General features: G+C 38.6%; 1 protein-coding gene across 1 annotated transcript; it reads left to right on the forward strand.

The window, feature by feature from the left end:
- The first annotated feature begins 28284 nt into the window (after nucleotides 1-28284).
- Nucleotides 28285-113673, forward strand: SLC2A9 (solute carrier family 2 member 9). Its single transcript, XM_027736280.2, has 13 exons — nucleotides 28285-28329; nucleotides 32712-32797; nucleotides 37968-38066; nucleotides 41815-41975; nucleotides 44965-45089; nucleotides 46268-46413; nucleotides 60741-60873; nucleotides 70103-70290; nucleotides 74903-75013; nucleotides 84066-84167; nucleotides 86872-86947; nucleotides 104844-104971; nucleotides 112465-113673. Exons 2-13 carry the CDS (start codon nucleotides 32735-32737, stop codon nucleotides 112720-112722), a joined length of 1590 nt encoding a protein of 529 aa, XP_027592081.1. The 5' UTR covers nucleotides 28285-28329; nucleotides 32712-32734; the 3' UTR covers nucleotides 112723-113673.
- Nucleotides 113674-135858: the final 22185 nt, after the last annotated feature.

A 135858-nucleotide genomic window follows, 5' to 3' on the forward strand; every position in this document is an offset into this window, starting at 1 on the left:
ATGGAGAGAAATTCATTTCAGGGAGAAATCACATGGCTAAGGCTTGTACAAAGCTCTAATCTCTTCACCTGGGCTTTCTTCCAACAACATTGCAATAAAGCATTCTTGACATTATCATTCAAATAATAGACCCAGAAGCTGAAATAGAGGATGAAGAATTTCGTTATTTCTGCAGATAAACCTTTACACCTTTATCCCATTTTTTCGGCATCAGGTGTGCACCTACAGGCTCTTTGGTTGACTGCAGCATCTCTGAAAGTCTGAAAGTGCATTTTCAATGCAGATAGAGAGAGTCAAAGGCAGTGCTCCTTTTTTTATTTCCCTCTAAATTATTTATTTGTTAGTTTGTTGCTGCGTATCTTCAGGAGTACACTATGTTCATTTGAACATTGAAACCTATTAAAAGCTCCACAAATAGCAATGTGAGTGGTTTCCCCCCTGTTTACACCGTAGGTTCTGCCCTAAAAGCTGTGGCCAGCTTTGTAAAGAGTTATTCTACAATTAAGAAGCACTTGATTTTACATGTATTCTTTGAAGGCAGGTTGTGAGCATCAAATTAGATCTTTACTTAGTGTTGAAGTATCGCGTTTCTGAACTTGCTTTTAAAAGACTCCGACCTGAGTTGATGTTAGCTATTAAACCAAGAATCCATGGGTCCGAATCCATTAAAAAGTGATAGAAATGCTTGCTCCAGTTTATGCTAGCTCTTCATAACTCCTGTGGCCTGTTCCATTAGCTGAGAACTGACTGCACTAGAAAAGCGTTTTTGCATTCCCTTGCCCAGAAGCTGGATTTGGGGAAAAAGAAGAGGAGCTCTCAGGAAGGAAATTCCTATCCTGAAACTAGAATATAGAGCCAGGCAAAGAATCTTACACATCACTGCTGTCTTGGTCCCTCAAACAGTCTATTGCTGCCACCTGATTTACAGCAATGTCTGTTTACATTTGTACTTTTCCCATGATCCCTGAGTTCTTCTTCAGTTCCAAACCCCATAACAGCCCCATTTAAGGATTCTGCTTCAGTCATAGTGGAACAGTACTCCTACTTCAGGAAAAAAAAAATTATTAGTAATTGCACTGTGACAAAGTACCTGAATTGACAGGAGTTGGCATAACTCGGAAAAGAAACTATTTTTCCCCTCAGAAGAGGTCTTGGAGCAATAGGACATTATCAAGATATGAACTAAGAAACTAGATGTTAGCAGGGAAAGGAATACATCTTGCACATGAAGACTCTGATGGGAGAGAGAAAAAATAATAAAGGAGGCTTAGTCCTCATCCAGACAAAACTTCAGCTAAGCTGTGCTTACAGTAACCTGATAAAGAAGTGGGGACCTGGTTTTTCTGGGCTTCAAAAAGAGAATCAGATGTGAAGGATGAACAGAAAGATTATTGCATTTTGGAAACAGGATCATTTCAAAATGATCTTTACTTTCTTGTTCCTATCCAAAAAAAAAAAAAAAAACAACAAAAACAAAGCAAAAAAAAACCACCAGAAACAATCTATCCAAACTCCATCCAAAGACTGTCTCTATGCATCTGCTTGTTTACATCAGTCATCCATAAACCAGAGATCATCAGAAAATGAGAAGATTCAAATTTTTAAGGGGCCCATGTTAGTCTGAGGGGTTACTGCTAGACCTAGGGATCAGGAATTGGATCAAGGACTCTTGTATCTCAGGTGGCAACTGGAGACAGGAAAGCTGTTTGGTAAGAGAAACCCTCACAGCCTGGGGGCCTGAAACTTTCTGAGGAGGTGGTGGTAGTATCTTGTTAAGGAATATTCAGCAAGGGAGCTCATGCAGAATAATGAAATGGTAACCTGGAGAACCAACATAACGGTAATCTCTTTGTGCTATTTTCAATGACTTGGAGAAATGTTTCCCTGTACCATAAGGTTGAAAAGCATAGTTAACATTGTTCCTAAATCCTTTTCATTTCTGTCTTGATCTTTTCAGAACCAAATGAAGTTAAAGTAACAGGCAGGAAATTGTAAGACTCACCCAATAGTTTGAATTCTGCAGAGGAAGACTGAAGTTATATTTCCTGGAATAAATTGTAAGATAATACAATTTTTATTGTATTATATAAAATATATAATGTATTTATATAATGCAATATATAAAAATGCATTATGAAATGTAATATGTAAGTGAATTATACATTTTAATATTGATTAGACTTGCAATACATGATTGCAATTATGTATTAATATATACAATAAATGTATATCATTTATTGTCATATACAAAATGTGGTGATGTAGTAAACCATAGAAAACTATAAGGCTAAAGAATCTGACATGCTAAAATGCTGTACCTAGTTTCCACATATGGCAGGCTATTCCACAAGGTGATCTTTTCAGACCTGAATTGATAAGAATTCAATGAGAATGAATTAGATACTTTATTAATCAGTATTTTGCAGAATCTAGAGGGAAAGTCTAGTATCCACTACTTAATAAGGCTTTGATGATAACTGTGGCCTCCATGAGTTTCCAGTACCAAAACTCTCTGGTATCTTCCATCAAAGCTGAAGGATAGTGCTTATTTGTAATCTGGAAATAGGAGATGGAGCTCAACTGCAGTCTGCGTCATGGATAACTACACATGAGGAATCACTTTTTATGAAGCAGAAGCTCAAGTGTAGTTTGAATGTGTGAATATTGATGCCAAACAAAAGAATTTAATACAAAAGAAAGTTGTGACACTTAGAGCAAACTTTATGGTTTTATTGTCTATAAACTGTGGCCTAGATATTTATATAAAAACCAAAGAACTAACTCTTTTTATATATGTTTCAATGTATAAATGTTATATTTTTTTTCTCTCTGTGAGCTCTATTACATGAATGTTTTGTTGGGCAATATATACTATCAAGTATACTTTATGTTCTGCCAAAATCTGTTGATCCCACAACAAACAACCATTAACCATACACCTTGTATCTTAACATGTAATTTAGAATTTTCCCTCTAATAATAGCTGTTTTTGAAAAACTGTTACCAGAAGAACAATGGATAATATAAAAGTCCAGCTTTATACAAAATGGATGCGTGTTATTCTTGTTATGTGACGACAGCAAGCGAGACTTTACTCAAAATGGGTGTGTTTCACTTTCATGGTGACAATAAATCTGGACGTTGAAGTGAGTGAATGCACAATTAATATTGTCAGCTCTGAGTTCAGGCAAGCAAGTAGCCCAGCCACCATCTAACAACTGCATATGCATTTTAGAGAATCTTAAGTGTTTCCAGACCAATAATCATACTAACTTGTGCTTGTATTTTCTTAGCCACATCTAAGAATGATATGCAATTATTCACAATATGATTACCAACCATTAAGAACAGTTAAAATTTCTAGTAAACATGTTTTTTCTATGTCTTTACAAATGCCAAGTCTGACTAACCAGTCCAAGTTCTAGAAGGAAGTGAATATCATGACTTATGTGCTCATAAAGTGCCCTAATTTCCGATGAGTCACATCTAGAGATAATCAAATGAAATCATCACCTCTCAATTGTACCTGTTAAGTACAAAAAATAGGCCACTTGGACTGTATGGATGAGAAGTGCATTTAAATCATGAAGAAGCTCCATGTATAAGCAAGACACTGAAGTAAGTGGAAGGATGACCGTGAGTTACTCAGGGGTGGAAGCAGCCTGCATAGCCTGAAAACAGAAGTGAGTGGAGTCTAGGCTCCAGTCATTTCCTGGCATAATCTTCCAGCTCTCCTACTCCACCTCTATCCTTAAGGGAAAAATCAGACTTGTTGTGTTACTCTGCATGGTGTGTGAGAAGGAATAGTACCTTGGGAGAATGCCAAGGATTTCTCTAAAAGCCCTGTTTTGTGCAGTCACCAAGACCTTGAACCTTTAAATGAACTGCCCAAGCTATCATTTTCTGATGAACCAGGAGAAATCCAACATACACAAACCAGAGGAGCAGGATTTGAAGGGATCCCAAATGTGGACTCCGAATCTCTGTTTACTTTTTTCCCATTTTAAAACCTCATGACATACTGGTACAGTGCCAGATAACTCTCTTCCCACGAGAAAGGTGCTGGGGTGGTCTTTAATGAATAGTAAGCATTTATTCTGACCTATGCTTCAATTTTGAACAATAAAATTCTTTCTTAATCTGAGGGTCATATTTCTACCTTTGGCTTTCATTTTGCTTTTTTTCATATATTGTATTTTACGTTTATTTCTTTTCTCCAATTTTGAGATTGAACTTATATTTCTGGGGTTTTTATGTGCCCAAAAGAGACACTTTAAGCCAGAAAGGCAGAAGAAGTCAGCGTTGAAAAAGTGCTCATAGCCTTTAAACCTCTGTCCAGTTAGGTTTTTATATAGTATGGCATGATAGTGAATGTCAGAATTGTTGACTTTACAATTGTGATGCCTCAGTTTCCTCATCTCTAAACAAGATTTGATGATAAGGGTAAAATTATTCATGTACTTCAAAGATGTGTAAATCAAGTCTCTAATATCTGTATAAACTCTCAGCCTGAAGATTTCTGGAATTTAAAAAGTACCTGAAGGTCCATCATAGATTCATTTCTATCAGAGGGAGAAGTTTCCCTTCAATTCTACATTGTTACACACAAAATCAAAATATTCCTGATGGCAAGCTTCTGGCTGAAAAGCACAATGCTGGGAAGCAGATGAGACACCAGGGACCTCAGCAGCTGTTTAGTACAGAGTAGAAATGAGCATTTGCATGCCAGCACAGATTGGGGTTGGCAACAGAAGGTACTGAACCTCTGAAGAGAAGCAAGCTGCCCATGGGCAGGACAAGACTCCCAGAGGACCAGAGAGGGAAGGAAAGGGGAGATGGGTAATTAAGAATCAAGCAAGAAAAATTAAAGGACCGTAAGACTCATCATGAGCAGAGAGCATTGGGTGGCCAGGAGAATCATCATCCCACCTTTCCAATCATTTAGGTTGGAAAAGACCCTTAAGATCATCAGGGTCAGGGACAGATGGCTAAAACACTGCTAGAAAGGTCAGGAATTCAGTGAACTAGGGCTCCTCCTGTGATATGTTGGCACCCATCTCCAGGAAAGTATGGAGATGTGGATGTGGAAGTAGTATTAAATGTAACTGGACTAGACAGAGAGAAGACTAAAAACACAAAAGCAGGGAAAAAAAGATAATGAGAAATAACTACCCAATTGAGTAAGCTATATAGTCACAGGAGAGTAAACCAGAAATAAGCTAATATGAGGTGGGAAAAGATCTTGACTTTCTTTCTTTGAACTGCTTCAACTCATGATCTATATAGTCAAAACAAACTTGAAGAGGAAAACAATTAATAATTATTACCTAACTTCAACATTCAATTTCTAAACTCTTGTCACAGGCCATGTTTACAGACTGTACCAACAACTGGCTTTATCTGCAGTGCAATCAAGCTACAAAATGGAGCAGAAACAAAACATTATTTAAGGTCATGGAATCCTTGTTACACTTAAAATTTGTCACAGAGACGTCAGACACAGTCAAATCTATATGAGCTGTTAACTCTAATTTTCAGTCCCCTTCTGCCCAAAGCTAATTGAGCTGAAATTTGTTGTCAGAGGAATCTATTTTTGTGGATATACATCCTGATCCTTCATCTCCTACACATTAAAGAGGTTTCTAGTTTAAACATATGATCAAATCAATTACTTCTAGAATAATGTCGCGAGTTGCCCGGAACTAACTCCTCAGACTACTAACTTTATGAAGGCTATGGAGCTGCTGAAAAGAGTTCTAAACTTTTCACTTGCCATTGGCAAAGTTCAAGATGTAAAGAAAATATGACTGGGAATATACTTGTTTTAAGCATATCATGTATGACAGAAATAAAAAAAAAACCCAAACAACTAACAACAAAGTGTGATAGGTGGAATATTTTTGGAAGAATGAGATTTGGTAACAGACAACAAATTAACCATTTATGGCAAATCTGGGAAGTTCTTATGACAATAATCTTTTCATTGGTATTGGCTAAAAGTCCAGCAGTTCAGAGTCCAGTGGGGAATAACAAATAGCCTCAATTTTTCTGTTGTTGTTAATGTGTTTTCCTAAATACTGGATTTCATTTCTACACTTAATCAGAAATATTTAAGATTTGTACATGTATTATCCTCATGCTGACCACTGACTGGAGATTTGGACTGGAACTACAGGAGGCAGTTGTCAGTACAAAAATGTCTTAATTGGTTTTATTAGTTCAACTGCTTTTGTGATCTTTATATACAGAGGAAGGCCTAAAATAAAGAAAAGTATGCCAAGTAGAAAGAAAGCTTGGTACTATAGTTTAAATCCTTAAGGGAATTTGTATAATTTATGTTGTCACAGGCTATATCTATTAAAATTCTTCTGTCATACAACCATGAAATAATTTAGGTTGGAAGGGATCTCTGGACTTCACCTAGGACAGATTTCTGGAGTAGTGGTGTGGAGCTAACTTCAGTGCTGAATCAGGTTCCTCGGAAGCCAGTGCTTCTCCGGGCACCTCTTCCAACCTAACATTGTGAACACTGTCTTCTCATACATTACAACAAGAATTTCTCTTTCTGCACCTGGTGATGATTGCTTCAGAGATGAGTTTGTCTATGTCTTTCTCCCCTTCCCCTACCTTGTGAAGTGGAAGACAGTAATTAAATTCACTCCTAAGCCTCCACTTCCCCAGACTGAACTCCCTCACGCTCTATTTCTATGCTGGATGCTCTGACACCCCGGCAGCTTCTGAGCTCCCATTCATTTGCACATCTCTTTCCTGTCCCAGGGTACCCACAGCTTGACGGGGTGTTGTAGAGGCAGCATTGCAAATGCCAAGCCATTGTCCATTATCACATCCCTTGACTTACTGCCAAGGGTCAGTCTTTCTGCTGTAATCACTCTTTAAGACCAATGTTTGCTCATATAGAAATTACTTCAAATACCAAAGAATTAAACTAAAAAATTATTGAAAATATCTCAGAGATATAATTTTTCTTTGAGAATCTAATTGGGGAATAACCCTAGGTTGTGTGAGTTTAAAGATCTGTATTCATATCTGAGAGTAGCTAAATCCCTACCCTAAACTGATGCTCAAATATAAGAGGTATTATAAAAGAAGTCAGAATTAGCTTATTTTGTTCCTAAAGAAATCACAAACTATATTTATGGGGATCTTTTTGCATAATTTTGCATTATTTGGAATGACAGAACTTTTGAAATACTGAATAAAAGGCAAAATCTTCTATGGCTTTTTTATTTAAATTGAATATAATTCATGTGATATTTTAATTTTTTTTCCCAAGAGCGTTATTCATGGCAAAATGCTCAAGGAAGTGGTTCCATTTTTCCCAGCTGTCATAAAGTGTGAATCTTTCTCTTAGACTCCTTCCCCTTCCAGGAACACTTGAGCAGTGGAATGCAGCTGAACAGCTTTGCTTAATTAGTCAGTTTATCTGAATTAAGGATGGACTAACACTCCTAGGACAAGCACTATAAAGGAGAGTTGGCAGTGGTGAAGAGGAAGAACTGAAGATTTGTTGGAAGAATGACTAAGAGGACAAATTTCAGCCTGAATTAAAACTGTAGTAAGTAGAAGAATATATCTAATAAAAACCAATTTTTTTCTCGTATATTTATGTGCTGTACAAGCTGGGATGTTGACTTGGGGCATTCTGAGCTAGCATGTTAAGAGAAGAGTGTATGTGTGCAGTGGGGACATGTTGGTTTGTGCCCTCTTCAGCTGTACATAAATATAGTATATATATGTTGCATAAGTTGTGATCTCTTTAAAGTTTGGATGACCAGACTCCTTATGAGCTAACTAATAATGCCTCCTTATAATCACTTGGATGCCTCCACAGTTATATTTTTGTCTTGTATTTAAGGTAAGTGTTTAATTTATGGGATGTGCATTTTTTTTAGTGTATCTTCTACAGTTATCTTGGACACATCAGATTCCAGGTCTTTCTTCCTTTTGTATATCTGTTTTCATATCCATTATTCTGTTCAAATAACTTAATATATAGCTTCTACATCAAAAAAAAAGAAACATTGTTTAGGAATGGTGAACTTTTATTCTTTATTTATTTTATTTATAACACCTTAAAATTATAAAAGGTTTACGTTCCTTGACCTGCCTAAAGCACTTGCACAGCTTCCAGGAAGGATCTTTTCCTTTGGGTGGCTTTCTAATTACTATTACAGCTGAATAACTGACACTATGGTTGTTTGAATTAGCAGTAAGAACCCTGGAACTCTCATCCTTTGAGACAGATAATTAACCACAATTTATTCTTGAATAAAACTTAGTATTTGCCATAAAATCCCAGAGGCATATTTTTATTTCACAAAATCCTAGTTCATCACATTATGCACAATGGAACATATTTATTAGTATAGTCTAGTCTAGTAGTGCTACATCTCACATTAGCATGTATTTTGTAGGATCAGAGGGGGCTGTTAGAATGGAATTTCTCATGCAAGACTAAACTCTCTTTTAGGGATAGATAATCTTCCAAAGAAGTAGACTAAAACAACAAACAATGCAAATACTAATAGAAAGGAGTAGAAATATCTGTTCCATAAATATTGCATTATGAAATAATGGATATAGCTTGTGCTTTCTGCAATTTCAAGTAAGTGTTCGTGCATAGTTAATACGGTTCTTAAAAAAGAAACCAAGTTAATTTTAAAGGCCAGGTCTTCAACTGTTCAAAACATAAGTGTTATACACTGAAGAAAAGTTTGAGCTTTTGCTTATCTTCCAGGGTTTCTACTTATCTTCTAATCCTTGTTCTGCGCTCTAGGATTAAGTATGGCTTGTTCTGTTTCAGCAAAACGTTCAGATATATAAAGAAAAAGATTCCCAGTGGAAAACAAGCACAAGTGGCTGGACTGCAAATAAACTTGAGTGAGTATTGAAGTTCATGAAATTTCTTCGATTATTTCATCAAAGTTTTGGTATCTGGATTAAGTTCTTGTGCAGTTCCACAGAGAAGTAGTTCTGGTACAGGAGTCATCATGTACACCAGCATGCTGTCTCTTGAGATCAGAGATTAACCACTGAGGTGAACACTTGATATTTTTGTCAGCTATGGCCTGTGTCATTCCAGGGGAAAACACAATGGGGGCTTAGCAGCCCCTGATCCTTACCCTGCTAGCTCAACACTTTCACCATATTGTCCTGTTAGTAGGAAAATTCCTTAAGACTTATTTCAGTGCAGTCTGTCCACAGCCTATTTTTTCCAGTCTGGAGCTACTTCTGCAGTGACTACTAGAGCATAATGATGAGCCTCCCTCACTCGCACAGTGAGTTGGTCCAAACCCCCAGCCCAGTGTGACAGGTGAGGTCTCAGGTCTGGGTCTGTCCTGTGCCCTTCCCCACGTGCAGCGCTGCAGACACTGGGCTGCTGTGGGCTGCTGTGCCTAAAACTGCCTCTTGTCTCTGAGCCAGTTTGGAGACTCTCCACTCTAATCTCCTGTAAATCCAGCTCCAAGTTGGAATGATGATCACTTGGTGACTGCAGATTAACAGGATTATATGGCAGCTTATTTAGCATATTAGGTTAAATTCAACACGTGACTTGAATGGAATTGGAAGAGTCAAAAATTACTTTATAGAAGTCCAGTCAAATTTGATTTTAAATTCACTTTTGTGAACTGGATAGACCTAAACACAGTAGATAACTGTACATGTCTGCTGTTTCTGCAGTAGCAATAATGCTGAGTTTGGGCTAAGGTGCTAGGAAAAGTCTCAACTAGAAATCTGCTCTGAGCACACTGAGAAGCTCTCCAAGCATGTGTACTTATTGCCTGCCCCAATGCAGCAGCTAGGACCAGACCTGACAAAAAGAGGCAGCCATGAACATGTAGCTGGAGGAGCAGCTTCAATGACCTCTTTTCTCCAGTGACTTTCAAAAGCTTGCTCACCCCAAGACACAGGCTGTTAGCTGCTCTTGAGTGGCTGAAGGGATTAGCATTGTATCACTCAGCAAATATCCCAGCAACAACAGTCTTTCTAATGTCTGTTTGGTGAGAGTGCCTCCTAGGCTGTGAACCTGGCTCTATACTGGAGTGCCATACACACTCATGCCCCAGCCTCAGGCTTTCCCTTGGCTACACTTTTTTCCCTAGTAAACTTCATCTTCATTGCTGCGCACTGGGTACCACTTTATCAGGAGCAATGTCTTTCCAAATCTTCCCTAGTCTGAGCCTAATTGATGTAGGAACTAGAGGGATGGAACTGAATCTTATGCTCAGGGACTGAAGCAAAGTTTCCCACTTCCTACACTGTTAGGGGTGATTATAATGGTACTGCTGGAAACATAAGTGCCCTAAATTTTTAGGGGAAAGCCAAACAGGCAGGGAGTGTTAGTCTGTTTCCACAAAGAATGGCTGCTGGTACCATCCCCACAGCAGGTTTCTGCGCTGTAAATCTCCAAAGCAGTCAGTATGACGTGGTTATAAGAGACTAAGCCGGCAGCACGTTCTGTGACTCACTGTCCACTGCATACGCTTTTCTTTAAAGCGTTTGTGTAGTCCCGAGACACAAACTCCTCAGCAAACTCTTCGTGGCTCAACCATAGTCTTGAAAACTAGTGCAACTGTTCAGTACTTCCTGAAACACCTCACTGATGTTTTAGAGCGATCTGGTGGTCAGAAGGTTCCAGCAGGATGAGATGCAAATGTATTGCATGACTAACAGGGACTTGCAGTTCTTCTTTTGTTTCTTTTTCTCATATTGTTTTCTTCATCCAAAGTGCTATGAAAATCCTACCAAGAAGCTCTTTATCTACTAGGTAGTGAAGCACAATGCCAAACCTGGTGTTTGTAGTCACTACCGTGTAAATATTTAATATCAGTGATAATGAGTCTTTGGGAAAAAAGGGTGTATCACCCATAAGTGTTACTGGCACTGCTATTACAGCCTTCTGGATCCAAGCCAGAAGGTCTGGCAGATGTTAGAGGAAGCACACTTAGACCCTTAAGTGAGGCACTAATGTAATCACAACAGTTTGTTCTCTGTCAATGCCTATTCAAGAAGTGTGTGGTCACTTTGGCTGGATAGTGCTGAGTCTGAGGAACTTGCTGTGATAGTTGGAGCCCAAAGCTGGGTTCCAGTAAAGTTGAGGCAGGGAAAGACACTGATTTGAAAAGAGTTCTGAAAGAAACAACTAGACACTGGAGTCAGCTTCAAATTTACTTAATTTCTTCTCATCCATGTGACTGAAGCTGTAAAACACAGGATTTCTTAGATGTGCCTATTCTTTAAATAGTCAGCTTGTCTGTTCTTCAGAATGCTACATAAGGTAAGATCAAATGAAAAACAGCAAGTAAAGAACTGGATATTTAAATTATTAGTAATTCCTTATTAGAGTATTAATGTCTAATTTAAGAAACTGTCTTTTATTTTCTTAGCCCAAAGACCTTCTAAGACAGGTGTTATTGTCTTTTTGAAGCTTTTCTTGCAGTGAAACAGATTGCCTGACACAAAAACCTATCAAATAAAGCAAATAAATGCATGCTTTCTCTGAAGACTTACCTCACTGATCTTTCCTCTTTCAACTTTATTCTAGTACAATTAATTGCACAATATTAAACCAACAGTTTAGCTTATCTGTTGTACACTTCTTCACTCATTAGCTGACTTTGTTCCTTACATGTTATTCAGTGTCTTTCCTCCTGAGAAATTTAAGGCTAAGTAATTACCACTCCAACGCAGGAAGCAAATGTGCAGGACATAGGAAGAGTTTTCTTGGGGAACAGGGAGGTGTGTTTTATGATGTATTTGGTTACTGTGCATAAGACAGACAGACTGAGACCTCAGCAGTTTCTAGCCCACTGGGACAGCAGGCACGCCTCGCCCTCCCCTCCGTCAGCCGTGCACTGACTGAAATTCAACTTGAGGACATAGGGGCTGGCTGTCTTTACTAAAACTGTCCAGAGCCCTTTCTGCTGACTGAGAAGGAAGGAAGAAGCTCTTCACTTTCTCATTCTTTCTCTTGAGGGCCAGCACAGCAGAGGATGCCCAGCAACAACTCATCTCTTTACTGATCCACGAAAGGTTTGTTTCTATGGGGAGTCTTCTGATTGAGAGGAGTCTGTACCTGTAATGCCACAGCTTTTATCTTCTGAAGGCATTTTTCTGTAACTGTGGCATTCTTTGGAGGCAAAAAAAATTCAGTAATGCTTTCTTTAATTGCTGTAAGTATATATTAATCATATGCTAACTTGGCAGGTGGATTTATTGCAAATTGCTTCTGTCTTCAAGCACAGTAAAATACTCATTATAGAAAGGAAACAAAAAGTCATGAGGAGCTTCAGCTCCTTGGCAAAAATTTTGAGTTGTAAAATTGGGGTCTGACATAAATATTCTAACCAATATACAAGGAAATAATCTTGTGATTGTAAGATTTAAAGAAAAGGTATGGTGGCTTCTTACAATGTGTAGTAATGTATGAGGAAATTTGCAGCAGATAGATGGGGACTTGTATCCTTGCTTGTTTGTATTTAAGAGGGATGATCAAGTATTTATATAAGTTAATGGGAATCTCTTCACTTGGTCTTGTGGGATCTAGTTTAGGTCTAAATAAATTTTTAAAACTGTGAAGGATGTTTTCTAAACTGGAAGGTAGGAAAGTAGGGCTGGGAAATCTTTGCACCATATCCTTCTTAATAAAATATATTAAGATACTCCTTACTTGGTCAAGGGGCCTAATTCTGTCTTACCTATGTTACTTATGGTGAGATAACTCAGGGGGTAAAGGTTTAAGATATTTTCCCGAAAAACACTAACGAGTACTGCAGGTTTAAGCTGAGGTTGTGATATTGTATCTCTTTTTATCCCTTATCTTTTTGAGTCCTAAGGTAGAAGAAAATAAAAGCAGAAAGCACTCTCTGCTTAGACACACAGTGTGAAAGGCAAGCAAAGATCACAGACTGCTTCAAATCTGCCAAGCACATCAGAAAAACAAACCCATCTCCTTTTAATAACATTTGGTGTTAACTGATTTGGAGTAAATCTTCGAGACTTTTAAGAGGAACAATACCCAACACCTATAAAATACTTTCCTCCTGTAAGGACTTTTTTTGTGTCGTCTATCCTCGGAGGCAGGAGGCAACAACTGGCAATACCAGAAGTAGAGTCTGTATATTTGCTTACCTGCTTGCTTTGAATTTTGTTTCTATGGTTTTGTTCAGAAATTATCTTGTCAGTTGTCCCCAGTGTTTTGGAGTACCACATTATTGCTAAATCCCCAAAACACCTTATTTGGAAGAGCTAACAAATCCACTTGCACTAAGTCATAGAGTTCAAAATTCTAAGGCTGCAAAGCTGGAAGTTAGGCAGGTCAAGAACCATAGTTTGACAGGAAATACTTCCCTCTCATACTGGTAGACTATTTAACGGTAATATAATAGGATGAGTCAAAATGTGTATACAGTCCAAATGTTTCCTTTAGTCTCAAATATCTGCAATGGTTGTCCTGACTTGTTCAGTATCAGTGTCAGAGAACTGGAGAGCCAGCTGATGCCAGGGTCTGCATGCAACTTGCCTTTAAGCAACTTGCTCCTTAAGCAACAAGACCTGATACCTATCAGGCTCCTAGTTCAGACAGGTTTGATTCTCTCCCTATCAGCCTCTGTTCTAGCCTTGTCAACCTCATATTCCTCATTCTTCCCTTCCTTTACTCCTCACAATGAGGAGGAGTTTTGTTCCTCAACCTGAAAATGAGATTTTCTCTGTATTGCTTAGTCGTAGTGCTGAAAGGTCAGGGGAAGAAGAGCAGAAAGAAGGTGGCTGTATGGAGAAAACAAAAGGATGGAAAAATATTGCTTCTCAATTCTCATGATCTGGGGGTGGGTGTGGTGTGTTGTTCTTGTGGGTTTTGTTTTGTTTTCCAAAACCAAAACTTTCTAAATACCACTATGCTGAAATATGGGGTAGTCTCCCCTATCCAATGCCAGATCCTTAACCCCTAGTTATCTCTCTGTACCTCAGGGATGTATGTTTCCCAGTGAGTCTCATGTTATAGCAACAAAAAGTCAAATTATAGGTTTTATAATTTCTGTATAGGTACAGCAAATCACTGAAGATTAATCTTTAGTTCTCCTTCATATTCAAAACAGTGGCTGATAAGAAATAGAAATGAACCCCTTATTTCTGCTGCTAGGCTGTAACTCAAACTGCTTAAAGAGAGTTAATGTCTTCTGGCTTTCAAGTCAGATAAAACTAGTCCATGAAGGAGAAAGAAAAAAATGAACAAGTAATGAAGCAAGGGGTTATCTTTCTCTTCCCCACTGCACTGAAACAGAGGAGTCATACCAACAGACACAGCTCTCGTGTGGCTTTGGCTTAGCAGACAGGAGTTGTTCCTCATTCCTAAACAGGGTGTTATAGTGGAGGGGGAATGAAGCTTTTGGCTCTTACTAGACTTTTACTAGGAAGAAATTTTATGAACAAACATCACAGACAATGGGTAGAAGGAAAAATAGTAAAAATTTGTTTAACAAGCGAGGTGTCAAATCAGGTTGCTCTAATTGTGAAATAATTTTGTGGTGCACCACAGAGTTTGGAGAAGAAATGTTTATTACTGTTCCATTATTTTATTACTGCTTCTTGATTTACAAATTGGCAAGGTTTTTTGTTTTGATTTGGGGTTTTTTTTTAATTTTTTTTTTTGTGGTCATACAGCAACTATACTTTTTAATTTAAGTTTAAAAGTAAGAAAAATTAGGTAAAATTAGAAGATATCTGGATTACCAGCTGAAAAAAACCCCTTCAGATTGTATAATATGAAGTTATTCCTGTAAAAATTTTTTTGGATTGCAAGCTGTTTTTAAAAAGGATTAAAAAATAACCTATTGGAGGTCTTAAGCAAGCGAAGCAAATAGAACAAGATCATAACACAGAGCCAGGAAACTCTGAAGAGAGTGGTATCAACTATTAAACTTGGGCAACAGGATTGAAATCATTCTACACAGCTACAGAAAGCAAGTAATTTCGTTTAATGGAAAAACACCTAACACTAACCTTGAAGAAGGGCAACTGTATTTAAAAAAATATTTTGTCTGCCAAGCTGTCAGTATTTTAAGGTAATCCCTGCAAACATGAAAGAACATGTTGTAGAGAAGAGAGCAACTTGAAAGAAAGTCACAGCCAGATTCCTCCCTCCTTGGCCTTTTGAAAAAAAGAAGTTAAGCCACATGTGGTCAAAAGTTGTGAGGTCTTCTTCTCAGTCTCCACAGTCACTTGAAGTTGTCACATTATCCCTTTCATTGCTCATATCTACAAGCTCCCTCACTTTGGTCTCCAAGTGTTTCCTTGGCATCTTGGGTAGAACAACAATTTGTATCAGTAGTTCAAATCACTTCAGATTAGAGGCAACAGTGAATTAGAATAGGTTTGGTTGGTCAGTGTCCAAATGCAGTTGGAGTCTTCTCCATATGCATTTTCACATACAGCTTACCACAACAGAAGTGTGGATCCAAGGAATAACATCACATGTAATCTGCTATATTGAAAATCTGTGGTCAGTCAGAGATTGATAAACAAGACACAAACAAGTCTTGATTTGGCCAGAGAGGGCTGTGGCTTCTGTGGAGCTACGTGTACAATCATGAGTCAGAGCAAAGATGTACATGTAAAGGTACTGCAATCTAACCTCTCATTTAAGAAATTATCTTGTCCCTGATATATCCTATCCCACAAAGAATACTAGACTTTAATCAACCAATGTAGATCAGGACAAAAGTCACTTAATGAGGTCTGGAAGCTGTAGGGGTCCTGTGTGGTAAACAGTCTGGCTATCGTATCTGTTGTTGTGGATTTTGGGATGAAGAGTAGGCATAAGGTAATATCCCCATGCATAAGTGAGGAACAACACATTATGCACTAGTTCCATTAGGAATTAGGTCTAAATTACTTAGAGAAAGGAGTTGAAGAGTTAGAGTTTCAAGAAAAATTGAAGCTGGGATAACTACAGACGCAGGGTGCTGTGGCAGTGCTTTGCACCTGGATGGAAACAAATATTAATCAAAATGATCAAGTGACAAATCAAGCCATAAGGATGTAGAGGCCATGGGGCAGAATTGAGCCTCAGATAACACAGTGTTCTGGTCTTGCAGAAATATGAGGAAAGGCAAGGTGGGGACAGCAGCTTAAGGAGCTTCAGGAATGAATTTCATGCTTTTACCAAATCATGTGAGGGGTCGAAGAGAAAAACCATAGTAATAAAAGAACCACCACAGGAGAATGAATGGAGATCACCAAAATTTTCCAAATTTCTCTTTTGAGAGAAGTGTAAAGTCTCTTAGATCTGCAGAATATATCATTTACCCTACCTTGCTGCCTTGAGGACTGTTGAGGGCATATCAAAACTAGAGCTGACAACAGCATTCAACTATTTCAAGGAGTTAGATATATTCAGGGTATTCCATGAAAATAGCATATATATCTGTGGTGTACAGCTTATGTGTCCACCCAAAGCAGCTGTGGTGGCAGGTACTGCTGAGAGAAAACTTACTACAGTATATCATCTTTTTCCTTCCTTTGAGACACTAAGAATTCACAAAGGTGAGAGTGGCTACACTAAAAGTTTGCCTATCTTATTCTGGCACACCACATAGCTGCTTCTTACAGGCTGGCTAGAAGCTGCACACCTCTTTTGCAACAGTAATTACACAAGTTAGTTTTTTACCATTCCTGCTTCCCTGGGTTATGCTTTTGCAGTCTAATGAAACAATCAGGCCAGTTTCCAGCTTTTATTAACTGCATGTGAATTGATTTGTTCCCTGCTAGGGAAGAAGGGGAAATAGCAAACAGGGCCTGTACTAACTAACACTATCATGAGTTTCAGTTTAGACAAATTCATGGTGTTTCCCTCTTCTGTGCTGGCTCTTCTCTCTACATCTGTTAAGATCTTGAGTACAAAGTTGGAAAAACTGAATTCAGTGGCATTATTATCATGTTTACTTGAAGATTATCAGCTTGTTTTGTGCAGCTGATAAAACAGTAGTGGTTCTATTTAAATGTCATACCATTTGTTGATAATCGGTTATTAAACTGCAGGGTGGATATTTGCTCTCAGTGTTTCTGCAGAACACCATGTTACACTTTTTACACTGTTTAGTCTGAAGCTTAAATGCCATGCAGAAGATTCTTTCAGGGACACAATTAATATGTTGTCTTCATCTCACTAATTGATACATGATGTGCTATGGAACATCAATGAGCAGTTTTAGATTTAACTATCTATTGAGCAGACCTCATTGTTGTATATCAGACTGGAGAGTTTTACGTCCACGATTTAACTGTCAGGAAAGTAGGGAGAAGAAGAAGAGAAAATGTGCATAAGACCAGAGAAATATTTTAATATACATATTGCTAAAAGCTCTCAGAAGTTTCTATAGGACATGTCTGTTTCTACTGCTAGAGTTGGCTGAGCTCTTACTTTCAGACCAGACATAGTAAGACTAATTGAGAATCCACTCTATTTTTCATTTATAAAATAAATGAAAGGAAAAAGGCTAATAAGTTTGCCAACAGAATGATTTTCCCTGTGCCCCTCAACAGTGAGATTTGTGAGTAATGGGATTGCAGCAGTTTGTGGGGCTTTGGAGCATACCTGACACTTATGATGTGCATAAACCTTTGCTGTGCAATGTCAGTGAACAAAAACCACTTTGAAAGCCCAATGCACACACAGTCTCCTCTCAGAAAGGGCTTGGACAGGAAGGCAAAAAAGGAGCAGGCATGCCAGACACTTGTGATATTTAACACTCTGATAGGTTGTATTCCTCAGCCACAAAAACCAGCAAGTACAAGAATCTCTATTCTTTTACATAACTACAATATATCCTTTTCCAGGACTTTAGGGATAGCCAGAAACTGCCAGTCCTCTCTCCTCCAGTTCTACAGTTCTATTGTATCAGAACTGAAGTAGAAGCAGCATAAGCTATCATCAAATTAGATGTGAGTGAAGGGGAGAGAGTTTTAATTAAACCTTTTCTAAAATGGAAGTAAACGACCGAACAAGGAATTTTATAGCAGGAAGCTTGAGAGGATGAAAAATGTGCAGAAAAAAATTATTAAATATTGGCCCAAAGGCAAACTAATAACTCAGAGGAGTCTGATAGTAGTCCAGCTTTTTTTCAAGTGTTGATTAACTACCTCTGCTCTTCACTTCCCACTCTGAGCCTCTTGCTTTAAAAGGGTATTTACATTGTAGGACTCCACAAGCAATAGGCTGTCTCTGTAGGCTGTAGTGCTCTATTTTGTTGATAACTCCCCTTTGCTGGTCCTGCTTCTCCCTGTCCTACAGCATCCATCTCCAGTTCAGTTTTGTCTCTGCTCTGAGTGATATCTTGCACCAGTTCCTGGCACTACTGCAGCAGCTCAGGGAAAAAAAAAAAAAAGAAAAAGAAGTAGAGAATTTTACCAAAACAGATATTTCCTGTCCAGACCAATTCCTCTTTAAAATAAACACACCAAGTCACTACTGGCAGGGGAGAAAACTAAGGGTGAGGTTGCCTGTTAAAGCATTAGATGAGGGGAGATTCCTTGGACACATTAGGAAGATTGTGGTACAACAACAGTGGTGATTTTGTTTGAATTTCAGTAAACCAAGACATGTTCTGGCTTGTGAGGCAGAGTAGTCTTGGAGTATGCAAACTGGATGTCTTGTCAAGTTTAGGAAAATGAGAACTGTTTTGGTGACTAATATAGATACAACCTGTGAGGCATAATTGCCTAATGTAGCACAACAGGAGTTGTGTTACAGGGAACCAAGTGCCCAGGGAACCAAGCAGTTAATGTACAAATGAGCATGTAAACCACCACTACTTCAGTTTGGAAGGGTATGGCTGATAAGTTTCACAACACAAGAATTAAGGAGATTCCAAACAAGTTATCAGAAAAGCAATTAAAAATGACAACCTGATGTATGGATCCTGTTGAACTCATTGCCATAGGATGTTGGAACAAAAAAATATAAATAAATTGGAGAAAGGACACAGGAGATTGGAAAGTGGATCCAAATACATACTGTAAGTTAGGAAGTTGCTAAGAAACCAATAACAAGAATCTGGCCAGTTAAACTTGCTTTGTTTCTCACTACATCCTTGAATAACCGCTATTAGCCATTGTGACCTCAGTCAGTCCTCATACGGCTTCCCCTCAAGGCCCTTCACCATCTTCGTTGCCCTCCTCTGGACACTCTCTAACAGCTGAATATCTGTCTTATATTGCAGTAACCAAAACTGCCACAATATTCAAGGTGAGACTGCACCAGTGCAGAGCAGAGCAGGAGCTTTGGTTATATTGCAGTTTTGGTTACAGTATTATAAGAAAGATATTAAGCAATGAAGACTGTGAAGGACCTCGAGGGGAAACCGTACGAGGAGCAGCTGAGGGAACTTGATCTGTTCAGCCTAGAGAAGAGGACACTGAAGGAGAGCAGTCTACAACTCCTTGTGAGGGGAAAAAAAGGGACAGGCACTGATCTCTGTGGTGACCACTGACAGGACCTCAGGGAATGGCCTGAAGTTGTGCCAGGGGAAGTTTAGGTTAGATGTCAGAAAAAGGTTCTTCATCCAGAGGGCGGTTGGGTGTTGGAACAGGATCCCCAGGGAAGTGGTCACAGTATCAAGCCTGACAGAGTTCACAAAGGCTTTGGATGATACTCTAAGCCACATGATATGACTCTTGCGGATGGTCCTGTGCAGGGCTAAGGGTTGGACTCGATGATCCCTGTGGGTCTCTTCCAACTCAGCATATTCTGTGATTCTCTGATAAGATGTGACTATGGGGCTGGACCGAATATAGCTCTGACAAATTTTATTGAAGTGAGACTGTGTAGTTATCTGTACCTTACAAAGGTTCTACAAGGAAAGTACAATTAAGGGAAAGGGCACATCTCCTTCCTAAGGTAAGGAGTCCTTGGTATACTTAGTCTCAACAGTAGCATCAATAATTTCTGTCCTTATCTGCATCTGTTGTGAGAGGAAAGGTCCATTACAGAATGGATTGCTGGCTGCAGTTGGAACAGTACCAAGGTAAGGACTATTTTATTAAGATTAATTTTAATGCTTTCCTTGTTTTGTCTGCCCCAGAGAATGCAACTGTCAGCTTTCTAGAAATGTCCACAGTGTTTCAGAAAAATAGATACCTGTGAGTGTTAGTGTACACACCTTAAGGTTTTTTCTACATTAATATGCATGTATGAACCATTAATCTTATCTGACACCTAAAGCACAAAATTACTTTCTACAGCTCTCTGCAATCAGTTCTAGATTTTAGTGTACCCTGTTATGTAAAGTTTTTCCTCCCATCTGCCTTCCTTTTCAAAATAACTAAATTATAGATTGAGCAACACAATCTCCAGATAATGGTGGTATTGTGCATTGCTTTATCATTTAATGCAATTAATTTTACACAGAAGTAACTAAATTCAGCCATATGCCCAAGATCCTCTTTAACAGTGTATTTTAGCACTTGTATAACTTGCTTGTGTGCTTAGACAACGTGCTCTTGCATCCTATATTTGTCTGGAACACTGAATTACCTTTCACAGACCGAGTCACACAACGTACTTAAAACCTTGATTTTCATTACAACCATAAATGGAAGATGAGTGGATCTATGCAAAAGGTCTGCCATGCAGTTGCAAATTATTTCAGTAATTGCTTGGGGAATAAAATGACGACTTTGAACAATCTTCCAGTGCCTTAGTGTGTACTACCTATAGACTCCTGTTTCAGGTTAATGTTTTATTAATTAACGACATAAAGCTTAACATGGAGGTAATGCCCCTTAAATGAACAGCAAAACGGAATGCAATAACCTAGAGTCGTTATGGGATTTTTAAACATACATGGCATGAGTCATGCACGTGGATATAATCTGGTCACTATCACATCCTGTTGTAATTGGCAATAAAACTAGGGACAAACTCACTGTTAGTGACACGACTTTTATCATGTCGTGCTTTCATATACTAGTTTACACCATGAAATTACAATAGTTTGCTCGATATTCAAACCCTTAACAGTGAGAGTGGGCAGAGGCCAACTCAGATTGAACTTTAAAGCCAGTACTTAAGACTGAAAAGACCAAAAGGTTGCTACAATGGGAGAGGCTTGAGTATGAACAAAGCAGAAAAGGTTGAATACAGTAGCTGTCAGTAGCAACGCAAACAGAGGATATTAGGTTATCATGGAGTGTTATGCAGATATATAACTTGGTGATTTTATTACCTGAGAAACTGGGCATGCATCTCTCTGGAAGCTTGTGTAGTAACAGGGTAGGCTATCAGAGAATCATAGAATCATAGAATCATTTAGGTTGGAAAAGACTTTTAGGATCATTGAGTCCAACCATTAACCCAGCACTGCCAAGTCCAATCCTAAACCATGTCCCTAAGTGCTGCCTCTACACATCTTTTAAATATTCCAGGGATGATAACTCCACCACTTCCCTGGGCAGCCTCTTCCAGTGCTTGAAAACCCTTTCAGTGAAGAATTTTTTCCTAATATACAATCTAAACCTCCCTCTGTGCAACTTGAGGCCATTTCCTCTTGTCTTGTCACTTGTTACCAGTGAGAAGAGACTTATGCCCACCTCACTACAACCTCCTTTCAGGTGGTTGTAGAGATCCTGCCTGAGCCTCCTTTTCTCCAGGCTAAACAAACCCAGCTTCCTTAGCAGCTCCTCAAAAGAGGATCTCCAGCCCCTTCACGAGCTTTGCTGCTCTTCTCTGGACATGCTTTAGCACCTCCATGTCTTTCTTGAAGTGGGGGGCCCAGAAATGAGCACAGGATTCAAGGTGTGGCCTCACCAGTGCTGACTATTGCCCTGCTTCTATTCTTTCTCTAAGAAAAGTCTGGATTCAAAATGACGGATTTCTATCAATGCCCTTTCATTCCACAAAATGAGCAAAAAGATACATTATTCACTTGAAATCACAGTGAAATTAACTTCATTTCTAATGTCTTATGCTGTTTTGCTTACATAATCATTTCTATGAATCATTAGACCATCTATATAATTAGGTGGTTAAAAACTATTACTTACCATCCTAAACAAAGATTGACAATGAAGTTTACTGGAGAAAAATTATTTTACAATTTGACTGCAACTGAAACAAAGACAACCTTATATGGAGAATTCCTTTTACTGTTACTCGTGCTAACCAGCTGAGAGAGTCTTGCTTTTGCCAAATAAAGATACTGTACTAAACTCTTGCAGTGTCTTCTACCTCCCTTTCTGGAGATCACAGTTCAAATTACTTCAGTTTCCAGAGTAAAAAAAAACATGGAACGGAAACACTGCTCAAAATACTGTTTATTGTCAAAGACGAAGCACACCTTAGATCTACTAAGAATTTACTGTTAACTGTGAGTCTGTTTCTATAACTGGAATTTTAATACTCTTGTTATTAGTCCAGATCTACAGAGAAAGAGAGGACAACAGTGCAGTCAGCAGAGTTACACACCTGCTGCTCAGACCCTCCTCTCCCTAGCATTTTGCTTATCCATCCCCTGCTCCTCCTAAGGTGGATGGTTTCACCATGGTGGGGAGTGGGTCACCTGCACCTCCAAATCCTTTGGGTTTTTGTAAAATAAAATCTTTGGGATTTATTTATTTTTATTTACTATATAGCAGTGCCTTTTGTACATGTTAGAAACATGTATTTGGGTATCTTTTTTTGACTGCCAATCATCTGCTAGCAGTGATCATGTTTGGCCAGAAGCCCTGATCTGCAGAAAAGCTCCTGGTGATGAGCAGGTCTGGGGTTCAGATGTGAACTGAAGTCATCAAGTGAGGATCAGACACAACCCTGTCATCAACAGGCAAGTCCATGGTGACAAGGCAGGTCTGACTTTTAGCCACAAAGTCAAGCCTATTGGTTAGTGTAGAGGTCTGGATCAGTTTTATGTGGACTAAGGACAACGCTTGAGAATGTGCCCTCAATGTGCTCTCCTGAGTGAAGGTGGAAGAGAGTCCCTGCTGCTCAGAGGGCTCTCCTTAGGATTGAGTGTCTGCACCCACCCTCTCAGCTGGCCCTGAGCCCAGGACAGACTCGGTGCTCAGGGCCTGACACCAAGAAATGCTGAAAATGGTGATAACTAACAGACTTTGATCCCAATATCTTTTGAAATGCAAAGCAGGCCCTTTAGCAATCAGCCTTTCCAGTGTTTCATAACCCTTGGAAATGTAAGGGAGTTTTGCATCTTTATACTCGTAATTGAAACCTACTGAGTTTGACAAAGCATTTTTTTGGTACTGTTTTTAAAACTACAACAAAAGACATTTAAATGTCCCTGGAAATCACAGCTAAGGCTTGAGAGAGGGGGGAGGATCTATCTCATTAGTTTTTTCTTTAGTTCTCCAATTCTTCAAACTGGGAGAAGAACACATATTTTCACAACATGCAGAATTTTACCATATTTACATATAAAGCTTTAATTACACAAATTAAGGTAGTGACACATTAAAGACAATTCTTATATTACATTATCTATCCCTACTTTTAGAGGGGAATACTTTGATAATATCTCTTAGCCTTCAAGAGAATATATAATGAGCTGCTGCTTGCCAGGTTTCATGAATCTGCAGAGAGAATAATTTGTTACACAAATATTTCTGATTATTTTTAGTCCCTAGATGAAGAAAAAATGAAACATCAAACTTAAAACCACAGCTAGACAAGCTAAAAGGTTTTGGTATCTTGAAGTAAAGCTGGGATTGGGGCTTTTAAAAATATCTGGGCATTTTGGATAGGGCAAAATTTGGCAAAGGTTATTTTCCTAGCTTGATTTCTAGGACCAGCTTTCACAAGAAAGTAACATGAATGTATATTTCTACTCTGGGCTTGCTCTGCATCCTTTTTAGGCACACTCAACCTTGCAAGGAATGTGTGTACTCTGGGTAAGAGCAGTGCTTGCTGCTCCCAGGGGACCAGAGCCTTGCAACTCAATTTTTGAGCAAGCTAGAGACTAGCTGAGAGTGCAATGCATGCAAAGGCATTTTGTTTCTTCCCCCTCCAAAGAGGTCAAGAGTGATATCTAAGGCTAGAAGGAGTCATTATATTGATGAGGATGATTCTTGTGTGAGTGAGAACATGGAGCTTCACCTGTATGCTTAGCAATTTAAGTGATCTTTCAGAAAGGTCACTGGTTCTCCCACTGAAGATTTCAAAAGAATTAGTAAACAATTCCTGAGTGTAATAAGACCACTGGCTGGAAAAACTGTTTTGCTAGAAATTGCCTGCCTGTTCTTGATGCCTATAATGAGACTCTAGGAAAGAATTGTATAAAGAATTCATCTGTCAGGGTGTATCTGCCTGCTGGAAGCAGGTTTTGCTACTGCCTGAAGGGAAGGCTGAAGTCCTTACTACTCTGGTGAAAAGAAGTTTTCTTGCTTGCAATATTAGTAATAAACAACAGAAGCTGCAAATGTATTGATCTTGGAAATTTTGAAAGTATTCTTCAAGTTAAACCAAAAGAAACGTAGATGCTGGGTCCTCAGCCTTCAGGATTGAGCCCAAAATTCTCACCCTAGAAGGGCTTCATTTTGGGGCATCACCCTTCTTTATAATACATATTACATTAAGGCTGTTTCTTTACCACCTGGAATGAACATGTACACAGGAACAACTCTGGTCTTGCCTCAGGGCATGACCTTACAACATAAAACCTTTCACTTGTCAATATTTAATTCAACATTTACTAAATGGTAGGTGGATGCTAGGCTGACTTCACTGGAAATAATTTTGCAAAGATTTAACTAGCTTAAATATACATGGAATTTAATGCTGGAAATAAGCCTAGCATAATAAAAACATTAAACTCATGGCTCATAAGATTTTTCCTAAATGATGACATACCAGACTTGCATGTGTACATGGGGGAAAATGATTAAAACAACACTAACGGCCAACACGGCAAAGGGTAATTATTAACCACTTTTTCTTGCAAAAGAGCTGGGAAATACTCTGCTGTTGCTGATTCAAGGGACTATTATGTAATAATCAGCAAAAACTATTTTAAAATATTCAATATTCTTATTCTGTTCCCCCCAGGTCTGTTTGATCTCCTTGTACTAATGCCTAAGTATTGGGAACTTGGAGGTTTTTAAGCTAAAAAGACTACTAAATGAAAATGGTCAGTGTCCTGGCTTTTCTCTCTAAATTATGGTTTTATCAGTGCAGGAAACTGATACAAGGATGTGCGGCCATGAAAAGACACCAAATTTCAGTTTGGGGGATTTTCCTAAGTGAGAAACTAGATGTTCTCATGTTCACTAGCAAAGTATACATGTATATACTTAATTTTCCTATGGAATAAGGATTAAAACTAAACTGTATTCTTTGCTAGATCAAGACATTTTAGGCTCAAAATCTAAGCATCAGTTTGGTTTACCAGTTTTAGCCTGCATTTCCAAGGGGGTCTATCTGCATATGAACCAACTACATCTTTACATGTGAATGAGCATTTCCATGTATAGTTACAGACACTGTATACTCTCTGGTTATCACATTTTCTCTATCATTTGTGTTTCCAACTTTGTAACAATGAAAAAATTAATCTTGAACATGAAATTTCATAGACTCCTATATGAATATTGACTCGGTGAAATTTTAACTTAGGCTTGCTTGTAAAGATTCCCTCTATTTTTTCTGTTCTGTTTGAAGTTTCTTTCATGTGTAGTATCTAACTAATCACTTCTCGGTTTGCGTTATTTCTTGGTCTTGTGTAAGTTGCCCTTGCGAAGGTTTCTTTGTATTCTTACTCAGGATGATACAGACCAAACCTATAAACTTGAATCTAAAACTTGGGAAAACTTGGATCAAAGAGTTTGATTCATTGTTTAGTCATTTTTTCGTCTGAAAGGATTGGTTCTGCCACAGAATGAGCTGATCTTCAGTGATCATTGAATTCGTGTTTTTGAACATGCATGTCTTTCCAAAGCTTGTAAAACTTGTTTTGTATTGTAGCTGTGCCAGATTTATATCCTTGTCTTGCTTATTTTCCTGTCCATGTGCTAATCATGGGACACACTAAGCAACAAGTCCTTTCCACAAATGACTGATGCTACTAATAACACTGGGTTAATTTAAAAGTTGCAAAGATTTCAGTTAAAATGTAGATTAAGATGAAAATTAAATGTATATAGGTCTGGAAGGTATCATCTCTTATTTGTATCTGAGATAAAACATTTATTTGAAACTCACTTGTCTGCTCCCTCACTCTCACTCCAGAGAATGAATCTCCTACTTCCTTATAACCACCACGTTACAGAGAGCTAACATACAAGTATTTTTTTCCTATTAATTATAGGATATTGGATTCCAAGTCTAAAGAAACTTTTAGATAAAATATGCTAGAGGATCTTAAAGAAAACTTCTTTCCTGTCCCTTAAAAGTGGTGTTTTCATTGATTAGCATCTTGTAACCTGAGAAGGATGCCTATGTTTAGCTGAAGTAAATCTGATGGTAATATCTTTTGAGAACCTCACCAAGGTTTATGTAACAGGGTCAAAAGTGATCCGTAGGAGCTGCCAGAACAATCATAGCTGAAATACAAACCAAGAACCACATGCTCAATAATCCCACTTTCCCTAAAAGAAAAAGGTTACTTCAAATCCCAGCCAATATTTACAGTTTCAGCCAACTCACATCTGTATAGCTGCCTCTCTACCTAAAACATCTTGAATATCTCAGTATCTGCAAGTTTAGAAATAATCCAACTAAATTAGCTATAAAGGTCCTTGAGGAATGACACTGATTTAACACACCTTGGATTTTCAAATAAAACAATATGTATACCAGCAGGAAAAAGCCCAAGCAGAGAGCACCTTTTCACAACAGTGTGCCCTTATCTCTACTTAGCTTTGGGTTGTAAGGAACTAACAGCAAAAATAAAGTCAGAACTATTACACCCTTGTCCTGACCCATGTTTCATTTAGTTTTTGAACTGACACTGCTATAGACTTCCTCTCTATGGCATAAAACCTGAATAGCAGACAAAGAAATCTTTTTTATTAACTCATCATCATCATCATCATCACGGCTGGGCTTCGCAAATGAAGATTTGGGAAGGGCACTACCCACATTTGTTGCAAGCACGTTGGTGGCTAAAAAGGCCAATATGAGATAGGCACACCCAGTTGCAAAAGGCACAGCAGAAAGACTCCTTAGGTGGTATATTCTGCAAGGCACGATTCTTTCTGTGTTGTCTTTCCTCCTCAGGAGTGAACCTGCATGCTTTCTCAAAAGCATCAGCAGCGTTGAAAGTAGTGTGTCTTCAGACCTCCCGATTGGAGGCCAGAGTAGACCAGTGATGTTGATCAATATGGCCAAGGCTGAGATGTTGTTTTAGGGAGTCCTTGTATCTTCTCTTTGGGGCTCCTCTCTTGCGGCAACCGGTGGCAAGTTCACTATAAAGCAAGATCTTAGGGAGGCAGTGGTCCTTCATCCTGGAGACGTGTCCTGCCCAGCGCAGCTGTGTTCTCAGTAACATGGCCTCAATACTTGTAACTGCTGCTGTTCAAGAACAGATGTATTGGTCACATAATCTGACCAGTGGATGTTTAGGATTGTGCGGAGGCAGCGTTGATGGAAGCGTTCTAGGAGGCACAGGTGGTGGCGGTAGATGACCCATGAATCAGATCCGTATAAAAGAGTAGACAGTACTATGGCTCTGTAAACACTGATCTTGGTACTTTTCTTCAGGTGTTTATTTTGCCAGACTCTTTTATGAAGTTTTTATTAACTATTGAGGAGTTAATTATTATACAGTATGTTCCGGCCCAGCCTTTCAAAATCTTGTAAAAGGGTGATTCCTGACAAGAAGTCTTCTCACACGCTCGATACTGGTCCGACACATCACTGTTAAAAGCCATTTATAGCACATGGAATGCTGTGGGTGTTCCCCCACCTGGTCACTTGCAGTCAGGTAAAAAACTATATGAATGCAAGTCCTCGCCTTAGGCACTTGCATTTCAAACATTTAATGGTTCCAAAGCTTTTTTACGGTTTGTGGCATCCAAAACAAAGACCCCTTGTATGGTATCACAGCCGTACAAGGCAGTTTGTTTTCTGTTGAGTAGGAAAGACACATTGCATGAATTCCAGCCAGAACGTCATACTATTCTTTGTTTTTACTGTTAATTATTTATTACCTCTGAAAAGGTATAAAAGAGTTAAAGCTGGCTTTACATTTAATGCAGTGATTTAACTGGTCCTATTTCAGAGAAGAAGGCTACTGTAGCAACTCTGAAGAGGGCTGCTTCTACACTGCACTGAACATCACTGGAAGTGAAGAATACTTCAGATAAGTGGTGAGTAGTGCCTAGCAGTTGGACTTTCTACTTTGCAGCAGATTTGGCAGTGTTCTCAAGGGGTTGACTTGGGGAGGGAGGGGGAATAGATTTATCTTGGTATAAACCAATGTTGTGAAATTTATAAACAACTAATTTCCTGTACTAGTCAAGTACTCAGCTTCTATATAAGCATTCATTAACTCTGAAATCTGTCTTCCTCTCCTGGTTAATAGATTTCTGTGGAAAATAGCTTTAATTTTTCTGACAATCTGTAGAAGAAAATCCACCACAAAACAACAACCCACAGCGAAACACTTCACCTTAAAATAGAGATTCAATCCTTCCACCTCTCAGTATAACAGATAAGATTGTGACCTGTATGAAATATTGAAATCCAGATAAATTGATTCATCATCTTTTAAAGACACTCTAGGACTGATACTACAGATACAGGAAAAAAAGGAGACGTATATCTTTTACCACTATGTCAACTGATTATTTATAAAAATAGGTATTTCTGGAAGCCAGGGTGTCTACAGTATTTGAGAATAACTTTTGCTAAGTAGTTCAGTACCATAGTAATACTCTGTGTCAAATTAAAGTCATGCCCCACCTGACTCCCTCAACAGTGTCTCCCTCAACAGTATTTTAATATTAGGGTTGTTAGACATTTTCCATAAACAGTATAAGCATTGACTTGCACATTCTCACTTGCATCAGAATAGATCTAGCTTAATAAAACTACTTGAGAAGAAAATAATCCTTTCAGTTCTTAATGGATTTCCAGTGCACCTATTTTAACCAGATAGTTATTTCACTTATGAGGATCTAATATACACAAACTTTTCTGCTCCAGGGGACAGAGAAATATGAAATATGTTCTTCACATTGGATGCTCTAATTAATGTTTTTATTCATTGATGCTGGATTTCTTCTGTGTGCATGTGTATGTGTGATTTACAGTACCAGGGAGAGGAGCACATTCATTGCAGTACAGACTAGTGACAGAAATATCTAACTTGAAACATAGGCAAGTCCTCAGCTTAAGTCTGTTATACTGCAAGGACATCTTTTTTGAAAGGCAAGAGTGCTCAGCCATAGAAAATTTTTGGCTATAGCTGCGTAGAAAAATGTTAGCAGCACACCAGCTATGGCATAGGAGTGCGATCCAAAACTCTTGTTCTCCATCCTCTGTTACTAGAGGTTTAGTGTTGAATCAAAAAGAAAAATAAAGTAAAATGTCTTTTGAAACATATACTTATTTCTAGTGCAAAGCATAGCAAACAAAAAAGTAATCAAGTTGGGCAATTTTGCTTTCCCAAAAGCAAAAATTATTACATGTCAGTCTATCGTAGACAATAGGACTTACTGAGCGTGTTTTGGTTATTTTTCACCAACACATTTTCCAAAGTTTTGCAATTCATACCCCACTGTGATGTTATCCCTCTTAGTGCATCCTCCTCTTGCTTTTAAAAGAAACCAAACTATTCTGTGCTACATCTGAAATAGGTGTACCCTGAGGGGTGCAAGCAGTCCCTTATCCTCCCTGAGAGATTGTGCTAGTTTATAATTACAATTTTATCAGGTGGAGGCTGCTCTTCCCACTTCCACATTTTCCCTGTCCATAGTAGTGCAATGTTGACACAGACATTATCTTTCTCTAGAGGTAGTATAAGTTTGCACTTGGGAGACAGATAGGGAAGCTGTGCATGCCCACCATGAGGAATTTGTGATAAAAGAACCTTTTACATCACAGATAAACTGCCTGAATCTTGTTTGTGCTGTACTTTGGTTGGAGTGACTGAGGCCTTCTTGTAAGTTCACACTCATCTGATCAAGATGGCAAATGGACCTTCACTGACTACTGGCCCAAACAATGCCTTATGCTCAGACTGGACAACAATAAATAATCTAGTCCAGGTCTTATACGCTTCTTAGTTTGGTTTAGGTTTGGAGGGTTTTTTGAACAACTGTATCTTTTAACTCAGGTTTTCCAAGGTGATCAACTCCTTGGTGATTTCATCATAACAAATATGGCTATTTAAAATATGCTCCCCTTGCATATTCGCTTTTTGTGAACAGGACAGCTTTCCAACAGCTTTTGTTTTTCCTGACTTGCAGTCAGTAAATTAAAGCCGGATGTTCAGTAAAAGTTCAGAACCAAACCTGGATTACAGTATGCTTATTCATACCTCTCTCAAGTCATTTTGCTGTGCCAGTCATAATGATCCCTTTCCATGAAGTGCTGAACCATCCTTGCCAAGGCTAACAATTCGTAGGACTCAGTTGTACTGCATGTCCTACCAATGAACTCAGCCTATATATTGCTAAATAAACTACTGGATAAGTAGATAAGCAAACTGTAGCTGAAATGGAAGATGTCCCCTGGACTAACATAAATGAGCCTTTCCTGATTTGTGGGTCACCTCCTGATTAACTGTACAAACTATGGAGCACACAAATCTAATTTGCTCTGACAAAGAACAAATAATGAATTAATATTTCTGGATCAACAACTTAAGCAACTTACCTGGTATTAGCAATATGAACTTCAGGGAAAAAGAATACATTTTTCCACACTATCTGTTAAAATTTTTCAGTGAATGTTTAACAGCAGCAGCAGAGCAAATTTCAGCCTTTTGTTCCCCTAAGTGTATCATCACTTCCTTAGATTTTGTCAAACATTTCAGTCTGAAGATCAAGTTTCTGCTTTCTGTAATCACATCTCTCTTCCCTGCACACACGTCAACAGAATGCAAAAATAACCTTGACAAATCCATGCAGGATTTCAGTGATTTCTACTCCCTCCCCAGTCCAGATGTCCTTTTTTTTTTTTTTTTTTGCATGATGTAGAATGTCTGTTCTGGATGCGGGAACAGTCCTTTTGCTACAATCAAGTGTAGCAATATGTTCAAAGAGTGAAACAAGGGTTACCTGAAATACAGAAGGGATAGTTCAGTCTGAACAGTTCCACTGTTAGCAATTAAACTTTCTAGTCACAACAGACATATCTTAAAATGTTTTAAAGATGTTCTGAGAAGATTCAGTCATATAAAAATAAATGCAGAGGGAAGACAGACACAAGTTATCCCTGCTAGTGGCTTAGCTGTGAGGCTATATCTCTCTAGATGTTTAACAGACTGTTTCATACTGAGCCTGTGTTGTTTCTGTTTCAGAGCTATGCCCCACATACTTTGTCTTGTCAGCTCTTAAATTCCAGTTTGATGATGCTTTGTTTGTGCTCCATCAGAACCTTCATTAATTTAATTATCTACATTGTCTGTGTATGAAATCTGTATAGGATGTGGGAGGTTCATTGAACAGGTCTTGATATTATTTGCTTGTTAAATGTGGCAAGAGACAGGTGACCTGTTTGATGATGAGACTAAGCATCTTTCCTATTAAGTGAAATACATTTGACTTGAAACCTATTTTTGAATAATTTAACAGGAATTGACTAAGGCCCTTTGCAGTAGAGAGAAAGGAATTTTTTGTTCATTGCACTGTACTGGTAGGTAGAGAGGTAAGAAGGCAACTTTTCCAGCTTTGGCGCATATAGGATGCTGTCACATCTCTAGTTTCTCTTACTTAAAAGCTCAGCCTGATTTCTTGGAACCACCAGATATAATGGCCCCAGTACTTCCAATGTCTCACAGGAGTACTGCCAATGGCAGTACTCCTATGCCACAGGATTTCATGTGAAAAACCTCCTGTATGTGTGATGGCCTCAACACAATTTCCACTCCTATGCGCTGTTTCGCTAAACTGCCTGTTACTCCCCATGTGCCATAGCTCACTGTCTTATAGAAACTTGTCTACAAGGAAGACAACTTGCATTCAGGACTGGATCTATTATTATCATAATGGCCACGTAAGCAAAAATCTTGAAATGTGCTGTCACCCCAGCACTTGAAGCAGAAGAACCCAATAATCCATACTCCAAATAAATTGAACAAACTGGCAGACTGCCCAAGGTCATACAATGAAGCACCGTGTAAATATCATATCCTCTCTGAAACACCAGAAATCAGTTTAGTTTCTTAATAAATTAAGATTAAAATATCCTTTAATACTATTAAAGGACATAGGGTGATGTTCCAGCAAGAATTTTCTTGACAGAGCAATACGTAAAAGGACATCTCCTTTGCAAAATATGTTCAGGCAATGACCCAGCTAGTATAAGGTCTCATCATAATTAGAATCACACCACCGATTAATCCAAACATCTGAACTGGAACTCAGCCATAACAATGTTCCACCTGACTGACTAAACTTCTTTTGCAGTTGCAGTGGGTCTGATGCTCCTGTCCTAGTAGAGACAGCATGTCTACTGAAGAGCCTGATACTGTTGCTTTTTCCCCTATTAAACAGTAGCACAACTTCTCCTTTTTTTCCCTCAGCTATTACCTAGCAAAGTAACAGGATGGAGAACAAACAGCAAAGCAACGGTGTGATGAAAGAAAACAAGGAGGTGAAGAAAAAAGTGGTGAGTGAATTCATCAAATCTTCTGTCAAAACATTTGTTTGCTATTTGGGGACTGGAGGTAGAAAATAACTATTTGGAACCCGTATGAATACTTTGTGGGTTTGGGGTTTTTTTAGGTGTATAGAGGGTAGCATATGTTTAGCTTCTGTAACTTACCAAAAGTGATTGTAAAAGGTCAAAAATGGTGTGTTAAGGTAAGAAATTATGTATGTGTATTAATCACATGCATATTATTTCTATTTGAGTATGAATTGAATTACTTACACTGTGCTATTTAGAACGAAACTAAACAAAACACAGGTGTCTGATTCATCTCAAATGCACTCCATGTGTTCTAGAGGCTTGATTCTCCTAACTTTAGTCTTTTACTGCTTACGACCATTCAAAGAGATTATAAGTGATGTCTGGATCATCTATCAATATGTACAATTATTTTACATGTTAATGAGTAGCATTCTATTCTATTCTGGCTTTCTATTCATACACCTCTCAGTTTTATCTGAGCAAACGACACTTCAAAGTTGCTGCATCATAAACTTCTTCCAAACCTGCAGTGCTCTGTGGCAGTACATATTATGCCTATGTAGCACGTCAAAAGTGGAAACAGCTCAGATTTGCACCAATATTAACTGCAGTCATCTGGGAACAGTTCCCAGATGCACTTAATACTCATCATTGCCAACTATAAGGTGCTGTTTAACTCTTAGCAGTTCAAAATCCCCATGTTTGCAAATAGGTACCTTCAAACATTATCTTCTAAATAGTTTGTACCTATCTAAACAGGTACCTTCAAGCTTTTATCTTCCCCAGGTAACATGTCTAATCCCCTTCTGTTACACAGCAGTAGCGTGGCGTGTCAGTTCTAAACCTCCTACGGCTGTGGAAGCATCCCTAACATCTTAATTGGCTACAAACCTTTTGGTATCCTCACTTCTCACCCTCGGCAACACGGGAAAACGCTTCCCCGCATCACTCTAGTGTCTTGCTTACAGAAGGGTCGCCCAGGTCTCCAGTACGGACCACGGCACGGGTCCGCCCTGCCAGCCGTGGTTCCTCAGCCCCGGTGCCACTCGGCGGGGGCGCCGTGATGGACACCGAGTTGTGACAAATGTCGCGACCCCTTGCCCGCCTGGGCTGCTGGGTAAATCCCTGCTGAGGGATGGGGCCAGCCGGAAAGCCAGAGGCGGGTTGTGTGCGCTTGAGTTACATGCGAGTTCGCGGAGGAGCGCTCTCGGGCTCTTCCATCCCTCGAGCCCTGCGCCGGCACCGACTCTCTCCCCTTCCCGCTGCAAAGCCGGGGACAGGGCCGCCCCCCCGGGCACCCCCGAGCCCAGGCGCGTTCCCCCCGCCCCGCCGCCGCCTCCCGCGGCCGCGCCCCCGTGCCCCGCGCTGCCTGCGGGAGATGCGCGGCCGCTGCGCGCCGGCGGTGGCGGCGGAATGGCCGGAGCGGCGGGGCCCGAGGGCGACACGCTGGTGGCGCGGGGACCGGGGGGCGGGGGCGGCCGCGCCCGCGGAAGCGTAAGTAGCGCGGGGCGGCTTTTCCGCGCTGCGGGAATGCCCGCTGCCCTTCCAGCGAAGCGGGAGCGAGCCCGGCGGCGCGGGCGAGGGAGCTCGGCGTGCGCTGCCCGCGCCTTGGGGACGATTAGCGGGAGAAGGGTTGATTCCGACCCTCTCCGGCGCGGTGCGGAGGGAGGGACCTTTGGCTGGTGCGCGGTGGCTGCGGGAGCTGGAGTAAGAGCCCGGAGCTCCCCCGGGAGCCGGGCGGAGCTCAAGTTGCACAGCGGCGACGCCGAGCCCTTCCCCGCTTGGAAAGTTTTTGGTGCCGATGCAGGGGAGGCCAGCGGCGGGCAGAGCTAAAAATACCGCGGCCGGGACCCAGAGGACGGGCGGAGGGCAGCGACCGGGCCGGGGTGCTCCGGCCGGGGAGCGCAGCCGCCGCCGCGGGGGAAGTGGCGGCAGCAGAGCAAGGCGAGGGCACCGCTGCTGCTTCCCCGATGTTTCCCAAGACCACCCGTATGGGCAAGTCCTTAGGGCAAGGGCAGACCCGGGCAGAGAGGGCTGCAGGGTTTCCCTTTTTCTCCCGCAGCCCCGAGGGCAGAGCAGCCGAAGGGCGCCGGGTCCACGGGCACCTGCCGGGAGAGCCAGCCTTCCGCGATGCGTAACGGGACCCGGGTCCCGTTAAGGGTATCTGGTAAGATTCTCAGGAGTCCAGCTTCCCTGTATGCGTAGAAAGTCTTAGTAATAGCTGTTTAAAAAATTAAAGCTTCCTTATGCATGTGTGCAATGTCTACTGCTAACGGTTGTTTAATTTTAGTCTGAGAAGGGGGCTGTGACTGACCAACCAAAGTACAGTACTCTAAACTGTGTTTTGAAAACTGAAGTGAAAACTGAAATGCAAACTGTCATGCATTTAAAAACAAACAAACAAACAAAAAACCCAAAACAATTTGAGACCCACGGTAGCCAGCACAAATACTACACTGACCAAGAACTAGAGTTGAGAAAAGCACCTTGAGAGCACAGTGCCTTGGGAATTGCGATTAAACCAAAAATGTGGGCTTTCACAAGTAAGCAGTCCTCGGTTACCTGGAAGTCTTTGCTATGAACTGTCATGCAGTGTTCCTGACTGAACATTTATTCCTGTGGTGACGGTCACACCTATGTGCCCTTTGGCTGACGGCAGGGACGCATAAGCACATGCATGGCTGTGAAGCCAAGGAACACCTGTGAAGGAGGCGTGGTTGCCTTCTTGTTTCCTGGCAATTGTAAAAGACATTGTGGGTTGTTTTTTTTCTTTCCTTTTTTTTAATGTTGCCACAGGGTTAATATTTTTTTGAGCAACAATTTTTTTTTCTATTTTGCATTCTTGCTTCATTGTGCTTTCACCTTTATCTGGAGTTGCTGAAACCTGAGCAAATATTTAAAATAGTGAATGAAGAGACAGGTCATGGAGAAGTTGAAGTTCATGTTCCAAGCTCCAAAACCTCTGAATAGAGTGAGTCTGAGGTTTTCTGCAGCAGGCAGTATACTTAAAAAATTCATGGTATTGAAGTAGGTTCTAAACCCAGCTATTCGAAATACTTGAAAATATTATGAATGTGGGGTTTTCTAAGCACTTCTGTGATTTGCCTTGCATTATCTTCCACTTAGCCTTATGTGCATATAATTTGCCTGTGCTAAAAGGCTTAAGCATTCATTGGAATTTTTAATAAACCCAAGGCTATATGTTCCAAATCATTTTACTTGCAGGATTTTTCTGATGGTCTAATGTTGTTGGAGTAGAGCCCTTTAGAAATATTGCATCAAGATTACTTGTGAACTCATGCTTATCATTTGTGAACCCTTCAGGAGCAGCCTGGTAGACCACCAGGAATTTTCCCCAATGAATCATTCAGAGTAGTAGCAATTTCTCCTAAGTCTAGGAATGCTTGTGCATAGTAGAGAAATAATAAGCACCTAATATGAGGTGTTGTAACCAGAAGTTAATAAAGCCTTATGTCAAAGTTTCTACATTTTGTTACCAAAGTAATGGCACAAAGCTCTGTGTGTGTGTGTGGCACAGTCATTTTAAGCTGGCTAATAATAAGAAATTGTATTTGTCTTGTATAGTGATCTCAGCAGGATATATTTCTTACACTAGGCTTTTCTCCCCCTGCACACTTCCTCCTGACCTGACCAAAACCAGGCTGGTTAATGAACTGTGTAATCTCTTAAAAGGTTCTCACATCATGTGGAAGAAGTTAAAAACACTCCACTGTCCTACAGGGTACATTTTGAGCCCTCTGGAGTGGTAGCTATGAGTGTGGCAGATCCCATGTGTGCCAGGTTGTACTCTGTAGTCCCTGCCTGACCACATGGGTACCTCAGTCCTTCTTCTCAGGTCGCAGTGAGTCCCCGCTGACTGTGGAACGTGAGCTCTGGCACATTCTAACAGCCACTTGCCCTGTTGTGCCTATGAGGCTGGTGGAGCTCGTTCCAGTCTACTGTCACTGCTACTATGCCATGTGCTAGCTACATGAATGTTTTCTAAAGTGAACATACAGCTTTGTGCAGTTGACAGAATGCATTGATTCATTAACCTGTTGTGAGTGATATAACTGAACCTGAGTTTCTCAAGCCTGCTTAAGCAGGTCTGTCTCCTTTTGAAAGGGTTGAAGCTTCAGTGAGTGAGGAAGCTGGGCATAACTGACAGTGAGCTGTGCTTGAAATTCTAGATTCTTATCACAGTTGTTTTTTTTTAATTGAAAACACATTGAAAAGCCATCCATTTTAACATATTCAAAGTTATCCTTCATGATCTACAAAACTACATTTGAAACTGACCAGCCACCAAAACACTGACTTTAATGTCTCCTGGGACTGGCTGGCAGGGGTCTCTTCTGCCACTGTCTGTAATCCAGCAGGAGAACTGAGTGGCAGAAAGTAACACTGGGGTAGGTGGAAAGGACCCTGAAATGCAAAATCTCTCAGATCAAAGCAGTTCTACCTTTTATACTACAGCTGATGCGGAAAAAGAAATTGTTTGCAGAGGTTGGTTGAAACAGTATGAGGAGGATGAAGGGAGGATGCCTGAGAAGGGGGAGGTACAAGTGTGTCATTAGCAAAAAAGGGTAAATGCATTTCCGCTGGAGAGCATGTGTGGCAGCAAATTACTGTAGGAAACTTGCATTTGGGTTACAAAACCTAGTTTGTAGGCATCATTTTAAATTTTTTTTGGTCACAATTTCATCCTTGTGGGATTGGGAGGCACACCATCTCATGAGTCTTCACCCAAGCCAGGTCTACCCACAGTCCTACTGTATCCCATATACACTACTCCTTGCTTTGCTGTGTTAGTGAAATATTGTCAACAATTTCCTTTGCTGAGATTATGCTTCTGCAGCATTTTACTTTTAATGGTGGGGGCTAGTAGGATGCTTGCAGCAAAACTCTGTAAGGTTGAAAGAAGTTCAAATGTTCACTTATGCCTTGGTAGATGTTAACTGAGATGCTGTCACTTCAAATTTACTGTTTCTCAGATTGAGAAAGGAGAACTGTTTCAGGCCATTATTCTGCAGCAAGGACATCTGCCTGCAGGAACTATGCAAGATAGCAGAAGGAGTGTTTAAAACCTGAGGTACATTAATTTAAGATATGCTAACAGTGACTGCATCTTTTCTTTGTCTTTCAGAATTGGTCTGGGAGTCTCATTTTAGCCTCTTTAACCGGTGCTTTTGGGTCATCTTTTCTTTATGGTTACAATCTCTCGGTGGTGAATGCTCCTGCAGTGGTAAGTGACTGACAAAAATGGAATTTAATATCAGTAGAGGGCAGCCTTGTCCAGCTATTGCACACTCTTCAGTATCCTGCCTTTATAGTCCTCCTGATTACACAGTAGAAAAAGATTACATCTCATACAATAACTTTCCTTTGCCTGAAACCTTCCTGCTCTCCATGAGGTTTTCACATAAATCCAGTAGCTATCAGGAATCTAAATGCCACTGTTGTGGTGCATGGGTGCACGTGGTTTGCTTCTCATTCTCCCCAAGCCCAGACGAATACTAAATCTCCTTGCACACTTTTGTATGATAAAGTATTTTTAATATCTGCCTAATAGGTATTTGGTAGCTGTATGCACATGTTCAGCAACTTCTGTTCACATGGTTCAGTTCTAGAGGGTTGCACAACGTGTCATTCCCATTGATTAATATTAAAAATAATGCCTCTGGCTTCCCCTTAAATAATAGGCCTCCTCTCCTGCATTATGTGGTGATGTCTTGTTTGGTTCTGGATTCAAAACTGCTGGGTTGACCATCTGCTGGCTGCAATATGTGGGATAGATTTGATGAATAGAGTACTGTGGAGTCATTAGGCAAAACTTGTGGTGATTTCATTAAAATATCAGTTATCACAAACAATCTTAGCCCCAGGCTTTGTCAACAGTTTTAAGAACAACTTTGACCCGTAGGGTTATAGATGTCAAACCGGGTATATTTATATAAAATGAATTATTTATTATGACAAATGATCAGACAAAAGATCTTAATCAGAACTATTTACAACACCATAGAAAAGCTAAAACTATTAGTAGTGTATAGTATAGTGCAACTATATCAAAGCAATTATCTCAAAGCAATTAGATTAAATCTAGCAAAAAGAAGTAATTATTTAATTAATGTAACAGCTCAACAATGCCTGTGGGCAGATCTCTTTCTCTTAACCTCAAGGAGTATCCTTGAATGGGTGTCCCCACTTCTAGGGAGCATCTCCACACACTCCAGGAAGAGTATGTTAGAAGAACCTGCCATATGAAAGTGGACTGGACTTTTATGGTATAAAGTGGTTGACTGTCAGTCTCATGTCTCCAGGTCAGCTTAGCATCTTATCTGTCATATCTTTGCCTCACTACCAGTATGTTGGTTTGGGGTTGATGAGCCAGACTGGTTTTGGCATAATTCAATACCAAAAGCAGCACCTGGGCCCCCTCTCAACCCACCACTGACAGATTTGCAAATAGGGCATTTTCCTGTTGAGTTGCTTGACCTCATTCCAGGATGAAGAGCCCTGCTACAGGGGGAAGTTAATTTAAGACTGGAAAGTTGAAGAACTATTTGTAAATTTTTGTGTCCATTTTCTTTTGATGTTGCAAATTGTGTCAGCTCATCAAACTCCAGAAAAATACTCCTGTAGTTCTCACTGGGTTTTGCTACTCCTGTAGTTCTCGCTGAGCTTTACCTCACGTCATCTTATAAGGTAGAGTTAATCCAATTTCCTGATCGCTGAAAGGGGGAAATAAACTGTACAAACTCCGCTCAGAGCTGACATTGCATCCAACTCAGTTCCCTGTTGTTCTGTGGGAAAGAGCAGCGGCCCATTGCAGGTATGATTCCCGAGAAACCCAGAATTAGAAGTGTCCATGGGCTTGTTCAAAGAGCTACCATAATTTATTAAATTATGGGAGCATTTGGCAGTAGGAAGACAAAAGATTTAATTGCATATGAGTTGAAGCTGTGTTTTTCTGAGCAGAATTTCTGCAGTTCATTTCATGGACCGATTGTAGGCAAGGCCTGTGAAACAAAGATGTGCTTTGTGCTCTATGCAAGGAAGCAAAGCCTCTGCTACTTTCTGATTTGCACTTGCCCTCTTCCTGGGGAGGGCTGCAGTTCTGAATTCCTAATGCAAAAATGTACAGCCTGCTGTGTCAGCCAGTTCAGTAGTGGTCACTGTGTGTAAGTGACCTTTGTAACTATGCGTAAGACAAGGAAAATATTTCCCTTATATCTAAAATGTACTTATATCTAAAATGTAGATTAATATATATATATATATATATAACTATATATATCCCTTACATTCCTCTTATTTTTCTCACCCTAGCACTACTACTGTAATGGACTGAAGCAGTTGAGAAAATACGATACTGACACTGCATCAGCTACTGTTTCTTGTTGGCTTTGATTAGGGGCTAAAATCCGTGTATACAGGTTTATGACTTCAACATTATTGAGACACCTGATCAAAATCCCAAAGGAGCCTTTCCATAGAATTAAATGGATTAAAATCCAGTGGATTTGTTAGATCAGATTTGTTTTGTTTCATGTTCTTCCCCTCAAAACCTCTATGTGTTACTAGCTTCCAATTTATTGGCAATGGGAATCCAAACACAGGTGCTGTACATGTCAGAGCATCTGTATGTTACTATTGAGTGTTGTAGTTTGTACTTTCTTTTCTTGAATATTTCCAGTTATTTATGTCTCCTTGTAAATAACAAAGCTATGATGAGAAAATTAGTCATAACACAGGGGGAGAATAAATTGCATACTATTTTGAACCATTATCATTAGCAAGAAATGCTAATAGTGTTGTAAAAGGGCTTTCTCTCAGTATTCATTACTATCAGTAATTAACTTCAAATAAACAAGATCTCTGAATCTAAATATAATCTGAGTATTGGTGTTAAAGAGATAAGATGTACTACTTGATTTACTGGCAGATTCATTTGGAAGCTTACTGTGAGATTCTTATAAATAGACAAAGCATCAAATTGACTTTTTTCCTTTTCTTTTTTTTTTTTTTTTAAAGTGTTTTTTTTTCTCTCTGTTTAGAAACACATAAGATAGCTTTGGAGAAATATCCATGTCCACCTTTTAATTCAAGGCACAAGAGGTCTACTAGAAACTTGATAGAAGGAAGACAGAAAGTTGTATGTTTTTACCTCCACCTTTCTTAGGTACCTTGCAGATGGAGAGGTGGTGATTCAAATTAACTGAAGTCCTCAAATCAAATATTCTGTGTGTCCAAGGCTAAACTAAAGTTTGAAATTCCTAGTTTGAATGGGGAAAATGTTGTGGCTTATATTGCTGAGTCCTGTTCCAGGATACTTTAGGAGCTATTACACGCTGAAGGAAATCTGAGAAGAAACTGGGGAAAAGAGCCAAGATTGAATTTTGTGATACTGTAGAGCTTGTTGGGAAGCGGTGACAGAGAACAGGTGAGAGCTTTTCACAAGCATGCTGTGTCCTGCTGTAGTGACTGCAGCTGCCTGGTGCTGTATCCTCGTCAGAGCACCAGGCACAATGGTCCTTGATTTTGAAATGGGAGCAGCATAAAAATGAGGAAGTCTGACTAACAAGAAAGTAAACAGGCAATGTCTCTGCAGACAATACAGAGAAGTTGTTAGAAAGCATCCTTCAAAAACCTGCAGTTGTGCTCATGTGAGGAAAGCAAAAAAAGAGTATAAACTCTATTACACTGAAGGCTAAAAAGTGAGATGGTCCTGGACATTCGTGTCTACCGTTTCCCTACCTTTTTTGGGACCGCCATGCAGTTATACGTATGGATGTTTTAATTGATTCAGTTTTATTGCAGTTGCATCTAGAATTGAGAGTCCATTTTTTGGAGGAGGGCAAAGGTGATTGCTGCAAGCAAGCTATTGGGCTGATTTTTTTTGTTTTTCTAATTCTGTTTCCCTCAGTTGCATTCCTAATGTGTGATTTTTTTTTTTTTACATGTATTAATTACCATTTATTTTCTTTCAGTATATCAAGAAGTTTTACAATGAAACTTGGCAGAGCAGATACGGCTTCTCAGTGAATGAAAGCACGCTGACGCTGCTCTGGTCTGTAACCGTTTCTATTTTTGCCATTGGTGGCCTTGTGGGTGCCATTATTGTTACCCCAATTGTGAAGTTCTTCGGACGGTAAGTGACTGCAAAACTTGTGTTTTCTAAAGCAGTTTCTCACTTAGTCTCTCTATAAGGCTTTACTTTTATTTTTGAAAAGCACCCTCTTCACCAGAATACGAATTAAAGTATCTTTAAATCATGAAAGCTCATTTCTGAGAGATATGAATTTCCAAGAGTGAAATTGGTACCTTTCTCTCTGGCCTTACTGTGTATCATTTAAGTCAAAGAAGCCATTTGCTCTGAACTGACAGTGGGTTGAGATGTCAAGGAGGTTGCATTGTCAGGAATGTGAAAGGAAAATACTGTAAAATAGAAAAGATGTCACAAAGGACTGGCAGATTCTTGTTTCATGAGTCTGCTGAGTACCTTACTGTAAACAAACAAAGCCATCAATATATCTCATTTGCTTCTTAACAATATCTGTTGTCATATAGTAATGAAAATTTGCACATTTTTCCTTCCTTATGTCAATTTAAAATAGAGTTTGAAGAACTGAACTAGGATGAAGTTCATGTTTGGTCTTTGCCAAGCTTGGGGATACTGTCCCTGCTCTATACAATGCAGTATTTGACCAAGTCTTGACCACAAAGAATATGAGTATTTTAGGAATGTTTGTGCTGGTGTGTGTTTGCATTTTTGCTGCAGGTACTGACTAGATATTTCTGTCAAATTTTTGTTTCATACAGTCTTCCAAAGAGAATTTTAAAGGTAATTCATTAATTACCTATAGTTAGAAGAGCATGAAAAAACCCTTCCACTGTAGTATTCATCATAACTGCTCATTTGGATTTCCTTAATTGCAAATTCTATATAATTTGATATTTTTTTGTCAGTTAAATCACAGGAGAACATCATCATGGAGGCTTAAATACAAGCATTAGCTTCCACTGTTCTTACTTTTGTGTTTTACACTTTGACTGTTTCTGTACACTTTGACCGGTTGTACTCTCCTAGGTCTCTTTGGCATTCTCCCAACTCTTCCATATCCCATTTTTCACCTCAAAGAGTATATTTTCAAGCTCTTCCATTTCATGCTTACAGCAAGTCAGTATTCTCTGCTGTTATCCATTCTTCATTAATTTATTCTGTCACTTCACCATCTGATTTTCAATTTTTAAATATTTTTCATAGGCACATTATTTCTTTTCTTTAGTTTTTCAACTTCTTCTGCCAAATCATCAATTTGGCTTTTACACACTTGTGTAATATATAAAACTATGCTTGATTAAGACAGATTAATTCCCAGAATATTGCTGAGTCTGCATTAAAATAAAGTGAAGTAAAAAATTAGTTCAAAGAAGGCTTGAGTTTTCAGTGAAGAGTAGAACAGCTTTGCATGCAGTTTGTTAAAGTGGTGGCTGATCTCTGTCGTAGATACACCACTTCAATTGGAGCTGGTTGTGTTTCCAGGGCAGACCTTTACACTTGCAGATTCTGCCCCTGTTTATTATGTTTATCTCCATTAAGCCATGAAAACAGCTCTGTTATAGATATGGTGTATGAATGCTACAGTACAGATGGCAAAGGGTTGTGTGGATAAAGGCTACTCACCAAACAGTGGTTCTTAAGTTTGCTGTTCACACTGCAGTGTGTTTTTCTGGTCTAGGAACTCGGACTGATGTATCATTATAGTAATTGAGGAGCATATTGTGAAATGTTGACAGAACAATAAAATACTCTGCTGTTAAGTTACTCAAGTGTAGGTTGGAGGGTTGTAAGTATGATGAAGCTGAGCTCCATTTACTCTGACACAGAATAATGAGCTAAGGGGGATCAAAAGCATTACTCAGAAATAATGTATGACTTTAAAAAGAACACTTGAATCACATTGCTGTAAGGTTAATAACATAATTTCCAAATTACTGGATTCCTAGTCCCCACCTACTTCAAGAGAGATATAGAGTAGTTTTTTGAAAGGGAACCTTCACACACATAAGCTTAAGTCCCCTGTGTCTTTGACGCTTCACAATTTAAATTCTCTTCTTCTAATGAAGAGCAGCTGCTGTTGTGTATCCTGAACACCCAGAGCAACATGCTCAAGGGATTGCTTAGGCCGCTGCTAGGGAGCCACATTCCCAAGCTGAGCATCACTCCAGGTCCCTCTCCTTCCTTTTTGTGCCACAGCAGGTCACACTCAGTGCCTTCAGTGAGAGAACAGGCAGTGCAAGGAGTCAGGGTCAATGTGTAACAACTTCTTTGTGCCATTCCTTTCTTCTCACTCCTCCTGTTTTTAAAATTTTAAAGTATATTTTTATGATTTAAAAATTTTTTTAACAAAGTAATAATTTTCCGTAGAGAATATTTCTTTTATTTGAAAAATATTTTTAATTTTTTATTTAACCATTATAGAATTATTTAAATTTAAAAGTGGGAAAGAAATATGTAAATCTGTATTTTGGTTAATTTGAACAATTTTTAGAGAAGGGTTGAGTTTTACGACTCATGTGAACCCAAGTGTTTTTTCTAACTCGACAGGTAGGAGGTAATTTTCCTCAATGTATGTTTTCATTATCATGGATTTAAGGATGAATTATAATGACATAAATATGTCAGTGTTGAGTAGTTCTCAAAGTGTCAAAAAACATATGTAGCATTAAAATGCCTGTAGTTAGATCAGCTTGTTGCTATTTAAAGTATATTCTACAGTTCCTCCATACATCTAGACATCATCTACCCAGAGTACATTTGTTCATGTTTATATTCGTATACAGAATCTTGGGCATGTCACCTGGGTTCTTGGGATGCATAGAGTGGCTAATTACTCTGCTTTTGAAGTACAACTCTTCAGTTAGCTATGATATGTTTTATTTTAAAGCTGTGGTATAGGTTTGAAACTGTATACATTTGGATATGGTGCTGTACTTTGGAACCTCACAACATCTAAGAGGTAGTGTTTGTTAGGAACTTTTTATTCATAAATGTTTAACAGCCTAGTATGCTTGGAATATGACTAGATTTAGCTGCCATGGTGCTGGTTTCTACATAAACTGTCTTTTCCTTTTAGGAAATGTACGTTGCTGCTCAATAATGTGTTTGCAGTGACAGCTGCGTTGTTGATGTCCCTCTCCTTGCTGGCGGGGTCGTTTGAAATGCTCATACTGGGCCGCATTATCATGGGTGTTGATGCAGGTAAACTTTGGTCATGCTCTACATGTCTGAAATGCTTGTGCCATACATAAAATTCCTCCTCTCCCCCAGCTAGAACTTTCTTTACATTGAAGAGGTATTTTAGGGACTAGCTGTAGCCACACTGATTTCACTGGGACAAAACAGCAGACTAAGGGCTGAAGGATCTGATGTTTGGAGAAGACACCGAAATGAAAGCCAGCTACTGTTATCCATCCTGGTTGTTCTCCCACTTTTCCTCTTCCAGCCCTGGTAGATTTTATCTGTCTTCATGCCATGAAAACCCTTTAGCTAGGAGGGTATAGCCTATTTATTAACACTGCTTGTTGCTGTGTGTTTAGAAGTTGTTGGATTCCATGCTAATACCGGCAGGATTAAGGAAGATTTGGTACGTCTTCAGTTGCTCCTAGCAATATAGTCTTCCCAATTTAAAAGTAAACCATTGAGGCACTGCAGCACTAGAATTGTCTTGCAGCTAAAAGTGAGGGTCTCAGCAACTTCTTGGATCACTAGATGTGAAGTTCATGAGTCATTTTGGTGCTGACTGCTAATTTTTGTCTAGGTTACCGCCAAACTACCAAGCTTCTGGAGCTATGTAAATATCGTGATTGTACTAACTAGGATCATGCAGTTGTTTCTTCCTGGCTTTGAGCAGCCACCTCACCCTTATTTTCTACCTACTATGAAGAGTTCATTGCAGGTGTAAGCCTGTATTGAGAGGAATATCTGCTAGTACTGTTTACAGTAAAAATATTTCACCTGACAGTATCTGCTCTATTTGATGGATACATTGGTTTGCGTTTTTTTCCTTACCCACACCAGTGCTAACACGACTTTGTTTGCTTTGGGATGAGCAAATTTAAAACATCAGATCTGTTCTGGTGATTCTCATCTCTGAGTAACCTTTGGTGCTCCTCATCAAATAGCACCTACGCACATTTCTGTAGATCTGTAACAGATAATCAATCCCATGATTATTAATTGGTGTAAGAGTAATTAGACATACAGGGAAGATAATTCATATTGTCTGTGGACAGATATATTTCTGTTCTTTGCATGTTCTTATGCCACTCTAGTGAGCAGATTAGTGCTCAGACTCCTTCCAGTAGACATTTTTTTCATACCTGGCATAATGAATAGAAGTTTTGACTTAATATATGGGGGTTTTTCTTCTTTTGTAGGAATTTCCTTAAGTGCCCTTCCCATGTATTTGAATGAAATATCTCCTAAGGAAATCCGTGGTTCATTGGGTCAGGTCACAGCAATTTTCATCTGCATTGGCGTTTTCACTGGTCAAGTTTTGGGGCTGCCAGAAATATTTGGGCAAGTAAGTACTTAACACATCTTTTCTGTCAAAGAACACAAGTGTGCTTTAAGTGTCATATTTTTTGTATTTTGACTGAGTTCTTTACAAAAGTGGAAAATAGAAACAATGGGGTTTTTTGTTTTGAAGCACTTTGAGAAGTGGTTTCCTCCATGTGTACATATGACTAAGTTTGGTAGATGTGGTCAGCAGTTTTAACAGTTTGAGCGGCTTGTGTGTGTCCATGTGCAGGTCCCCCTCCTCCCCTTTCTTGATGTACATTTATTTTTGATGGTTTACAGTTTCTTTGAGTATCAGGGAAATGCTTAATAGCTTTTACATTTTTGATTTGTGATTTTTCAGTGTGAGATAGAACTGAAAAAGACTTGGTTAGAGTTCATATGAGAACGTGAATAGGAAGACCCTTGCTTAGTGATTAGAGTGTTCCTTTTAATGCACTCTTTCTTTTAGATTATGAGGTGGAAAAGCAGAGCTAATATATACCTTTATGGAAAGATTATCTCTTCAGTTAATAGGTTGTCTTGCTGTCATAGACTGAGATTAACTTGGTGACCACTGGATGTCATCATTGCTCTAAATAAATGAACTCGAGGTTGGTTATGGCTGGTGCTTGGAAATACAGAATCACAGAATTGTTAGAAGGAACCAGAGTGGGTCATCTGATCCAACCAGATACTTTCCTTTCAGAGGTGAATCTTCAATGCAGCGTGGAGGAAATATCTGTATCCTCTCACAGTGAAACCTGAACTCAGAATCCCTTCTGACAGCCAGCAGAAGTAGTAAACTGTTGAAAAGTGAGGAGGGCTTTTCCTCCTCTATCCATCCAAACTCAGCTCCTTTGTAAATACACAATATCATCCTCCCTGACACTTTTATTTTTGTTTGACCAACTCTCTTATTCTGTCCCTTTATCCTGTTAAGCCCTCCTGCAGACAAACAGTTTGATGCAATATACCCTTTATTGAATTATAGTTTTCTCCTCTGTCCCCTCCAAAGCAACAAACTTTAGAAAAAATCTTTAAATGGCTTTTACTGACCTTCCTTGGTGGCTTCTACAGAGCTGCCTTCTCTTGCTTTGGAAGTTAGTCTGTTGGAAATGAATGTATGAAATGTCAAGAGGCCAATCAGATTGTTTAGAATATATGTCAGCCCTAATGTAGTAGGTGGGGTTTTTTTATTTGGTTTTTTTGGGGTGTTGGTTTTTTTTTTAAACATGCATGCACTTTTAAAGGTGAGGTGTCATGTGAATTCTTTTTCCCTCTTAGGTCTTTGGGATATTTCGAATAGGAAATACTTATTCCTTTGTTTCAGCTCATTCTTGCTGTTTTTATTTCTCACCTTCCTTTCATCCCCATTGTTGCTGCTACCAAATTATGGAGATTGCTTCTACAACCTGCTTTAGTATGAAGTTAATTAATATTACGCTATTAAAGATAGACATTAATTAATTTATGTAAGAAGAAATACACTTTATCCGTAGAATTAGTTCTTTTCAAGATAGATAACATCAGCATGTTGGCTGATGTGAATTAGCGTATTTCCAGAAAAATTATTGGAAGCAGCTTGAATTTTCTAGTTGGGAATGTGGGTGTATTTTTCCTTTTATCTCTGTTGGTTTCGGTCAAGCCAGGATTTTATTAACTAGCTTTATGTGGTTCCCATTGAACCTCCCTCAGTGGGACGTAGTTTTTGTTTTGTTGCTCTGTGGTTGTTTGTTGGTTTCCTATCAGAATTTGTTGTAAATAATAATAGTTACAAATTCATGTCTTCTGTCATGATTTCGTAAGAGTTTTCTCTTGAGCTCTGTCATTTATTTATCACTTGTAAATTGAGCAAATATCTAAGAGATTATTAACTGTAGTATCTAAGCAGTGGTGGTTTTGAAGAAAGGAGGGACAAAACCAGAGTTGGGCATCTTGCCAGAAGAGATTTGTTGGAAGAGGAGTGGACATGAGCAGTGCTTTCAGCATGGCTGGGGTTCTGTCTTGTAAGAGCAGGTAACAGCAACATTGCTTGTGTGGTCAAGTAGAGGGAAGGGAGACAAACTGACTGCACCATGTAAACACAAGGAAGAGAACTGCAGAAGGAATAGAGTGACTTAATCTTAAGGGCAATATGGTTACAAGAATGACTTTTATAATAATTGTGTGAATAATTGCATGCAGAAATTCATCAGAGTGATGTTTGGAACAGACTCCCAGCTGAAGTAGCTTGAGCAGAAAATTTAACTTTTAAATTGGAGCTTGATGCATTCTTGTGGATTATATGAGGTTGTTGCCTTCAGTGGTTCTGTAGAAGTCTCTTCACAGAAAAGGGAAGTGTTTGTGTCAGCAGGGGGGCATAGTGTTAACAAGCATTTATTAACAACCTAAGCGATTACTTCCTCTCTTATCAAATACAAAAGTGCTGCTTTAAATGTGGAATTATGATAAAAATAGCTCTGAAGCTCTGAGTGTTACTTGAGGCAAAAAAAATTAAATCCAATAATGGCAGTAAAATCCAAATACAGGCATTCTTTTAGATTCTGAATATATAGACTTTTATCCTATTTGTCTCCAAAGGTACTAATTTTAGAGTACCAAGTCTGAAGAATGTTCTCCTTTAGCATGCAATGCTTAGCAAGAGTGATTATCTGAAGGAGAAAAGCTGGAGCTGTGACAGTGCTGCAGTGACTTGATATTCTTTCTTTCTTTCCACTGCCTTAATTCCCTCACATACAAATATCCCAGCAGTGCTTTTTATTCAAGATTCTGATTCTTGTAGGCCATAACTTATGGAAAACTATATCTGCTATGTCTCCACTGAGGTTTGGTAAATTACACAGTCATAAAGCCAGCTGGTGATCAGAGCACAGAGCATGACAACTTTACATGCTGGTGACCTGCTTCTCTCCACCATGCTGACTGCTGAGAGCTGAGTGCTTGTTTTCATGTGCTAGCATCTTGATTTAGTGTTCTGTAAGCCAGAGTTCTTAATTCTTCAAGATGCCATGGCAACTATAAATGACAACTTGGTGCAGGCCCACAGGTGTGCAGAGATGTTGTCTGCTGTAATGTGAGCACCAAATTATTGCTACTGGCTACAGGATTATTTAATTTTTGGTTGTATTGCGTGTGCAGTTTTCCATGTATCTGACTGAAGGAAAAAACAGACATTAAGATAAGGAGGTCTCAGATCTGTCAACTCTTCAAACACTGCCCTTCAGGTGTTTCCATTCTCTCTGTTTCTATGATTCTACAATTGAATCACCCAGCCCATTTTTCCTAAAAGATTGATCCCTGCAAAGCAAAGACCAGTGCATTGTCAAATTCAGTTTTGAAAGTTCAAATTTACACTTACTGTCTTGGGGGAATATTATCTGGCCTGATTATGGCAGATACATGTAACTCTAGGTATCATTCTATCTCATCCAGTTTCTCCTGCATGTAATGTCCTGCTCTACAGGTTTTCCTTAGCATGAAAACATCTTTTAAATTTTATAAACCACAAGACTATCTCTTCTATTGGTTCATTTGTTTAATGAAGGTAGGCTTTAATCTTTCCTTAAATGATAGAGGATTTAGTTTATGAATACTTTTTCAGTAGTTACAATGTTCATATTTTTTAATATACCTAGAGCCTCAGTATCTCTTTCATCTGTGTATAGATACAAGAAAGGGGAGAAAAAAAAATGTTATGGTATGTGTATGTATTCAGGGCAGGTAAAGCTGAAACTGTTGCCTGTTGCCAGGTTTTCCTCAGACTTCTGCTTTGAGCCCCCTTTCCTGTGCGTGGTGTGTAAAGCTTTGCCAAGCTGCAGTTGTTTTCTCTGGAGCTGGCCCCAGTGGTTGGCTGGCTCTGGCTGCTTCTCTGACCAAACAGCTGTTTGCCATAGGTAGGCCAACAGAAAAATAGAATTTTTTAGCTTTACTTCAGCAACCCTATTTTATGGACTTCAAGTGTTTCTAGGTAATGCACCCAGGAGCTTGTCTAACTACATTGTTGCACTGTTTCACAGTGGATAGCATGTCATCCTAAAAACCCTGCTTTGCTTGCATCCTAAGACTTACTGAATAAACCCTAATACTGCTGTAAGTGTTTCCGGGGGGAAAAAAAAGTAGTGTAAACAGAAAACATAAAATTCCTGGTGTGTCCATCTCCTGAATGTTGCAAGTTGTTTTGGTCACTCTGTTTTAAAGGGTCAAGCAATACAAGATACAGAAGGGAGTAGCAATTATCAGAGGTGGGAAGTGGCTTATTGAGGAGAAGTCAGGGTTAAACAGTTCTTATGGGTAACCCCATGCTGGGGAAACACTCAAAGCAATGAAAAACAAAGTACACCTGAGAAGACTCAGAATTTGCCTTAAAGTGACATGTTGTCTTTTCTAGACTTTTCTCAATCTTTCTTTAAATACATTTGGAATTTATTATGTTGCAAAACTTTGTGTAAGTGGTTATGGTTATGAACTGTGTTAATTAGACATTGTCTTTGTCATAGAAGGAACATGAATTCATTTTAAATTACACTTTTTTTGAGGATTTTGAACAGCTTTAATACAGCTTTAATACATATCTGGCTAGAAATTACCTGTTTTTAAAAAAAGGAGTTAGCTGGAAATAGGTCCGTGACATATGGTGGCAATGACCAAACTGTCCTCCACACAACTGATTATTTTAGCAAAGAAATTCTGTTACTGATATAAATATCAAAATCAATTTCTGCAGTAAATTGAGCTAAATTTGGAAAGGGAAAATGAACTTCATAGACACTGTACTATGTATCTAATAAGGAAGCATTTCTGTGATTAGTCCCTTTCAAGTTAGTTCTTTACATGAGTGGACCTTGCAAAGAAATATTTGTGATTTTTTTAAAAAACATCAACTAAAAACTTCTGTAGGTACTGTGTTAGACTCTAATTTTTCTTAACAGACCTCTTAGAAATGATGTGTTTAATGTGATAGATAGTTGTGTATTTGGGAATGTTTATATAGGAATTTCTCATTTTGCTTTATCACATTCTTTTAAAAGTACTCCTTCACTTGCACTAAAATAGACAGTGATGGAATAGGTAGTTCTACAGCCTGTGCAGTTGAAGGCTGTTCTGGAAAAAGCTTTGATTTTACTTGTCAAAGCTTCATTTTCAGTGTGATATTTCCCTTTTTTTCTTTTTTTCACCTGATCTTTCTTCCTAGGACTCTTGACTCTGATACAAAGATTCCTTAAGAACTGTCAGCAAATTACAGATGAATAAAGAAAGGAATTCAGAATTGCTGTAGGGACCTGCAGCCTGCAGGTGGACACCAAAGACAAAATGGTCTGTTGGAGATGTGCTTGAAATGAATCTTACACATTAGCATGATAACACAAAGCATGAATCAGCCATTTTCCTTACATTTTTCTGTGAGCTATTTTCTTCTGCATGTTTATCTTCCCCTTGAGCCACGATACTGATTATAGTTATTCTTCTTTCAAAATATGAGTGATAATTTATTTCAGAGTATAGAACAGAGAGCTCTTGTGGCAATGAGACAGGTGAACTCTTGCAGCTGTATGGAGGATCTTGGAAATCAAAGCAGCTTATGCCTTATACTGTTTACAGAATATAAAAAGGTGTTTGTAACTTCCATTAGAGTAGGACAAATGCATCTACTAGTTTAGCATTTCCCAGGATCACTTGAATTCCTGAAGTGTCCTGTTTGTGATAATTTCAAACATCTGGCTACATTTTAGGATATACATTGCTAGTTCTGAGTAAAATCTTAAGAGAAAAAGTTAGTGTAGGACATGGGAAAAATAAACTAGGAATTTGGCTTATCAGTTCTGTTCCCCATTTTTTTTGTGTTTTTTTTTTTGATCAGGATTTGATCAGGATTTGCCTAAGTTTATAGCAAGACTTTGAGAAGGTGGTTTCAACTACTCCTGGAAACTATTCTACTATTGAGTCAGACTTGCAAAAGGTGGCTCCAAGTTACCCTGGTCCCTACCAATTCACTGGACTACTGAGCTTGTACAGTGTTTCTTAAGAGCATAGAAGCAAAGCTGCTTTATATTCTTTTAGTAAAATGCAAAACTCTTCCCTGAAGAGTGTTTTAAAACTTCTGCTAAGGATACAGGAGACATGTTGGTGCTTGTAGGTGTCTGCTCAAAACCAGAAGGGGATGATGATGATATCTGCTAAGAATTGCTCAGAAAAACAGCTTCTGAATGACAATCTTAAAAAAACAAACAAAAAACCACCAAAATAAAACAAAAAACCCCCACCAAACAAAAACCAAACCAATCAACAAACAAACAAAAAAAACCCCCTCAAACAAACCCAGAAACAGAACAGGAAAATGTTTTGGTGCTTATGCAGATATTGACCAATTTCAGCAGGTGGTTGTATGACTTTCTGAGCCTGGATTGATTGTGTGTGTCTTGATGGAAACCTGCCTGCACTTCCTGCAAACTGGTACTAGGCCTGCCAATTAAGAATTGCTTGAGGTAGCAGTTTTGAAGATGGCAATCTTTTTTAAGATATTTTCTGTGTTTCTTTCTTTTCTTGCTGTGGGAAATTTCCTTCCTCTTTTCACAGTAACATATTAGGCACTAAGTTCCTTGTTGCTGAAGCAATTTCCATGTCATTTATCAAGGTACTTGCGCTTCATACAAGCTGTGAGTTGTTGATCAGGGGCTTGAAGGTTACCTCACCCAAGGGTTAGTGGATGCAGCCAAGGGAAGATGCCATGCACACAGCCTTGGTTGTGCTGATAAAGGTGCAGAAACACTGCCAGGACCTTCTAGATTGTTGCATATTCATAGTTCAGTAGTACCCACAGGAAGAGCTCTACTCTGTTACACCAGCCCTGTTGGTGGGTTGTGGTAGGTGTTGATGTGTTTCTAATGGACACGTTAAGTGAGGTATTTTGTTAATATCTGCTGTGGATCAGCAGAGATTATGTATTTACTGGAGATTATTAATTAACTTTTTACTGGTTCCCCAAGACAGACACAGCAGTATTTATTCATCCCTTTTCTGTACAGAACTCATTAAGCAAAGCTTGGGAAAACAGATGTGTGTCTTCATATTTGCAAATGAGTTTCAGTCCATTAAAGTTGTGCTGTGAGACTTCAATTCCTGTTAACAACACATGGCTGATTGGCCATATGTAATATTGATATACTGCAGTTTTGCATTTGGGAAGGAGAACATCCTGCAGGAGAGGATTTGTCTGAATGTGGAAATGAAAGTGTGGTTATAGAAGAAAGAGCACTATGGAGATAGATATATATATATATATTTAGACTTCAAGCTGAACAAAAGACTTTATGGCAGATATTTGGATGCAAGTTAATAATCAGTGAGGACTGCTTTCTCATAGACAGCTGAAACAGTGCTCATATGACTCTTAAGTTTTCTACGTAGCTGTACTCTGCTTAATTAGGTCAGCTGGAAAAGCAGTAGATAAGCTTTCACGGAAAGATGTCCTTCAACAGATCTGAAGGAAAAAAAGACATCAAAATGTTGTGGAAGTTGATAGCAATTGCTTGTAATTTGTCATGCAGCTTTCTCCTGGTCCACTGAAGCATAGTTAAAATGTGTAATTAAACTTAGAGCATTTGTTTATACTAATATTTAAACTATGACTTTCTGCTTCTTTGTCAGACTTAAAAAGGTGAGCTTTTTCATTTATTGTAGCTGACCTAATAACAGGCAACATCTGTCTATGAACCTTATCTTACCCTGTGTTTGTTGAACTCTGCTTCAAAAGATTATGAGTAAGGGAATGCTGTAAAGTTGCCTATCTCCTTAGTACTTTTTATCTGATAATATTATGGATCTATTATTAAGCAATAAATCTAAAATTATTTGACCTGTGGTTTCCTGACTGTGTTTCACTCACTGGGGAGATAACTACCATTTAAACCTTTTTCTGGATGATTAAGATTTCATTTTTAATTTCTATTGTACTTTGTAAAATTGACCATTATTGCAAATTCATGTCCTAAGATGTAAATTTGTCCCTTACAATTGGATACTAATGCTGTAGTAAATTGGTCAAGCATTGTACTATAGCATGCAGTCTATTTAGTGTTTTGGGTATATTTTCTAGACCTGCGTTTCTTAGTTTGCTTTTGAAATTGCTGGCAAAGGGAAAAATCAGGAGGTATATTCTTGATTAGTATAGTGAGGGTTTTTTTCAAACTTGAAGGAAATGTCAAATTAAAATGAGTTGTGTTTTTTTTTTTTAATCTAAACAAGAGTTGTTGCCATGAAAAAAGATTAAATATTCAACTATATCAGTTGTTTTTAAATCAAGAAACATGCTTTGGGTATTTTTATGATTACTTGTTTGTTTGTTTTTCTTAACCTTGATATACTGTAGTCTTTTATAACTTCAGTTTGACAAAATATAATCACATAAAAAAAGATTTGCTTCTAATGCAATTTCTAGATGACCTGGAACATTTTTCTTCACCTCCTGCTGCAGCCCCAGAAGGATGCAGGTCTCTGGAGTTGTATGTGTCGCATCTGTTAGTCCCATGGGGACATTAAAGGTGCCTGAGGATATCAGAATGACACTATACGCTCATTTGAGAAACTGAATCTCCTCAATTTTTTTAATTTACTATTTTGTATTTTATTATTTATGGAAGCTAACCTGAGTCTACATGCATTGCTGAAAGGAAACTTTGTCAGGAATTTTACCTAGCTCCAACCCTCCAATATTTCTTTCTAAAGAAGCTCAAGTATAAATGCTGGCTGCTGCTAACTATTTGAAAGCCTATTGTTTCCCACTGCTTTTCTCTGAAATTTTCACTTTTCTTGGAAATGAATAAACAGCGAAGACAAATTGCGCCATGTAAGCGTGGAGTAAAAAGCTAGTTGTTACTCCAATAAAAAGTTGGACCAAAAACATCTCAGAAACTGGTAACAGATACTTTAATTCTCCCTCTCAGAATGTACAACGTGATCTAACATGCATTGTAATGAACGGAAAATCATGGCACTCAGATGCCAGCCACTTTCAAGGCTGTTTTAAGTCCTGATTCAAAGGTAGTTTTACTTAATAGCAAAAACCTCCCACTGACTTCTGTGAATTTTACATTAGACTTGTACAGCCTCAAGTCTGGTGTCTTTCTGTACTGTTTAATACCTGGGAAGATACCGAGACTTGAGTAATCTTGTTGTCAGAGCTATACCTGTAGTAGTGACATATAAAAATAAATATCCATGTGGGTGCAGAACAGAGGCAGAATGCACATATTATCTGGGTTGCCTATGTTTTAGATGAGAAAGTAAGCAATTTGTAACAATGCTACTGAAACACATTTTGTCAAAGGGGGTAACAGGAATGGTCATGCAAAGAGAAAAGGGTGTCCGGCAGGGGCGTAACTGTGAGATTAGTGTCCTTTGCAGCCAGAGGAGGTTGTAGAGCAGTGTTTGGAGTGGTACAAGGTAAGATGAAGGTAGTTGTTCTGCACCTTACTTGAGTAGCTGGTCTGAAGCCTGAGTTATGAAAGTACCCTTTTCTCAGCTGCCTCATGATCATCACCACTGTGCCATACTCTTGACTCAAGGAAGAAAAGACAGTTCTAATGCTAAGAAATTAGTTCCATCTCAGTGCTTTTTCAGTCCTTGGCCCCAGGCCAGTGTGATTGTCCTTTACTTTTAGGAGTACTTTATGTGGCATGGTAACAGATTAACAGAGAAATGCTGAACTTGTGCAGTCTTCTCAGCTTTGCACACCCAAGTAAGTTTATTCAGTTTGTTCTGAGCAGGGATGTGATTTTTTTTTTGTGCAAAATGAAATATTTCTGATATAACTAGTTTTCGTGCCAAGTGTCTGTGAGAGAGGACAAAATTCAATTACTTGAATAAAGACACATAATATCATTTTGATGCCCATGGGTGCCAGTCCCTGTGGGGACTGGCAGATGTGACGCAGAATATCAGATCTACAGTATCCTTCTGTAGCCACAGCAAGAGGTGAGGCAAGATGCTTCAGGACATCTAGAAATTAGACTAGATGTAATTCTTTTTATCTGTGCCTGTGATTTTAAATGTGTTCCTGCTTCTTAAAGAAACATAAAAATGAAGAAACTTCCAAATCACTATTTCCTGGCTATTTCCAGTATCTTGCATTGGATGCCAGAGGCTTTTGTCTCTTTGCTCCCCCCATGTGAAATGGGTAAAACTTGTAATTTTACACGAGAAAGGTATTAGAAAAGGTCATTGCTGTTTATAAAGTGTTCAGCATTGTAGTAAGCCCATCACAACTAAACTGAAAGAGCAGAGGTTTAGAATAGATGTTAGGAAGAAATTCTTTGCTATGAGAGTGGTGAGACACTGGAACAGGCTGCCTAGAGAAGCTGTGGATGTCCTGTCCCTGGAAGTGTTCAAGGCCAGGTTGGATGGGGCTTTGAGTAACCTGATCTAGTGAAAAGTGCTCCTGCCCACGGCAAGGCAGTGGAATTCAGTGATTTTTGTCCCTTCCAACCCAAGTCATTCTATGTTTCTGGGAAATTATTTAGAGAGAGACAGAGAGAGTAGAGCCTGTCAAAGTTGTGTATTTCCTTACTGAGTCTTTTTGATCCTGTCATCCATCTCATACTGGGATATTTAATTTGCCTCATTAGATCTTTCAAAAAACATATGTCCATGTCCAGAGCAGTACAGCACTTCTTCCCACCTCTGTTGCATGACCCTGTGAACAATTCATTTCTCCCTGTTAAAATTCATCTATATATATTGTTAACCTCTTCTGTGTTGCCAGTCTTCAAATCTTATAAAAATCTTCCTAATTGCTGAAAATATTAAATGTCACTGGTGCTTAAATCAGTCATTGAGCTTGATATGGACCAGTAATTCAGCTGTCAGCAGTGCCTGTTGACATTTCCCCATACCAGTTTCTCTTCCACCTTTTGATGGCTACAGTAAATTCCATCTTCTCTACTTTAGCTGATGATTTTGTGGCATGGTAACATTTGCTTTACTGTATTCCAGTACAGCTTAATCTTGTCTCATTTGCAGTTGATAAATCCATGTCATGCTTTACCTACCCCACTCCCCACCAACATTCTATATCTGCAGGTTTGCACTTTATTATGTCAACCTTTGAATGAGTCTACGGTTGTCAAACTTGCTCTACTATTTAACTGTCTTCTGTTAATACATCAAAACCAGGGTTTTCATGCTCCAGCCTAAGCAAATATCCATAATGTGACAGTTTAAAATTAAAATTTTACCATCTTGACATGTTGTTTGTACCAATTCTGAGCAGGTGATAAATCAGATCTCCTGTAATTAAAATGTTTAATGCTCTTTTAAGTTTTTTCCTGAGATAAAATGGGATGTAGTTGTTTTCATTTCTCTCAGCAGTGCCTGTGTGCTTCTTCTTCTTACTGCTGACAACTGAGGTAAAGTGTTAATGTGTCTTCTAAGTCACACCTGCACTGTCTTTTGCTTGTCTTATTACTGCTTCTGGGCATTGTCCCAGTTTATGTCCTGTCCTAACCTTTCTAAAGAGGTTATGAAACCCTCCTTCTCCCTGCTTCTTTTTGTTCTCTTTATAGGGTCTAATTCAGCCTGATTTTCAGCAATTTTTAATTAAGCTTTTAAATTTTTTTTAGTCCTACTATTTCTTTTCTGTAGTGGAATGAAGAATTTGAACTTGGATAATGTAAATTAAGAAAAAAACAAGTAGAACACAGTTCCGTAGCACTGAATAGGCATCACCTGAATTTTAAAATGGATAGAGAAGTTTCCCTTGACTTCAGTGACTTACTGATCAACTCATGCCTGCAATGGCAAATGGGACCATATTTATGAGTGTTTACCTTAAGGTTTTAGAAGTTAGCATGATAAAAAGTAAAACAGAAATCATTCATAGAAGAAATGAAGGAAACTTGGTGTCTTATGTGGTGAAAATAAATGGCTTTTCATTATACTGGTATTTATTGTAAAGGGTAAGTACAGGGTGTTGTTCATAACTTTTTCAAAATAATGCTTTCAGAAAAGTTTTTGAGAGAATGTGACCAACTGATAAACCACACACTACAGGAGACTTTAAAAGAAGTTTAAGCTTATTCCAAGGAAGTCTCCGTAGGTTGGCAGAATGCTAATAATAACAGTATACAAAGAATACTTTTTCCTTTTTCCTTTAAGAAACATTCTTGACATTGTGGAAAAAAAACTACAGAAAATATGATGTGCTGATCAAGAGTAAGATTTTTATCTGGAAGTATTGTCAAAAATTCTTGTACAGTACATAACAAATGTGTTTATATTACAGGAAATTACTCCAGGCAGACATGGAACGAAGCTGCCTGTTTTCCTCAGTTATTCTTGACAAACCAGTACCCACTTTGTTTTTGTGATTATTGACCGTTCTTAAAGTTATAACTTTAGTTTAGTTTCCTAGTTTTTAAAATAAGATACAGGCTTATTTGTTTATAAACAGAGTGTTCACCTGTATTGGGTAAAGTTCTCCACTCAACTGCATTGGAAAAAGAAGAAAAAAGGAATTAAGAGTGTCTTGAAGTCTTCATGGTAATAGAGGCTCTTAGGATAACTGATTACCTCAAGCTTTAATTTGTTTGCAAAACACCCTTTCTCAAGTTGTTTTCCTATCCCAGGAGATTTTTTAAAAAAAAAACACCTCTATCACTTAAAGGGCAAGTGAAAAGTTTGATTAGGAAATACCCCACATATTCTTCCCAGGAATTATTCGGTTATCTTGGGCCCCATTTCAGATTTGGGCATGGATTACATCTCATACTACGCAAAAAAAATTTCATGTTGGCATTCAGTTAGAACAGAAGATATCTGAAGAACATGGACAGATTGAGGACCTCTCTGTAGAAGAAAATAATAATGCTGACACCTTGCTCCTTAAGTGCTTGAACGAATCCTGTTTTGAGAGTAAGCCCAAAGAACCAGATGAGCTCTCTGCTGTCTTTCCCAGCCTATTCCTGAAAAAACTTGGGTCAAGTTACCCTCTATAGCTGGTTTTAAGAATGCATTTGAGGATGTTAACAACTTTGTTTCAGTTGATATAAAAAAAAATTATCAAAGTCAAGTTGTATCTGAAATCTGCTAGCAGTCAAGTAGATTCACATCAATAGTATTGGATAATGCAGCACCTTGTGCTCTATATCTGCACAGCAGTGATGCTCTGGAAGTTTAAAATGCCTGGCTTCCACATGGGGGACTTGCCAGAGAGTGTTCATCAGTGCTTTGCATTGGTGGGGGTACTGCAGATGCCTCTGGTGTTTCAGGTCCTTGCTGGAGACTTCCAGCAGGTTATTTGCAAGTCAGTAGAAAAAATTCTTTCTGTTTCACGGACTTTGGAAAAGGACTGTCAGTGTTTCATGTAAATATCTGAGGTAGGCTAGCTAATTCAGAGTGGGAAACAGTACAATGTACTATTCTTAGTTATACTACTCTAAAACCGAAGGATTTCTTTAAGGTCCTGTGATTTTGGGCAGAAGAATAGATGAAACCTGTTTTTTATTCTTAAATTAGCATGGGAGCCAGCTTAGGAGATGGAATCATTGGCTGTAAGAGAAAGCATTCATAAATATCACCTCACAACAGCTAGCCAGATATTGTTTTTCTTGTAAAATTTATAACTTAGCTGTCCTTTGCTCTAATCGTGTTGAACTGCATGTGTTGTCTTTTCTGAACATATATGAAAACCGCCCAACTATGTGTCAGTTGTTCCTGCAAGGCAAATGTTGTGTTTCATCAAGTAGATGTTTGTGGTGAGACCTGAGACCACCTTGGTTTGTTCCCAGAAGCTGTGAAATGCTGAAAAGTCACTGCCTGCCTTTTGAACCACAAAACTGTGCTAAACTGCAGCTTAGCTCAAGTGTTATCAACATTTTAGATCGATTAGTTTAGAGAAAGAGACAATGTGAAGGTATATGTAACTATATGAAAAGAGTTTTATAGGGTTTCTTTAAAGCTTATGGTTGTGTGTGTGTATGACTTGCAGAATATATGAGTATATATAATATTTTTATCTGTATAATTGTTGATGCTGATGGAAAGGAAAATATCCTATATATTGCTGGGTTTTTTTCACAACTTTCCTGTATCTCTCTTTTCATTCTTATTCGGTTGATGGCTGGAATTCTGCCTTCCTCGGCCCTTGAGTAAGATGATGTGAGGGGGAGGTGTTCAAACCGCTTACTAAGCTCAGGAAGAACACATCACTCTGATCACTGATATGTTGAATGATGAAAAATTGCAGTGTTTCCCACTGAAGCTGATTTTCTTCCTAGTATCACTATGGGAGAGTTTAGACAAAGAGACCACGTGAAGGTATATGTGACTATACTGACTTATGTTTGTATCTGTTTGCAGGAATCTCGGTGGCCTTACTTATTTGGAGCAATCGCTTTTCCTTCATTGATACAAGTCGTGATTCTGCCTTTTCTTCCTGAAAGTCCTCGTTACCTCCTACTTGAAAAGCATAACACAAGTGAGGCAGAAAAAGGTATGACATGTTACTTTCTTTCAACAAAGGCTGTTTGTTAAAGGAGTGCAGGCTGGACATATCTGATTCTGATATCACACTAAAAGCAGAATATTCTAATTGGAGAGATTCTCTTGGCAATAATTTTTCTCACCTTTTTTGTTTGTCTCTGTATGCGTAAACATAACTGTTACTTTGAAGTTTTTATAAATTAAATTCTCCAACAAACTAACCTATATAGCATTATATGTGGTGATACAGACCTAACCAAATCATCCTGCTGCTGTGCGTCAGCCACCATACACAGGGGTCATTTGGGAGTGAAAGGCGGTTTCAGTTGTTGTGACTCTCCCTTATCTACAGTCTTTGCAGTTTGATTAATAAAAACACAGTTCCTACTTTTTTTTCCAAGTATTTGACCTTGTGCTTCTGTAACTCAATAACCTTCGTAGATCTAATAAAAACCTCATACATCTGTTTAACTGAAAATTTCCAGTGCTTCCATGTTACTTCTGTTTCACAGACACAGACCAGAATATTTTGTTCTTACTTTAGGTTCTGGGTATAAAACAATTTGCTTGTGTGATCACAGCTACTGTATTCTCTGCCCCAGTAAATTTACTATGGTCCCAATACAGCTGAGAGAGTGTTGAAAATTTGTTCTTGCTTATTATAGGGACACATTAAAAACAGGAATGTACAAAGAAGGACAGTCTGATTATAATACCAAAATATCAAATGTAACTGTTTTACAAATTATTCCTAAAAACTTCATTTGAATGTAACCCTTAACATTTTCAGTCATAAACTAGTTGCTTGCAAAATTACTTGCAAAGTGTGAATCAACACCTGAAATATAAATTTAATAATCTTTTAGCATAAAATTAATGCAACTCTATCCTGTTTCTTTTCTTATTAAATTAAAAACTGGCCTCTTTTGTTCTGATGAGTGCTCTGAAAAAGAAATGGTGCACTAATGAAGGGACTCCCACATTATTTCAGTTTGATGTTGAATGAAGAACTCAGTGATTATTGGAGCCTCAGACATTTGGAGATACAGTTCAGTGCTTAAAAAAATAGCACAAAAGCAACAAGGCTTTGGGGACAGTTCTTTAGCTTTACAGAGTTAGTAGAGATTTGAGGAGACAGAGAACAGCTTTTCCAGGGACCGTGAAGGAAAGTGCCGGCCTGCCAGCAGTGGTCAGAGTGCCCAGCAGGGAAGCAGGACCCAGAGTGGGGCTGGCTGTTTGGTAATTTCTGTAGCACCATGGCTGGGCTGAGAAGAAATGCCTTTGGGTGCCAAGTTTAAACTGGCTGATATCTGCCTGATAAAACTGTAGATGTATTTTCAGAGCTATGGTTGGCAAAGAGTCTGCATCTGCAATGCTATTGCATAATGTCACACTTGTTATGAGGAACTATTGCAACTCCTGCTACAGTACCTGGAAATCTCAGCACTGACAGTGAAACTGGGCCTCTCATAGGTAGAGTTTAAAAGTTGTAAAAAAAATGGCAGTAAAATAACACCACTTGCCTTGAAATTCACACCATTTACTGTTGCTGTTAATGGACCAACTGCAGTCTGGGATGTTTTCAGCATACGTGTTCTAAAAATAATTTGAAAGATAATACAGAGGTATTGGAGGTAGGTTTTGAAGTAGGAGGCAGTAGGAGAGCAGTTACCCCTGCTGTATTTGGTAGTTGAAGGAAAATGAGCTTTGGCTTGCTGATCAGGAGAGGATGGCTTTCATAAGCCACCTTAAAGACTACAAATTTAGATAGTCTGAGAAAAATGAAAAGACTGATACAAAAAACCTTTTCAAAGTAACTGCTTGTCAATAGAAGCTTTTGGATTTGATTAATTCCAGAATAAAAAAACCAGTACTGAGATATGTTGTAGTACAGAGTGAAACTCATTTTGAGTGTAGTCTACAGCAGAATTCACAAAATAGGAGAGTGAATCAACAATTAAGACAAATCATCTGGATGTTTGCATTACCAACAGAAATGAGGGAGGAAAAGTCTAAGTATTAGGGAGACTAGAGGAGATATGAGTTATTAAAATGCCCTTCTGCTTGTAAGTCATATAATGACAAAGCAGTATTCTCCATTTTAATGATGACTACAGTAAAGCTCTTGAATTATTTGCCTCTTAGCTTAAATCTGCATATTAATATCGGAAATATGCAACTCTTTCTTCTGACTAAATCCCCTTTCTTTCCCCTAATGGATCAAGGCTATTCATGCAAATGTATTTTTCACTGTGGATTATACCTTGTTAGAGAAATATAAAACTGTTATTTGTAAAAGGTCTGCTGTATCTAATGCAGATGAAATACTCTAAAATGTGCATCTATGTCAAAGCTCCTAAAATGGAGCTGACAACATTAATCTTCTTAATTGTTTTGGAGCAATAACATCCAGTGGGATAATGTGGGTCATTGAGTTTCCACAAAGTTTTGCTCCTGCTTTGATCCCCCCCTTTTTCTTCTCAGTCTCAGGAAAGAGCCAGACTATAACTACCGAAATACAAGTGGTCTTTTCTGGCAGATGTCTTTAAGGGGAAAATAACAGACTGGAAGGAGGAGAAGGACCAAAATGTGTTGTGTAAGCAATGAAAAAAAATGAAGAGGTGCAGTTAGAGCAGGAAGCATCATGTGTGAGCATAAACCACAAACCAATGAGAGAAGCTGCTCTGTGAACACAGGAGTAGTGTGGCCTCAGCTGAGCGGTGTCTCCTGCCCTCTGGTAGCAGGGATTTACCAGGTGTCCTCCTACCCCCTTTACAGCAGTGCAGTTGGTGCACGCTGTGGGCAGCTGAGCCGATGTCTGGCCCATCAGCCACACAGATGCCGTGTTCGACTTGTGGTTGCTGTCAAAAGCAGCCTTAACAGCTGAGCTTGGCTCATCTTCCTAGGGGTCATCATCCTTTATCTGAACCCCTGAGACCAAAAGGAGCGGAACTCTCCCTCATATTTCTGTCTTCCTGCTGAATGTGGGAGAACTGATTTATGTGTTGTGGGAGGAGAAAAGTTAACTGGAGCAACGCGTAATCTATAAACCTGCTTTGCTCAAGAAGCTAAAAGTCTGGTAATGGAGAGAGGGTACAAGCATCCCAGCTCTACTCCCAGGTCTCATAACTACTATTCCCCTCCCTTGGTAAGAAAAGGGAGGCAAATGCCTAGCATTTAACTGGTGTGATCCTTCTTCATAATGCTGACTGGACAGCAAAGAAGAAATGGGTATTTAAGTGCTTGAAGAGAAGGGCTTTAGAAGGAGATTATGGGAAGGAAGAGTAGCAGGGATAGAAACAGGAAGAAAAGGAAAAACTTACTGCTATAGTTACATCAGTAATTTCCCATCCAAGCTCTAGTAGCTGCCTTTTAGTTGCATGGCAAGTGCACCCCTGACCTGTGACTGTCGCAATGATGTAATATAAATAAAATCAGTAATAGTCATGTGATAAAATGGAACACTTTTTATGACTAACAACGTTTGTTATAAACACTTTCAAGTGGAGAGCCGAAACACTTTCAAGTGGAGAGCCGAGGTGTCTCTTTTGAAGTATACTGTTACAAGGAGGAAACCTACATTTTCTATGCAGCTACAGGAGCAGGTCTTGTCAATCAAAAATCGAATTCAGCTGACATCCCAGCTTGCTAGAGAACAAGAATATTGTTATGTCAAATAACTTAGATAAAATGTCATGGTAACATCTGTTGGTGACATGCAAAATCTGTTCATCTGGTACGTTCAGTCATACATTATAAACCCTGTGGTTATGAAAGAAGCATTACAATAGGTATAACAAGAAGTGTAGATTTAAATTCTTAGAAAGATGGATTAGAGTTGATACCTTCTCACATGATAAGAGAGCAATGCCATTCTTGATTTAAGAAAGCAGGCAGCTAATTTTTTACAAAACCCCTCGTGGGACATGGACAGGAGCGATATTAAAACCAAATTCATACCAGCAACAAGTTACTGCAAATTCAGTAAATTATTAAAATGAACTGTTTATGACTGACGACAAAGACATATACAATTTATTTTTGTTTATCTGTGGATTTTGTATGTCTGTAAGCATTATAAACTATTCTTATTGGAAAGGAAGAGACAGCTGTGACTCCTACACTTGCTGGCTTATGGTATAGGTTCCGTCTCAGATGGTTACTGACTGCCAAAAGCTGGAGTGCTTGTGGTGTGTCTGATTTGTTTCTAAACTTTTCTTAAAATTCCTGTCTTTTACAAAAGATATTTGGTTCACTGGACTTTAATACAACTCTGTTTACCAGCTGTTGTGTTATTTTAGGGTGGCATGTGGATAGTTTGTTTTACCTGTACATCTTAGCTAGTTTTGGGTGAACCTGAACAGGCCTATTGATAGTCTCTGAAACCAGACATACGAAAAAGGTAAAGATGCAGTCCTTAACTCGATGATAACTCATAGAAGATATGTGTGTTCTTTTCTTAGAAGAGGAAGGAGGTGACAAATGGGAAAAGCCTAAAGTTTTTTGCTTGCAGTTATATTTACTGAGATTTAATCTTAAATTTTGCTATGCTACATGCTAGTAGATAATAAATATTTTGCTAGATTTAAATAGCATTATTACGTTTAAATCTCTCCTAGCAAGATACATCTCAATTATTCTTCTGGCTATCCAGTACTCTAATGAAATTAGTTATATGTGAAAATAACTAGTTTTTTTCATTTTATCAATTATTTTTGTGTTGACATGGAGTTATGACAGGGAAATTTCTACAGTCAATTCAAAAGCATTGAGGTTGGGTGAACCCCATATGTCTACTGCTGCTCAGAACAGCAGCCAGCTTTATAACAGTGTGACACTGTGTTTAATATACTTAATCAGCAAGGAAGTGAAAGTGAATGCGTCCATGGGAAACAGATGACAATAATACTCATGCAGCTTATTTGTATTATTTTTGTTTGTTTTTAAAGACATAAGCCCAAACTACCTGTGACCGCTTCTCTCTTTTTCTGCCTCCTCTTGCCTGAGGCTGGCTCTATTCTCTAAACCATGCAGTAGCATTTTGATCCACTAAAATTTCTTCTCAAAGTTTACGTGCTAATTCTGTCTGTAGGATAACAACTGCTTTTTTGCACAATCCTGGAAGTGCTGCAGTGGAAAAAGCATTCTCCATGTAGCTGAGTTCTTGAGTGCCCATCTTCAGTTAATTTAAAGGACTGATTGGTTTTAAAGATGGTATTGACTGATTTTGTTCAGATCTTTGAACCGCTTTCAAATGCTTCACCTTCACTTAGCCAAGAAGAAAAAAAACTAGTGGTGTAAAAGGAAGTGTAAAGTTTCCCCTTGACTGGAACCATCCACTTGTTTTGCTGTTTATAAAGACAGCATCCCAAGATTCGAAAGCTGAGCATCTAGAACCTTCCGATCAAAGGGAATTAAATAGAAATCTGGGAAAGGTCTAAAAGTTGCTAGAACTTCAACTCCTTAGATGGCTTTAAGTGCTACATGAAAATAGGTCTTCCCTATAGAGACAAGCAGACAGTCACGGAGGGAAATGAGTCATTGCAGCAAGGAGAGGAACGACTGCCGTGCTTCTCAGTGACAGCAATGCAGGGGTTTAGAATGTAAAATGAATAAACTGAACATCATACATTGAAAGACCTTTGAGTTTTCCCATCTCCCTGCTAATGCAGAATTTATTTCCACATTAGTTATGAGATTCTTACGGTACTGAAAACTGGTAATGGAAGAAAATTAAAGATATAGCAGGAAAATGTTTTTCCAAGCAGACTGGGTACCGTCTACTCAAAACTGTGTATGTATAGCAAAACATTTTCTTAGCTTTTCTTGATTTGTTGGTAATTTCAGCAAAGCTTTTGATACTCTCTCACAGGATCCTTCTGGACAAAGTGTCCAACCCACAGCTGGATAAACACATCATGTGGTGGGTGAGCAATTGGCTCATGGGTCGAGCACAGAGGATTATAGGGAATGGGGTAACATCACACTGGCCACCTGTCACTAGTGGGGTTCCACAGGGCTCCATCCTGGGCCTTGTGTTCTTCAAATCTTCATAAATGACTTGGAGGCAGGACTGGAAGGGATACTAAGCAAATTTGCAGATGACACAAAACTGGGAGGAGCTGTTGACTCCCTCAAAATCAGGGAGGCCCCACAGAGAGATCTCGACAAATTAGAAGATTAGGCAATCACCAACTATAGGAAGTTCAACAAGAGAAAGTGCCAGATTCTGCACCTGGAATGGGGCAACCCTGGATGTTTGTACAGACATGGTAATGAGATGCTGGAAAGCAGTGCCACAGAAAGGGACTTGGGGGTCCTAGTCAGTGGCAAGTTGAATATGAGTCAGCAGTGCCCTGACAGTCAGGAGGGCCAACCGTGTCCTGGGGGAATTAGGAAAACCTTTGCCAACCAGTCAAGGGAGGGGATTGTCCTGCTCTGCTCTGCACTGGGTCATCCTCACCTTGAATATTGTGTGCAGTTTTGGGCACTGCAATATAAGAAAGGTATTAAACTCTTAGAGAGTGTCCAGAGGAGGGTAATGAGGATGATGAAGGGCCTTGAGGGGAAGCCATATGAGGAGTGACTGAAGGCACTTGGTCTGTTCAGCCTGGGGAAGAGGAAACTGAGGGGAGACCTCATTGTGAGGGTAAGAGGAGGGGCAGGCACTGATCTCTTCTCTGTGGTGATCAGTGACAGGATCCAAGGGAATGGCCTGAAGTTGTGTCAGGGGAGGTTTAGGTTGGATATTAGAAAAAGGTTCTTCACCCAGAGGGCGGTTGGGCACTGGAACAGGATCCCCAGGGAAGTGGTCACAGCACCAAGCCTGGCAGAGTTCGAGAATTTTTTGGATGATACTCTCAGGCACATGGTGTGACTCTTGGGGATGGTCCTGGAGCCAGGCCAGGAGTTGGACTCAGTGATCCTTGTGGTCCCTTCCAACTTGTCATGTTCTGTGATTCTGTGAATTTTAAGTATCCATCAAAGTTGCCTAGTGGCATCTCTTGACTTAATGCCACAGAGGGAAGAAAAAGAAATCTGGTGTCTATCTTCTTCCTGCCTTGTACTTGGTAATTTTGGAAATTGCAGGTTTTTGCTTCCTGGTCCCTGTAGAAATACAGCAAGCTCCCTTGTGCAGAAAAGACAGATTGCTTTCTTTTTACTTGACTGCACCTATATTTTTGACTTGTGTGCCCTAAAGTAATGCTGAAAATTCCAAGGACAGAAAAAATAAAGAAATTTGTGCACTGACCTAGTTTACACTGATAAACCAGATGCTTAAAAATCTGAGAGAATCTTTTCAAAGAAGAGTATGGTGATATATGTCTGGTTGCTTGCATCTTTACTTGAGCTTTTCTTAATCAGTGGTCTAACAGTACTGAGGAAAGTGTAATTTAAGCACAAGACATTTATTTTATCATACCATACCATAGACACACGTTCTATTTTTACATTTCCTAACACTGTCTTTACATACATCACACTCATTTTAATGAGTGCTTAGCATGTTATTTATTAAAAAACAGGCAGTGTCATAAGGACAAAACTGCAGCTTAAAATCTGGGTTCTGAGATCCGAATTTGTTAACTCATTTGTGATTGTAGAGTCTGCGTGCAAAGATAAATCTTGTGCTGTTTCTGAGGAATTTAAAAATTCTGACCTCTCCTGTCACTGGAGAGAAACTGGTTATCACAATATATGAATGTTATGAATTGACTCAACACCCAGAGGTGGTTCGTCCCTCGAAAAAACCCATCCTTCTTGTTAAGCAGTCACATAGGGCCCATTAAAATGCATTAGAAGCGCTAAGTGCCTCAGAAAATCTTGGCCCAGAGCACAAGTTAGTTCCCTGTGCCACCAGACTGGGGGCCAGGCAGCATGTGCAGTGTTGTGCATTCACCAAAGTGGCAGAGAGGGGTGCTCCAGAGTGGCCACTGGTTCATTTGTGTGACCTATCCCTCAGAACTTTGAAATGCCACTAATTGGCCTTTTCACCTACTGGGTAAATTTAAAATTTTGTAACTTCAAAACCTAAATAGAGTCTGGACATTTTAACCATGACTAGTCAGCTTCTTTGGCTTTCTTGACCATCCAGGTGTTTTTTATGATCCAAAAGGATATAAACTTACTAAAAAATGTGGTCATTTATTTATATGCAGTGTTATGCAAAGCTGTGGATAAAAAAAATTCATTTGGCTCTTAGGAGAACTTAATTAACTTATTCATTTAATAAAAAAGACAATTTTAAGTGACCTGCTGAGTAAGGGATTGTTTTGAGAGTTAGCATCCTACTGGGTTGCAAAGCCTTGTTGCAGAGGTATATGTAACAGAATTGTTTCTCTGCAGTCGTTGTGAGATGATGAGTATTTTAACCATCTCTTAAAAATCCAACCCCTGGGGTATGTTGATGAGATTGAGACAAAATATCAGCATATAGAGTATCTTTAAAACAAAGCTGGTGGAGATACACCACATGCATTAGGAGGTATCTGTTTGTAGTACACCTAGGAGGAGGTGTGAGATGGAAAGCTTTTATTTTTCACAGCGGAAGGATATCTCAATAAGTCATTGATGTGCAATATTAAATGCTATGTTTCTAGGGAGATGGGGGTTAGTTGGTTGGTTACATTTGCCATGTAAATTTGCTCCTGTGTCTCCAGCATTGACAAATAGAAAGTCTTGAACTGCTTTGGGTAATTCTTTCTAATATTAATCGTCTTGACATCTTGAATTCTTGTCTATATGCTAGTAAAAACCAGAAGTAACATGAAGAATAATAGCTCTTTCTTTCAAATGTCTGCCTTTTCTTGGTTTACCAGACTTTCATAAGTTTTTACATCTTGCTGCTTCTCTGTCCAATCTATCTCAGCTATATTGTTAGGCGGCAAAAGTAGCCAAGTCAAATAATGTTTGGAGCTGCTTTGGTATTAATGTTTTTTTCAAATTACACAAGGTTTTCACTCTGCACTGGACCTTAGGCTATATTATATATGAAATAACATGGGAGATCTTGTAGGGAAACAAATAATTTATATTCTTATTGCAGTTTCTGAGACCAATTGCAGGGATGAGCTAGATTGTGCCCAGAGCAGAATGATATTGTTGGCAGAAGAATAATTAGGTTGTAGCCCATGTATGTCTCCTGTTTGTGTAACACATTTCCATCTCGAAGAAACAAGTCTGTTATAAACGCACCCAGTACCAAGTGTCTGGCCTAAAGCATATTCCTCTCTTTGTAGCATTTCAGAGATTCCTTGGGAAAGATGATGTTTCTCATGAAATAGAAGAAGTTTTGGCAGAGTCTCGAGTCCAAAGAAACACCAAGTTAGTGTCGATACTTCAGCTCCTGAGAACCCGTGCTGTGCGATGGCAGGTGGTTACCGTGGTCGTCACCATGGGCTGCTACCAGCTCTGTGGGCTAAATGCTGTAAGTGTCCTTCAGGCCATGGCATCTCCTGGGATGCTTCTTTCCTTTAATACAAGGTTTGGACTATACCATTCAGGAACCTCTGACTTTCATTTCTTGGCTCTTTCTTACTAGTAGTGATTCTGTGACCGTAGCACATGGGAAGGTCCACAGAGATCTGTATTGTTCAGACTTTTTTTTTTTTTTTTGGATCAAAAAAAGCATGAGAGAAGCCATATTGTGTTAACTTAGAAATAATACATGAAAAGGTAGCACAGCAAAGAAAGTGTGCACAGCTTTCACTTCTGATACTCAAATTCTCTGTTTCTGGTCTGATATGCCCCATGTTTATCCATAGTCTTTTCAGTAGACATTTCAGCTTTCGTTGGTTCAGTTCTGTACTTATAGAAGTCAGCAAAAGTTCCTGTAAGTGATTTTAAGAGGTTGCATTGCATGTTTGATTTCGTTGTTGCTTCAGTATTCCTGTCTTGGAAAGTGGAGGAAGAGAGGAAAAAGACATTAAACAGTCAATAGGGAATCCTACTGACTATTAACGTGTCAGAGGCTAATGGATATCAGAAGTCTCCTTTTACATCTGTCTGAGCCTATTTTACCAGTTATGAGAGGGTCACAGGACAGTTTACTTTGGAAGATCCCTTCATCTGGTCCAAGCCCTTGCTCAGAGCAGGAGCGACTTCAGTGTCAGCTCAACGCTTTGTGCAGTTAAGTTTTAAACATGTTAAAGGGTGAAGAGTCCACAACCTCCCTGAGCAACCTGTACCAGGTGTCTACACCACTTACACAGTGAAAAACAGTTTCTTTATTTCCAGCCAGAGCTATCCTTGCTGCAGCATGTTCTCATGAAGCACCTCAAAGAAAAAGGGTTTTTTGTCATAGTTCAAATGTGCTACTTGCTCATATGCATGAAAGGCAATATTATCGCTGCTGCAAGGACCTCTCACTGTGGCTCCACAGCTATTTTTTTCCCCAGGGCTAATTACTGTATATGCTTTTGTATCTATAAGCACTAGTTCAGGCTTATCTCAGGTATACAGCTATATCTCATAGTCTTAATACTCCAAATACAGTGTAATTTGTCCAAGATCACTTAAAAGATTCATGCAATTAGAACTCTGGTGTCTAAAAGTTTTTTACAAAATGCTAGAAGGGAATTAGAAGATTTTTTCATTATGCGGGGTGAACTATAATAACAAATGTATAGGTGGTGTTTTCTTCTAATGGTAGGGTTTCAGAGCTAATGACAGGCTATTTTATTCCTCATTGTGGATACTTTTTTTGAGAAAAGAAACAGTTACCTTGTCATCCAGTCTTTTTAAGACTTATCAATGTATAAGTGAAATAAAATGACACTTATAGTAAGAAACAGACTGTTCAAATAATGAAGCAGCTAAATTTTCAGAGGAAATAAAAGAGTTTTGTGACTTCAAGGATCCTTAATAGATGACAGAAATTGTCCAGTATTCTGTGGCAGAACAAAGCCGCGCTCTCATAGCTTGACTGGGGGCATGGGAGAATAGTGAGACATATCCAGTCTGAAACAGATGCCAGAGTTGTTTAAAAGTGGCACTGGGTGGCCACTTTCTGAAAACATGCCTCAGAAAAACTCTGTGTCAGAAAACCTGTGTGTTGAGTTGGCTATTTCAAGTCTTACCTTTTTTATTATTACTTTGTTTCTCCTCCTGCGCAATACCACTAAACATGAAATAGTTGTTAGTAATAGTTAATGGTAAAACCAAGCAAATCATGAGAGGTCAAGAGAAATAGCTGGACCAGTCGATTAAGAGAACAGGCTTCAACAGCTTGTCTCTTCTGCTTGGGTTTCCTGACTGATCTTGCTCAAGTCACCTGAAACTCCAAGATTAGAGGACAGGCCCAGGTGTGACAAATATTGCAGATCCTGGGTCTTAGTTTGCCTGAGTGCATCTGAACCAACCTGCTGGGTGTGAGCCAGCATCAGCCAGGTTTAACTGGCAGTGAACACCCCTTCTCACTCATCGCTCCCATCATTTGCTTTGTCTGTAGTGCCCTGTTAGGCAGTCTGGTCTTTTTCACAACTACCATCTGGACAGGGCATATGGGAAAGCTGGAATTCTTTCAGGCGAGAATCTCAGGTCGTTCTCCAGGGAAATTGCCAGCTGTAATCATCCTGCTGGTATCTGAGAAACTTGCTTCCTTTTAAGGCTTTTGCTTTAAATAAAAGTTTGTTTTGATTAAAAACAGTACATTTGTTGGTTTCCACACGGAACAGAAACCACAGTGAAGTTCTGATCATAATAATGTTTTCAATTCTAACAAAATACCAGACAGTCTGACCTACATTGACATAAATAAATTATTTTGTATTAGTCTCTTTTCATCTGATAACATTTATCTGATATATGTAAGCCATAATAAATTCATTTATCTTCTACCATTTTATCCCAGTTCTAAAGAAGTAAAACTATAGTGAAGTTTTCACCGGTTTATCCTTTTCACCGGCTGCATATTACTTTAAGGGAGTCATTCCCAAAGTGGGATCCCTAGGCTTCTGTAGGATCTCCCCTTAAGGCAGAGGGCTGTATTTCAAGTAGAAAGAAATTATGCTGGGGATGGATCTGAGTAGCAATGCATGTTTTCACTATTCAAAAGATGTACCACAGTGTGCTCTTCACAGTTGGTGTGGAGAATAACTGGCACCAGGTAGGGCAGGAAGAGGTGAGTATGCAGTGTGCCACACTGCATCTCTGTTGTTGCCCATCTAGTTTTTGAACCTTCTGCACCATTTTCAATAGCTCTTTCACTCCAAAACTTTTAGCCTAATCATTAGCTAATTTTGTTAGCTAATGAAATCATTAGCTGACAAAAAGCATGTTAGAAAAATAACTTAAGTGAAAGTAGAAAAGTCATCTTTAGCCTAGTAAGTTTGCCAATGTATTTCCCTTTTCAATGATACACAAGCTGAAAAACATTCACTTTTTAGTTTTCGAATGTGTCCATTTTGTTAATTTTTATCGTAATTTATATTTGCGCTGTTAGAGAGAGTAGTAAGTCAGTGAATCTTATCCTGTCTTTGTTCTGCGAGTTTTTTAATCTTACCATCAGTGGTCAGTCATACTCTTCTGTATCAGCAGACCAATGGTCAGTTAACCCCAGCACGTGCTACATTGAAGGCAGATTACTTCATATAGAGAAGTTTGCTGATATTATTCTCATCACTGCTCTGGTTCGAGCTGATGTGTCAGCAGTAGGCATAAAAGTCTTCAGTCAGCTTCTCCTTATCTGTAGGGTGATAAGGTGACTTATCACTGGTGTTTTATTTTGCTTTGGTTTTATGTAAGATCAGTTGGATTTTCTTCTTTGATCTGGGACAAGCAGCTTTGCTGAAGGGCTAATTTGGAATTTAGAGTTACTTTTTGTTTTACAAAACTCCTGGGTTAGTATCTTGATGAACAGATGTAGCATGTGCATAATATGCTAGCAGGTAGCATGATTTTCCTCATGTGATCATAACACTCCCATTCATTAGACAAATCTTTTGTTTAACCCTGTTAGGGTGTGTCCCATGGACAGCATATGGGGAAAAAATATCACTGCTACTTTTATGTTTAGTGCCATCATTATCTCTGGCTTTCAGTTTTGTTGTCACTGGTAAATTACCTGTGATTTAGAACTTTATTTTCTTTTGATAATCAGTTGTTTCATTTTCTCTAGTAAATCAATTATATTTTCACTCTCCAAGGCAGTCTCTCCTTCTTTTATGCTTTTGGCAGCCAAAATCTTTGGCTAGTTCTTTGCTGTCACCTTCAGTCAAACACAAATATTCTATGGTTTTCAAACTTTATTTGTGATGTGAATAGGGCTTTAATGATTACCAGACTTGTTATTTTAGAATATTGCTACTATTCTCTGCCTGGATATTGTCACCACTGGATATGGTTTTACTGACCAAACATGATTGACTTCCTCTAAGCTATGCAACCTCTGTTTCTCTCCATTAGTGACAGCTACTTCTAGCCTATGATTTCTTTCATCCTAAAACCAGCTTTTTACTTTTCACCAAGCAACTCTCATTCTAAAAATATCTTTTCTTTCTGTGGATAATAAAGAAACATTAGGGGAATGACTTGACTGCTGATGTCCACACTGCAATGACGTTAAACTAGAGATAAATCTCACACCTTCTATCCAAAACCGAGCAGCTCCTTCAGTGCCTCTCAACATCTCTTTCTTGTGTTCTCCTCTGTTGTTATGTGCTGTTAAAGTATTCCATAAAGCCACACAAACCTGCTGGTTAAGCAACGTGGCTCAGCCACATGAAACCTATTTGTGTCCTCTTGTTCAAGTTTAAAGTGAGTTTCTTTGATTTACTCCTAAAGTGAATTAAGCTAAATCGAGTTAAAGCTGTTTGTAATTCTGCCTGGTTCTGCAAGCAGAAGGACAGCGGCCTTGTGACTAATCCTGGAATTTGTACCTTCCCTTCATTTGTTGTCCCTTGTCCAGCCCTTGGTCATTTGAGAGCCCTCAGAGGTTTAACAAGTCTGGCCTCTGGCAGATTAGGTGGTTGAATTGAATACCAATATATTGTAGTTCAATCCATAACGATTAATAACTCATTTTATCCTCTCTGATACAGATCTGGTACTACACAAACAACATCTTCAGTGAAGCTGGGATCAGTCATGAAACAATTCCCTATGTTACGCTAAGTACTGGTGCTGTTGAGACTCTGGCTGCTGTTTTTTCTGTAAGTATGGTTTTAAAAATCCATTAACATGCTTGATATTTAAATTACCGATTTTATTTCCTTACACAGGTTAAAAATATAAAGAGAATAGTATATTGATTAAGTGTAACACTTGATAAAGTGATTGAAAATATTATTTCTAATTTTAATCCTAAACCCGGTTTTGCATCTTTGGGATGTTTTTTCTAAGATGCTCCTTAGTTTTAGTTCCATAAAAGGAACATATGAGTTGGTATATCCTGAGGTGCTTTGTGTGAGTGAAGAGGAAGACAGAAACAGCAAGGCCCAAAGTATATTAAGTGGTAACTCATAAATGATTTTACCTGGTAAAACAACTTTACCTGGTAGCAGTTTATTCACATCTGAGAGTCTTCTCATGTGTCTGTTTGTAAGCAGACAGTGTTGTTGGAGAAGGCTCAGGCACAGTACAGGTAGGTGTGTTCGCTGTGGCTTGCAGAAACAGCCACCCAGATTGGTGGAAAAGTGAGCCAGCATGCTAGAAAAGAGTGTTCCATTTCTAGGGTGGTGTTAAATTCTGCTCTCTCACTCACCAAGGACAGGCAGGCATCCTTTTGTAACATGTGAGCTCCTGAATAGGTTGGGGACCTTCACTCTGCACTGAATGGAGAGGAAACAATAGAAAAAAATCATCCATGCACATTTTTTCTTTCCAATTTCAAACTGGAAAAGTTGACTAGGAAAAAAAAATACACTAAATGAGTAAACTTAATCTGAAAGTTTTAGTAGGTGAATGCACGATTAATTGCTAAAGGAAATGCATTTCTATTTGCACTGCAATAAATAAGAAGCAATGGGAGAGGTCTTAGGAATGGAAAGCTGCAAACAAGCAAGTACTGTTTTCTTTCCCTGCTAGAATTTTTCCTTATCTTCATATATTCTATACTAACTGTATTTGCACAATAGTGGACACACAAGCCAAGCATTTTTAAATGTCAGAAGAATGGTTTTGGAAAAAAAAATCCTTTTCTGTGGCAGAGCAACTGCTTATGACCTACAAAATGTTAAACTAAATCTAGCTATCAAGTATATTTTCTTATTGCCTAGGACATAAGGACTCTAAAGGTCACAAATATCTTCTTCTGATCTTTTTGAATTTCCACAAATCTATTTTTGGCTAAAGCTTCTATTTTTAATTTCTTTTTTAATTAAAGAGACATTGATTAGTAGGGAAATATGGAAGTCCCTACCTGTTACAGTTTCTTCTTTGTGATACTGCACAAACACTCCTCTGTTTAAGATATATGTAAAAACAATTATGATAATTCTGCCACTGATATAAGTGAAGAATACACCTCTTTTATGTGAAAACAGATGAAAATTACATGGAGATGATTCCCTGATATTAAAGCCATTATATAAATAGGGTCTGTCATCTGTGCTGTCAGTTTGTGGGGCTTATTCAGAGCGCACTTTTCATACATAATGAGGTGGATGTGTCTGCTTTGGCTCCTGGTATGTGTAACTTTTTGTTCTCAAGAGAAGTGTTTTTAATACTTTTTCTGTTTAAGCTACCTTCCGTGCTTCTGGAAATGCTGATGTGTTGATATCTCTTCTCTCTTCAGATTTCTCAGGTCAAGAGATGCTGCTTTGTAGCCTTAATTTTATTACAGTAATCTTCAGAGATATTTCATTGCTGCTGTTTAAAGCAACAACAGTGTGAATTTCATTTTTCAGTTGAGGGTTTTGCAGCTTATTTATTCAAGTAACTTCCTCTAATTTTCTTCATTCCTAGCACTAAGGATGGGGCATTTCTTCCCCCTCTTAACCTATCCCAATGACGCTTTATGCCATTTTTGTTTAATCTATTTGACAGCATTAAATGTTAAGTCAGATGTGCGTGCCTTTTGTACCACTCAGGAAATAAACAGAAGAAAGTAGAAACAGGACTTTATTTTCCTGGTCTTTTTAATATGTTGTGCTTTCTAGAAGAAGCCAGATTTTACTTACAGTAAACTCCAGGATTTCAGTAGAGATAATCAGTAACAGAGATATAGTTTTTGTCCTTGTAAATTAGATAGGAGAGGCCCACAAGAAATCACATACCATCTGTGATCATTATGCCTAAATGAGGTGACTATGAGACTCCGAGCCTCAATAAGAATACTGGTATTGACGAGCTCCATTGATGATGCCAAAGGAATAGATTGAAATAGACATATTTCACAGAAAAGCAAAGTTAACATTTAGGAGAGAAATACTGAAACTCTGAAAAATTTTGAAAGTCTCCCTTTAATGTGTCTCCTAGGAGCAGCAGCACATAGTAATAATGTTGATGTGGTTCGTGAGGAAAGGTAAATAACATCCCATCATTTTATAGCTCTGTGTTGCCTCAGATCGCTTGATATGCCAGCTAGTAGCATGCTTTGCCTACAGCTCCGTTCCTCTTCCCCTCGAGCAAAAGCCATGTTACCAAGCCATTGAAAAGTGAAACACCTGTATCGTTATGTTCCTTCCATTCATAAAATTTGGCTACAAATTCTGCTTACACTAGCACTTCCTAGTTTACTTCACAAAACACCTCTGTTGTAGCATTGCATGCTTGATGCCCTGGCTTCTCTCTAGGGAGAGAATATAAAACTTCCTGTATGTTTTTTCGTTAATTGTGAGAATTCCACCCACTGTACTGAACACAGATTCAGTTTAGAGGACTGACTAGACAATCTACTTTTTAATGAGGGTGCCCATTAATTTCAGTTTACTTCTGAAGAAGTTTGGTGTCCTCTGGAATGACTGACTGACTGGATTTGCTACTTGTAGGCATATTACAGCAATATGCCTTATCTAACCTGAAACCATTCATTAAAGTAGGATAGAATACACCTAAATAATTCCCTGTGATTATTAGAAGTCTGTTCTATAAATTCTTCAGTAAGGGGATTCCACAAACTTAGTTATTCTTTAGTAAGAGTGATTACTATGGCTATTTTTTAATTTTTACTGATTGAGGTTATTTAATTTAGTTGTTATCTTACTCTTAGTGGGCAAAAAGAACAATTTGCCAGTGCCTTTCTTTAGCAAGGCAACAGGGTGAATGTAAAGAGACAAGTAAGCTTCTGAAAAGGTTCCTTCCCTCCTCCATGAAACCAGCATAGAATAAAAAGGAATGTTATTCAAATTAAACATCCCACATCCAATTTTGCCATCTGTGACACCACATTTGGTCTTTATATAGTGTTCACAGAAAGAGACTAGCTATGGCTATATTGAGAACACCGTGCCTTAAGCATTTCCCATAAGGTGATGCACCAAGGTGTTACTAAAAGCCTGTGACAGAGACAAGCCATATGAAGCCACAAGTGAGTTAAAATACATTTCAGTACTAGACCATAAAAGAATACAGGAAATCCTTTGCAGTATCACACAGAAGTCAAGGAAGCCAACCTTCTTAGGCAAGATGATTTTATTCTGCTTCAGGATCTCGTGAGAAAGAGCTCTTAGACTTGGTCTGTGTTTCTTCTAATGTTAGTAGATCTTAACATTGGAGGGATTCCCTGCTTGGGCCATGGCTCATCTTAAAACAAGGGTACTCCATATACTTCCATAGGTATTCTCATCCCCAACACATTTCCTCCATGATTTCCAAAGGACAATGTAAGATATCTCCGTTGAAACTCTGTGGCTCTACTGGGGTCAGAACAGGAAGAAATATGTATCAGCGAAAGCCAGTCATATCAAATGAAAAAAAATGGGGTGGCAAATACTTGCATCTCAAGAGTTCTTAGGGAGTTATGCTATAATCTGATTTTTAGTAGGATTTTTAAGGCAGTCCCACGTAAGACTGTTCACACTAGGTCAGAATCAGCCTTCACCTGCCCATAAACCCCAATAGGATGTAAGTAGAGGAGAGTACAAGAACATGGAATTCCTCCCTCTTTCTCCCCTCACCCGGACAAGCTGTTGCTCAAGGACTACCAGAATTTCAAAGTTATATCTTGGCCTGTAATAGCCTGGATAGAGTCAGCAGTAGAAAAGAAAGATTGGCCAACCAGCATCTCAGATCATGGTGTTTGTTGATGGACAGAGGCATACAGGCACATTTTCACTGCAGGGTGGACTGCAGAGTGTGACTGCGTTAATGCACACTGCATTCATCCACAAGTGATCAATGGAATTGCTGTTAGACAAAGACGTGTTTCCTTTTCAATTGTTTTAATACATGTGGACTTATGACTAGACAAGGCTTACATGTGTTGAAGTAACCATGTAGTGCCTTCCAGGAGAAAAAGTCTCATTATGAAAGTCTACCTTACGATGCCACTCCTAACACCCAAGGTGTACATGGTTAAAGGCTGAGTTTATGTAGTACAAATCCTTTTGCAGGATACATTCAGAAATTGAAACTCTTAAAGCTATCTCCTGCTGCTGAGGATTAAAAAACATTGGTTTTGAGTAATGTTTGTATCAATCTGTTCAAGATGATCTTCATCAGGGCATTCAAATACTATCATTAGAAAATAAAGCACCAGCCACAATAAGTTGTCATAGATTAAGGTTGGGATCTAGTCTAGCTTTTATAGCATGAACATGGCATGAGACAAAACCTAGGGCTTTTAACAGCTAAATCACCAACAGAAGGTGTTTTGATTCAGAAATATCTACAGTTTACTGAAGGGACATCATAGGAACAATGAAATGAGGTGCTTTTGTGTTGCCCTAGGGGCTGTTGCCAAGCACTGCTGAGGCAAAAGCATCTGGCTAGATGAGTTCCTGTCTCAGTCATGCTGGTCTGGCAGGCATTGACTATGGAGAGCATCTTTAGTGAGTAGAAAATTTCTCTTCCAACTGAAGCTGATTAAGGATGCCTTACTGCAAAATACTTCAAACTGAGCTTGGAAACTTAGCAATCAATTCTACCCTTTGCTGAGAGTAATCTCCAGCCTGGCAGCTACAGAAGGTGTGTAGGATCTTATCCTGTCACGACTTTAACACAGATGCAGGCAAATGCAGCAATTTATTTAAGGCTTTTGCTTGTGTGGTCAAACTTGATGCTAGGCCTGTAAATTCCAGTTTAGGTACTTAAATACAATAACCCTTTTTTTGTTTTAAAATGTATAATTCATAGAGTAGACCGATGGACATACATCAAAATACAAAGCAAAACCCCTCAATTTATAGTGCTCAGTCTGCTGTTCTGCTCCTTTTCCTGGATGCAAGATACTACACATTGTGTCATAAAGTTACATAAATGAGATTATACTTTTTCATCCTGATACTTAAAATGGAATTAAGAGTATTAGCTTGCCACATTAAGTCTGAAACCAGTCATACAGTCTAACTCAGACCTTTATCCAAAATATGTCAGAAATAAAGTGTGGCTACTATTGACATTAACATACAGAGCAAACTTCTTCACAGAGCTTCACATCAAGAAAATCTGACAGAGTTTTCTTAGTATAATCTAGGGCCAGGATATAAGTAGGGAATAGTATTCAGTGACCTCCTATTTGGGCTGTAAAACTTGCATAGACATTCATTTTGTCCAGACAAGCTTGTCTGATCTTTTTTTAATGCACTCTGCTTTCATTATGTCAGCCTTGGTATCTGCAGCTGACTCAAGTGAAAAGGTTGACATTTGCTTCTTTAACTTTATTCACAAGTGTTTCCTGCCAGACAAAAGTAAGTTGTGTGAAATGTTAACGTAGTTTGCATATCAGTTGCCTTATTATCACCAAACATTTGTGCTGAGAGAATTTTGGTTACAATATTTTTTTACACATTTTCAGTAATTTCAGCTATGTTAATTATCATGACTGGGTATAGGGTTCTGCAAAGGCATGTTTATGATCACACATAAACAAGTATCAGCCTACACAGTTTGGCACATAACTCAGTGTGCTATCACTGAATGCAGTTGTAAGGTTCTTCTTTTGTCTGTACTAGAGCATATACTGAATGTCTTGTTATTTCATTTACTCTACTGTATAGTATATTTTGACTTGTTATAGGTCTTCAATAGGTAACAGTTACCAATGCATAGCAGTGGAGCATTCAAAACTATAAATACTTGAGAACTCACCAGTGAATCATCTTCCACTTCTTATGAGTCATAAGCGTCTTAGTGGGTTTTGCAAGTTAACAAGTTTTGAATTAGTATAATCATAACTAAAAAAATTAATTGCTGTCTGTTTATAACCTCAAACCCAGCTTTTTTTTCACCAGGGAAACTTGCTGTTGTGGAAGATGTGTTAGACCTTGCTTTTCAAGTATTACTGAATCCTCAAAGTAGAAATGATTATAGGATTCCCAGCAATTCTGAGACAACATATTGTCCCTGTGAGTAAGGACAAAATTCCTGATTATTTTTCCTGTGAAGGAAGTTGGTCCAATCCATAAATGACCAGAAGTGTAACGAACAACAGCAATTATAAATTGTTTGGGTCAGAAACTGCAGCTAGTGCCCAGAAGCTGAAGCATCCAAGTTCCTGAATGGTTCTGTATTAAACAGATAGCATTGATGAATGCTTGGGAAACCTGGCATTAGCTCAGGAAACAGAATGTCATGGACTTGCTTGCACATGCATTTGCTTTATTTCTTCCCAAATTATCTCTGAGTAAAACAGAATTCAGATATATTAGAAACTACTGTTATGTTCTGTAAAAAGGATATAGAACCCACAGATCTGCTGTAACTGTATCTGTGCTTGGCTGGTCTCAATTAAAACGGGGAGCACCTCACCAACCCACCTAGTTTTACACAAATATGTCCACAGTGTAGGTAGACATAACTACACACACATGGTTTTTTGAAGGACTTGTCCAAGCTGTTCTCCCTTACTGGAATTTGATTTGCTTTGAGCTTTACAACTGAAAACTATGTATCGGATCTTCACCATGTTTTGTACGAGAGGCATCTACGACCCTTTTTGCCTCTAAGAAAAGCATAATCCCTTACCCTGTTTTAACATAAAACCCACCAGCTGGGGAACACTGAAATTGTTTAATCATGACCACCAACCCAGCATTGAAAAAAATAAGAGAAATTGCCCAGTATGTCAAATTACATGTGCAGCATTTATTGCTGAATGTGTAATTCATACCTAATTACATGTGCAACATCTGTTGCAGAAGTCTCTGTCTTACAGACCCATTCATCCTTCAGATCCATAAAAGATGTCTCTTGGTTAAGGGTATGTGTGATGCAAGATATTTCCATTGAAACTCAGTGGCTCTTACCGGGGTCAGAACAGGAAGAAATATGTTCCAGTGACAGCCAGTCATAGCAGGTGAAGAAAATGAGGTGATAAATACTTGCATCTCGGGAGTTCTTGGGAAGTTATGTTATAATCTGTTAAAATCCATCGGCAAGATGGATTCATTCATCATAATGGAAACTACTTACCATCTTGTAAAGGTTTCAACAGTGAAGCAGTTGCAATTTTGAAACATTTGGTCCTCGTGAGCACAATGTGAAATCTTATTAACATCAGTGCGCGTCTTTTTGGAATTCCATAATTCTATTATGGAAGCTGTGGAAACTTTCCAAGTGAGTATATTTCACCATTCAAAGAAACGAGGAATGCTAAATCTTGCCACAGAGCTGCTTTCAGTGTTCTGCAGTCTAACAGTGCACATCTCTGGTGTGGAAGTTCAGCTCAGGGTACAAGGTGAACACATGTTGAAGCCTGTCCTAAGATCTGATGGTCAACCCCACACTGAAGAAGTTCTTGCCACTTGAGGCAAGTCTCTGGGTGACTTCGTACTTTCCTCTAACACATTTCATCTCAATGCTCACAGGGGAATGGTGTGTCCTGTCTCCCAGAATTAAGGAGGTTAGTCCAGGTTTCATTTTAGTTGCTCATTTTATCTTTTGCTCAAAGGATATGTGGAAGATGGATTTCAGCCTATAGTAAATAATCATATGACAAACAGTCATGTGAGTCTGACTCTACCTTATTTGAAATAGTACATTTTGGGCTTTGTAAAATTGTTTTATTTTTCTCATAAGAAAACCAACTGTAATTGTAATTTTAGTAATTATCAGCATGAAAATTACATCATCCATTATGACCTAAAATATGTATTAGCCTATTTTAATGAGTCAGACTAGCAAAGACAGTTTCATGTTACAGGTTTGCAAGCAATTCTTCACTGTGTTCTTCTCTATTCAGATTTTGTGACTTATATTGAAGCGTTAAATAGAAATTTAAAATGAACATGAGTGTACAAGTATCAGTGTTACAATCACTTGTCTGAGCAAAGTTTTCTTCTGGGTGGATTTCTTTTGTCTGGATATTCTAATTACGCTATCTGTCCAAAATCATGACTAAATGCTTCTTCCGTGTTTGGACAAAAAAAGAAATTTAAAATAAATTCTAGTTTAACAAAATTTAATCTATGCTAAAAAGCTTTAAGACTTAAATTTTAAATGTTTAAGCTTAAATTCAGAGAGATATTGAAATTATGAAGCAGTCAAAATACAAAAGCAAGAGACTATAGTTTGCTTCGACAATGGCATTTAAAAATTACATATTGTAAGAATGTTATTATAGAAATTTGGTGCAAATTTGTAAGCTATTCAATCAATCTACAATTATTTATGCCTTGTAAAAAAAAATCAAACTTCATTTAGTTATCATCATATTAATTATTTTTATATGGCTAATGTACATCACTTGTTTTATTATTAAATTGTTGCTCAAAAAGGTAAATGTAGCAATAACTTTGAAATCTACTATGCTAATGGTGTTAAACATGAATTTACCCATTGCACATTTTTCTATCTATATGGTTATATTTGTTCTGTAGTAGGAAATTTGGGCATAACACAAATACCAACTACTGCTTTGATGGTTTCCTTGTCTTTTCAGTGGTCTCAAATAAGGATGCCATGCTGGCTTGTGTTTTCAAAGAGGCTAAATTGTGTAAACATAATTGTGAGCACAATTACGAACATGTCATAGCTTATAAATAGTGTAAAATCAACTCTCATGGTTTTATTTTTAATCTTCACGTTTACTGGGAGAACATATCACATGGTCCAAGTTCTTCAGTGCTTTATCAAGAAAGTCAAATGCCACCTTTTGTTTTCCAGGGCTTGGTTATTGAACGGCTTGGGCGCAGGCCTCTTCTTATTGGAGGTTTTGGGTTGATGGTTGTCTTCTTCTCTGTACTTACTGTCTCCCTGACTTTACAGGTAACGCCTCAGTCACTATATATTTTTACTCTCTCTTTGACCTATTTTAAATATGCTTGATACTGGTTGGCCTCGACATTCCTACATAAGTGAATCCTTTTAATCAGTCAGGATTAAGGATTGAACATAAGGATAAGGATAAGGCATAAGGATTGAACGATCTCTTTTGCTAATTTATGAATCTCTTGACTTCAAAGTGCTATCATTAGTCATAGCAGCTTTTGCATTAAAAAGCAAGAGGGGCTTTCTCACATTCTGTCTCCTTAACTCAGAGATTTATTCATATTATGAACTATTACGAAGACAATTTTACCCATAGTTGAGTAAATAGTTTTTACACATTCCATGAGTTTATCTTTGTGATTCAGTCTCTCTGAGATTTCTTTCTTACTTTATATGTCATCACTATTTTAGGTTTGGATTTTTTTTTTTCCAGTAGTGAAAAAATTTCATGTTTGCTATTTCTTCAAGTTACTTGTCTGGTATTTGTATAGGCAATATAAAGATTTAGCCTTTGGGAAATATTTGCACTTAGAAAAAAGAGGAGGATAGACTTTTTATCAGGGCCTGTTGTGATAGCACAAAGGGTAATGATTTTAAACTAAAACAAGGCCAATTTAGATTAGTTATAAGGAAGAAGTGTTTTACAATGAGAGAGAGTCAAATGATGGAACAAGTTGTCCAGAGAGGTGATTGATGCCCCATCCCTGGAGACATTCAAGGTCAGGTTAGATGGGGCTCTGAACAACCTGATCTATTTGACAATGTCCCTGCTCACTGCAGTGGGTTTGGAACTAGGTGAGCTTGAAAGGTCCCTTCCAATCCAAATGATTCTATGACTATTTATTCTAAGTTCTCAGATCTTATTAGCACTCAATTCCCCAGCTGTTTCAAATGATCAGAGGAGGATTATTAAAACAGTTTAAATTCTACCCATGAGTAATTTTTCCTTTATTGGCTTCCATTTATATAACGATGCAGTTTGTTTCTCTTCCTGAGGACTTTTGAGAAGTAAAACTGGCATCTGCAATGGCATGGGTTTGGGTGGTCTTTCATCGAGTTGCTTTCCTGCTGTTATTGATACCCGTGTGGTGCCATTAATCTGACTTTCAAATCTCCTTTCTTGTTCGAAGAGAGTCATTAAGTCAGTGTGACTGGCAGGTGTACACCACAACATTACAAAGTTTTTGTTTGACTTACCTGTATGTACAGCACAATAAAGCTTTACTTCACATACTGCAATCAGGACAGCCATAAAACAGCTCTCCTCCAGAAGAGAGATACTATTGCAAATCTTGTATGCCGAGTGAAAAATTCTCTTCTAGATCTCTTGAAACCTAGTTTGATGTGTGAAGACCTTCAGCTATTGTAAATCCATGAAGTCTGAATGGCTTTCAGTTTTACATCCTTTCATCCAAAGTGTCTCAATCTGTTAAGTATTAGAGATTTACTTTGAACAAAAGACCAGGATACAAATAGGCTTGATCCCAGAGGAATTTGTCTACTCTGTATTTGCATCTTCTCTTTCTCAGAGACCTTGGATTTTCTCCTAAACAAGAACTCCAGATTGTGTAATTTTGATAGATTTACAAGCCTTTTGGTTAACATTAATGCCTAGGAGACCATGTTTTCAACAGAACTAAAGGAATAACTCAGACTGGAAGAAAAATCACATCACAAAATGAGGGTCTTTACTGAAAAAAAAAAATATTTTAAATAAATTTTTATTTATTTATTTTATAATTAATTCTCAATAAAATATTTTAGCAAGCATATTTTTACAGTGCCATTCAAGGTGATATTTTCTGATAGTACAGTTACATGTATCTTAACCAACTTTTCAAAAATAGTAAAATTCTAATAAAAATATCATTCACACTTTACTGGGGAACAAACCCCTCCTGTCAGAGAGAGAAAGAAATGGGCATCCATGGTTTTTTCCCATCTCAATGGTATTAGAATCAGGCATACGTGATTAAGAAAAGTGTTCTGCTAACTCCATAGAAATTGCTCATCATATTTCAGGTTCCTATCATTTAGAGGTCTGAATAGAGAAAAATCTGCTTAGAAGTAGAAGAAAGACTGCCTTGGGAGGAAAATAAGTGATGCTATTTACAGTTCCCTTGTTCTGATTTTACCTCTACCTATTGTTTGCACACATGGCTCTCCTTGTCTGCAAAGTAAGATTATGGTTGAAAAATCCCTGGGCTGTGGCTTCCCCAGGGGCAAGGTTCAGATTCAGCTCTCACACCGACTGACAGCGTGTCGTGTCTAGTCTTCAGCCCAGGCTTTGACTGGTGAACTTTGAAGCTCTGTGGGCCATCGTAGTTGCTCCTTCTAAAAATGACTGAAATATCTGAGGAGGCTGGTGGTGCTTAATCTGTTCGTTGGAAAGAAAACCTCTTTTCCAGATTGGCTTGAACTTTAGCACAAGAAGTTGCGAATTTTTAGAGTTCTGACTTCTGTGGTGCATGAGCTTGTCTAGTGTTTCTCTACAGGGATTCCACAGAGACCAAGATTTTTAATACAAGTCATCTAGTAAGGTCCTACAGAAATACTGTGATTTTCTAAAGTAACCCTAGACTAAATTCTGAAATAGATAAAGAATAATGGAAAACACTATCTGTGATTTTTTAAAAACTATTTTTGTAAATATTTGTGATACATACAATATGCTTAACATGAATGTCTTTTATCTACCCAGAACACTGTGCATTGGCTTCCTTACCTAAGTATATTTTGCATCCTTGCAATCATTGCATCATTCTGCATTGGACCAGGTATGTCTTTATATATTTTTTCATGTTTCTTTGCACATCAAAGCACAGATATTTTTTCACTGGCATTATGTCAACAAATCACTTGTGCAGAATTTCACTTTACCCTTATCTGAATACCACAAGGGGTCTAAGTCAATAAAAGATAGAAACACAAAGTGATAGGAGTATTCTTGACAAAAAAACCTGTACACATGTGTTCTCATTTAGGTGTCAGCATAATTGAGAATTAGGGCCTAAAAAATTAAAATCTTGGCTATTATTGTAGGATCACTGTGATTGTTCAAGATCTACAAAAACACTCAGACTGGAAGCTGTGTTTTATGTAAAAATTGTTGTGTTGGCACCTCAGTGCTGGTGGAATTCAAATGGGGCACTGGTGGAGAGGGAGGAAGGGAACAGCTGTGTGTGTGGTTCCTTTGTTCTCTTCCTTTCCAAAGACAAAGAAGCCCCAGGTGAGAGGGTTTACTCATATTCTCTTTAGAAATATGATAGAAAAGGTAGATGTCCTTATAGTGGAGCTGCTTCTTTTCTGTCAGTTCTCTAGAGATTGTATGCATTTCAGAGCTGATGCCCTCAGATAACTGCTTCTGTAGGTTATAGTGTGTTTATCAGAGCTACTTTCTCAGCTCAGCTTTGATTACTTAGAGATGAGTAGAACTTTATAGACAATCTGGTACTCACAGGTTGTAATTTTTGTATTTCATTTTCTTTAACAAAGAACATGTTTGTGGTATAAAAAATTGATAAAGCCAGACCTTCCTCAGAAATGTAGAATAAAAAGACAAGAGCAACAGTCAAGTCTCAGCAAGGCCTTCTCTGAGTGGATAGAGGAGAAAAAAAATTATACTGAGATGTCGTGGTTTCGGAATGGTATTCTCCAATTTAGTGTTCCCACTGAAATTACTCCAAACCATACATCGCTTGCTCACTCCCTCCTTCCCCTCCCTTCCCCTGCGGGATGGAGAGGAGAACTGGAGGCATAAAAGGTAAAGATTATGGGTTAAGATAAGAATAATTTACTGGAAACAGCAATGAGGTAAGAAAACAAATAATAACAGCAACAATACCAATGACAGAGGGTACAAGGGAGAGGCAAACAATTCACATGGAAACCCCCTGACAATACCCAACCACTCCCACTGCCATGCCCTTCCCCTGCCACTGAAAAATGACATCAGGTGGTATAGAATAACCTCTGAGTCCTGGCCATGCCACTCCTGGCTACTACAGATATTAACTCTGTCTTGGCCAGACGCAGAACACAACAATATAAAGCACTGGAAGACTTCACTGAAGAAGGCCATGAAATGTCTGTCCTTGGAGCTATTCAAAACTCAGCTGCACAAGTTCATGAGAAATTGCCCCTGCTAAGACCAGCTGAACTCCAGAAGTCTCTTCCAGCCTAATTTATCCTGGGATTCTAATTGAATCACATCTTTGGAAAACATATTTTAATAGAGATGCAAATACTTGTCTGAGTGTAGTATTTATCTAAATGATATTGCTCTAGCCTTCAGATACTTAAAGAGAATTGAATTCTGAAGTTATCAAATAATGAAATGTTAACGAAAATTATTTGCGGATAGATAAAGAAAAATGTAATCCAAATTCAACTGACATACAAACTAAGATGTCAAAACAGTGCTTAAATTTTCAAAGGTTCTCTTACAAGTTGTCCTCCACAAAAAGGGGAAAAGTCAGCTGCTTTTTAGGATTTTTTTCACAGTTGCTCAGCAGTAAACCAGTAAGTAAGACTTCTGTTCCCTTGAGTTCTCAGAGCTTTTTTCATGCACTATTTATTGCCTGTTTTTCTTTGTAAAGAGTTTGACATTAAACATTAATCAAATGTTTATACATTTTCACCACTGGAGTGGTTTAATTGATTGATTGTGGTTTATTTGGGGGAAGAAAGAGTTGCTGATGTTTAATGTGACTCTAATGAAACATTGCTGTCATTCTGTGGATCCTCTTTTGGAAAGCTCAGAAAAAAATATGCTGCTTTAGAGGAAAAAATGGGGAGAAGACCAAGATATTCCTTTTCCCCTTGTTTTTGGGAAAAGAGTTTGTCACTAATTTCTGTGCAAAATACTGCTAAAATACTGAAAAAATATTGCCATCCCTTTGTCCTTCTTACATATCTCAGTTTAAGCTACATCCACTGTATTGCTGACATATATTTTGTAGACTGAGGTTTTTTTTTTTTTTTTAAGAATTCTGTGAAATAGAACTGTCCTTGAATTTTGAATACCATAAAAATGTCAAATGCTAAATTGAAACTTCTTGAAAACTTCCCTTCTAGTGTTTTAAGTAGCTCAGACAGTTTAAGTGCACCTACTTGCAACATCTAGTTTTGGGTTGTTTTTAAAAACTACAAATTAGAGTTTGAAACAAATTGTAGTTTTTCTCCATATTACAGATACATTCCACCTAGAACTTGTAGATTTGCAGATGTTCTTACGAGTTATGTTTTAAGCATATGAAGATTAACCCTCTATGTTACTCCTTCACCATATCGTTCTTCAACATGGATTCTGGTTTTCTTCATTTAACTTCTTTCCCTTTACTATTTTAGCAGACTTTAAAGTCAGATTTAAAAGGTAGGTTTATCTTCAGATTTAAATTCTCTGTTCTCTTTAGTGGGCCCTAGGAGATCTGAACTACTTTACTACCTCTTAGCTGGGCAACTTCCAGTATTAGCCATGTTTAAAGATGGTTGAATGAGAAGAGAGCATTTTTTTTTTTCTGAACAAAGAAAATATTACCAAAAATGAGACGTCCACTTTCCATCCACTGCTTTTTGTATCACAAGACGTAACTTCAACATCTGAGTGCAATTACTGTGTCAAGTTTTGACCCCCCATCCAAGACAGGAAATGCATCAGTAGCCTGTGGCAAGTCCATTGGAGAGTAACCAAAGCAGTGTCAGGACCCCTGTGAGAAGGGACTGGGTGAACTGGACTTGTTCAGCCTGGAGAAGAGACAGCTTTGGGGACATAAGAGCAGGGGCACTACCTATGGGAAGGGTGTTGCAACGCTGAAGTCAGTCTCCTGTTGCTGCATGGCGAGATGCTTGAAGGCCAGAATGCACATGTTGAAACGGGAAAGATTCAGCAAAGCTATAAGGAAAAGCTTTTTGCTTATAGGCAGTCAAGCAAGCTACCGAGGACATTGAGTCTTTAATTACTACACAAAGATCAAAATTGAGTAGTTTGTACTTCTGCTTTTTTCAAATGCAGTGGCCGTAGGAAAGTGTCTAGAGTAAAACAGAAACGGGACAAGTAGGTGAGACACTTTTCCAGAACCAGAGCACATCTTTTTCAGTTTAGGGTCTTCCTGAGTCATAGCTTCTACCATTTTCATAGTCTTCCATGGATTTGTTAATTCTCTGTCTGAAACTGCAAAATTTCAGCATTCCTTGACAAAGAAAATTACGTGTTGATCACCTCTCATGCTCATGTCCTTTGTTGTTCTTTGTGTGATGCCCTCTGGGTCTTGCAGAAACAGAGAAACTTATCACTTTTCCCCTCTTCAACTTTCTTGTGATCTTGTAGACTTTTACTTTGTCACCCCAGATTTTTCTGGACTGAATAGCTATTTCTTATTGCCATTTTCTGAGTGACATTTTATGACACCCCTTTAGCAGAAAAATTTCACACTTCAATATCTAGTATTCTTTTGTAGCACTCTGGTAGTTTAATGAGACAAGATTCAAGTTCAGGAATAACTTTCCCACCTTTCTGGTCAGTAAAAGGGTTTTTGCCTAAGAGAATTAAGGCATGTTCTTTATCATAAATCTGTATATTTTATATATATTTAGCTTTTTGTAGAAGTTTTGCCATTTGTTTGTATTGGTTAAACAGGTACTATTGTCATGGTGTAACTAATGCTCAGTATCTTAATTCCACCTGTAGTTACTCAGAGCATTTCAGCATTCTTCAGAGTAAAAACACATGGTTTGTAATTACATAGGTACAGAACTTAAGCAAGGATGAATTTAGTTTGTGTTCATTGAGTTATTGGTGCTTGGAAGAATTATCTCATCTGAAGATAGTAAATAACATGAGGAACCGAGTTTATAAAAATACTGCTCTAACTTTCTAGAGCATAAAATTGCTTTTAAAAGTACAATATTTTCTCTCTTGTTAGAAGATCTACCTTCTCCATAGCTTACGTGTTGTGTGGTCTTCCACATTCTGATAGCATACGAATGACTCCCATCTGCTCCTTTAAAGCTAGGGTCAGCTGTTACTATAAACTGTGGAGAGGGTTTATTTGTTTCAAGCTGAAAAGCTTGCAGATATTTTTGAGGACTGAAACAGTAATGTTAGCAACAGGTATGTTCAGGCATGCATGTGGTTCAGTACTCCATCATTTTTATCAAAAGACAAACATAATAAAGCTTTCACTTTCTAAAAATTAAAGGGACCCCTATGTTCAAGATAATCAATCCGTGATCTGACAGAAAAATACTCTTCAAAATTGCTTATTGTTTTATAGATTAGGAAGCCATGCTGGTCAGACAGTCATTTCATTGTGCCTATTTCATTAATTATATACAAGTGAAGATATTGGTTTGCAGAGAAATATACTGCTTTCCAATATTACTTTTGACTATGGGAACAGGTTATTAAATAATTTTAAGTTTTCCTTTCCGTAAAATGGCAGAAGCTTCATGGAAATGTTTTTTCTTGGTCTCACAGTTGACCTGAAATAAATATAGGATACATTTCAGCTGAAGAATTGTCATCCAACAAAGAGTAAATAGAAAGAACTGAGGGGGTTGGTTCTAGCTCCTAAGGATACAACAAACAAAAAGCCAAAAAAAAAAAAAAATAGAGAAAACAGATAAAAGAAAAATAGTAAGAGAACATTTTCCGTATCTCCAAAGAGTATATGTGTTGTTCAGGTTAGGCATCATGAGCAAATGCATTGATTTGTAATGCCCTTACTGAGAGGGTAACAATATGCAGCTCCTTGGAAATTTGGATAGTGACAGACAGGCTTAGGTACATGTGAAATGTCTTCTTTATTTAACTTTGCCTTAGACAATATTTAAGGAAAAAGGAAAACCTAAAATTTATCGCCACTTTCTCAGTTCAGTTTGTGTGGCTGTCTCTTCATGGACACTGAACACTGTCATGTTAAACTGTGCCTGCAGAATCAATCTCTTTCTAGAAAGCCACTCTATATACTGACTTAAACAGAAAAAAGAGAGAAGGTTATGCTTATTTTTAGTTGTTATCTTGAATTCCCCATTCACCCACTGTGCCTTTGCAACAGTTGCCGTGCCAACAAGTGATTTTTAATTTTTCTGGGAGAATTGAAAAATGTACATTGTAGTTTTACAAAAGCTGCTGCAGATTGACCCCTTTTATCTACCAGCCAAATAGTTTAAAACAAACAAATAAACAAAAAAAAATGAACCCTCCTCTCTGACTGAGAATGTGCAATCCAGTTTCCTGATTTGCCTGCAGGGATGTGACCCCACCTGTCAGTGAGTCTGTTATGCATTTTGAGATGAGGCGCTTGCAGTCCTTGTTTTAGATGTTTTTTCCAATTTGTATAAAACAATTGAATGTTCATTCTCTGAACCAGAGAATGTTTTTTCTGCCATGTGTCAAGATGTGCCAGATGGTGGAACATGTGGAGAAAACAACCCCATCAACTGACTAACTGGGGATTACAGCAACGTTGGCATGGACTTCTAGATAACCTTCCTAGTGAAGCAAGCATAACAAAAACACAGTCAAGGCCTTGAAAACTTGAAAACTTGGCATGAAGCATTTCCATGCATTATCTTTGTATGAAGAGATTTACTGATATTTCTTTCTTAGAAGCATACGCTGTTTAAGTGTAACACCTTTCTATGGAGTTTTGATAAAGGGACAAGGCACTTCTGCAGAGAGGGGAAGGAAACCAGGGTGAGGGAGGCTAGGTATGATGACTGTCTTTAAATAGGAAGATGGGAAGAGGTGGACTGTTTCAATAAAATACCTTGCTTTGAAGTAATTTTCTTTCAACAGTTTATTTCAGAAATTGAATAAGTACTGTTGCTTTCAAATCTTTTCAAACTTTCTGGCCCTGGTAAACATGGTGAACTAGAGCACTGGACTTATTTTATCATTGGAAATAAGCAGAAATAACACCCAACCCTATTGTGGCAGTAAGATCTGTAAAAAATGTTTGTGTAGCATAAGTGTGTTGCCAACTCTTCAACCACTGTAGCTGAGAGGGAGGTCACCCACATATGTGCACAGCAAGGTTTCCAGCAAGGTTCCTTCTTTCGTCAAACATTCCCCAAGAGTTTCTTGGAGTCTTCTGGAAGAAAAAAAATCAGCTTTTATTTCAACAAGCAGTAACACTCAGGGAAATTCCAGAAATCTGAGAATATGCTTTTATATCCATTGTCTGATCATGGTAACTCAAGCCATATTTGTCCTGGAAATTTGTGTTATTTTGGTGGCACTTCAAGTTTGAGATTAGTGATTTTGTTGAAATCTGACTTAAGTGTTTCACATTTTGCCCATTTCTAGTAATGGGACATATGTATCTGTATGAGTTGGAGAGGAAAAGAGGCTTGGAAACTCAGAACAGGGTAAGAATTTAAGGGTGTCTGAAAATGCCAGTTAGCTAAGGGAGAATATAAGAATAACACCTCTAAGTATCACATGGAAGTCTTCCTTATAGCTATTTATATTTTATCTAAGTAATTTGAAAGATTCTTCTTTTTATATTAACACTGTACACATTCTTGCACATGTTTTCTCAGAGACCTAATACATCATATTGTCATGCATTGTCTCTCTGTATTGTAATGTGAAAAATGCTCATTGCATTGTCATGTATCATGTCACCATTTTTGAGATGATGACTTAGAGCTGAATGTTGGAGCACAAAACTGTTCATGCAGTAGTTAGCACAGAAAAGCTGCAAAGAAGGGCTACCATGAAGGTGAAGAAAATAGATTTTTATAGGAAAAGATAGATAATAACTTCATAGTGTCTAAAAGAAAAGGCTGAAAATATTATTTCTGTTTCTAAGTACATGGGCAAAAGGGAAAACAACACTGAAAAGGGAGAATAATCTGAAGGCAAATATTGCTACAAAAAATAACAACAAAGACCCAAACTTAAATGCTAGCTGGCCATGAATAAATTTAGAATGGAAATTGGAAAAAAACTCCTAGCTGCTAGAGGAGACAAGTTCTGTATCAGCTCCTCAATGGAAACAGCAAAATGAGACTTGAAAGAAACATATTTTATAAATTAAATAGTGTCTGAAACAGCTGAAGATTGGATTTGAACCACATGACCTAATCTGATCCTAGATTCCTTTATTCTTGAAGTCCTGTGTTCTTCATTGATCTGTGAGATGCTTGATCCTCTGTATAAAGTCTTACTCTGTTTCCATTGTCTGAAAGCCCACGGTGTCATTTCTATCACTAGCTGCTATTTTTACATCAGTGGCACTAGAGTAAGAAGAAAGCAGGAGTCTCTGGTTAAGTGGTTTCAGGCATTCTGACTTTTCTATCTTATGCCATGTAACATCTTAGACGTAGTTATTCTGGTCTCAAATCCTGTAGAATTCCTGTTGAGTTCAGTGGGGCATGGCTAAGGCTGAATTATGTGTGATCAAACTTGAGTCTGTGTGATTTTGTCTTGATTTCTACTTTTAAAATAGGTTTCTATTTAGGGTTGACAAAATCAGATCAGTGGCATGTGTGCAGTCACACTCTGATCATAAGAAAGGGAAATCAATAAAATTCACACTCAGATGGAATTTGAAAAAAAAAGTAATTTTGTGGTAGCAAGATCTTCATTTTTTGATTGTTGTTTTTATAGCAATTGCATTTTCAGACACATCTCAAAAACCTTAACAAACCAGGCCATTCCAGGAAAATATTCCACTTACGTTTGTCTCTTTTTTTTAGAGTTTTATCCTATAATGGAGTTTTATAATATTTGTCATGGCTTATGGAATGTGAGTGAAGTCTTCCCTAGCACAGCTGAAAAAAATAGAGACATGATTATATTATATTCAGCATGTTAAATTGACATTATAAATTAAACAAAACTTAGAGGAAATCATTGCTGTGCCCCGAGGTGTATCAAAGATATTTTGGTATTTAAAGTTTAAATCAGTCTGTGCTCTTGCCCTGAATGCCAGTGTGCAGCTGTATTGACAGCAGAGCTGTTGTGATAAAAGGGTCACTTCGAAAGTCCTGAGGTTTGTTCAATCTGAAATGTCATGAGTGAAGAAAATAAAAATCAGCTCTTGGATGTGAAACACAAACAGAGGTGTGATAGCACACATGTAGACATAAAAGTACTGAAATGAAAGGTGGCGTTGGTATTACTGCCTGAAACAGGCATTTACAGAAGCTTTGTGTGAAGTTTTAGTTTCTCCACTTAGAGATGTAAGAATTTCTAATGCTCATGGCCTCCCACAGAGGCATTATGCTAGTCCACTTTGAGAAAGAGTTTGAGCTTGCTTGAGTTAAAAAAAACCCCACCTTTTTGTAACAGAAAAGTCTATGATGTTAAAAAGAAACAAATAAACCCATGTCACTCTATATTTAATTAAAAAGTAGTAGATTTGAAAGGTTAATTTTCAAAATTTATTTTATTCTCTAAACAAGAAGCCTTTACAATCTTTCCAGCAGACAAACATCCTCTGATAGTGCCAAGTGGTTCCTGCATCAGATATGGAGAGTATTTTTGTAGAAATATCCTTTAGTTTTTCACAGGTATTTAGGAAAAGGTTTGGTTTGTTGATAGTTGTACGGTTTTTGTGGACACAACAGTAGATTTAAAATATGCCATTCTAAAATCAGTTAAATACTCCAAATGTGAGTTACAACTCAGCTCAGGAACTTGTAATAAACTGGAGAGAGCACATACCCATCTCAGTTGAAGATTGGCTGAGGGAACTCTGGCCCCATTCCCAGCCCTATTGTGACTCTCCGTTGCTGTAGACTGCCATCCATCCAATGCAAGTATCCCTGGGATTGGTGTTTTAGCCTCCCAGCTGCCAGCCATCACAGCCTGCCATGTTAATGCCATTGTCTTAATCTGTGTGGACTGTGAAGCACAGCCACAGGAGGCCTGATTTACCTTTCTTTTCCTTTCCTGGTTTTCTCTAGCAATAGAAAAAGCTTCTGCCTACGCGTGGGGGCAGAAGTATTTTCAAATACTTCTATTGAGTCAAGTAGTTGAGAATTTCCCTTTTGATTAACTTTGAGGGAACAAACTGAGTTTTGGGGCTGTTAAGAAATAAAACTAGAATTGCTTTAAATCTGGCCACATCTTCATTGATTTTTTTTTTTTTTGAGGGGGAGGATAGCATGACCCTTGAATATATTAAATACAGCATCATTCAACATATATTTTGGGGTTGATACCTGTTTTATATTTTGTTTGAATTCTTCTCCAAGAGCAGCATAGAGTAAATGTGTAACTTTTAACAGTTCTGTAGCAGAGGTGTTATCAATTATTTATAATTAGTGGCAGTTCTAAGGAAAAATTAACCCCGGGTATTTGAAAGGTAATTGTATCTGTTGGATAAAGGAACTGCTGGAGGTGACACCTGGAGTTCTTAGCAGCAGGAAACCTTACAAACTTTATCCCTCTAACAATAGATTCCACAAATTATCTTAATTGAAGCTTTCAAAATGTGAATGCTTTGACACTTGACAGTGCTCCTCCTACCAGAGCTAGCAGCTTTTCCTGAATAATCATGTATTACTTGCTGATGGCTCACAACTGAAGAAATTTACTGCTGAAAAAATGCACCCATGTGTTTTAAATCTTCATGTAACCATGAAAAATTAATTTATTCTGAAGCTGTGTAAGTGACCTAGGTACATTATTCAGATTAATGGGGATTGGATATGGAAAGCCTAGTAAAAAAAAAATATACTGCTTCTTCTGTGAATTAGTATAAAATATTTATACTTACAAAAGTGCAAACAAATAAATTTATAGAACAGGAGATGTAGAACTAATGAATGTAAGACAATAAAAATATTTTATTTTCCTTATGCCCAGGCACCATGCACAGCAAAGAAAATTCTCTGTTTGTCTCATCTGTTTCCGGCTAAGCTCCATGGCTGCAATCTAAATGCAAAAGTTTATTAGTTTTATGTTGCAATTAAAGTTGGTCTAGGGTCTATACAGTGTTTCTTGGTAGCCAACATACTTCATAGAAAGCTAAATAAGTAAGAGACCGGTAAGAGACTTCCAGAGCAAAAAATAGGTCAGAAGGACAACTGCATGACCAAGGGTAGTCAGATGGTGTCGATTTGACCGAGTAAGCAGTTGTTTTCTTTGAATCTCCAGATGTTATCTGTCCTACTCCAGAAACTTCACTTTTTTGGGAACACTGTTATGCCTTTGGATACTTCTTTCTGAGTTTCATCAGAAAGAAGGCTTATATCTTTTCACAGGAAGACTGTTGCTTTCTTTCTTCAAGCTGGTACTTCTAATCAAAGGGCTTCTTATGACTCACCTCCTTTTCCTTTTGTTTGGTAGCAAATAGATACTGCTATTTGCTACATTTGTTTTGGTTATCAGCCACAGTAAGGAAAATAAAATATTTTTATTTGTCCTACATTCATTAGTTCTACATCTACTTCTTTTCATACCCTGTCTACCACCTTGTGGCAGCAGCCAGATTCTTTAATTACTGGCATTTCAGGCCATGTGTCCTAAAAACTTCCAACAGTTTCCAGAAATCATAAACAAAAAAAGTGAAGACATGGTCTGTTACCCATCTTAAACAGAGAAGGACAGGGAGAACTCTTCAGTCCCGGCTTCTCTGAAAATTTTGTCCACTATTTTTACTCTTGGGGCCCTTCAGGATGAGTGCAGCTACACAATGACATAAACTGTGCACTGCTAGTATGATTGATTTGTTTGTTAAAATATTTCATGAGGAAAACCTGACATGCCACACTGAGTTTTCAAGACTGTTTTAGCTTTCATAGGTTCACAATCAGCAGCATTCTGTACTAATGGACTGTCAACCTGAATTGCTGACAGGGAAATCACATCTGATGGCTTTTCATTTCTTTCAGAATATTATTGTAGAACTAATAAGCCTAGACTAGATAAGGGTTGGGATTTTTCCTTCTTTTCAGTCCTGACATAGGGGTGCAACTGTATGAATATTTCTCTTACCTAGGACTGAACACACTTGTGAGTCTTTAATTCAGGCATTTCCACAATACTGCCATCTCTATAGTGGGAGAATACATAAGGGACACTTCTGTGCTATTATTGAAGATAAAACTCTCATCGTGGTACTTGTCATTGAGATAATTGTTTTTAATAATGCAATATGAAGAGAAATTATGTTAATCATCATCGTTACTGAGAGTAACTATAAATTTAATTCTATCATGAAGACTCATAGCTCAGTAAAAATTTTTTCCTCACATTCAGATAGAAGAACAGAAAGCTGGGCTGTAATTAGGGTTGTGATGTGATGAAGTGAGTCTGAAAATATAGCAGAAATGTTTAAAAGACTATTTACATGTAGTTACAAGTTGAGTGTATTTATAATTGTATTTTATTCTTCAGTAGCTAAGCCAAATTATAATTGCGAAGCAAAAAGAAATGTTGCTAAGTACCACAACAGAAATTTAATGTTGATGTTCAGTTTCTACAAACAAAAACCAACACAAAAAAAATCAAACAGCAACAATAAAAAAACAAACAAAAAATTTAACCAAATACCCCAATAGATTGAAAGTGTTACCAAAACGACAAAAAAAGAATGTATTCATTTTGTCCAAAATTTGGTAGAATGGCCTAAGCACTGCTGGTTTTTCTTACAATAAAAAAAACAAAAGAGGAAAAGCTATGAAAAATTAAATACATTCCTCAGGCTTCCAGGAAACAGCTGTATTTAAAATGGAATTGTTATAGGTCATGTAAAAAGCAATATCTTAAAAGTACTGAGATTGTTTGGGTTCACCAGTTATTCGGTAAATATTTTGCCTTCATTGAACAGATTTTCAGAGAAAAATGATTCAGTCAGTAAAGGACTGCTCATAAAATTCTGCTTCAGAGCACTGACTTATGGAAATAAAAAATATAGGAAAATGCACTAGTTAATATTCAAGAGGACAAGAATTTCACTGAAGAGGAAATTATCATATGGTTCAGATAAGTGTATTCTTGTGTCTTTTGCATTACAAAGTTGCAGGGAATATCTGCAGTAGAAATAGTTGCCTAATGGACCTAGGAAGAATGTTGTGTGATTTTTTTATGTAATAGCCTTGTTGTATTTCAACCATTTTAGTGTAAATTACCTGAGAACCAAGAAATAACATTTTTGCTAATGATTTTATGACAGAACATATCAATATTTTTGTTTTGCACCATTGCTTATTTTGTTTTTTTTTAATTTACCCTGAATGATACTGGGCTGCTTTGCAGTAACAAAGTTCAGAATACCTCCAATCCTTCTATATGCTGCTAGAATAACAGGTTTTATAGATGCTAAACCAAAGGGCAGTTAATCAATGTAATAAGTCTTTCACACAATATTGTATTAAAAATATTTTAATAATTATAGGTACTAATTATTATATTATTGGGTTTTCCAAGATTTTGTATTATTTGTGTGTTTTAATTTGATCCTGTGGTTTGTACTTTTGGTTTGCTATAGACTGACATAGCTTTAAATGTTCTTTATCCAAGCAGCCTGTAAGGCAGAAAAGATTCAAATCAATGTGGTTAATGAACTATACCTTTTCCACGAGCAAAGTGCCTGTTTTGCTTAATTCTCCTGTGGAGAAGAGCTAAAAAGAGATAGCAGAGTCTGTAGTGTGAAACTGTGACTCAGTACATCTCTATCACACCTTCTGCTCCCAGTTCTCTCAGCGGGATTAGCTGGGCAATACAGTTGTCATATCTGACTAATGTTGTGATTTGGTGGCGTATTATTCTATCAAATACAAAGTACAAGTTAAAATAATCTCAACAGGTGACAGAACACCTCTATAAAGACTGAGATACGCATTTTGCAAAATTCTTCTCCTATCTTTAGACCCACAGAGATGTAAGAAACTCAGTAGTTGCATTGCATCCCTCACTGGCAGTATTCCTGCAGCATATTTTCCTATGGGATTTGACACGGACTTTTGGGGAGTTTGTTCGTTGGTTGGGTTGGGGTTTTTTTTGTTTGTTTGGGGTTTTTTAATAGCTAGGCTCTGGCTAGAAACTAACAACCTTTTGCTCTCTCACTGAAGAATATTGAGTTGTTTTTCCAGCAGTTATCTTCCAGGATTTTTGCCTCACTTCCATTGCTTCTTTCCCACAGTTGCACTCTAGAGAGCACTTACAAATAGCAAAACCTTTAATTGAGACAGTACTTTATCTTCCAACCCTATTAGGATATACCAGCCTTCCCTACATGCCTTGCCTTGCAGACAAAAGCCATTTTGCTTGATCATATCTAGAACTGCACAGACTTATTTTTCCCCAAAAAAACATTGGGGGGAACATTGTTGCAAAGTAGTTGTCTGTTTTCTTGAAACATCTCCCTTTGAAGATTCCTCTCAAAGCATGGAATTGGAAGGTCTGGGGGCTCTTGCCCTAATCAGACTCTTGGGATTCCCAGACTCCCTCCTGTATGGGCAGGATTTGGGGTGCTGAGTCGTGCAGGGGGTCACAAGGCTGGGTGGCCATGGGTGGTCCTGCTGGTGGGACTGGACACCCTCTGGCTGCCACTGCCTGAACACACAGAGGTTTATCTTGGGTGGGTATTGAAAGATGAGCTGCTAGCTCAGGGATAGAGTTCCTTTCTCCTTATTGGTTCTTAGAGCACAAAGTTTCCAGAACCTTTAGAGGTGATTTACCACTGTAATAAATCTCCTTTGTATTAGGCATTTATTCTTTTAATGGTCTCCTTTCATAAATCATATATATAACCATAACTTCAATTTCCACTTAGGTACTAGATAAAAATAGAATGAGGAGTTCAGAATTTTCCTTCCTTTTTCATGCTTTCTGTTTTCAGATTTTTGCACTGATTCATGTAACTTCTGCTAAGCAGTATTTATTTGTAAATGCTCACTGAACAAAATGGTAAATATGTGTACTTCATTTTTCGTAAGAAAATATGTTGATACTTTTGTAAATTTAAATAATATTTGAAAATCTGTAGTATGGATACCAAGAATATTTTTTTGTTCTAACATTCCAAATTCATACATAAAGAATACAGGGTAGAGAGCTTGGATTTTTACCAGTACATGACACTATGTCACTAGACTAATTACAAAGAGAAATTAATAAAATACACAGATTCAGAAGTATTTATTCATGTCTAATTGTGTCATGTGCTTAATCTCCTTTCATTAAACAGCTTATTGATATACAAGTCCTGCAATAAGACATTTGTAGTTTCCAATAGATGTAGTTTGCTAACAGGTATAACAATCTTTCTTTACTACCACTGCAGTATGTTAAGAGCTTCTTCCATTATATTCTCTGCAATGCTGAAAAGAACAAAGTATTAGAAATTAATCACTATAATTATGGGGTCAATGCATCCTCTTTAAATTCTTGTTTGGAAGCTACCTTGCTGAAAAACTCCTACAGGAAATCTTAATACACAATTTTGATTCTGTGATCAGAGCTAAAATAAAGCTAAAATTCTTTGGAAAGCCTTCCAGGGGAAATGCCAATGCCAGGTTCATCCTCCATGAGAAAGATCGTCAGGTAGCTTTTTCGGTGAATTATTTCACCCACATTCAAATACACGTTAAAGCTGCAAAACTCATGAAAAAGTGTTTAAAGACTGTTCCAAAAATACAGTGGTTTGGTTAGATTGCTTTTGGCAGTGGTTTCCAAGCATCCACGTTTGAACAGAGGCCAGTACGGACCCATCTGGCCTAGTGATTATACAGGGTGCCTTGCACAGAGACTGACTCTGTAAGGAGTGGTTGGTAAGATGCCATAATATTGTGATTTCTGCAACCCAGATCCAACTTATGCACTCAAAGCATAACAGAGCTTCTTTCGACCCCATGCACTCAGATTTGTATCTCAAAGAACAGTAAGTTCCAGGAGGAAGGAAGACCTTGAGCACGTCTCTGACAGCTTGAAATGGCTGAGCATGGAATCCCGGGGCTGTAGGCTCAGCTGATCTCAGGTGCCTTCACTGGCTGTGTCTTAAACTCATCTTTCCTTTGCCTCATCCAAATTTCTTTTTCCACTTCACTCAGTTGCAGAGTGTGTTCTTCACAGTGGTATGGTCCTTGGCAGGCATTCACATGCCCTCCTCTTCATCCTCCTAAGGTCAAGTCTGTGCTCTTCCAGGTGTATAGCAATATACAGCAATGGCCTGGCTTCATCCAGTTTCTCATGTTTCTAGACCTGACCTGTCTTTCACATAACTCAAGTATTGCTTTACAGGCTCCTTGGTTCATCCATGTGACCTTTTTAAGTCATCCCTCCACAGAAACTGACTTTATTTTGTGATGCTGTGGATAGGCCTGTCTATGCCCTGAGAAACTCAGGAGGTCTGTCTGTGCCAGCCTTCCCATTCCTCCACAGAACTTTTGAAAGTTAGTGATGACTAATATGTTCTTAGAAATTACATTGGAATTTCAAGGAACCTTTTCAAGGACCCTTTTCCAAGATAGTGCCCATGCATTTTCATTTCCATAATATTTATACTTTCTGATAAGTTTCTGTTCTTTTGTACTTTTCTTTTTCTTTTTTCTGCCTCTGGCTTTTTTCCTCTCTTGTACAATGTGTATTTTTCCAACTGCATTTTCCAACAGCATTTTTTATTATACTGACAAGAACAGCAACACCTCTGTAGATTGTCCTACAGCAAAGGCATGACAGAATAAATGATCATAAATAAGTCATCTTACATGATTTCTGTGTTTCTAGTCCTTCAGTTCCTCTCAGCAAGGGGTAAGGGTCCTGGAAAACTGCTACCTCATGGCATTTGAGACCTAAAGCCGATGCTGACAGAACATGTGTGACTGCTGCCATTTGAACCAAATCCCAAGTATATGATAGGATGGCCAGTGGAAGCCATCAAGGATTCCTAGACCAAACGTTGCCTGAATTTTGTTCAGTTATGCATGTTCAGCTGCTTATTCTACATGTTCAGACTGCTGCTGGGAGAGGTTAATTTTTTTAGTCACAGCATTCTGATACTACATATGTCTTGTAGAAAGACACAAAGCTGCAGTTTGGAAGGCTTAAACTATCCATATTTCAGTTTCCTATGTATAAAGTACATTTGTTTGCTCTCTACTTTTTTGGTGTAATTTGTACTGGCAGTCTTTGGGACAGAAAGTTCAGTTGAAGCTTTTTCTAATACTTTAGATATGTTCTCACAAAAAGTCACATTAGCTCATGAGAGAGAACGGCTGTTTGCTGCATCACATTGCCTTTGCCTTTCTTTTATGCACATATTCATGGTCTCTGCATCTGAAAGATGTGGAATGAAAGAATATCTGATAACGTGTCATCTAACGTGTTTATAAGTGCCTATCTCACACTGCTCGTAGGACAGCTTCTGGTGTGTGTGTTTAAGCTCAGTGCCATAGAGCACAAGGGGCAATGCATTGCTATAATGCACTTAGAGATGTATTCACATATGTCCAAGAGTAACTGTTGTGTAAAAGATGAGCATATAGATCAAGCAAGGACATGCAAGGAGAAGAACCAGGTTGGATAAGTCTTTGGTGGTGTTTTCATCATAATTTATATATGTTTTGTAAATCAGGATTGTTACAGAGGTTTTTGAAAGTAAATGCTTCTATAAGAATATTTTTGATTGTTCACACTAACTTGTTAAAATGCTTAAAACAGAGAAAGGACTTATGTAGTACATGTGTACATGGATTTTGCCTACAAAGCTAAATGGTGAGATAGGTAATACCAGCACACATGAGGACCTAGAGGTAGAAACTGGTAGAGTCAGAATACTGATGTTACTAGGTTTACAGCTCTCCAAACCGTAGTGAGACAATTCTGCAAGTAGATACATGTCTAATATGTAATGTTAACTGAAATATGTAGCCAATCAGCAAATACAATCCATGTTTTATTCTCTAAAAATAGAAATATTTCTTTTGAAATATCCAGTGGGAATGAAAGAAGCCAAAGATCATAAATTGAGACTTCCATCTACTAGACAGCTACTCCCTAGGGGTTACTGTCAGGCCAGCAATATGCCAGTGCTGTACAAAATAGTCCACTGCCTAAGTGGAAGGAAACATGAGTGACAAATGTGGTATTAAGCTGAGCTTGTTATTATGGAGGTCAGAGTCCTTGGCTGATGGGAGAAACAGACCTTGCCAGAAGTGCCAGCAGTGTATCTTAGTAAGAGAATGTATTAAATAAGCATCGATGACAAGTACACTCAGAGAGAGGCAAATGTTTTGTCTTTTTTATTGCTGAAATAAAATGGGTAATAATTGTTAAAAAAATAGTGTTTAGTTTGGAGCCATCTTCCCAACTGTTAAGGTCTAAAAGTATTTTGGAGTATTTCTGAATTTTCAGAATTTCAAGCATTTTAGTAGAAACAAGCATTCTTATTTTTACTAAACAGCAGGTCACATAGTACTCTGGAAGCAGTCGTGTGGATTCACTGCTCTGTTACCTGCTTGCCATCCCTGAAAAGAATGTAAAACATGAGATGTTATGGCATGAAAGAGAGAAGTGTCACTTCTCTGAAATATGATTTTGACAAATCACATGTTACTGTCTCAGAAGCCCTTGCATACACCTGAGCAGAGAGCTGCAGAGCAATGCTGGTCACGGAGGTGTGCAACACGGAGCACATTCATCTCTGTAAGTCAAACTGCTGATGGCAGGGGGAGTTTACTAAAACCACTGTATTGTTGGACTCTGTGTTTCAGGTGGCATTCCATTTGTCCTCACTGGAGAGTTTTTCCAGCAGTCCCAGAGGCCAGCTGCATTCATGATAGCTGGAACAGTCAACTGGCTCTCCAACTTCGCAGTCGGACTGCTCTTCCCTTTCATTCAGGTACTCAACACTCCCTTCTTGTCCTGCTAATCCTACCTGACAGATCACCTGGTGAGAACTGTTTAAAAAAGACCCTCAGTAAATTCAAATAAAAAGGAAAACTACATTCTCTAATTTTCCATGTGCATATTAAAGCTTTTTGAATGATTTTGCATCCAAATGAAGTAACCTTGGGGAATTTATCATTATGTGTCATAAAAATATCCTGTTGTGTGATTACAAAATTAACCAGTTTATTTTTAATGAAGGTAAATTATATTTCTGGCTTGAAGGTTTTTTTTTGTTTTTTTGGTCTTTAGAACATAAAAAAGAGAAAAAGTTTAGAGTTTGCACCTCGAGATGAAAGCAGTGTTACTCAGACTTTGATTTTAAAGCTTTTTCACAAGATCAAACTAGAACATCTTCTCTTTCCCGAGCTTTCCCTTTTTTCTATTTCAGTCAACCTTATTCTCAAAATTCAATTTATGAGTCACCTGTTTCTTTACAGAAAGGTAATATCCTCTTCTTTACAGGAAGGCAATATCCTCTTCTTAGCTCATTTTATAAATCTAAACCAGGAAAAAAACCCTTTAAAATTCATTCACAGAATGAATGCCTAATCCTGTCTAAGTATTTAAATACTAACCTGATTGCTTGAGAAACAGCAGCCATTTTTTTTGATCATTGGTGTCCTTCCACAAAATTATCAAAAATGTTTGAGAAACAAATCTGTTAACTTTAGAGTTACTAAAAAAATCAACCAGTAGTTACTTCTCCAAATGTCACCAATTAACTAATTTGAATGCCTAGATTTTTGCCCTTCAACCATCTGTAGATAAATATAATAAAACTGTACCTTGAGTCATACATTAAAATGTACAGACAATATTGAAAAGCTAGTATACAAATAAATTTTTGACAAATCAAAAAAAAAAAAATAAAAAAAATTAAATGTAGCTACTTTTCCAGCCCTCATAACTACCTATTTGAGGTGCTGAGGTTTGACCAGGGACACTTGATAAATCAGAAATTAGAATGTATGTATATAGGTGCAATGAGCTGAAGCAGGCAGAGGGGACATCAGCAGAAAAGTGTAATCTAAAAGTCTGGAAAACCTCTGGTGCAGCAGAATAGGCTTGTGTTAAACTAGTACTCTTCATTAACGGTAAGTTTGGAGGGACAGATTTCTGTAATCCAATGGTGTAGTGGGACCAAAAATTACATGTTATCTAGAAAGAGGTTCTGTTCACTTTTTGTAATGTATTGTGTAAATACAAAGATTTACTAAACAGGAGGCTCTCCTGTACTTCTGCTCTATTTCTTCCTTATTTTTACACTTGATATTTTCCTTCTCGTGCCTCAAGTGTCATTTACTCAGCAAGATTGTCTTTTGGTTTTCCTTATTATTTCCTTACTGTATAATAATATCCCTTGACTTTTTCTATTATGCAGTATAAGAATTTGAATAACAAGTGTGTTCACAGAAGCCTATGCATAGATTCCCTCAGCCAAGCTATTTTAAACTTTTTCAAATACATCAGATGTTTAAATTAACTACAGTGCCCCCATATTAAGGTAAATGGCTAAAGTTCCCCTCAAAGATGAGAAAAGAAATGTAGGCTATCAGAAGATTAGATGTGAGAAAAAAATGCTCTTAATTAGAAGCAACCCACTTCAGGTATAAAATATAAGGATCTGTTAACTTTTTTATAAGGAGATAGTGAATGTGTGAGGGTCGTGATTGAAATTGCAGTTCATGTCTAAAAATGTATCTATTTTTTACTTAGAAAATATGTTTCATGCATTATACTTTAGTGCTCTGTCCTTCATTGTCCTGCACTTTCAGCAGAACCTTAAATTGTGTCTGGAACTGAAGAAGGACAAAGGGTAAAGGACACATACTCTCTCATCCATTTGTTTCACTGGATTATATCAATTCAAAGCAAAGTCGAATGCCTACATGAATAACAGTTTTGCTGCTGATCATTTTTGTAAGACATCTAACCATTATCATTTGACCTCAACACTTCAATATCCTGTTTGACCCCCATCTCATGATTCTAATCTTCATGGCAACTTCCAAATGCAAGCACCCATTGCCAGTGCCAAGGGGCTGTGACATTGCAAACTGAGAATTTAGGATCACATCTGGCATTTGCCAGAAGTTCTGTTTTAAAAATATTAATGTGTTAAGTTTTTAAATTGATTCAGAATTTGTTGATTTGCTCATTAATTTTGCTATATCTGCCCTAGAATATCTATTTTGCTGTTTCCAGTATCACAGTCCTGCTTAGAATTTAACCTTTGCTACAGAATGTGTTAGGTCTGTAAGCAGCCATCATTAAATAGCACGTCATGATGTTCCTCTCAACTACTTTTAGATTTTTGCAGACTATGGTGTTCACAGCATGTAAGCTATTAGCAGGAAGACTGTTCTCAGCTAGATGACTTTAAAAGTGGTAAAGTGTTGGGTTCTTGAAATCAAAATCAGAAATCTGATCATTTCAATGTTAGGGTTTTTATTTGTTTTAGTTTACTTTTTAACTTGAAAAAAAGTGAACTCTTTTGCTTGTTCATTCTGGGCACTTAAAGTCAGTTCACAATAGCAAAAATCAAGTATTCTTTACCATTTTATTTAAAGGAAGGTGGAGGAAATGCCTGTACATTCTGCCTAATGTGCGTAGCAGCCCCACACAAGCTGGGAATATGTTTGTTAACCTTTTCCTTGTGAAAATGTGGCAGAGCTGCACCTACTTAATCATATACCTTCCTTATGCAGCTATATCTAATCCTTCTCAAAGTCAGGCCTGATTGCTTGCCATGTCTGCAGTCTGATTTGAGGGGGTTGCCCAACTCCTTCACCTTTGATGCTTTTTTGTGGTAATAGTATGTGTGTCTTAGGTAAATCACTTCTTGGTTTTCCTTTTTCTTTTTTTCTTTTTTTTTTTTTTTGACAAATGCAAAGCCTTGATAAACTGCAGAAAAGAGAAGATAGAAGAGAAAATAAAAGTGAGTAGTTCAGGATTCAGCTGGCTGGACATTTGCAGAAATGCTGTGTTTTAAATGGTCTCCTTAGAAAGCTGGTATGCAAATAGAAAGTGAAGCATTTAAAAGTTTATGCTTAACTATTAAATATCCTGTATAACAACAGCCCTCATCAGCCTTGAAAAATCCAATGTAAATCCTGCTTTGAAGAGGTTTTATTAGCCTGCTGAGTAAGTAGGTGCTTCCCTCAGGAGACTGCATCAATAAGTGTCTGCTGTTCTCTTGCCCCCCCCTATGCACCTGGGAGGGGAGGTGACCTTCAGTAACCCATCGGAAGCCTGGCCTTTCAACGATCTTCAATCTGACCTTGGCTCTGAATGGTTATCTATCAAGAGACAGAGCTGTTGTTATTTAGGAAACCACCTGAAACTTCAAGCACCTTTGAACCTTGGATGTTCCTGTAGGAGGTCATGCTTTAAGGAAATGTTGGGTGAAAATGGCTGCAAAGCACAGTGTTGGTAGCGCTTTATTCTGTCTTCCTTCTGACCCTGGGGTTTCTCATGGTGCATGTAAAATCATGCCTTCAGGTCTTGCTAAGAAAATGTGTTCCTAGCTCTGGCAAGCCTTTCTGGTGTTGGGGGAGGAGAAGCAGCTTTGTGAAGGTGGCAGCGTGTTCTGAACTTGAACAGAACAGGTTGTCTGAAGAGACTTGCCCGAATGGATGTGGCAGGGGGGCATGGATGGGGCTGGCTCAGTGCTTCTCACGTGGCCGGGGTTGATGCTGCTCCTGCTGGGAACTGAGTGTGAGGAAGTAACCAGTCCTTACATGAGAAAACAGAAGTAGCAGAAACCACATACTTCCCTTGTATTCATTGTGTGTTTAGTTACAACTTCCATTCGGAATTGGCTTGCCTTTGCTTCTTCCCCTGCCATTCCCTTCTGCTTTTAACCCTTGGGTGTGGTATATTTTGTTAAGGAGTCGAGTTACTCTTCTGGTGGATACAAGTATTCAAGTTTTTGAACGCTGAGGCTTCAACCCCATGTAGTTAGTGAAATGTCACAGAGCATAGAAACAATATTTACCTTTTAAATTTTATCATACACGTTGTCATTATTCTTGTATCATTGACAGTGCACGTGTCAGAAAAAAATCTTGAGACCACATCTGTTGGCCCAAACACACAGAGTTGCAGCATATCTGGACTTAGTCACGGAAGACTTTAGTTGAAGTTCTTACTCATTTTTTTTACTCCCACCCCAGCTCAAGATCAGTAAAACTCTGGGGTTTTAGTTCCAGAGTAGCAGCAGGAGTGTCTCATCTCTACACAGTTGGAAGGAGTAAAATAACGAAGAGAGACTATGGATTAGTTAGGAGACTATGGAGGTTACAGATGTCAAAGAATAAACGAGGGATAGAGGTTTCTTGGGCATAATATGAATAATATCTAATATAACATAAATAAGAGAAAGTATAGTCATTTCATGGAACAAAGACAGATCCATTTTTCTGTCAGATCTGTGTATCAGTACCTGTTCTGTAGTAGCCATTGTTCAATAACTCAGCATTTAATGTTTTTCCATCACATTATCTTACCTTCTGAACCCCCTGATGGGCACATCCAATATGCTTTGGCCAATCTACTGCTTGTTCCAACCCCTCAGATCTTTCCTCCACCACCAGGCAATTCAAAATATATCAGAAATAGATAAAAATGAATTAAACATCTAGGCTGAACTGTATCCCCCTCATGTCCCTCTAAGGGCTTTTACTGAGTTAGGATTTGTGATTTAACATTTTCCTTCCACTTTATCCTGTACTTCTGTCCTACATCCTTTATCAGTGTGCAGTGCAGGTAGAAGGTTTTGTGCCTATAACGAGTAATTTAATTAACGTGTGATGTTCTTCTGTGCCAAATGCAGGTTTGGGTGATACGAGTTGAACTCTGAATGAGTTACAAAAGTTTTATGAATACAAGTGGTTTCCTTCCCTGTGAGTGTAAAATAATAACCAGCTTTAAGGAAATACTGTCACTGAAGACTGGCCGGTGAGAAAAGGGCTTTGTGTGCAACACCCTGCAGTGCTGCTATCTGGGAATTATGGCTTTGTTGGGCAAATCCTGCTGGCACAAGTGCACAGTCTTGTATAAATCCTGTAATCTCCACTTGTAGGATTTAAAACAAAATTTAATTTTTATCTTATTCTCTGTGGAAATTCATTTAGAGGTTCTTGAGGTTCTTGAGGACTACTTCTTAAGGGATTGCAGAAATTAAGGAGAGTATATTTATTACCAATAAATGTAAAATAATTGCAAATAAATCACACACTCGTGAGACTGTTCAGTTCAATTAGAAAAGGTTTACAGAGACGTGAATCAAAAAAGATAATAAACACTAATTTATTTAGATCCTGGACAGCAAAGAAATAAAGAGGGATAAAAAAGGTGGAACGAAGTTGTGGCTGCACCACCAAGAGATGCAGATAACTTATTGCATTTGTTTGCTAGGCTTATTTGTTCGAGGCATTAATTGTTCATTGTCATAATGGAGAATATTTAATTCAGTAAAATTTTAAAAAGTGAAAAACATGATTCTGGATTGAAACTCTACCATCCAGCTGAACTACAATTATAGATGCAGAAAATCCAAATGTAAAATTTGAATTCTTAACATAAGAGGATGATTGATGAGGCACTGCGAAATCATTTTTCCTGTCTACTATATCCATTTGCTTCTGCCTCTGTATAAGCTTGAAAGTTCTATCTGTTCCCATGCCAGAATATTTTCCCCCCACATCACTCATGCTGTTTGTCTTGTGATTGTCAGGTTGCTCAGAACTTCATGCTTCTAGAATTTAAAGAAAAAGCTTTGATGATCTCAAGAGTCCATAGACAATATCAGAGCATGCACTTTCCAGCTTTCCTTATTACAGGCAGGATTTAAAAGGCTGACCTAGGTAGTGAATTATCCACAGAAACAGAAAACACTTTAACTAGGCAGGCTGGCAATCAGCCATGGTATTAAAAAGCAGCTGCAGGAAAGGTTTTTTACATTTTTAGTTTCTTGGTTCACACAGGAATTGATGTTCTTCTAGCACACCATGTATAATGTATACTGAGCAAGTGAAACATAAAAGTAATGCTGGGAATTGCATACACCATGAGCACCCAAAGCAGGGAGCTAAACCAGCCTGCAGTGTAGGACTGGTGTAACCAACAATGATGGGAGTGTGTTACAAAAATGTGCAAAATCAGGGTTGCATCATTGTCTAGTTCTGCCTTAATTGTTTCAGTTACATACCTCTAATGGCATCTATAAACACGTATGTTTAGGAAGCCACATCTGCTTCCTCTGTCCTGACTGATTTTCCCTGGGGTAACCTCAGCCTTGCAACACCTGAGGTTATGTGCAAGGAATCCAGGTCTCCTTGGGTTTGCTGTTCACACAAGGCACCACAGAAAGGTCACCTTATTTTTGGAGCTGGAGATACCCTTTTTGGTTTCATTCAGGCTTGTTATTAAAAGTCAAATGGATTTTTGGTTTCAGGACAAAAATGGAGTGTAAATCCATAGAGGAGGAAGGGAGGTTTCCTCAAAGGGTGGCAGTTCAACAAAGCACAGCTTTCTTGAATATTGTAATTATCAAATTTTTTTTCGCAACTGTACTGTTGAAAGGTAACTGAAAACTATTGAAATGATTTAATAATCACCGGGCAAGAAATATTTACATTTCAGTGAAGTACAACTCATATTAGTTGGTTGGAGCCTTTATAATCTATTTATAAATTAATTTCTTTGTGCCTTCTCTCTTTATTTTTGCAGTGAAGTAAAATCCAAAACATTAAAATACGGTCCGTACTTTGTTTTCACTTAATTCTTACACTTTCTAGCATGAAAGTAAACGCATTTTAGGGATTTCTTTTTTCCTGCTGTAAGCTCCCATAACCTTATGAGTGATACAAATGTCTACCATTTGGGTTTTTTATCTTGTTCATTTTGCAAATCTCAAAGCCTGTAACTACAGTGATGAAGGTGCCCCTGGCAATGGCAGCTTTTCGATGGGTTGTGTACAGACACCCAATATCGCAGAAGCATGCAGCAGTTTTTGTACCTAGGAATTGTGAGGCAGTGTGCAGAACAAGCCAGTGAAACATCTGCCTCAATTCCACAAATGCCACAGCAGTTCCAGGCTCTGTTGAGCACATTTCAGGAGCCCTGCTGCCACCCCGTGCCCGCAGTGCCTGAGCTCAGTCTGGTGTCTCCCGGCATCGCCCAGATTGCAGCTCCACACGCCTTTGCCAGGAACCTGCTTTTCTGTCGACAGGCCACAGGCAGTGTTGGAAGAACCAACAATTCATGCATTTTTATGAACTTCTCAGCACTCTGACTTGCAACGAGTGCCAGTATGTACTGTGCTTGGTTAAAAATTGCTCCATACACCCCATTTTTTCTTTCAAATCATTCCTGATGTTGCCTTTCTTCTGGATTTTTTTCCCTTTTGTCATGACTATCTCCTTTGTTTTCTATTCACAGGCTGGTTTACAGACCTACTGCTTCCTAGTGTTTGCTGCCATCTGCTTTGCGGGAGCGACCTACCTGTTTTTTGTCCTGCCTGAAACAAAAAATAAGACATTTCATGAGATCAGCCAGGCATTTGCCAAAAGGAATAAAGTAACTTTAGAAATGCAAGAAATGAACCACTACGCAGGGGAGAGGAAATCGAGTGCAGAACAAGAATCTGACTTCACGTCTTCAGTGGACAATGGGGAAACCAAAAAAGAGATTGTGTAAAATCAGGATACTCTCTCAGGGGATGAGGGCAAACATGCTCTTTTCATTTATAGCGGTGCACAACCTGTATTTTTTATGTGGCATCATGAACTGATTCCCCCTTGAATATGGTTAAAGCGAATATGGGTAAATTCATTAGCAGCTGGGGTGATGGTTGAGGCAATGAGAGGCAGGAGTATGGAATCAACTGGCTTGGAAAAGATCTCTGAGATCATCAAGTCCAACCCTTGATCCAACTAGACCATGGCACTAAGTGCATGTAGTAGCAGCAACTGATTAAAGAAATAAGAGACAGGGTTTTCTTGGCACCTGTGAAATTGGTGCTGTGGTGAGTGGGATGGGGAATATGGACTTGTAGAAGTGAAGTGGCAGTGGGGAGCCAGGGTTGTGAGCAGCAGCTGGCTGAGCATCCCCCTGTGCTCACAGGGAGGTGTGTGTGCTGTAGCCAGGAAGAGGAGGAGGTAGCAGGGAAAAGGGAAGAGATCCCAGTGGGGGTCTGCTAAGGATCAGTGCAAGCAAACCTAAAATGTCACCAGCATATATTTCTCCACATTTCCCAAGATATCATTCAGGTTGCACGTGAGAACTGAGGAACTGAAAGAAGACTCATGACACTTCCCTGACCTCCCGTTCCTTTTCCAGCTATTTTCACCTTCAGTTGTATTTTCTGAACATGTCCCACCTTACCACAAACAGGCAGCTGTGGGTCCAGATGAGTTTCCTTGTCTCTCTTGCAAATCCTGGTTGACTAGTAATAGTAACAGTTTCTGGGTTTGTTGGCACTACATTTCTCTGAAGATATATACTTAAATAATTTTATTTTTTAAGAATAGACTCAGAAGCTTTACTATGAAAAGAAAAAACTAAACCTCATGATGAAGTGAGAAAACTCTGGTGGTATGCGTAGGGCATAATATTAAAACAAAAAATCAAACATGCAGTGTTCCAAGGGTTGGGGTTTTCTGATTTTTTGGGGGGGCTGGGAGGCGGTTGTGGTTTTTTGTTTTGTTTTGTTTTTTGCTTTTCTTTTCAAATTCCTTTTAAAGTAAGTCTTAGGAGACAAAATTTCTCTGAGACCTGTTAGTTCTTAACACTCAGATCCCTCCAAAGGAATTTCGGTGCCTATTTCTTACTTAAACACTAATTTTTATTTGGGCATTAAATTCCGAAGCTCCAGGCCTAGTTCACATTAATAAGTTTCTAAGCTGTTTAGTGCTTTGTAAAACTTCTTAATTTCATGACAGGAAAACTCAGCAGGCTCTCAGTGGTTAGGTGAACTTTCATGGGACTTTTTTTTAAATGAACATCATCTTTGCAGTTTGCAATTTTGATAATAGTTTTTCTTGATCCTTTTAGGTACCTGGAGGCTGAGGGGTAATGAGCATTTTTAAATTAAATAGCTGTTTTACGTGAAAAGTCAGTAAGTCTTAGAGCTGCTCTCAGGTAGGAGTAAGACACAAGAAGAAAGTGCAGCATGTAGGCAGAGCCAACTGCTTCCACAAGTTATATTTACTAATCCAGAAACCCATACATTTGGAGCGTTTTTTATAAGAACATTTGCATATCTATTCATATGTATACATATACGAATATATATATATTCCAAGTATAGATATATTTTAATAATTAGTGGGTTAATATTAGTGGCTTTGAAGTGAAAGTGGGTAGATAGAGATTGGATACTAGGAAGAAATTCTTCACTGTGAGGGTGGTGAGGCACTGCCACAGGTTGACCAGAGACATTGTGGATGCCCCATCCCTGGAACTGTTCAAGGCCAGATTGAACTGGGCTTTGAGCAACCTGATCTGGTGGAAGGTGTCATTGCCAATGGTGGGGGTTGGAACTAGATGATCTGTAAGGTGCCTTCCAACCCAGGCCATTCTGTGATTCCATGATTTATATTTATATATTTATATTTATACACACATAAGATGGAGAATTGTTTTCCAATATCTGGGGTTTTTTTCATATTTCCCCAAGTGATAAGCTGGTTTTTGTTTTGTTCTACACTTTAAATTACACTGTAAATTAAAATCAGAGATCCTAATGTTTAGCTGTTACTACTAAATTATGTATATAGTTTTATACTGTGATTTATTTGTATGTGGCATATTTACTGCACACATTGTAAGCTGACCTAATAGGGCAATTTTACTACTAGGTAATAGAAAAAAAAATTGATGTAAGCCTTTATACCAGAATTTATGCTTTTTTACTGGGATAGGGGTACAGCAGTAAGAAAATGAAAATATGTATGAGAAAGAGAATTAAGAATGAAAAAATAAAATTTATGAGTTTGGTGCTACTATTAAGAGAGAGAGTGAATCAGGATTATACAAACTGATAATCATAGATAGAAGCTAATTGTGGAGAAAACTGAAGAAAAATGTCTGTTTAATAAGCACTTACAAAATTTTATATATAGCAAATGAAAATATTATCTTTCAGTGCCTTTAGTTCCCTATTCCATGAGTTACATCAGTCTTGCTAAGTGAATGGCTATGTAAAAAATGAGTGTGAATGCCACCCCTCCAGACAGTTTTAGGAAGAAATTCTTCCTTTTCTGCCTGCAGGGTGAGCCTGGCAAATTAAGACCTTCTCATTCAGATTGACAATTACATTGCAGTTAGGGCTACTAACACGGTATGATGTAATCTGCTTTGAGTCAAGGTGGCAAGATTGGAAACCATTATTATTAGAATTAGAAGAATTTAGCACTTAGTGCTGTTCATTAATGTTCATTCTAGACATTTTTAAAAATGGATAACTTCAATTAAATATCATGATGACCTGATATGGCAGTTTTATGGGGCTTCTGCAACAAAATAAAATCATCTTACAGTTGCTTACAGTTGCATTTGGAGCCTAGGTCTGAATGTGTGGATAGAGATGGCTCAACAGAATTTCCTGTTACACAGCTCAAGGGGCTGGTACAACATTAACAAGGGGTCATGTTTTTATCTTCTGCCATCCCATTTACCCACCTCTTGCCCTACCTGAGATGGGCACACGCTTCCTGTGTGGCCGCAAAGAAAGCTGCTACAGACTGAACGAGCCATGGGATGATGGTTCCACATCTCCCCAGTGGTTTGTTGCCACCTGTGGTACAAGGTAAAAGCAATTCCATTCTCCAGACCGAATGGCCAGGGCCCTGCTCACTGGCCAGGGAAGGTGGCTGCAGTGTCCTCTGCCTTGCGTTGTGGAAGTTTCAGATGTGCCAGTACTGCAATAACTTTCTCATCTCTGACCCTAATGAGAGTTTCGTGTTGTTCTTCAAGTTGTTCCATAAAGTTTTTTTCCATTGTTGTGTTGCTATAGTTTCTCCAGCAATGAGAGGATAAAATGGAAAATATCAGCAATTTATCATTTGGTTTTTCTTGTTGAATGTATCAAATTGTCTATAGCCTGTGTGTTTGCCAGTGAGTGTTGTGTGGTGCCACGTTCTCTTCTCCTGTCTGTGACACTGGGATGAGGTACTGCAGTGTGGTGTTTGTATGAGTACCACAAGTGTGTGTGATCAACTATGTCTGTGCACAGTGATCACAAAATAAACCTTTGGAATTAAAGTAAAATTATGTAGATTTTGTTCTGGGTAAATCTGAACCTCTACAGCTGCACGTTTTGATTCCCTGGGGTTTTGTGTGTCCCAGTACAAGTCTGTTCCATCCTTAGGTCTGGATGACCCAAGTCATTGTGGAATCTACAATTGGGTGGTTGGGAGTTAATGAGAAGAAAATCATCCCTGAATCTGTATATTTTTTTAAGCATTATTTACATTTTGCTTCTCAAATCAGATTCCACACTTCATTCTTTGGCATATTATCCTCAGCTTTAAACATCAGTGTGAGGAAAACGATTAAAACTGGTTAGTGGTAGTAATAGTTGTTTATAAGAATTGTTGAATCTGGTGAGGCTTTTTTGTAGAAAGCTATCTTTTGCAATGTATAAGTTTGAATTGCTAAAGGTCTACTTTCTGATGAGAAATTCAGTCAAATTACTATTTCTGCTACATGGATATGCAAAACCTGAAATCTGAAATATGTATAGAAAGTTGAATTTCATACTTCAGTTTTTTAAGCCAATTTTCATTCCACAAGGATCTGCTTTCTAGTGGGGGAAGATGTGAGTAAAAATCCATATGGGATCATTTTCATCTTCAGAGTAAAATGAAAAAAAGTAAAAAAAAACCCCACACTAAATCCAACTCTTTGAAATTTGCTTTCTTTCATTTGACTATTTTTATGTGCTTTTCCTTAAAGACATCACCATATAAACTATTGGATCTGCCATCACCTCACACAGTAGGAAGAACAAATCCAAGTAAAGCATTCTTAGGAAACACATGTGGACTTTTCATTTCAGTTTACCTCCAGTAAACAGAGTTCAGATACAACCTAAAAATCTAAAATACAAAGACCCAGACCAAAGCACGTTTGTTAATACAAATATTCATGCTGTTAAAACATTCAGGCTTGAGTCCATACTTAATTGTCTCTGCAAGTGGTTTTATTTGAAAGTGAGCCCTGTGAAAAGGTGAATTTCCAGGCAAACACTTGGTACTTGGACTCCTAATCAAGTTATCAGAGCTCAGTAAGCAATCATGCATAACCTGAGTCACTACAGCCCTCTTCCTTGCAGGCTAAGCTGCATTAACCTTGCTTTTTCCATGACCTATGAGAAACACAGGCATTGGATGGTCGAGCTTTTTCTTAACGTGTTCCCTCTTAAGCTTCACTACTGTTAAATTCTTTTAAACCTAGGATTTTGAGTTAAAACAAAACAAAAGTACTGAAGAAAAGCTTTCAGGAGACACATATGCAGTGATTAGTGAAGTTCATAGAAATCTTCTCCAGTGGTTTCAACTGCACTAATGTACCCAAGAAAGACATGGTATACTTACAGGAGTTGGGAAAACCAGCACATTTTTATCTTCTTTAGTAGTAAACTAATGGCTTATTTCCTCAATCTGGGAAACAATATTATTATTCAGATGCTGTAAAAGCACTAATCTGATGCTTTTCTTCTGAATTTGGGAGTGGTTGGTTGGTTGGTTGAAGATTTGTTGGGTTTTTTTTATCTAAGTGAGAACACTGGTAGTCTGGTTCATACACCAAAGAAGAGTGCCAAGAGTGAGACCCCTGGAGTAGCTGGCTGTCTTAAGATGATTTACAAAAGGTAAAAAGCAAAATATAACTCTGTCAGACCCCTGAAACACAATCCATTAAGAGCATGATCTTGTAGAGGTAGGAGATAATTTGTCTGTTGCTATGTAAGCTGCCATGCAGAAATATTGATTTTAGTTTCATTTTCTCTTGTTTCTCTCAGGACAAAAAATCAGTCGAGCTAAATGCGATGCTCACCTCTACATTTGTTCCACTTTTTTTTTCTGACTTGTTCCACCCAATTATACAAAAATTTTTACAATTCACATTTGAAAACTAGAAAGCAATAACTACTTAGGAAAAGCAAGCATGCCAAAGATTAAAAAAGTGATAAATACAATTTTCTCTGCAGGCTGACATTTTCAAATATGCATTCAAGAATTAATTACTTAAATCCAAATTTTGTATAATTTCATATCTTTGGATTAAACTCTACAGACTCTGTATATGCATATGTGTATATATAGAGATACTTTTATGTTATCCCATGGAAAAAATTCAGCGGCTTTAATTCTTAGACATAAAAGAAATGGACCATTTGGAAATTATGTCAAGTTCTGAACTAAACAGGTAAGACACACTGGGACTCAGACGCTTCCATAAACAAACTTAGCTAAAATTTGCACGATCTTAGGTTTGGAAAAGTTGTCTAGCAAGGCTGTCTCCTTTTGGCCAGCCTTAGATTTTTCATCTTGCACCTTTCTAAACTGTTAGGTAGAGACTACTCTGCTCATTTACTTAAATTTATTTTGAGGCATCAAAGGAAAACATCAAAACTCTTTTCACTTAATTAGAGAATAATTTTTATTGAAGACCCTTGAGAAGCAGGATGTATTAGCAGAATGCTCAGTCTGGGCCAAGCCAAATATACTCTTCTAGTATCTAGTGATGTATTTTGTACACCAGTCTCTCAGCCTTTTAGTGGGGAGGTTTCATTGCCACCTGCTCCCTTTTTATCCCTCCTCTATCCCCACCTTCCCCCTGTGGCTGCACTTGGCCTCTCCTGCCAGCACATCTTTAGAATCAACTTGTTCATCAACTGAGAAGTAAAACAGTATCAAGTGGCAGAAAGGAGAAAGTCACTTCTCAGCAGGATAAAAGGATGACACTGTGCAACCTGTGGCCCTCTTGCAGACAGATGCAGCTGCAACTGTTAAACTTTTTTGTAGATTTTGGAAGGGACATAAATGATGCAACCACAAGGAAGGTGGAAGAAACTCTTGAGTTTTTGACTGAGCAGCTGCTGACAGAGGAAATCTGTGTCTGAGAAATCATCCAAGTGACTTAGACGTTGCTGCTGTTGATTTAATTCATATAAAATACATAGGTAGGCATCTGAGCTATGACTGAACTAATGATAAAAGCACTGCTCACTTTGCAACAGTAATCAAAGAAAACAAAGGACCAAAGGGATAGGAATGGACAACACAAGTATTACAAGTCTTGTCCCCCTCTGAAAAAAGGGACTTAGGAGGAGGCAGATTATAATTATTTTAAGTTTTCTAATGGAATATGAAAGTCAAAAAAAGTTAAGAAGAAACATAACTGAGGAAAACAGGATGCAAGACAGAAGGATGACATATTTTTACAGTACATGACACAGGACTTATTCAATGAGCAATTAAAAATTAATTTTAAAGTAATAGAAAAATTCAGAAATGCAGAACCAAAACAATGTAAAACCCTAATTCATTGGCACAAATTAGAATTAATTAAATTTTTTTGGAGTAGATATTTAAATTGATGGCAATTTTCATATTTAACTTAGACACCAGAAATAAATAAAAGCTACAGCTAATAAAATGTGAGAAATTTCTCTAAGGAGCTTAGTTGCCTATAATTGGACATTAGATCCTACTTTCACCTTGCTTTGAAATGTACAGATAATTTATGGACATAACCAACACTTTGTCTGGACCATTGCTCAGACATGCTGTTACAATTCTTGCAAGTTGCAGTGAGCACTATTTGCTGACCCAAGTACAATAGAAGTGGGAAAATCCCAGCACTACCCAATAAATAAATAAATCAGACTCCAAGTCTCACATTGTTTAAAAAAACAACCCCCAACTCTTAAGTTTTTTCCACACAAGGGAGCATTTAGATTAAAATTGAAACATTATGCCTACTGATAATCATTGGGAAATTGTGTGCTGAACTTTCTTTACTCTTCCAGGAGCTTTGCTACATTCTATTAACTCAATTTTGCATGGTTGTTACTTGGTACAAGTTTCAGCCTCTTCTCATTGTTGACAGACTGGGCTAATAAACATTAGAAATGAATGTTAGTAAGACAGAAGGAAAATGGGAACAATTCAGCAATAGTAGGAGGAGAATCAGCCTGTCTGGCAAGCTTGTGTGTTTGCTATGAACCAGGACAGCTGGCTTTGATTATTTAAAAAACCTAATAAGTAGCTTTTTTAGATATTCTCAAACTATTTACTAAATGGGGTCAGCTTTGCAGTCCAAACCACCGGCTTGAAGAACTGGAGTTCAAATAGAGTAGGTGATGTCGGCACCTGGGATGTAGGTGGTGCTGAAGAGATGATCATTCTGGAATTCAAAATCACTCACAGCTCTGACAATTTTTGTTTTAAATTTAGAAGTGACAGGAAAATTGTTACACATGATACATGCTTTCACCGTCATTAGAGTTACTCAATACTACTTTAAAAATCAGATTTTGAAGGCAAAGACATTTCTTTTTTCTTTCAAATGAAGGATGTTGACAATACTTTCTTCTGTACACAATATTAGGCCACGGATGACTATTTGATGGCCATTTTTGATCAGTTATACCATGAACAGTTTCACCAGACCAACAGTGGAAAAGTCTTTCGTGGCCCACTTGACAAGGAGATGTCTTTTAGGTTGCTTGTACTTCAGTATCAAAAGAAAAATGCCAAAATAGTCAAATATAAAAGCCACTCAGTTCTGGAGCTCCAGACCATAGTTCTTGGAGAAGTTTTACCACTGAATATTGGAGGTCAGATCTGAGGTAGGTAATGGTGGGCATTTTACCCTTCCCTTCCATCACAGGTCAGGATTTTACTCAAAACTTTTACACAACGTTGACTCTTCACATAAATGCTTGTAGCAGTGTGAAAATGATAGGTTATCAACACAAATGAGGGCTAGTCATAAGATTAAAAATTAACAGGACTGGGTCCTTGTTCAGTTAACAGCGGATATGGCCAATCTCCCCAGTCTGTGGTCCTATAGATTTATTATGGAGCTGACCAGGATACTCCTGCTGCCACCTAAGAGTGAAATTAAAACCATCTCTACAATTTGCTTTCTGCTTTGAGAATCTGCTTGGTAGGACTTAGTACAACAACGGGATTGGCCTGGGCATTTATCTGTAATATTTCATCTGACCTACATGCACAATTCGAGCAGTGTGAGATCTGCCCTCCTTACAACTGATTGGGTTGGACCAAGTTCCTGCATGTTGTCACTGCTGGCAGCAGATCAGAGATCCAGTCCCTCTCCCTCAGCCTGGCAGAAGTGCTTAGTTTAGTCCTTTCACAGTTACTTAAAGGACAAAAACTTTACAACCTGTTGAGCTGGTACATGATAAATGCTTAATCTGCTCTATGACCTTTTGTGCTTCATATATATGGAATTCGGTACTTGCTTTATTCTGATCATTTTTGGTGTTCTCTTCATTTGTGTATGTGTCTTTCATAGCCAAAGAACTTCTGCCCTTGCCTCTTTTTAAGCTGCAGAAACCTGGGAGATCAGATTCTCTTGCATTATAAAACAAAAAATAACCTTGCAGGGTATTTATTTAATAACTCACCAAATAACATCTTCACAACCCCTTTCAAAATCTATGCTTTTGTTAGCTGGATTTACTGGGGACTAACAGAGAACAAGGATGAAGCACCACAAGAACAAATGTTGTAAAAGTCCACGAAGGTGTTGAAGATGGAAGAGGGAAGAGTCCCTCTTCCTCCAGCTGCCGCTGTCCTGCAAGGAGCCAGTTCATCTGCAGGACAGCTTTGGGGGCTGTGAAGTTCCTGCCACATGACAGGAGAAGGAGCAGCACTGCTCTACCTCGCTTATGTTTCCAACAGCTTCTCAGACAAAAAGCAGACTGTGAAGCGGATGTGAGAAGCAGAAATAGCAGCTAAATACCAGGCTCTGCCCAGCCAGGCTCTGCCAGCTGACCCTCCGGCCTAAGGTGCATCCTTAGCACACTAGATTTAACACACAGCACAAATGTCTATAAACCTTTCTAGCCCAAGGAAAAATCACTGCTTGGAAAAAAAATTATACATAATGCTCAAAAGTTTGCTTATCTTCAGGTATGACAGTCCTCTGACAATGACACAGCAATCAAATACCAGCTTGGTTAGACCTTACTCTCACTTGGTGGAGTAAATACAGTTCTGTCACTGTAGTGACTAATGACTGCATCAGATGAATCCTGGTGCAAAACAGAAGGAAAAATATACATTAGACAGCTAAATATTAGTCAGTTACTCCTTGTATATATTCATCACAGTATGAAGAATGCTCATGGACTTTAAATGTCTTGTGTTGTTATGATGGTAATTGCTTTTTTTAAATAATTATTAAAATTAGATAATTGCTCTTTCCAGCTGTTTCTTCTGCAATATATTCAAATAATAGTTATGCACAGAGAAACATGCACCTCAGACTCAAGGGAAGTCTTGCTCCTGGGTCAATAGTGCAGCTTTGTGATTCATTTCCAAAATTACAAGTGCAGAGATCTTTTTATTCAAAACGGGGAATGTGTCCAAAAATGTCCTTTCATTGCACTAATTGCTTTCAGTTATGAGATCCACTCCCAGAATAATGGAAGCTATATGCACAGTAGGGGATATATATGTATTTTCATGCACAGTTCTTTATACTTAGATGCCTATAGATGTAATAAAACTTTATGTGCCCTACAACACTGAAAAAACCCCCAAATTTCATATTCTAATAGCAGTAATCCAGTAAACTGTATCTCCTTGATTAGATGTCTTCATTAAATTGCACAAACTGAAGCACTTCTCCAGACCAGTTCACAGATTTTTAAATTATTTATGTACCTGTAAAGAGTCTAGTGATTTGCTTTCTTTAGTTAGTAAAGAGAATTTCTATAAATCATCACTTGAATAGTTTTAGTCCTTGAAATATAAATGCAACTGTGCACAATTAGTGAAGAGGGATTCCAGGTTCCTGCTGGTTTATTTTTTTCTGCATTCATTCCCAGTTATTGATGCAAAGTTTGTAATAACCATCAGTGTACTCCTGTGTGAGCTGTGTGTGCAAATCCAGGACCAACAATAGGCTGTGAAATATAGCTCTTGCCAAACTGAGAGCAGTTTAAAAAGCCACTGAAACTAAGTTTTTGTGAGTTATTTTCAGTCTGGTCCTACACTGAACATATTCAAAAATTCTCACACAGCTTAACTAACAGCTTTGAATGCCTCATGAATTTTTATGATCTTGTTAATACTGAAATAGTGAAGTTCTTTCTGTATTGCTTAGTTTATATTGGCAGTAGAATGGGGAGTTATATTAATCTATCGATGCCTGCATCTTTTTCTGTATTCCAGCACAATGTTTATAGAAAAAAAAGTTGTGTGATATCATAAATCCAGAGTCTTTGGGGTTTGACAGCTAAAGCCTAGGTTTACACAAGACTAGATGGCTCAGGTACAGTAAAACATTTTGTAATTTAGTCCTCCAAAGCAAAATCCACTGTTTTTACACAAACTGGAACTGTTTTTCTTGTTTGAATTGCCCAAACAGCTTTACAGGCGCTCAGTGGGTGCTCTTAGCCTGCCTGACTGGGTCAAAGTCCTGGCTCCTGATGAATGTTTTCAGAGGAACTGCTAAGGATATGGAGGGGGAAATCACATTCTTCACCCTACATGTTGACTCCATTTCAAAATGATACCAAGCCATTGAGAACATGCTTTTTCTTAGTCTCGGCTTCTTCTTTTAAGCACAATTCCCACAGCACCTTCACCTCTCACACAGTTCCAACCCACTTCTCATATTGTCCATCAATTACATTGTTTTCTACTTTCTATCAGCTTGTGCCTCATTGGTGCAAACAGTGTTTTTCAGGTCTGCAGTCCTGCAGGTTTTTGATGGGAATTGTGATTTACACATTTTCAGTTTTCAAGTCCATCATGCATGTTTGATTCCCTACTCAGGGTTCATAATGAGGTGCAGTTCAGTCTTGCAGGTCACAAAACAAAGCTGCGCTAACGTGAAATGAAACCAATATACAGAGTCTGACAATGACAGAATTACTTACGTTGGAAAACACCCCTAAGATCACCAAGTCCCACCATTAACCCAGCACTGCCAGGTCCAACACTAAACCATGTCCTTAAGTGCCACCTTTACATGTCTTTTAAATACCTCCAGGGATGATGACTCTACCACTTCCCTTAGCAGCCTCTTCCAATGCTTGACAACCCTTCAGAACAGCCTGCCCAGCATATCAGCTGAGTCTCATCTGATAGGTTTTGAGGAAGAAGGTTTTGTGGTGCTGGTAGATATCAGCCTCTGAAGAAAGAATGAAAGAACCGGGGCTCAGCATAAAGAAATCCACCACATGGAGAAATATATGTATTTCTACATATATATAAGAGGTTGCTGCAAAAAGAGAAGACATAAACTGTGCTCTTGCTGGATTCAACAAGAACTAGTGGGGTTCAACTGCAATTTTTTCTTTTTTCTTTTTTTTTTAATACCACTAAAGTCAGCATGACAGTGGAGTAGATGTCTGTGGGAGCTGGGGAAGGTTTTTCTCTGGTTGTGCCAAAAAATATATTGTAGAAAGTGATTTAGATGCAATTAATCCCTTTCTAACAAGGCACTAGAATATTTCCATAGTTCTCCCACGGCCATATGCAACAATCTTCTAGTGCTCACAAGTTCAAATTTCTGGACTTCAATCATTGGCAATGTGATACAAGGCAGGATGAAGCCAACTGTAAAGACTATTAACAGCCAGAAACCACACAGTGAGCAGGAATGTAATGACAATTTCTCTTACTTTTTGAAGTGCCCTGAATCCCCCTGACCCTGACTGGGAGTGAGCTGTGAACAGGCAACTCCCAAAGACACAGATAAGACACAGGTGTTTCTAATTCCATGTGGAATAATCTGTGCTTCAGCTCCTTTCATCTTTTATCCTTTTCTCTTTTTCTACAACATAATCAAAGCCTTTCAGTGCAAATTTTTTAACTGACAGAATACAAGAGATAATTGTTGAATTTTTGAGTGACTTCACCCAGAAAAACCTCTCTCCTGATAATCCTGATAATATATTTCTGTCTCCAGCAGAAGCATGCAGTATTGATTATAGTTTTTTGACACGCTCAGAACTTATTTTATCCTGAAATTGTTTTACAGTGCAGCAGAGAAAAAGCCATCACCATACTGAGTGTATCACTTTTAGCTAACAGTGCTGCAAAATGTGGCTAGCTGCTCTCATCTATACATTATCCACAGAGCCAGGGTCTAACTGTGCTCCTTCTGAATGTGACGGGAAAAGTCAAAAAAAGGAAATCAATAGGAATAGGAAAAGCATTTTAATTAGCATCTCAAATTCAAAATGCTAAACATATTGATCTGGAAAGTCTCTGATAATTGCAGCTGAGCATCACAATATAGAAATGCCACAACACTCAGTTACACTGTGTTTTAAAGCCATGTGTCAAAAAAAAAAAATTGCTGCTGAATAATTTTATTCTCTTGGCTCAGCTTTAGTGGAAGCAGTGATTTGTGTTGATATTGTGGAGTGAAAGACTTCAGTTTATGTCCTCTGGATGGAACCAGTGGGTGACGTAAATGCACTCCTCATTAAGGCAATGTGGTTAAATGAAGGAACAAACTCTACCATAAACCATCTAGAACTTTCCAGGCACCTTGCTGTGTGCTAGTAACTTGGTAGGCACAAGTTTAATCTTCCCAAATGAGTCACGATAATACACACTCATGTTGAAAATAAACAGAAAATGGAGTCTCTTCGGTATATATACCAAATCCCAACATCTGCTCCACAATAAACATACACTGCACAGTTGCTGAATATTAGTGCTTTCATCAGCAGAGAAAATCAACTTTGAATAGCTGACTACCTACTTCCAGTAGTTACATGGTGCTTTACCTTAAATAGCTCTCTCTTGGGAGAGAGACACCCTGTAAAGAATGTTTTAAAGATCACCTTCCAACAGTGTGCTAACATCAGCCCAGTCATAGCTGTAATGTCTGTACTGGGGTGAGCTATGGCCCATGACCTCTCCCAGCATCTCACAGTGCTTCTGGCTAACACCACACAAGCAATGCAGTTGCCCTGGCATGAGACCTGCTGCAATGGCAAAGGGTGAAACATGACTGCAGAGAGGTTGGGAAAACTCAGGGACCCATCTGTAGATCCTGCTCGTCTTCTGAGAGCAGAGCTGCGGGGCTCCCAAGGAGCTACTCCTGTCATCTTCTCAAGGTCTTTTTATCCTGTCAGAGAGGGCATTTGGAGGCACAGGGAGACCTGATGACTCTACCCCTTAGAAAGACTGTCAGATTAGGCTGAGAGGAGGCAGGTAAGCTGGCCATGCCTATCACAGCCAAAGTAAATCAGAGTGCTTCTCAGCAGCAGAATAAAACCAAATGCAAAACACTCTGCTCTCTGGCAACAGTGGCTTGAGGCAGAAAGGACTCTGCATAGTTCTGGTCCCACTCTTAACTGGGAGCACAGTACCTCACCAGGACACACAAGCAGGGAGAGAGGAGACCCCTACCTTACTTTTTGCCACGTAAATCTCACTATAATCTCCTCTCAGGCTTTGGAAACTGCTGATGAAGGTATATAATTGCATGCTCAATTGCGAGAGCATGTAATTGTCAGAGCCAGAACCCCTTCTGTTGCCAGTGACCCTGGGGCTGGAGAGGACTTTCTCTCTCCATACTGTCATCTCTTTCCACTATTACTGCTATAAAAGACATTTTGCAATGCAACAGTGGCAAATCCACACTTCACGGCCCATGTCTCATCCTGGGGAGTTAAAAGACAGCTCTCATCCCTGGGCTATTTCACCTCAGAGGCAGCAAGGCTGTGGTGGGTCAGGAGCTCCCACATGTGTGACCAAGCCAGCCAGGCAGCATCTCCTATGAGATTATCCTACCGAGCTCATCCTACAGCCAACCACATCACACACCAAACTCCTCCACAGCAACTGCAAGAGCCTTGGGTAGCTGCCACCACCTCTTGCTTGTCAAACACAATACTCTTCCTGGAATACCTGATTTATGCCCGTGTTCTTGGCCATTTAGAGGTGTTTACAATGCTGCTGTGGTCGGTGGAGCTCATGACCCTCACCACAAAAGAAACAGCTGTAGTTTAGGGATTCAGAAGAACTTCTGAAACAGGCTTGAATAAATACCTACAGCCTGAGGGAAGGAAGTGCCAAATGCTGAGGCACCTGGCCATGCTGGCAGCATCCATAGCCCAGATGAGGAACTAGACCATCCTGCACATGAGAACCAAAGGGCCCTGGAAGTATCAGTGTAACACTGAGTATATTGGGGATGTGGGTGTGTGTCAACTATCATAGGTATAGCAACCTCCTATTGCAGCAGCTCTGTTACGTACCAACATACCAGCCAGTAAAATCATCTTGTCCATAGGATTCTTCTTTGTCTATGAGAGGGCAGTCTAAAAAGTCCTCATGTTGATGAATGTGGTGAATTACTGGTGAATACTTGGAGTTATCTGCACTCAACAGTGTCATTTTTCCAGCTGCTAAGACATTTGAATGACTGAAGAACTTCAGGAAAAAAAAACAAAACAGAACTTTGACTGTATAAACAGAAGAATGAAATGTACCACTAAAATCAGGGTAGTGCCCTGAGTTTTATTGCTCATAAAGTCTAAAGGTGTTCTTCTACCAGCATAAGAAAAATAAGGGCTAGTTTTAAAACTGCTCCCTTCCACCCAGAGCCCAAATCCAACTGTTGAACACACAGTTCTTGTGCCCACTTTATCCACTGCCCACAGAACGACATTACTGATTGGTAACCTTTAATTTGTTGGATTTTTCTTTTTTTAAAATACTAGTGATAAAGGACGGGCTTTTCAAGAGACCTTGAAATGCATATGAGCAATAACAGAGGTGGCTAGACTTAGACATGAAATGAGCATGGCAAGTTGGGCCATGAGCATCTTTAAAAAGGGCTACTCAGTCAGCAGCTGAGCACTGGGAAAAGGTCTGCAAGCAGAATGATTTTGAAATACATTGCTTTCAAATTATTCAAAATAAATTTTAAATGTTTTGATTTGAGTTGCTCTTTAAGGAAGTAAACTGAAGTGCCAGCTTTTTATAACAAGTTTCCTGTAGATATCAAATCTGCCTCAGTCAAATTCCTGCCCAACTGCTCAGTAATCTAATCATCACCTTCATCTTTTACAGGTTACACAAATTAATTTTAAATAGAAAGATATGATAGACAGGGAGAGAAATGAACCTATGAATTATCTAAATTATTCTTACCTTGTCTCTCTTGACATTGCTTATCTTGTCAGAGATACCAGGGTTCATGGACTCACACATGGGCAGGGACACCTTCCACTAGACCAAGTTGCTCAAAGGCCCATCCAACCTGGCCTTGAACTTTTCCAGGGTTGAAGCATCCACAGCTTCTCTGGGCAACCTGTTCCAATGTCTCACTGCCCTCACAGTAATGAATTTCTTCCTAATATCTAATGTAAACTTGCCCTCTAAGCTCAAAACCATTCCCCTTGTCATATCACTGTATCTTCAATCTATTCTAAGGTATTTCTGGGAGTAAATCGGCCTAAATCCTGACCCAGATTTACATCCACACAGCACCACAACAAACTCTGGGACTCTGGTCCTGTATGATGATCCATTGTTCCTGAGAATCCAACATTCAAGTATTTCAGAGCTAGAGCCTTTTTAAAAATTAAGGTATGCATTGGATTAATGTACACGCAGCCTCTGAACCACCTGGAATAAATTGACATCCCAGCATTTCTGAGCTCCTTTAGATGTATCAGCCAGGTATCTGGAACTGATTAATTGTAACATTACAGTTGCCAGAAAAAAACATTTTTTTCTATGAGTTCATACAGCATTTTATAGCATATAATCAATGTGCACTAAGGTCCACAATTTATTGCTTACAAAGGCTTGAATTTAGCTCCCAAAGCACACCTTGTTACTACACAATGTGACACAAGTAATTTCTGGAATCATTTTCCTGTCCTTTAGGATTAAATTCAATGTTAATACATTCCCTACATGCTTCACAACAAAAACTGTGTTAAAGATGGTAAATGCTGCAGTGGGGCCCAAGTCCATTACTAAAATAATAAACAAAAGCATTTGTTTTGGAAACTACTTTTCAGATCACTCCAGAGAGGAGATGAGCCTGTTGTGTCAACAAAGAAGATAAATGTCTCCCTTACTGTATATCTCACTTTTCACTCCAGCAGAGTAGTAGGTTATATTTAAACTCGAGAGAACACCATCACCTTGCTGGTGAAGATACTAGGCACTACGTTTGTTCTTAAACAGGTCGATATTTATTAGACTCTTGTCCAAAGCCTGACATTCATGACAATCCGCACACAAGTCCTGTATAACTCTCTAATTTGCACCCTTCTTGCAGAGCCAAAAGTTGTGTTTCAATTGAAACTCTAATAGGTGATGTTCATACCAGCTGCCTAGTCTCTCCTCCTGCCCTACATCACAGCACACTGACTGGTCCTCCGCACAGTTTTACAGCAAAGTTGCTGGTGGGACCAAGGGAGCGATAGAGCTGCTCCCTCTGTCACTGCTGCCTCTGGTCCTGGTGCATAACAGGGAATTCTCCTGATCTCATGGCCTCCACAAGCAACCTCCTGCAAATCCCACGTGGTTCAAAGCACCAGAGGTGGCAACAGAGGTGCACAGAGGAATGGCACCCATCTCAGTGAGACGAGGTGGTCCAAAAAATAATAATATTCCTTATGATCTCGATGGTTGAGTCTTAGCTTGTAAATCAAAAGGGCACGTGCCTGGGCATTCTAACCTTACAGTTGTCTAGCATTGAATCACTAAAGAGGTCCCTGGCTCAGTTTTGGCCCATGCTGACTGGCAGCCTCCCAAAAACTTCCCAGGCAGAGTCTGGGAGTTGGAACAAGGCAAGGACCATTTCTGATAATTAGTTTCTCATTTCTCTGTAATTTCTTCTAGTAGAGCACTGAAATGAGTTGATGCATCTAGGTAATAGGCCCAATTTCCCTATTTTGTGGAGACAATACCTGTGTAGCATCATCATATCTCTCAGTAAAATGTTATGCAAAAATTTCTGGGTTTTTTTTGTGGATTTTTTTTTTAATATGGATTAGGAAAACAGAAAAAATTTCCATGTTCACACTGTCAATATTTTCCTATTTACTGGTCCCTAAAAAGATTTCACTGGTTACAGATTCCTGTAGGACACAAAGCCCACTGACAATAAAATTGCTTTTCTTAGGCACTTCTGTGTACCTTCCAAAATAACAGCCAATGCCCCAGTGACCAGCCACAGGACAAATCCAGTTGTCCAAGCACAGTACTGCAGTTCTAGGCTGAGGAGAGCCACCCCTCTGTTCACCACGGTTTTTATACTGTACTTAACTCCCTAAAAGACAACGTCTGCCTTAATTCTTTGTGATTGTTAAACAGCAGGAGATGACTCACTTTGAACTAGCAAAAAACAAGAAAGAAAATGCCAAAGTTCCCAAGTTCAGCATTCCAAAAATGACTTTCAATTTGACAAGCATGAGTGGAAAGAGTTCTTCACCAGACTCTGAACTGCAGATCTGCTTAGCTCTGGAGCGGCAAAGCACAGGTCAGGCCAGTGAGGTAAGCAATAGAGAGCAAAACAGAGAACTGACAGGGCATTTGACTTCACAGAAGAAAAGGAGAGGAATCATTCTGACATAAATCTAAAAAGCCTGATGAACATTTTGTTCCTAACAGGAATAATAGAGGGATGGTACACAATTCAGTCTGCTCCCTAGGAATAAAGCTGTTGCCATTCTCCAGAATATGTCCAATAAGGCATAAATCAAAAGCCTGAAAGTAAAATGAAATTATTCATCTCTCAGATGGGCACCCGTCTTGCTGAGAGCAATGTAGAGTAACCAGTTAAATTCCTGAAGAAGGTATTCTGAGGAAACAGATTTCTGAGTAATCTATCACCAACTAAAGGTACTGTCTGCTGACAGTGAAGTTTTCTGCAGCTTGTAAGATGCAGTATACTCCCAAGCCCTTAATCAAATTATTACATTCTTATATTTCTGAAAGCCACGATGTGAACTCATCACATTTCCAAGAACATTTCCTGCTTTTTGATTTAAAGACCCTGGTAAAGAAAAATCAACTTTTCTAGAAAGGTCAGGCAGTTTTCTCTTTTGGGGGGCATTACATTACTGCTCAGGTGTAGTAAAAAAAATCATCCGCGTTTTGGGCAGAAACAACACAACAGCTTTAATACAGAAATGCAACACGACAGCATTCAGTTTGGCTGCATACAACAGGTATGCACTTTCTGTACCACAAGAAGCCCAAAAGAGCACGATATGGAAGAATTTAGGGAGTTATCTGCAATATCCTCAAAGAAGCTATCAGCATGAAGGTAAAAAGCTGTAGCTTGAACTACACAATATATATAGCTTACTGGCTGTCTGGGAATTTTTGTCTTCACTTAATAATCTATCTTCCAACAGGATTAATACCAACACTTCAAAATGTCAGCAGCTTTCAAAGAACCATTGTGTCTTTTAAAGTGATTAGCTTAAAAAGAATGTCTTCCTCAAAATTCATTAGTAATGCACTGCTGTTGCAGCAGTTGATGTTTCATGCTGATGAGATGGAGGCATTCTGAACTAGCATATTTTTATTTTATTCTAAGTTAGAGGAACCACCTCATGAGGGCTCACTGCAGGTTAAGGACAGCTGTCCAAGATAGCAAAGTCAAGCCAAGGGACATCCCTTTCTGCTGCAGACATAGCAATGAATAAGAGACCAAGGCCAAAGAATTTACAGAGAGATTCATTAAAGTTAATGAAAGTTTTGCAAGAATGAGAACAGCTCCAGAGCAAATGAATGAATGACATGATCACAACTAGATTCACAGAAGTATTTCTTTCCCAGATACCATAAAACGCTGTGATACAGGAAAGGCCAGTAAAGCATGCACAAACGGGAACCTAGTGAGCTCTCCTTTTAGCTTCTCCACAGTCCTGAGCTGGAAATTCATACACTTGTATGCAGCCAAGTGGTATTTTGTAAAACAGGCTGGAGGACGGAAACTAATTTATGAGGTGTATGTTTTCTCCCAGTTGCTTGTTATGGAGCTGGTAAGGTAACTCATGAACCTATGTTTTCTCCATCCTTGGTAGAGCAGTCTTTCCTGCGGGGGCAGTTTAATGGCTTTAAACTGAAAGATAGTAGGTTTAGATTAGATATTAGGAAGAATTCTTCCTAATATCTAATTAGGGTGGTGAGGCACTGGAACAGGTTACCCACAGAAGCTGTGGATGCCCCATACCTGGAAAAGTTCAAGGCCAGGTTGGATGGGGCCCTGAGCAACCCAGTCTAGTAGAAGATGTCCCTGCCCATGGCAGGGGGTTGGAACTAGATGATCTTTAAGGTCCCTTTCAACCCAAGCCATTCTATAACTCTGTGACACTAGCAAGTGCCTGTCCTGGCCTGCAAGAGATCATGGGATATTTGACCAAGAGCACTCAGGAGCACAAAGGCAGGGGGCTCCTTTCATCCTCTGTGCTTTCCAAGCTTTCCAACCAATGAAAGACTGCACCTCAGCAGCAATCCCACACCTTTCAGCCCTGATTTTCTTCATTCTCAAGATCAAAAATCCCAAACACAGTTGAAAAAAAATGCATCATATAATGATTTTCCTAATGGTTACCATCTGAGTCTAAAATATCCAGGCTAGCCAGAAGCAAGCATCCAGGCAGGAAAGCCACACCTGCTATGGTCTAAGGCTACTGAAGGACCTCAGTGCCCACAGGTAAGGGGACAAAACCTGGCCTCCAGGCTGAAATACAAAGGAACAAACAACTGTCTGACTTCCATACTGTGGGAGGACTCCCTAAAAGGGATACTGAAAAAGCCCTCAGCCCATGGAAGAAAGCTGTCCAGGGCTGGTGTCAAATACACGTTCTTGGATTGGAGCTTGGACCTCAACTCAGGACTGTAAGATGCGTGATGAGCTTTCAAGCCTCGAGGTCCAGAGACTGAAATCTGCTGAGAACATTCCAAAGACATCCTCTGAGCTCATTGCCTTCTCTATCACTCATCTGGCATACAGCAGCCTGGTGGTTAAAGCACAGCAAGAAACAGACATGGAGTTATTGCTTTACTTTTGTGTGGGATGGGATGTTCAAATTCCAGCTTTCCAGAACAAATTTAGACAAGGCTGCTAAGCCTCTCTACAACATTGCTTAGGCTTATAGGGACATGCCCCAGGTATCTTTGTGATCTTTAGCTCTTCAAATTAAATGAAAAAAATTTGTCTTTCTAGCCCTAACTAGGAATTGCTGTGTTGCCAGCTCTGCAGTTCAGATCATGACTCAAACCTGACAATCATGAGACAGACAAATCCCCTTCTAGTCTAGGGGGAGCTGGGAGGGGGAAAAAATAATGAATTTCATCACTAGTCTCTGTACCTTTCTATTTCATCTCTTTCCCACGTAGCTGTGATAACTGTTAACATGTTTCCTTGCTAATTGCACAGATGGAGAGTTTACTTTTATTCTCTTCCAAAGAAAATTATAATAATTTCCCATCACTCACTCGATTAGTTTCTTACCTCTAGTGCATAAACATCCTGTTCATTATCCCCCTTTCTTCCTCCATACTCTTCCTTTCAAGTGAAGAGCCCTCTTGCAGTGCAAATCCAACGGCGAGTCCCTCCGCTGAGGGCCATGCTCTGCTCTCTCCCACTCCTCCCTCCTTCCTCCAATGCTGCTTCACAACCCTCACTGTCCAGGGGCACAATCCTAACTTATACTGAAGATACTTTAGGGAAAAAGAATCACACTGATCTCCAATGCCACCGTCCTTTGTTGTCCCAAACAGCAGCCCTGCCTGCAGCCACAGGACCAAGGTCAGTGGGATGGCACTCATGTAAAATGACCATGTTTGGGAGTATTCCCAAACCTCAACTTTAGGGTGGCATCCTGCAATCACTTCCATTTTTCAGAAGCTCCTGTGATGGAATATGACCTTTCTGTTTCTGTAGAAACCTAAAAGAGTAGACACGAATGAAAAATTGATGAGGTTTTCTACCATGGCTGCTGATTCTCAGTGGTTTTTTAAGAACCAGTGCAGGATTTGCACTTCACTATGAAACTGCATGATTGCAGAGGATGTCTGAGCCTGTTCACACCATCACCTCTGCCCCAGTATGGCACACATGTGCTTTACCTCCTCTACTGTTCTGTAAACTCACCCACAGTGATGGCTATAGAGTGACCAACAGGCAGGGGAAAACCAAGGATATCATCAGGGAATTAGTACAAGCAGAAAGACAAACATTATCTGGAAATGTGTCTGCTTTTACTCACCTATGCCATTTTTATCTGAATTGGAAAGAAAATTGTGAAAAGAATTTTTGACTTGCATTGAAAATGGATATCTGAAAAACAGCTTCTAAATATGAACAAATGTATCTTAATAGAGTGGTGAGTCAAATCGCTGGAAGAAATAGAGATTTGTTTTTGGAACATAATGATTCCACTGGCATTAAGTATCTCTAAATGCATGATTGAAGGTAATACTCAGACAAATGTCTGCATCATTAAAGGCGTAAAAATGACCTATAAATTTAGGGCATATTCAAAAACTTGAATTTCATCAGATCATCCATGTAAACACCAAATTTTTCAAATCAATCTACCTTCATCTTGCTGTTTCCACCTACCAAAGGTACCAGACAGCAATCAGCTCTTTCCTTTCTCCTTTTTTTTTTTTTTTGTCTTGTTAAGGCAACTTTCCAGTTCTGGCATCCCAGAACCAGGCTAGCGTTGGATGCGCTGTGGTACAAGCAGGAAAGTGACAGGGGCCACCATTGCCCACAAAGAACCGGCAGGGAACAGGTGCTAGAAGCTCAAGGTAAAAGACCCTGTGCCCTGTCCATCCTAATCACAGCTACCTGTGACTGAGGATCGCAGTGGGAGATTCTGTAAGCCCCACCTACTTCACACAGCTCCCTGGGCTTGGGACCATCCCACCCAGCTGCAATTGCAGTTCCAATCCAGGCCTACTGGATTTTCTTTCAGCTCTCTTCCTTGAGTTAGACTAGAAAAAGGAACACAATCATCCCCCAGTGGGATGGGGAAAGAAAAAAGAAGAGTAGCAATGAGAAAGCTTGTGGGTCAAGACAAAGATTGTTTAATAAGTGAAGGGTGGAAGGAAGAAAAAGTAAAACAAGTCATGCAAAGGCAATCATTCACCACCTCCCTTGTGCAGACCAATGTTCAGCCAGTTCCTGACCAAAAGATGACTAACCTATCTAACCTCACTCTTCTCTGTTTTACTGCTGAGCACGACTTTATAGGGCATGGAACAGCTCCTTTGTTAGTTCAGGTCATCCCCTCCCAGTCATCAGTCTCTTCGGGTGGTGGGCAGAGTGAGGAGAGAAGGCCTTGATGCTATCCAAATGCTCTTTGCACAACATTAAAACACTAAAAACATTATCATGTGTGCTATCATTAAAATATAAGTGTGCTATAAGCATTGTTCTGGTCACAAACTGAAACTGCAGGGCCATATGAGCTTCTATGAAGAAAATGAACCCTACTTCAGGCAGAACCAGTACAGAAAAGCTGATTTTCAGAGGAGATGAGCAGCTCTGGTTGTAAATAACTACATTAACAATACAGAATTCATAGCCAGAAGCTGATCATATTTTTGTTATATT

Source organism: Pipra filicauda, unplaced genomic scaffold (assembly GCF_003945595.2).
Source record: "Pipra filicauda isolate LSUMZ 115617 unplaced genomic scaffold, ASM394559v2 scaffold43_size3849885_pilon, whole genome shotgun sequence".
Lineage (NCBI taxonomy): Eukaryota > Metazoa > Chordata > Aves > Passeriformes > Pipridae > Pipra > Pipra filicauda.

Bases quoted from the DNA above. Each gene is read 5' to 3' on its own strand.
- SLC2A9 (XM_027736280.2), top strand. From the start codon at position 32,735: ATGGAGAACAAACAGCAAAGCAACGGTGTGATGAAAGAAAACAAGGAG. The intron at 41,976-44,964 runs GTAAGTGACTGC...TTTTCCTTTTAG, and splicing joins ATTGTGAAGTTCTTCGGACG to GAAATGTACGTTGCTGCTCA. The intron at 86,948-104,843 runs GTATGTCTTTAT...TCTGTGTTTCAG, and splicing joins ATCATTCTGCATTGGACCAG to GTGGCATTCCATTTGTCCTC.